We start from the raw sequence: 144,179 nt of genomic DNA on the forward strand, positions 1-144,179 counted from the left end.
GCGGACCATTTTCTGTCCCAGTGGTAAAACCACCGCCCCACCTATAAATTTAAGCACCAGAACCAATGCCTGAGTCTCGGTAATGCCCAAACTCGCTTAAAACTCACCCGAAACACACCCAAGGCCCTCGAGACCTCAACCAAACATACCAACACCTCCCATAACATCATTAAAACTTAGTCGAGCCTTCGAATCACTCAAAACAACACCAAAAAATCAAATCAACTTCGGATTCAAGCTTAAGAACTTAGGAACTTTTAAATTCCACAAACGATGACGAAACTGACCAATTCAACTCCGAATGACCTGAAATTTTGCACATACATCACAAATGACACTACAGACCTACTCCTATTTCCGGAATTTTTCCGACCCAGATATCAAAATTTTCACTACCAACCGAAAAGCGCCAAAATTCCAATTTCGCCAATTCAAGCCTAAATCTACCTCGTGCCTCCAAATTACGTTCCAAACATGCTCCTAAGTCCCAAATCATCCAAAGGAGCTAATCTAATCATAAAAATTCAAATCTGAGATCGAGTACTAAAAGTCAAAGGCTTGGTCAAACCTCTCAAATTTAAGCCTTAAGCTGAAAACCATTCTTCCATATCTGTTCTGTTCCACCTGTAAACCAAAACCGACGATTTACATATGCCATAATATGTCATACGAGGCTAGTCATGCCTGATAATTGACGAGCGAAATGCATGCTCAAAACGACCGGTCGGGTTGTTACATCCTCTCCCACTTAAGCATACGTTCGTCCTCGAACGTGTCCAAAGTTGTTCCAAAAATTATCAAATCACTGTGTAACCTTACCATGCACATACCCGGGGGTGATCCCACATCACCCAATATCACATAGGTTTGATAACAAATGCAATTGAAATTTCACAGTCCAACCTAGCCCATAAACCTTAGAACCACATTTCCACTTCTGAAATCTTCTACAAGATCAGAATTTCACATCTATACTCTGAATAAGCCCAAACATGCTGTAACAAACCATACCTGCAACCTTAGATGCAATTACATGATATACCGCATAACTCAAACTCTCGTAGCGATAACTTTTGATCATATCAGTTGCTCAGAACAACCGAATATCGATAATAAACCCCTTATCAAATAAAGCCTCATTCCAACACTTCTGTATACTGCCACTGATAAATGAAACACGTAGAAAGTCATAACCAATCCTCAGATCACCATTCGTGAAGTCACTTCTCCTTTGGCAAGGACCATAGAAATTTTTTGAGCCGAACATCGATATTATCCTTCCAACACGCTGAAACCGAATCTGTTTGTATTAATTCTAGATCCCAATGATCTTATCTAATCCAACACAACTACTCTGGTGACATGGCACATCAGCACAATCTAAAGTCACAACTCTTGCAATCCGCGCTCCAATAAGCAACAATCCGAATGTACTCAAATCATGAAAAATGACTCAAATGAGAGAGTAGTACCATAATCTCTCCAGTACCACTACACACAGTGTTGAGAACTCGACACACGTGGTAGAACCAGAACACATGAATCTAACCCGCAGGATCATACCTCCGCATAGCTTCTTTCCAATGCGTGACCTCATCCAAACGCTGGTCCACATGAAATACCTCAAGTTACTATGCTCAAATCGACAACCACGCGCAATTTGATATCTAGAACCAAAAGCAAATCATCATAACCACGGCGAAGCAATTGACATAACATTACACAAACCGAGAGGAAACAACCGATACGTCATCTGCCAAGCAATACCCAATACTCTTCCTGCTCGAATTCCACTAAGAGACCCCAACAAAACAACAACACATGTGCCTATAACCAACAAATCTCAATGCCTCACAACACGGGAAGGTAACTCATAGATCTCCCTAGATCACTAATAAGCTCAATAAAAATCGAATCAACACATCCCTCAACAATACAACCTGGAGTCAACCAAGCCGACTCGAGTTAGAATACATATCCAGATTGGCCTACCACTAAACCCATTATTAAGGAGTCCCTAAAACTGTTCCTTCATCTCCTTTAACTCTGCCGGTGCCATACGATACAGTGCCCGGTACCAAATCAATACTGAAATCAATAACCCTGTCCGGTGACATGACCGGCAGTACGAAACACATCCGGAGAATCCCTCACCACCAAAACTAAATCAATGGTGGGAGTCTTTGCACTGACATCCATCACGAAGGCCAAATAAGAAAGGCAACCCTTCCCAGCCATCCGCTGGTTCTTAAAAATTGACACCACCCTACTAGGAACATAATCCGTCGAACCTCGCCACTCAATCCGTGTTATTCCCGGCATAGCCAACGTCACCATCCTAGAGCAACAGCCCAGAATAGCACGACATGGAGACAACTAGTCTATGCCCAATATCACATCAAAATCTATCATACTAAGCAACAAGGATCCACTCGGGTCTCCAACCTCCAATAGTTACCACACAAGACCGATATACACGGCCCATAACAATGACCTAACCTGTTTATGAGAACTCCCAGCCTCCAAATCCATATAGCACATGAATTACCATATCCGATCCCAACTCCACATTCCGAATATACACACACCTCTAATACCCAATCATCCCATGAAAGGTACTCCTATAATTCTTCTGTGCCACCAAGCAAACTTGAATATTAGCAGTCGATCAAACAAGAGAGTACAACAATACTAATGAAGTATCCTCAACTCAAACACATTGCCCTTTCTAAAACTTATACTCTCATCAAGCCATACCTGTTAGTAATATTATTTACATAGTCATCAAAAACTATCCATGCTACCTAAGAATTTATGCCCCCTTCCTTTCAGAATTGAACCGTGACCTTACACATGCAAATTTCAACCCTACACAACATACCGCATATACCATACCATCCTATGATAAATATGAAAACTTCATAATCCACTCCGAGCCACAATACCTACGTACTCAACTAGCGAAGAACTTTCCATTGATTCCATCTACAAGGAAATCACTATACATTCCATGATCCTCACGCTCGTAGAAAATATAAATCTCTAACTATGGTAGAAACCATCAATAACTATCCGAATTTCATTTACACAAAACTAAACCGTCAGGATTAGATCTTCTCACACCAACCAAGCTACGCAGGCCACTAAAACCCAAGAGCATTGCCGCGAAACACCTGTAGAATCTCATTACCTCGTAAGCACCCAAAAAACTAGTCATATCCTTACCATGCCAATCCGGCCTACTACCAAACCATCCCATCTATCCAAGTTCCTTCTGATTTACCTTCAACTTGATGCTTCTTCTTGCTATAACACCACAATTCCTCAACCCAGACTCACCATAAGAGACCCAAGCATAAAGCCACACCGTCTAAGGCTCATAAGCCGCCGGATACTCTCTTAAATATTACCAAATGCACTACATTCAAAATACCTACCCTGAAGTGACTCCCTGCGAACCCCAAAGCCATTACCTTGACCTTCATAATACTGATATATAGAATCCCATAATGATATAGAAACACCACGAGTCTTGACACCCTCCAATGCAAAGCTCAGTTTCTAGCCAAATATACAACTTGAAGATCTCCAATTATTACTTGTAAGATCTTGAACCCACTAGAACCATTCTTGAGAGTCATCCACTCTACTCAAACTGCCATTAGATTGATCAAACGGACCGAATGACCTGTGCTCCAATAGCATTTCGACACCGCAGAATGTAACCTTACCTTAATGCAACCAAGAAACACCATGTTCTATGCACCGTACATCCTTTACCAATAATGACTCAAGCCATTCCGTGGTTTATATACACCCATAAAGCATAACATAACCTATATTGAAATTTCCTTTACTCGAGCCATCCTCGGTCTCAACCTCCGAAAGCCATAACTAATTCACCAGTATGCCTTCAACTGGAACCAACATAGCACATAACTGTGCAATCAACTAATCAATAGTAGACTCCCCCACTTGGCGCAAAGCCATAGACCAAAACACACAATAACTCATAATGCATATGCTCTAATACTCCCATAATACCATAGTGAGATTAAACTTAATCCTTTATAAAGCTCGTGCAACACAGACCATCTAGTACTTCAAATCTTCTGCAAATCTCGCATTCACCCTCGTAACAGTCAAGTCCACTTTCTTAAGCGACCCCAAATTCAATTTGCATACATATATTTCACTGGTAAAAGAGATCTTCCAGCAAACAACATAAGGCTCATACGAACTTCAGAACACTCAGAAGGAGATAACACACCTGCTTCGCCTCAAACTAATAGCTCTTCAAACCCTTCCACTGTCATAAAAATTACACAATTACTTAATCTTCCTGAGTCTGAACTCATATCATAACATGAAATCTACTCCACTCCCCAACTAGAAAACATGAAAAGATTCATCACACTCCCATAACTCGGGGCTATACATCAAATCAAGATGGAAATCAAGTATCAAATAGTTCTTTCTTCCCCCAAGCAGACCCTTCTCGTCTCATTCAAATCATATGAACACATCTCGCAGTCACATCGATCGTTGACTTCGCGGTATCAGAATCATCGGAGATTACGAAGGTTCGAGGTATCACATAAGCATCATCCTCGAGAGTTTCCTGTTGTTTCGATCCGATCAAGGCCGGCGACTGTGGTTGCAATTTCCTTTGATTTTGGTCCCTTTGTTGATGTTAGTGCCGATACAGGTATCACCTCATCAATTGCAAACATCTCTTTGGCTGCTGGTTGTTTGCCATACACCGTTTTGATTCCTTCTGGTGTTGGGAATTTCAAGACTTGATGAAGCGTCGAAGGTACCACCCTCACATTATGGATCCAAGGTCTCTCGAGCAGCGCGTTGTATCTCATATCACCTTTGATTACAAGGAAATTTGTTTCCTAGATAGTTTCGACCACATTTACTGGCAACATGATTTCCATTTTGGTGGTTTCACTTGCCATGTTAAAACCGTTAAGCACTCGAGTTGCATGCACGATTTGATCCTGAAGGCCGAGCTGCTCTACGACCCTCAATCAAATAATGTTTGTCGAGCTACCTGGATCAACCAACACACATTTAACTTGAATTTTATTCATAAGGATAGATATTACTAGTGCGTCGTTGTGAGGCTGTTCGATTCCTTCTGCATCCTCATCGTTGAAAGATAAGGTATCCTCTAGTAAGTAATACCGAGTATGTTTCTCCCTTGTGATTGTCACTTTGACGTGTTTGAATATCGGGCCTTGAGGAACATTGACCCCACCAACGATCATATGAATCACGTGTTGCGGTTCTTCCTGTTCATTTTTCCTGTTTGTGTCCCTGTCTGTGAAGTGATTTTTAGCTCGGTCACTCAAGAACTCTCGAAGGTGACCCTCATTGAATAAATGAGCTATCTCCCCCCTAACTATTTGTAGTCTTTGGTCCTGTGACCATGGGTTCTATGGTACTTACACATTTGATTTTGATTCCTTTGAGCTGGATCGGTCTATAGGAGTCTGGGCCACCTAGTATCCTTAATTCGTCCAATGGCTGACACAATACCTAAAGCAACGATACTGAAGTTGTATTCCGACAACTGTGGCGCTACTTTAGGTTCAACATGTTTATCGAAGCCACTCTTACTCATGATCCCTCAGGAATTTTGACCTCGATCATTTCTTCGATCATTTCGAACGAGATTACATCCCAGTTCATTGTTTCTATGATCTACGCTATATGGTTGGTACCGATCTCTGTTCGATCGGGACTCTCTGTCGATGTCTCATTGAATCCTGCTTTTGCATCTATTTGGGTAAACAGAACCAGAAGGGGCTCCCAACTGATCATCCTCGACTCTAATCTTTGGCTGGTATCGATTATGCATATCGGCCTAGGTCACCGCTGGATATTCAATCAAATGCTACTTTAGTTGACGTGATACTACCGAACTTCGCTCGTTAAAATCCTGAATAAAGGCTGCGACAACCCAATCATCGGTAAGCGGGGGTAGGTCCATGCGTTCCATCTGAAATCGAGATACGAATTCCCTTAACATTTCATTGTCCTTTTGTCTTACTTTGAAGAGGTCCGACTTTCTAGTCACGACCTTTATTGCTCTGGCGTGTGCCTTTATGACCGAATCGGCAAGCATGGCGAAAGAATCGATGGAATTGGGCGGCAAATTGTGGTACCATATCATTTCCCCCTTCGATAAAGTTTCTCCATATTTTTCCAACAGAACAGATTCAATTTCATCGTCTTCTAAGTCATTTCCTTTTATTGTGCATGTATAAGAAGTGACATGCTCATTAGGATCAGTGGTTCCATTGTACTTGGGAATTTTTGGCATGCAGAATTTCTTCGGAATGGGCTTCGGATCCGCACTTGGTGGGAAAGGCTTATGTACGAACTTTTTTGAATCCAAACCCTTCAGAATCGGGCGTGCCCTCGGTATTTGATCAACCCGTGAGTTGTACGTTTCTACATTTTTATCATTAGCCTCAATTTTCTTTTCTCCTGATTCAATCCGTTTAGTGAGCTCCTCGAGTGTCTTCATGATAGCGAGGTCAGTTCCCGATCTATTATCGTTAAATTTCTCTTGTACATGTTCGACCCTACGAACAACTTCCTGTGATGTATCGAGTTTGATTTTTCTTGGTGTAACATGTCAAATATCATTCGAAGGCTAATCCCGCCTTCTTCACCACTCTGTGTGTTCTGATCGACTGCTCGGGCATATCTTCGGATGCTATTTTCAGGGTCGGCGCCTAAATCTCCACGAATGGAGACTCAAGAACTGACATCGACTTGATCTACATCCTTTGGTACATCAGGATTCATTGGAGGTATTCCGTTTACCGGGGAGACCATGTGCTCATTCTCGCCATGAAGACCAAGGCCGATATCTGTGTGAGCAGGTACTGCTTGAGAGTTCGACATCCTAATTCCTGAAATCAAAAGTACTTATGAGAACAAGCGTAAAAGCTGTGTTATGAAGGTTAATATTAAGCAATCACTATAATCCTTAGCCCCACGATGAGCACCAAACTGTTTACCCTAAAAATTGGGTAACATCTAAACTTATAATGTGGTTTTAAGGATACGTGATTTCACTTAATACTAATGAACAAATATAAAGCTGAACAATGGGAATTGACAATAAAATAAAGCAAACCGGCTTTAGAATGTAGTTAAGCTCTCGAGCTCATATTCCCTCGAACAAATTAATGCTGGAATAGTAAAAGATACAATAAGCTGATGAACAAGAATATAAGCTGAGAAATGTTATATTGCTTTGATATTCGTGAATGTAAGGTCTCTACAAATGAAGGGGACTCCTCTTTATATAGTAGATGATTCCTAATTACGGTATAACTCTAATTACAAAACTAAATCCAATGATTAGCCTAAACAACCGCCCTTGATCTGATCTGTTCTGGAATTTTTGCCGTGATCTTCGACCGATTATGGATATCTCGCCTTTCCGTTATTGCGCTTTTCTCGAAGTTTGTCATATACGGTCTCGATCGCTGTCGGCTTCGATCTCGACGAGCTCCTCGATTCTGGAGCTTGATACTTTATATTCGTGTTTTGACTTGATCCATCACAAGACTGATCCTCGACGTGATTCCCTGGTCTTCGATTAAATGGCAGAATCAGAGCAGTCCTATTTTATCCGTATAAAAATTTAATCTCCTTTGGAGAAGATTTTGTGTTTATTAGACACATTTGCTTCAATATGGTTAAATCTCGATTCATGCAGACCTTACGAGAGTACCATGTACTGCATTAAAAGTCAGAGGAGGAAGACTAGTATTGCATTTAATCCCCTTTGGAAAAGATATTGTGTTTATTAGACACATTTGTTTCAATATAGTGAAATCTCGATTCATGTGGACCTTACGAGAGTACCATGTACTGCATTAAAAGTCAGAGGAGGAAGACTAGTATTGCCCCTTGTCGCAGCCACATTTAACACCGACTCCTCCGCGTGTATTACTTTTCCACATTTACTTGGTAAACTTAATTATCATCATCTGCGTATATCAAAAATCTATTTTTTTTAATCCGCCATAGAGTATAGAAGGATAAATATTCATTCTTAATCAGAGGTTTCAGGTCTAAATCCCAAAATGAAGAAACTTGCGGCTAAGAGTGTTTCCCCTTTTTATGGGCCATATACAATGCGAATCTGGATTAATAGACTTCGCTAATAGCCGCTTCAAGATACTAGCTAGATGGTAATATACAAAAAGGTTGTTTTGTATTTATACCCGCTTTTTGGGTCACGTTTTAACTTATACTCGCTTTGCAAAAAAAAAATTACAAGCGTATCCACTTTTCGCGTAACTTCAGGCATATAGGCCTGAAGTAGCAAAATTTTTGGCCTGAAGTGGAGCACAACTTCATATATTTTTGCATGAAGTTTGGCCTGACTTGCAAAGGCAATCACACAAACTTCAGTTTATAGTACAAATGACAAACTTTAGTTCAATAAAACAACAACATGTGTCGGCTGAAGTTTTTGTTTGTAATTGCTGAACTTCAGCATTCTAGTAGCTGAAGCTTTGTTTGTAATTTCTGAAGTTTAGCATTCTAGTAGCTAAAGCTTTGTTTATAATTGCTGAACTTCAGCATTTTAGCTGAAACTTTGTTCTGTATTCGCTAAATTTCAGTATGTTTTAGCTGAAGCTTTGTTCTGTATTTGCTGAACTTCAACATATTTTAGCTGAAGCTTTGTTTTGCTTGTCATGAACTTCGGGGTTGAAGTTTGTTTTGTATTTGCTGAACTTCAACATTCTAGGAGTTGAAGGTTTTGTTTATATTTGCTGAGCTGAAGTTCTAAAACAACAATAAATTTAATAAATCATGATTAACAGCGATTGATGATGTTCATTTCAAAGATTAAAAGAATGAAAAATATTTTCGACATGAAAACAAGTTACTATAGTTAAATTAGAACCAAAAACCAATGTGTCTGTAAAGCTAAAATATCTAAGAGGTTAAATTATTGTGAATAAGACCAAACTGAACATAATGGGACAAGCAGATATATATGAATCATCAGGCCAGAACGCATAACAATATCTAAATCTTCAGCATTCAGAAACAAAGGAGGAGCTGAAGTTGTTTAAGCAGTGGGTACAAGTTAAAACATTTTTGAAAAGTGGGTATAAGTTAAATGGGGTGACCAAATAGAGTGCCCCGTACAATTTTTACAAATATCAATGTATACACTAGTGTTTGCATCTACTGTACATGGTAAGTTTAATTTCAAAGAAGTTCACTTATTTTTTTATGTAGTGTTATATTCATTAATTCAATCTTTTACTAGTTGGATTAGGAATTGGTCCTTTAAATACAACGCTTTGTGAGCATTAATGAGTCTCAGCAACGATTTATTTGAATATAGTTGTTAGGGCCGTTAGACTAGGATAATTCAACAATATTGTTACAAAATGAAAGGTGACCACATGATTTCAAACCAAAAAAATGTTATGCTTAGAAGGGAGGATTATTTAATCATAACTGATCAGTAGAATAGAAAGTAAGCTAGTTATAAAGTAAAAATTACACGAGGCGCCTTATTTGGTCGCCCCCATTTAACCTATAGCCATTTTTTAAAAAACTTTTAACTTGTACCCACTTTTTAAATAACTTCAGCTCCCTTACTCCTCCTCTTTCTCCTCCTTCATTTTCTTCTTCTTCTTCTTCTTCTTAATTCTTCTGCTGCTATTTTCTATCTTGCAACCCCAGTAACACAGAGTTCTTCTTTAGGCTATCAAGTGTGATCATTCATTTGTCACCATCCATTATACTTCGATACCCTTTAAAAGCCAGACATTGTGCTTATTGTAGATCGAGTTAATGAGTGGATATTTATAGCATGGATGAAATATATTCTTAAGGAAGTTTTCCGGTGAATATTGGAAAGCCATGTTCCAATTAAAGACTAAGTCAGATGGGGAATTTCTCTACTATTTCTTAGAACGTGCGTTCAAAGGATGTTTGCTTGTTTTGAAATTCAATTTCAGACTTAGTCAGTCTTTTCATTCGTCAAAATGAGCTATTAAAGCACTGCCTAGATTGCTCAGAAATGCTTAACAGTAATGGACAAAATGTTATGCATGTTGCTATATTGAACACTCTATAGCTGAAGTTTCCCTGTTACAAAGACAAAAACTTCAGCTCTAGAGCTGAAGTTTTTGTGTTGTAACTGGAAACTTCAGCTCTAGTATGTAATATTAATAGGTGGTAAAAAACTTCAGCTCTAGTATGTAATATTAATAGGTGGTAAAAAAAGGGAAACTTCAGCTCTAGTATATAATATTAATTAAATGTCCCCTCGCACCCATGATCTAAGGCACCTGGAGCTTGTTCTACCAACTTCAATCCATTAATTACTTGAACGTTTAATTTGTATTTGGAGGAGTGGAAAATTTTACAACTCTGTTGTGCTAAATTTACTAGGTGTCTCTCCACTTGTTGATGGTCTTATCGTAACGTAGTAGTGTGAGCACGTGATTTTTGCCCTTTGTGAAATATCCTATAAATTAAGGAAATAATAGGTGGTAAAAAAACTTCAGCTTTAGAGCTGGAGTTTCTCAATTACAACACAAAAACTTCAGCTCTAGAGCTGAAATTTTTGTGTTGTAACTGGAAACTTCTGCTCTAGTATGTAATATTAATAGGTGGTAAAAAAACTTCAGCTCTAGAGCTGAAGTTTCCCAGTTACAACACAAAAACTTCAGCTCTAGAGCTGAACTTCAGGCTCCGATACTAGAATGCTAAAGTTTTGCGTGATTGTCTTTGCTACTTCAGCCCCGTATGCTGAAGTTATGCGAAAAAGCGGGTACGCTTGAAATTTTTTTTGCAAAGCGGGCACAAGTTAAAATGTGACACAAAAAGCGGGTATAGATGCAAATGTCCCATTATAAAAAGTTGGATATTCTTAATGTGTGAGGCCATTTGGGGAACACTGTGTGGACTTGGCCCAAAGCGAACAATATCACATCATATTAAAAGTATTTTTGAGTCGTTTTAATTGAAAAGCATAAACGATGTTAAAAGAAGAAATATACTTCAACTTTTATTTTATTGGTTTATTTAAGTTCAAGGTAAATACAATATAGTTGTTTCAATTCTTAATTAACTACTCTTTCAGAGTATTGGACGACTCAGAGGTCGTTTGGTTTGAATATAGGTTATGCTAGGATAAGTTATGTTGGGATTAGTTATCCAGATATTGTTTTTTATCCACTGTTTGGTATGTTGTATTAAAACTAACATGCATGCATAATTTCTAAAAAGAAGGCATAAGTTATCCCGACGCTAATTATCTCATTCCCTATAAGGTATAAGTTATCCCAGTACTAATTTTAATCCCGAAATAACTTATACCAGGTTTGCTAACCAAACAAAGTATTAAGATGATATTAAATTTTATACCATACTTTTTTCTACTTATATCTCATGCCAAACGAACCCTTAAAGTCTTACGAGTCTTACTCTCTTCGCTCTTCGTAGGCCTTTGCTCCAGTCAAGTCTCGATTCATGTGGGCCTTAGAGCACATGAAAGAGTACGATGTATGCATTGACTCAGAATGAAATTTACGATTGCGTTAAATATAATTCTGATTTCTTCGTCCATACTATATGATCTATCGTACCAATATACTATCAAAATTATTAATGTTGACTCGTTAATTGACTTGATCAACGGATCATCATTTTTCAAGATTTGTGGTTAGACGTAGCTCTTGTGGTCCTCATCCCTGAGTTGCAAAATAAGCACTATAAATTCATTCGTTTGAACAGCTGATTTTTCATGCACCTTAATAAAATAATACGACTAAACATGAAGGCCAGATATTTTTATTTTACCGTCCATTCTGCTAGTGACCTCCAAGATGTTCGAGAATTCGGTCGAATGAAAGTTTATGCAAAGGTTTCAATAGCAGGAAAGACAAAGTGCACAGAAGTGGATCATTTGAACGAGACGAATCCTAAGTGGAATGCCACACTTTGCTTCATTGTGCCCGAGAAAGATATCATAAAAGGGAGTACTATTCCTTCTAAGATTGAGCTGTTTTGCAAAAGGACTTTCTCACATGATAAATACGTTGGGGAGCTGCTCCTTTCTCTAGCTCCTCGTTATAAAGGAGAATGTACTTTTCCAGTGCGCAGAAATGATTCAAATGAGAGCAAATGTTTTGGAACTTTGACGTTTTCGCATGCTTTAGGAGATACATTCATAGTTGCGAACTCATCATCATCATCATCTGCAAAGGATAACAATCTGTTAATTGATATAATTAAAATTGGAGTGGATCTAGCGAATATTGCAATGGCTACACAAGAAGAAGAAGAAGATGATGATGATTATGATGATGATGGTGATGATGATGTGGAGGAGGTGGAGGAAGATTTGCTTTAATTAAAACTGGAGTTGGTCTACTGAATGCAATGGCTACAACCCTCAATTGACTTCTCATCATCATCAGCTGGTTTTATTATGTAATAATACCTATGTTAAAGTAAGAACTAATTTTGCTTGAAATATTTTTGGAATCTATGTTAGCATATATATTGCTGTTGAAATTGCACAAGTGTACTTTTCACGAAGCAAAATGTGTTGAGTCTACGAAAATCAAACACAAGAAAAATTAAACAAGTTGTAGTAATTAAATTTTCAAGTACAATGTGTAGTACAATCTCTATAATTTCTCGAATCTTAGAGGAAGTATTTTTGATTCTTCTATTCAACTGTTGGATCAAGGGCTTGATATTTGATTTTTTTTGTTTCCCACTTGATTTTCGATATCTGCATTTGGACATGAAAGTCTCATATTGGTGATTGAAAATATTGGGAGCATACCTATAAGCAACAGGTAAAACCAGCCTCAAGTCCTCCAGACTGGCCCAACATCAACACACAGAGATTACATCTCGCCCCTCGATCAGGGAATCACAAGCCATCAATGCACATCTGATACTGAGCGCTCATGCACGCATACGAACGCGTGGAAGGAATTCAAAGAGTTACATTTCAAGTTGAATCAACGCATGATAAGAGTTCAAGAATGTAAAGTTTTCCTAAAGGTTCTGTAGCCTTCCGAGGATAAGTACAGACGTCTCCGTACCGATCCGCGAGACCCTACTAAACCTGCTCATGACTCGTGAGACCTATGTAACCTAGGCTCTGATACCAACTTGTCACGAACCTAAAACCGATCGGTCGTGATGGCGCCAATCGCGAAATTAGGCCAGCCGACACAATTCCCGAATTTAACCATTTTTCAATAAAAGTCATTTTAATCCTTAATTAATTAAATATCTCATAATGTAAGTCTAAATGAACAGCGCAGAATAAATATATAAGCCCGACATCGAAGTATCATAAGTCACGGGCATCTACTAAGGTTTGAATACAATGAAGAGTATGAAGTTATACTAAAACAATCTAAGGAAGACAAGAGGGAGAAGAGCAGGGCTGCGAACGTCGGGCAGCTACTTTGCTAACTCCGACGACTCTGCCACTGAGCAACCAACACCCGCAACCGGGGTCAGAAATAACTAAATCTGCGCAAAACGGTGCAGGAAGTAATGTGAGTATGCCAACTCAGTAAGTAATAAAAGTAAATGAAAGCTGAGCAATAAGAAAACACGTAAGCCACGTCATAACGCTACAACAAATGCAATACATTTCCAAAACAGTACAGAAATCATTTACTTCGTAAATCAAGTTCAGTTTCAGTAAAACCTTTTAAAACAACTTTCAATAGTTTCAAACGAGTGATAAAACAGTGAGTAAAATTGATAGAAACATAAATAGCCCCTCAAAGCAAAACATGTACCATAAACCGCCCCTCAGGCATAATATCAACAGAACTAGCACCTCGGGCTGCCTCACAATCACTCGTAATCAGCCTCTCGGGCATAAAATTAATCAAGAACCGCCCTCGGTAAAAACATTGATCAAGAACAGCCTCTCAGGCAACAATATGAAATAACAACATCCCCTCGGGCTACATCATATCACTCACACTGGGTACCCGCGCTCACTGTTGTGTACAAAGTCCGGGAAGGGGCCCCTTACGGCCCAAGCGCAATAATAAGTCATCTCGTGGCATAATCAAACATGCTCTCAACCTCATATCAAGCCACCTCGTAGCGCAACAAATCTGGCACTCGACCTCATAATCACAAATCAGTACCATACTGCTGTGGTGCGCAGCCTGATCCCATAATATCCTCAGAATACAGACCCTCAGCCTCACTCAATCAGAAGTTTCTCATGCCACTCGGGCGACAGTAAAACATGATGCTCAACCCAAAATATTATTTAAAATATCAAAACGGAGTAAATATGTCGGAGTTATGAAAATAGTAAAATACAGCATGACTAAGTACAAATATGAAGTCAAAACAGTGAGGAATAGTAGTAAAAATCACATAAGGGTCCAAAACAGTTGGCACGAGGCCCAAATATGGCATTCAACCCAAAACATGATAATACTTTCCAAAACACAATGATATCAAATAGTTATCAATCAAATACGAGGTTTAACAGTCATACGGGACGGACTAAGTCACAATCCCCAATGGTGCACGACCCCACACTCATCATCTAGCGTGTGCTTCACCTCAAAGTAGCACAACAATGTGAAATTCGGGGTTTCATACCCTCACGACAAACATTTACAATCATTACTTACCTCAAACCGGTCCAAACTCTAGCCCGCGATGCCTTTGCCTCTCGAATCGGCCACCAAATGCCTAAATCTAACCAAAATTAGTATATTATCATCAATATACGCTAGAGGAAGAAAGCCCAGGCAAAAATAATTAAATTACCTCAAGAATCCCGAAATTGCTCAAACCCAACCCCCGTGCCCAGGTCTCGAAATCCTACCAAAGTCTTAAAATCCGACAACCCATTTAATTACGAGATTATCCATACTAGTTTCACTTAATTCCGACTTCGAATCGGCTTTCAAATCCTAAAAATTCAGTTTATGAAGTTCCACAATTTTTCCCAAATTTACATCCCAAATCTCTACTCATATGATGAATCCAACGTTATAATCATATATTTTAGCCAAAATTGAGTTATAATCACTTACCCCGATGGTTTTCTTGAAAATCCCTCAAACAATCACCAAAGCCCGAGCTCTCTAGGTCAAAATATGAAATAAAACCATAAATCTCATACTTATAGTGCACCTTTTGGATCCCCCATCACCGCTGACCGCGGTAAATCCACTGCTACAGTGCAAAATGTTGACTGCGGTGACATGCTTTAGTATTTTGGCCATAACATTCTCTAAAGATGTCCAAATTATGATTTCTTTAGCTTTCTGAAAACTAGAAACGAATGGCTGCAACGTTCATTTTTAAATCATCTCAAAATTCCTTGTATATCGAAAGATATAGTCTTCCGAAGTAAGACCAGTAAACCTGCGGATTCTTCCTCACTACGGAACGCGGACCATTTTCTGCCCCAGTGGTAAAACCACCGCCCCCAGCGGTAAACCCACCGCCCTCAAGGGTAAAACTTCCGCCCCAACTATAAATTTAAGCACCAGAATCAATGCCTGATTCTCGGTAATGCCCAAACCCGCTTAAAACTCACCCGAAACACACCCAAAGCCCTCGAGACCTCAACCAAACATACCAACACCTCCCATAACATCATTAAAACTTAGTCAAGCCTTCGAATCACTCAAAACAACACCAAAATACCAAATCAACTTCGGATTCAAGCTTAAGAACTTAGTAACTTTTAAATTCCACAAACGATGCCTAAACTGACCAATTCAACTCCGAATGACCTGAAATTTTGCACATACATCACAAATGACACTACAGAGCTACTCCAATTTCCGGAATTTTTCCGACCCAGATATCAAAATTTTCACTACCAACCGAAAAGCGCCAAAATTCCAATTTCGCCAATTCAAGCCTAAATCTACCGCGTGCCTCCAAATTACGTTCCAAACATGCTCCTAAGTCCCAAATCATCCAACGGAGCTAATCTAATCATAAAAATTCAAATCTGAGATCGAGTACTAAAAGTCAAAGACTTGGTCAAATCTCTCAAATTTTAAGCCTTAAGCTGAGAACCATTCTTCCATATTTGTTCTGTTCCACCTAGAAACCAAAACCGATGATTTAAATAAGCCATAATATATCATACGAGGCTAGTCATGCCTGAGAATTGACGTGCGAAATGCATGCTCAAAACAACCGGTCGGGTCGTTACATCCTCTCTCACTTAAACATATGTTCGTCCTCGAACGTGTCCAAAGTTGTTTCAAAAATTATCAAATCACTGTGTAACCTTACCATGCAAAAATCGGGGGTGATCCCACGTCACCCAATCTCACATAGGTTCGATAACACAATGCAATTGAAATTTCACAATCCAACCTAGCCCATAAACCTTAGAACCACATTTCCACTTCTGAAATCATCTACAAGATCAGAATTTCACATCTATACTCTGAATAAGCCCAAACAAGCTGTAACAAACCATACCTGCAACCTTAGATGCAATTACATGATATACCGCATAGCTCAAACTCTCGTAGCGATAACTTCTGATCATATCAGTTGCTTAGAACAACCGAATATCGATAATAAACCCTTTATCAAATAAAGCCTCATTCAACACTTCTGTATACTGCCACTGATAAATGAAACACGTAGAAAGTCATGACCATTCCTCAGATCACTATTCGTGAAGTCACTTCTCCTTTGGCAAGGACCATAGAAAATTTTTGAGCCGAACATCGATATTATCCTTCCAACACGCTTAAACCGAATCTCGTTGTATTCATTCTAGATCCCAATGATCTCATCTAATCCAACACAACTACTCTGGTGACATGGAACATCAGCACAATCTAAAATCACAACTCATGCAATCCGCGCACCAATAAGAAACAATCCGAATGTACTCAACTCATGAAAAATGACTCAAATGAGAGAGTTGTACCATAATCTCTCCAGTACCACTACACACAATGTTGAGAACTCGACACACGTGGTAGAACCAGAACACATGAATCTAACCCGCAGGATCATACCTCCGCATAGCTTCTTTCCAATGCGTGACCTCATCCAAACGCTGGTCCACATGAAACACCTAAAGTTACTATGCTCAAATCGACAACCACGCGCAATTTGATATCTAGAACCAAAAGCAAATCATCATAACCACGGCGAAGCAATTGACATAACATTACACAAACCCGAAAGGACACAACCGATACGTCATCTGCCAAGCAATTCCAATAACTCTTCCTGCTCGAATTCCATTGAGAGACCCCAACAAAACAGCAACATATGTGTCTATAACCAACAAATCTCAATGCCTCACAACACGGGAAGGTAACTCATAGATCTCCCTAGATCACTAATAAACTCAATAACAATCGAATCAACACATCCCTCAACAATACAACCTGGAGTCAACCAAGCCGACTCGAGTTAGAATACACATCCATATTGGCCTACCAATGAACCCATTATTAAGGAGTCCCTAAAATTGTTCCTTCAACTCCTTTAACTCTGCCGGTGCCATACGATATAGTTCCCGGTACCAAATCAATACTGAAATCAATAACCCTGTCCGACGACATGCCCGGCAGCAGGAAACACATCCGGTGAATCCCTCACCACCAAAACTGAATCAATGGTAGGAGTATTTCCACTGACATCCATCACGAAGGCCAAGTAAGAAAGGCAACCCTTCCTAGCCATCCGCTGGGTTTTCAAAATGACACCACCCTACTAGGAACATAATTCGTCGAACCTCGCCACTCAATTCGTGTTATTCCCGGCATAGCCAACGCCACCATCCTAGAGCAACAACCCAGAATATCACGACATGGAGACAACTAGTCTATGCCCAATATTACATCAAAATCTAGCATACTAAGCAACAAGGATCCACTCGGGTCTCCAACCTCTAATAGTTACCACACAAGACCGATATACCCGGCCCATAACAATGACCTAACCTGATTATGAGAACTCCCAGCCTCCAAATCCATATAGCACATGAATTACCATATCTGATCCCAACTCCACCGTCCGAATATACAACACACCTCTAATACCCAATCATCCCATGAAAGGTACTCCTATAATTCTTCTGTGCCACCAAGTAAACTCGAATATTAGCAGTCGATCAAACAAGAGAGTACCGCAATACTAAAAGTATCCTCAACTTAAACACATTGCCCTTTCTAAAACGTATACTCTCATCAAGCCATACATGTTAGTAATATCATTTACATAGTAATCAAAAACTGTCCATGCTACCTAAGAATTTATGCCCCCTTCCTTTCAGAATTTAACCGTGACCTTACACATGCAAATTTCAACCCTACACAACATACCGCATATACCATACCATCCTATGATAAATATGAGAACTTCATAATCCACTCCGAGCCACAACAACTACGTACTCAACTAGCCAAGAACTTTCCATTGATTCCATCTACAAGGAAATCACTATACATTCCATGATCCTCACGCTCGTAGAAAATATAAATCTCTAACCATGGTAGAAACCATCAATAACTCTCCGAATTCCATTTTCACAAAACTAAACCATCAGGATTAGATCCTTCTCACATCAACCAAGCTACGCATGCCACTAAAACCCAAGAGCATTGCCGCGAAACACCTGTAGAATCTCATTACCTCGTAAGCACCCAAAGAACTAGTCATATCCTTACCATGTCGATCCGGCCTACTACCAAGCTATCCCATTTATCCATGTTCCTTCTGATGTACCTTCAACTTGATGCTTCTTCTTGCTATAACACCACAATTCCTCAACCCAGACTCACCAAAAGAGACCCAAGCATAAAGCCACACCGTCTAAGGCTCATAAGCCGCCGGATACTCTCTTAAATATTACCAAACTCACCACATTCAAAATACCTACCCTGAAGTGACTCCCTGCGAACCCCAAAGCCATTACCTTTACCTTCATAATACTGATATATGGAATCCCATAATGATACAGAAACACCACGAGTCTTGACACCCTCCAATGCAAAGCTCAGTTTCTAGCCAAATATACAACTTGAAGATCTCCAATTATTACTTGTAAGATCTTGAACCCACTAGAACCATTCTTGAGAGTCATCCACTCTACTCAAACTGCCATTAGATTGATCAAACGGACCGAATGACCTGTGATCCAATAGCATTTCGACACCGCAGAATGTAACCTCACCTTAATGCAACCAAGAAACACCATGTTCTATGCACCGTACATCCTTTACCAATAATGACTCAAGCCATTCCGTGATTTATATACACCCATAAAGCATAACATAACATGTATTGAAATTTCCTTTACTCGAGCCATCCTCGGTCTCAACCTCCGAAAGCCATAACTAATTTACCAGTATGCCTCCATCTGGAACCAACATAGCACATAACTGTGCAATCAACTAATCAATAGCAGACTCCCCCACTTGGCGCAAAGCCATAGACCAAAACACACAATAACTCATAATGCATATCTTCTACTACTCCCATAATACCATAGTGAGATTAAACTTAATCCTTTATAAAGCTCGTGCAACACAGACCATCTAGTACTTCAAATCTTTGGCAAATCTCGCATTCACCCTCGTAACAGTCAAACCCACTTTCTTAAGTGACCCCAAATTCAAATTGCATACATATATTTCACTGGTAAAAGAGATCTTCTAGCAAACAACATAAGGCTTATACGAACTTCAGAACACTCAGAAGGAGATAACACACCTGCTTCACCTCAAACTAATAGCTCTTCATACCCTTCCACTGTCATAAAAATTACGCAATTACTTAATCTTCCTGAGTCTGAACTCATATCATAACATGAAATCTACTCCACTCCCCAACTAGAAAACATGAAAAGATTCATCACACTCCCATAACTCGGGGCTATACATCAAATCAAGATGGATATCAAGTATCAAATAGTTCTTTCTTCCCCCAAGCAGACCCTTCTCGTCTCATTCAAATCATATGAACACATCTCGCAGTAACATTATACTCATTACATAGTCATCCAGCCATCGTTTCCACTAAAAGGGACACTACCGAACATATAAATTCAAAAAGCACATGCTCATACAATCAACACCTCAGTGCTCAAGCTACAAGTAAAACGTGGCCTCAAGTCGTCCAGACAGGCCCAACATCAACACACAGAGATCACATCTGACCCCTCGATCAGGGAATCACAAGCCATCGATGCACATTTGATACTGAGCGCTCATGCACGCATACGAACGTGTGGAAGAAATTCAAAGAGTTATATTTCAAGTTGAATCAAGGACACACGATAAGAATTCAAGAATGTGAAGTTTTTTCCTAAAGATTCTACAGCCTCCCGAGGATAAGTACAGACTTCTCTGTACTGATCCGCCAGACTCTACTAAACCTTCTTATGACTCATGAGACCTATGTAACCTAGGCTCTAATACCAACTTGTCATGATCCTAAAACCGACTCGGTCATGATGGCGCCTATCGCAAATCTAGGCCAGCTGACATAATTCTAGAATTTAACCACTTTTCAATAAAAGTCATTTTTAATCCTTTAATTAATCAAATATTTCATAATGTAAGTCTAAATGAACAGTGCGAAATAAATACACAAGCCCAATATCGGGGTGTCATAAGTCACGAGCATCTACTAAGGTTTGAATACAATGAAGAGTCTGAAATTATACTAAAACAATCTAAAGAAGACAGGAGGGAGAAGAGTAGGGCTACGAACGTCGGGCAACTACCTTGCTAACTCCGACGACTCTGCCACTAAGCAACCAACACCCGCAACCGGGTTTAGAATAACTAAATCTGCACACAAGGTGAAAGGAGTAATGTGAGTATGCCAACTCAGTAAGTAATAAAAGTAAATGAAAGATGAGCAGTAAGAAAATACGTAAACCACGTCATAACACTACAACAAATGCAGTACATTTCCAAAAAAGTATAGAAATCATTTACTTCGTAAATCAAACTCAGTTTTAGTAAAACCTTTAAAAACAACTTTCAATAGTTTCAAACGTGATAAATTAGTGAGTAAAATTGATAGAAATGTAAACAGCCCCTCGGGCAAAACTTGTTCCATAAACCGCCCCTTGGGCATAATATCAATAGAACTAGCCCCTCGGGCTACCTCATAATCACTTGTAATCAGCCCCTAGGGCATAACATGAATAAAGAACTGCCCCTTGGGCAAAGCATGGATCAAGAACAGTCCTTCGGGCAATAATACGAAACAACAACAACCCCTCGGGCTACATCATATCACTCACATTGGGTACCCACACTCATTGGGGGTGTACAGTCTTTAGGAGGGGCCCTTACGGACAAGGCACAATAACAAGCCATTTCATGGCATAAACAAACAGGCTCTCGACCTCATATCAAGCCACCTCATGTTGTAACAAATCAGGCCATCAGCCTCACAATCATAAAGCAGTACCACACTACTGCGGCGCGCATCCCGATCCCATAATATCCTCACAACACAAGCCCTCAGCCTCACTAAGTCAAAAGTTTCTCATGCCACTCGGGCGATAGTAAAACATGATGCTTAGCCCAAAATATCATTTAAAATATCAAAACGGAGTTAATATGGTTGAGTTATGAAAATAGTAGAATACAGCATGACTGAGTATACATATGAAGTTAAAATAGTGAGGAATAGTAGAAAAAATCCCCTAAGGGTCCAAAACAGTTGGCACGGGGCCCAAATATGGCATTCAGTCCAAAATATGATAATACTTTCCAAAACACAATGATATCAAACAGTTTTCAATCAAATACGCGGTTTAACAGTCATGCGGGGCGGACAAAGTCACAATCCCCAATGGTGAACGACCCCATGCTCGTCATCTAGCGTGTGCGTCACCTCAAAGTAGCACAACGATGTGAAATCCGGGGTTTCATGCCCTCAGGACAAATATTTACAATCATTACTTACCTCAAACTAGTCCAAACTCTAGCACGCGATGCCTTTGCCTCTCGAATCGGCCTCCAAATGCTCCAAATCTAACCAAAATGAGTATATTATTATCAATATACACTAAAGTAACAAAGCCCAGGCAAAAATAATTAAATTAACTAAAGAATCCCAAAATTTCTCAAACCCAACCCCCGGGCCCACGTCTCAAAATCCGTTTAATGTCTCAAAATCTGATAACCAATTCAATTACTAGACTATCCATACTAGTTTCACTCAATTCCAACTTCGAATCGGCTTTCAAATCCCAAAAAATCATTTTATGAAGTTCCATAATTTTCCCCAAATTTACATCTCAAATCTCTACTCAAATGATGAATCCAACGTTATAATCATGTATTTTAGCCAAAATTAAGTTAGAATCACTTACCCCGATTATTTTCTTGAAAATCCCTCAAAAAATCGCCAAAGCCCGAGCCTTTTGGTCAAAATATAAAATAAAACCCCAAATATCATATTTATAGTGCACTTTTCGGATCCCCATCATCGCTGCCCGCGGTAAATCCACTGCTACAGCGGAAAATGTTGACCACAGTGACATACTTTAGTATTTTGGCCATAACTTTCTTTAACGATGTCCAACTTGTAATTTGTTTAGCTTTCTGAAAACTAGAAACAAAGGGCTACAACTTTTATTTTTGAATCATCTCAACATTCTCTTTACATAAAAAGATATAAGCTTCCGAAGTCAGACCAGTGAAGCTGCGAATTCTTCCTCACCGCGAACCGTGGACCATTTTCTGCCCCAGCGGTATAAGCACCGCCCCCAGTGGTAAAATCACCACCCTCAGCGGTAAAACATCCGCCCCAACTATAAATTTAAGCACCAGAATCAATGCCTAAGTCCCGGTAATGCCCGGACTCGCTCAAACCTCACCTGAAACACACTCGAGGCCCTCGAGACCTTAACCCAAACATACCAACACCTCCCATAACATCATTAAAACTTAATCGAGCCTTTGAATCACTCAAAACAATACCAAAATACCAAATCAACTTCGGATTCAAGCTTAATAACTTAGGAACTTTCAAATTCCACAAACGATGCCGAAACCAATCATTTCAACTCCGAATGTCCTAAAATTTTGCAAACACGTCATAAGTGACACTACGGACCTACTCCAATTTCCGTAATTTCATTCCGACCCCGATATCAGTATTTTCACAACCAACCAGGAATCGCCAAAATTCAAATTTCACTAATTCAAGCCTAAATCTACCACGGGCCTCCAAATTACATTTCGAACACGCTCATAAATCCTAAATCACCTAACGGATCTAATCTAATCATAAAAATTCAAATCCGAGATCGAGTACTAAAAGTCAAAGACTTGGTCAAACCTCTCAAATTATAAGCCTTAAGTTGAGAATCATTCTTCCATATCTGTTTTGTTCCACCTGAAACTCAAAACCGACGATTTATATAAATCATAATATATCATATGAGGCTAGTCATGCCCGGGAACCGACGAGCGAAATGCATGCTCAAAATGATCGGTCGGGTCGTTACACAAATAGACCAACAAATACTAATTCCCTCAAGTCAAAGTTAAACACAATACTTACCTCGTTCCGCAATCAAATCAATAATCAACCCCAGCTTTGCCTTTCAAACAAGCCTCCAAACCAATCGAATATAGCCAATTATCTATCAAACAATCCAAAATAAACTTGGGAAACTACCCACGAAAGAAAAAGTTTCAATCTTTCGCTAAATTAAAAAGTCAACAAAAGTCAACCCTGCACTCGCCTGGTCGAAATTCGAGATTCGGACCAAATTTTGATTATCCATTCACCACCGAGTCTGTTATGTAATTTATTTCAAAATTCGACCTTAATTTGAGGTCTAAATCCCAATTTTACAAGTCCCTAGATTTTACCTAAAACTCTTAATTTCTATCATGTATTTCATAGATTTGAAGTTAAGAATGCATGAAAGGTACAAGTGAATTGATGAGAAATAAATTAGAGTTGCTTACCAATTAATTTAGGGAGAAAAAAGTGTGATGATTCGATAGGCTATTTTGAATTCTAGCCCTTATTTTCGTGTTTTAATACATGTATTAGTTCCATTTAGTATGTTTCGATTTGCACGTGCAATATGGGAAAATTTAAAGAAAAATATGATTTTTCGCTTTAAAAATGACTTGAGTTGACTACGGTTAATATTTTGAGTGAATGATCCCGGATCGATATTTGGCGATCCCGGTAGGTCCGTATCATGATTTTGATCTTGGGAGTAAGCTTGAAATTAAATTTGAAAGTCTCTAACTTGATTTGACTTGATTCGTCAAAACTTGTAACTTGAAGGTTTAAAGACTTTCTAGGTTTGATCGTAGGTTGACTTTATTGTTACAGGATTCGGATTTTGATTTCGGAACTCGGTATAGGTTCATTTTGCTATTTAAAACATTTCTGTAAAATTGTGTACTAAACGGAGTTTATTTGTTAGGATTTAGACACTCGATTGTGAATTTGGAAGTTCTTGAGTTTCTTTGAAATTTTCATGCATTTTTATGTCCGATTCGTAGTTCTAGTTATTATATTGATATTTTGAAAGTGTGAGTGCATTCGTATTGTTGGCCCAAGAACTTGTGAAGTTTTGAAGACTGACAAAAGAACTCAGACATGGACCTATTGATACCCAAGTTTTCCCTATATATTTTAAATATGCATAAATACCTTCAAAACAACATATACTTGCATATATAAGCATTGATAATAGGTTTGATTCATGTAATTTGGAGACTGTTTATGCCCCGGCTTGACTATGTTTCACTGTTATAGGATAGATAAATGATGATGAATTGGCTCTAATTGTGAATTTCATATTTTGCAGGAGCGAGTTGCGTGTATGAGGACTTAAACTATAATTGGAGCTAAATTGAAGCAAGGGAAACCCCTCAGAGCTGAGTACGTTAGAAGAAGAGAGAAAGAAGGGCTAAAATGATGACCTAGACTAGCGCGTCCACTAGCATGACCGCGCTAGCCTAGGAGTTCAAGGCATAATGTTATGCCATATGCGCAGTCAGTAGTGCGCCCATTAGCGCGACCGCGCTAGTCTAGTTCCGGAAAAATAAAGTTCAGGGGTAAACTTGGACGTTCGAGGGGTAATTCCACTTAACATATAGAAGGTCCAGCTCACCCGAGGGAACATTATCAAGGTTTTCATATCTTAGTTGAAGGAAAGGAGAGGCAAGGGGCAAGGAGGATAATTCAACATCGAGTTCTTCCTTTCTTCCTTTTGTATTTTACCATTTGTGATGAATTTGGCTATTGTTATGATGAACACTAGTATGAGTATCTAAATATTTAGTCTAAGGTTTTGATGGAACCTATTGAAGGATGAACTTCTTGTTATGTTACTATAGTTTGCCCGGTTTAATCACTATTTGTTCAACTACGTTCTTGTTGTAGTTAATTGATAGGATCCTCAATTAGTTGTGCCTATATAGTACGTATTACTTAGGAGAGAGTGCATATTTAGGTAATTATTGAACAACACCACTCCCAGAGTATATGAGGGATCAATAACCGAGGGTTTAAAGGCGGGATTAGGGATAACGAAGCCTTGGGTGCAATCTAAAGTGAGCTGTAATAAACAAAGCCAGCTAGCGTAACTCGGGTGAGTGCGTCTAGTAAATTGTCGTGATTACTCGGGAGAGATTTACGTTAATAAGAGTGCTCATGATTGATAGAGACGGTTAGGCAAATCTATATGAAACATAACTGGAAGGAATTCCATCAATAGGGGAAATCACAACCTTAGATCCTTCTCTTAATTGTTTATAACTAAATCATAGTTAGTCTTTATTTACTTAATTACATTCAGTCGTAGTTGGTAGAAAATATCCTCAATTGTTATTCAAAGCATTTAGGGAAGTTGATTACGTAGAATTTAGTGAGTCTAACAAGAGTAATTGATAGGTTAATTCCTTGTGGGTTCAACTCTGGGCTAAATACTCAGATTATATTTGCAACGTTCGTTTGTCCTTTTTATAAGGCGTAGTTAGGCATTATCAAATTTTGGCGTCATTTCCTGGGAATTAATTGTGTTATCAATTACAATTGAAAGAAATACAAAAATTCTTAGTGTAGTTAGTTTTCTCTATACCTAATCTATACATTTAAATTTTAGCGTTTGTTGACTTAGTTGTGCAGGTGCATGCCTAGAAACTCATCGAGATCTGGTGAAGTATTTGAAGCATTATCATATCCCGAGAAAGTTTTTAAGGCCTTGAATCGGGCCAACAAACAACAACAAACAACTGAACAATTCGAACCAGACATGGGGGACAACATGGTAGATCCAGTTGCACCATTAGCGCCAGTGGCACCTCTTGTGCTAGTGGTTGCTCTATATGATTGGGCACAACCCACAATAGAGAACTTTGCCACAACGATTTTAGTCCTGCAGATACAGGCTGAATCGTTTCAAATCACGAACAACATGATGCACTTGTTGCAAAATAAGAGACTATTTTCGGGGTCACAAGTCGAAGATCCTCAACAGCACTTGAAGAATTTACTGTCAATCTGCAAAACTCAAAGGTAGCCCAACGTAACTTAAGAAGCAATAAAGGTGTTGTTGTTTCCATTCTTAGTGACAGGAGCTGCCTAGACTTGGCTAAACTCGCTCCCCATTAATTCCATAACTACTTGGGAAGAGCTAGTCAAGCAATTTGGGAACAAGTTTCATCCACCCAACAAGACTGCTCATCAAATTGATGAAATCTTGAGTTTCAAATAGAGACCAATGGAAACACTGCAATAAACATGGGAACGATTCAAAGGGATGTTGGTTATATGTCTGCACCACGATATTCTAGATCAGATGTTGGGGCAGCAGTTTTACATGGGTTTGGTAGATGGCGTGAAGGTAAATGTTGATGCTTCAGTTGGTGGAGCATTTTTTAGAAAAACATGGAGAGAAAGCCAGAGTCTGCTTAACAAGATGGCACAAAATTTGGGGTGGACAACCAGGAATGCAACTATCACTCTAGTGGTTCACTCAGTGCCCTTAGATCCATCCAACACTCTTGCTGAAAACATGGCCACATTAATGACACAAATGAGTATACTCACCAAAACGGTGGAAGAGTTAGGGCAAAAGCAACAGGTACACATTGTAGATACTACCAATAGGGGCTTATGCACATCTTGCATTAGTCAGCCAATTGGTAACCAGTGGAATGCATAAAGTGATCATCATCACTACCCTGAGGACATGAATTATGTGTCTAATTATGGAGTCCAGAGATAGGGTGGTCAAAATTGGGGCCAACAAAATCATCCATACAGGCCAGTCGAGCCACAACTCAACAATGGAAACATGGGAGGTATGAGACCTCACAATAATATGGTTTCTTACCAAAGGCCACATGGATATAATAATCAAAATCAACAGTAGGGTTATCATCCTCCTCAGCAGCAGCATGGTGGAAGACAAGAAGATGGGTTTTCTCGACTTGAGGCAATGATGCAATAGGTTATTGGGTCAAATGCAAAGATCAGTGAAAGAGTAGATGCACATGATTTAGCTATTAACAATATTGAAGTAAAGATAGGCCAAATTTTGATGTCCTTGAATAATTGTCCTCTTGGGACATTGCCTATAGACACGCAGGTAAATCCAAAAGATCAAGGCCTGAAGCAGCTGATGGAAGTACGTCTACGTTATAGCAGAGACTTAGACTTGGAGAAAGACAGGGCTCGACAAAGCAGACAAGTTGAGACACTTGTACCAGTGCCCATTGAGCTAGATGTGTCAACGAAACTGACAGAGGTGACAGTACAACCTGCCTAGGGAGAGCATAACACCTAGGTTGAGGGTGAGAAAGAAGCTGAGATAGCCCAAGAACCGGTAGTTGAGGTGGTAGCTGACAAAGAAAATACCCACATCATTAGGAAGAAGATACCACCCGCACCATTCCCACAGAGGCTGGCCAAGTACCAAAAAGAAGAGCAATACAAGAATTTCTTTTAGATGCTGAAACAAATCCTGGTAAACATTCCATTGATTGATGCTTTTAAGGAGATGCCTGTTTATGCAAAAAAAAAAATGAAGGACTTGATGTCTAGAAAATTTGATTTCCAAGACTTGGCAACAGTGACTCTTACTCAGACCTGTAGTGTGGTGGTGACTAGACCAATTGCTGAGAAGCTGTCTGACCCAGGGAGTTTCACAATTTCCTGCACCGTTGGTAACTTTGCTTTCGCCAAAGCACTTTGTGATTTGGGGGCTAGCATAAATCTTATGCCCCTGGCAATCTATAAGATATTAGGGATTGGAAGAGCTAGACCCACTTCTATGTTGTTGCAGTTGGTTGACAGGACCGCGAAAAGACCCTATGGTATCTTGGATGATGTGTTGATTCAGGTATGGAAATTTGTGTTCCCTGCAAATTTTGTGATTCTAGATTGCAAGGCGGATGAAGAAATTCCCATAATTTTGGGAACGCTATTCTTGTCCACTAGGAGAGCTCTCATTGATTGTGAGACTGAGGAGCTCAAGATGAGGTTGAACGATGAGGAGATAACATTCAATGTGCAGAAATCTATGAGGTGACCAAGTGAATTTTCCAATTATTCTCTGATTAATGCCGTGGATGTAATCGTAGAAGCTTATGATAAGATGCTAACTATTGAGGACCCTCTGGCGGCATGTCTGGTAAATTTGGATGAGGTGAATGGGGAAGAACTGGCAAAATGGGTGTTGGCTTTAGAGGGCAGAGGGTTTTGGGATAAAACTCTTGAATTTGAGCCCCTGCATTTAGAAAATAGAGAAACTTCTCCAGCCAAGCCATCCATAGAAGAACAACCAAAGCTGGAATTGAAGCCACTGCCCGCCCATCTTAGGTATGAGTTCCTATGACCTAACTCCATATTAATTGTTATTATCTTATCTAGTTTATTAGATGTGTAGGCACAACAACTTTTGCAATTACTCAAGGAGTGTAAGACTGCCATTGGGTGGACCATGGTAGATATTAAGGGGATCAACCCAGCCTATTGTATGCATAAAATTCTGCTGGAAGAGGGATACAAACCTTCCAGGGAGCACCAAAGAAGGATGAACCCTAACATGAAAGAAGTGGTGAAGAAAGAAGTGATAAACTGGTTGGATGTGGGAATCATTTTCCAATCTCTGACAGCAACTGGGTTAGCCCGGTGTAATGTGTTCCTAAGAAGGGTGGCATGACGGTGTTAAAAAATAATAACAATGAGCTGATCTCTACAAGAACCGTCACAGGCTGGAGAATTTGAATAGATTATCGAAAATTAAATCTGGCCACCCAAAAGGACCACTTCCCACTTCCCTTCATTGATCAGATTCTTGATAGATTGACAGGAAGGTCGCACTTCTATTTTCTAGAAGGGTACTCAGGGTACAATCAATTCTCCATTGCACCAGAGGACAGAGAGAAGACCTCATTTGCTTGCCCATATAGCATTTATGCTTTTCGGAGGATGCCCTTTGTCCTATGTAATGCACCCGCCACATTGCAAAGGTGCATGACGGCCATATTCACTGACATGGTCAAAGACATAATGGAGGTGTTCATGGATAATTTCTCAGTGTTGGTGAATTCGTTCGACGAGTGCCTTATAAATCTGACTGAGTGCTGAAACGATGTATTGAGACTAACCTGGTTCTTAATTAGGAGAAGTGCCATTTCATGGTACAAGAAGGCATAGTCTTGGGACACCGGGTATCAAGTAAAGGGATAGAGGTGGATCGGGCTAAATTTGATGTGATAGCAAAGCTTCCACCTTCCACTTCAGTCAAGGAAATCAGGAGCTTCCTCGGGCATGGCGGTTTCTACCGGAGATTCATAAGAGACTTTTCAAAAATTTCCAACCCTCTCTGTAAGTTGATAGAAAAAGATCACCCGTTCTTGTTTTCTGATGATCGCAGGGTAGCATTCGAGGATATGAAAAAGAGGCTAGTCACAACACCCATCATTGTTGCCCCCGACTGGGAGCAACCATTCGAACTCATGTGTGACGCCAGTGACTATGCAGTGGGGGCAGAGCTGGGACAACAGAAAGACAAGATAATGCATCCAATCTACTATGCTAGTAGAACGCTGAGTGGAGCCCAACTAAACTACATTGTAATTGAAAAGGAGATGCTGGTTGTGGTGTTTCCATTCGACAAGTTTAGATCATACCTGATTTGCTCTAAGGTAATTGTATATACTGATCATGCAGCTCTCAGGTACTTTATTGAGAAGAAGGAGTCTAAACCGCACTTGATTTGTTGGGTGCTGTTACTGTAAGAGTTCAACCTCAAAATTTGTGACCGTAAGGGCACAGAAAACCAAGTCGCTGATCATCTATCACGACTTGAGGGAGCTGAAAACTCAGTTGAGGTCGAGGATATTCTAGAAACCTTTCTAGACGAGCATCTACTCGCAACAAGCCTTCAAGAAGTGCCATGGTATGCAGACTTTGCAAATTACCTGGCAAGCAGTATAGTGCCTTATGACCTTTCCTCTATTCAAAAGAAAAGTTTTATTGTTACTGCCGCATGTATTATTGGGATGAACCTTATCTGTTTTGAATATATTTTGACAATATAATCCGGAGGTGTGTCCCCAAGAAAGAAAAATCTTCTATTTTGCAGGCATGTCATGCATCAGCGTATGGAGGGCATTTTGGAGGAGTCAGGACAGCCGAGAAAGTGCTAGAGGCCGGTTTCTACTGGCCAACATTGTTTAAGGATACACATCAATGGGTGAAGGGCTGTAATGAATGTCAGTGAACCGGGAACATTTCCCGTCGCCATGAGATGCCCATGAACCTAATTCAAGAGGTTGAAGTATTTGATGTTTGGGGGATTGACTTCATGGGCCCCTTCGTCAACTCCTTTAGCAATAAGTACATACTTGTTGTTGTAGACTACGTGTCCAAATAGATGGAAGCTACAACACTTCAACAAATGATGCAAGAGTCGTGGTGGGGTTTATGAAGAAGAACATATTCACCCGTTTTGGGACCCCGAGAGCTATTATCAGTGACGGAGGCACTCACTTCAGTAATCGAGCTTTTGAGAAGTTGTTGGCAATGTATGATGTGCGCCACAATGCGGAAACACCATATCATCCTCAGACCAGTGGGTAGGTCGAAGTGTCTAATAGAAAGATAAAAAGTGTATTGACCAAGACTGTAAACACATCAAGAACTAATTGGGCGAAAAAGCTAGATGATGCACTCTGGGCCTATAGAACTGCTTTTAAAACAACGATTGGTATGTCACCATATAAGTTGGTGTTTTGGAAGGCCTGCCAATTGCTAGTGGAACTTGAACATAGAGCTTGTTGGGCACTAAAATAGCTGAATCTAGACGTTGAGGCTGCGGGCACAACGAGAATCACAGAATTGCATGAGCTCGACGAGTTTCGATATTTGGCTTTTGAGAGCACAAGGTTGTACAAGGAAAGAATGAAGAGGTTGCACGACCAGAACATTTTTGAGCGACATTTCAACCTAGGGGACATGGTATTGCTCTATAACTCAAGATTAAGGCTATTCCCGGGATAGCTCAAGTCATGATGGTCTAGCCCATTTCGAGTGGTCGAAGTCTTCCCTTCAGTGGCTGTAGAGATTGCCTCAGAGAGAGACTCTCATACATTTAGAGTCAATGGGTAGAGATTGAAATTGTACGAAGCATGAGTGAACCAAAGGAAGTGTCAGAGATCCACTTGACTGAACCTCAGAGGTCGAGCGAGCCTTTAATGCATTTGTTTGCGTCGTGCCGCTAGGTTAAATCAGGCGCTGCATAGGAGGCAACCCATTAATTTGTTATAATTGTCGTGACACAACATTAACTAAGGTGTTGGTTGGGAGGCAATCCAATGATAGTAGTAGTTGTTAATTTTGAGTTTGGGGAAGTACTAATAATGCAGGTGAGCTTGGGCAGGTGATAAGTCCATCGTAAGCGGAAAGAATAGGTGAAAAATATGAAAAAATGTGCCCAGGAGCGCGCCCGTGCTATCCACCGTGATACAGGCCGCGTATATGGGCAAGTGTTCTGCCTCAGCTCTAAAACACTAGTGCGACTGCGCTAGAGGCCGCTCTAGTGGCCCCGCATATGGCCTAGTGTTCTGCCTAGACTAGTGCGGTCAGGCTCGTACCGCTCTAGTCCTGCCCAAACTGAAGAGTTTATTTTCTTTAACTTAAAAATAGTTTTTTTTTTATGTTTTATGTTAATTCCTTTTCCTTTATTCTATTCTTTTTCCCCCCATCTAATTAATCCCCCTTCTTCAACCCTAATTCTCCCAACGTTCAAAACAAAACTCAAGAACCCTAACCCCTTTCTTCTCCCAAACTCCTTCTTCAACTCCCCTTTCCTTCAAATTCCCAACCCACCTTCCCCAAGTTTCAAGTCACGTTCTCCCCTACTCTTCTTCACTTCTCCTCATATTCTCTCACTACAGGTATTATTTCTTTGTGCCATTTTTCTCATTTTTTTGAAATTTCGTTTTTTTATTTTTGAATTTATGTAGTTGTGTTTTTTTCTTTTCTTAGTAGAAATTTGTAGCATATGTTGTAATGATTGTGGGTGGTAAGATTGGTGGAGTGTAGCTTGACTTCATATGTGATTTTTGGGATATTGTAGTGGTTTTGAGGTGGTAACATGTTTGAAATGGGGTGTGAGTATATAATGCCCACAAGGTGTTTGTGTAAATGCCTCAGTGCATGTAATTGTGTAATTGTGACCAATTATGCGTGTGAAGTCTGAGTAACCACATTGCGTTACAATTTTGTTTTGGGATGTGCTAATGTTATTATGTTTTTCAAGTACTATGGCTCCATCTCGGAAGCGCCGCACCACGTGTGCCTCTTGTAGCAGTCAAGCTGGATCGTCCAGGGCGCGTGGGTCAGCTCCTGCTCGTCACTTTGATAGTAGCAGGTCTGTATCTACCAAGGCTCAGGACTGCTTTGCGGATAAGGCCCCTAAAAAGCCAATACCGGAGAGGGGCATTGATATAGGATCGGTCTAGCTAGGCTGCCCCCACATGTATATTGAGCTGGTGAGGCGGGGGTTACAAACCTTTATTGACGAGCCGGGCGAGGGGAATGTGATGGTTGTCCGAGAGTTTTATGCCAATGTGAAAGAGCATGTGAATGGCGTAGTAACTGTGCGCAGAAAGGCGGTAGATGCCTCTGTTGAGGCTATACGGACGATGTACCAGCTGCCCCCTCATGTGGATCCTTATGCTGACTATTATGAGGGGTATGGCAGATCACACACGTAGTGGGCAATGTTCTTTGAAACAATCTGTGTACCCGGAAAGGATATTATCTGGATGAAGTATGGTCGGAAGTTTCACTCTTTGGCGCTAACCTTTGAAGGGAAGTGCTGGTTGTATATTAGCAATAACCACCTGATCCTATCTTCCAACACTATAGAGGTGAATGGTCCCCAAGCGGTTTTGATTTGGTGCTTTGTTAATTGTCACGACTTTGACGTGGCCAAATTGATGAATGAGGAGATGTTCACCCGTTGTCCGATGAAAAGGTATGGGTTCTTCTTCCCTTCATTGGTTACTAGAATTTGCCGGGAAACTTGGGTGCCAGAAAAACTAGATGTAGATAGGAGAGTGCCAAGAGACCACAAGTTTCGAGTTGACAAGGTCACCACTGGTAAGGAGCCGGTGGTAGCAGGTGGTGATGATAGTGGTGCATCTGATGACTCTGAGGATGAGGAAGCTGAGCATGAGGATGTGGGGGCCGAGCCACAGGCTCATGAGCACATTACAGCAGCTGCAGCATCATCTGAAGCTGATCGGGTTACCCTATTCACAGCTTTGGAGCAGGAGGTGGCTGGATTGCGTACCTCGGTCACTGACTTGGGTACACGTGTTGACGCGGTGGCTGACCGGCAGGTGAAATCGGAGAAAAAGATATTGGGCTAGTTGCGAGCTCTAGGCGGTGCTTGCAATTTGAACCCAGACACAGTCTCTGATCAAGAGTGATCTTTCAGGGACGTTCCTTTACCTTACTGTTCTTTATTTTGTATACCATGGGGACATGACTTCCTTTTAAGTGTGGGGTAGGGGATACTTCAATGTATGTATATGTAACAACTTGACAGTTCGATGTTTCTTTGTTTCTTCTTGATTGTTTTTGGTGTTTTGAGTAATAGTTACATTAGGTAAGCTTAAGGTAGGTAAGTTGATTTGGCCCGACGACGGATCTTTTTCGACGGGATTCTTGAGGGTCTAAGTCGACGTAAAAAAATAGGAATATGGGGACTCTTCCTGATGACGGATCTTCTAGACAGTTTTCTTGAGGGAAGTAAGTCTAAAGAAAATACCAAAAAAAAAGATTTTGTTTTGTTTTAGGTAGTGTAGTAACTCACCCTTGGTTTTTCTTTTGGCCACGGTTCTTTTCCAAGGGTTTATCTTGAACCGGGTGTAGTTATTTTTTGTTTTTTTAGTTTTTAGTTAGTATTGATGGGCTACGAGCTGAAATAGAAAGAGAAACACTTGGCGTTGATACACCTGAATACAGTAGACTCTAGAGTGTAATGCTTAGTCTCAGTAGTTGATTCTTGCTAAAGCACCTTAAATTGTATGTTTGTACTAACTTGAATACTCAAACGAGAGTGTCTTGATAAGCCAATCTAGAGTGAGTCATGTGCCATGTGTGTGTAAGTTGTACTGTATTATATGCTTCACATTTGATGCCTAGAACTTGCCCCGTGTGTTTGCAAAGCAAAATAGTAGCTTCATTCAGTCTTAGAAGTGATATAGGCATTTCTTTATAAAGACAAATATATAAAGTAGACTCACCTAAACGTAATACATCGTAGTCAACCCCGTTGAGCCTATAAGTCTGTTTCTTTGGCAACCACATTGCAAACCTTACCCAATTGGTTGAATGACCATCTATTTGAACCCCTTTACCTCCTGTAAGCACTTGAATAGTAGTGAAATATGCAATAGCTAAAGTGTGGGGTGGTGGTTTGGTTTTTGGGTGGAACCGACGAAATAGAGGAAAGGTGCAGTTGTTTGGAAAAGTAAAAGAATAAGCACCACTTAAAAGAAAAAAAAAGTGAAAAAATAGAGTAAATTTAGTAGTTGATAAGTGGTGATTTGATACAATTGAACCTAATGGAGTGGGATGTTATAGAGTGTCTAGTTGACATAAGTATGGTTTTGAAGGTTAATGTGATTGTATTAAAAGTGCTTAGGGAGGTTAGTCACTATATCCAAATATATCCTACCCGTCCCATATCTTACATTACAACCAAGTAAAGTCCTAATTGATCTTAGACTGAATGGTCTTGATTAGTAGAGTAGTACACTACGGGCAAGCCTATGGTGCATTTCTGTGGCATGTGAATGTTCTTTTTGAGAGTGAGTGAATTTATCCATCTAAGTTCCTACTTGTTCTTAATATTATTATTTTTGGAACTACTCTCTTGTGTGATGTGAGGTCATGTGATTCATGAAGGAAAGGTAAGTCTTGACTTCTGTATAGAGTAATTCGAGTAAGTACGAATATTGCACGACACGTGAGAGTCGATTTTTGAGGCAAGGATTGTTGACTACTAGGAGTAACTTTGGTGATTTGTTCTTGGTGTGATATGTTAGGGGAAAAGGCTTAGTGAAGGAACCTTTATACAGTATGGTGGATTGCTCGAGGACTAGCAATGATTTAAGTGTGGGGTATTGATAATAGGCTAGATTCATGTAATTTTGCGATTGTTTATGCCCCAACATGACTATGTTTCACTGTTATAGGATAATTAAATGATGATGAATTCTCTAATTGTGAATTTCATGTTTTACAGGAGTGAGTTGCATGTATGAGGACTTAGAATTGTAATTGGAGCTATATTGAAGCAAGGGAAGCCCCTCGGAGCTGAGTACGTTGGAAGAAGAGAGAAAGAAGCGCAGAAATGATGACCCAGACTAGCGCATCCACTAGCGCGACCGCGCTAGCCCAGGAGTTCGAGGTAGAATGTTATGCCATATGCGCGGTCAGTGGCGTGCCCATTAGCGCGACCGCGCTAGTCCAATTCCGGAAAAATAAAATTCAGGGGTAAACTTGGACGTTCGGGGCAATTCCACTTATAGAAGGTCCAGCTCACCTGAGGGAACATTATCAAGGTTTTCATAGCTTAGTTGAAGGCAAGGAGAGGCATGAGGCAAGGAGGATGATTCAACATGGAGTTCTTCCTTTCTTTCTTTTATATTTTACCATTTGTGATGAATTTGGGTATCGTTATGATGAACACTAGTATGAGTAGCTAAATATTTAGTCTAAGGTTTTGATGGAACCTATTGAAGGATGAACTTCTTGTTATGTTAATATAGTTTGCCTGGTTTAATCTCAATTTGTTCAACTATGTTCTTGTTGTAGTTAATTGATAGGATCCTCAATTAGTTGTGCCTATATAGTACGTATTACTTAGGAGAGAGTGCATATTTAGGTAATTATTGAACAACACCACTCCCAGAGTATATGAGGGATCAATAACCGAGGGTTTAAAGGCGGGATTAGGGATAACGAAGCCTTGGGTGCAATCTAAAGTGAGCTGTAATAAACAAAGCCAGCTAGCGTAACTCGGGTGAGTGCGTCTAGTAAATTGTCGTGATTACTCGGAAGAGATTTACGTTAATAAGAGTGCTCATGATTGATAGAGACGGTTAGGCAAATCTATATGAAATATAACTGGAAGGAATTCCATCAATAGGGGAAATCACTACCTTTAATCCTTCTCTTAATTATTTACAACTTAATTATAGTTAGTCTTTATTTACTTATTTGCAGTCAGTCATAGTTGGTAGAAAATATCCTCAATTGTTATTCAAAATGTTTGGGGAAGTTGATTATGTAGAATTTAGTAAGTCTAACAAGAGTAATTGATAGGTTAATTCCTTGTGGGTTCGACTCTGGGCGAAATACTCAAATTATATTTGCTACGTGCGTTTGTCCTTTTTATAAGGCATAGTTGGGAGTGATCAAGCATGCACACGATTTTTACAATTTTTCCCATAATTTTATGAATTTAAATTGAGTTATTTCCTTCTCATTTATGTATAAAATTCCCAAAAATTATTTCCTAAATTATTGTTATAATTATTTATTCATTTAATCTCTATATTTATGCCAAAATATGGTTAATATATTTTTTGTGCATTTTTATAATTGCATTTGGTATTTTTAAGCTAAATTGCATATAATTGCAATATTAGCCCATTTAACGTATAATTTCATTTTATATGCGTACAATTGGTCCCTATATCTTTAAAATGATAAATATATATTTTAAATCATTTTTGTACATAAAATTATTTTTTAGAGTTTGTTTATTACTTATTATAAATTAAATAGGGAAAATCAGTTATTTAAATTATAGCCAGATTTGGCTTTCAATTGTAGTCTAAATTGAACTTAACCCCCAGCCCAATTTCCTACCCAATTGCCCGACCCAGACCCTATATACACATACCCAAACCCAGAACCTATCTACCCGATCAAATCCTAGCCGTTGATCTCCCAGATCAACGGTCAATATCAATCCTTTCCTTTTTTAACTCCAAGAACCCCTAACCCTATCTCATTTCCAAAATTTCGATGCCCTCAAATCCTCTCATCCCCTTTCTTCTCTCAACCTGACCCTAGCCTCTTTCAACTGCCTCCCTTCTCCGGTTTTCTCCAGTGACCACCCTTCAACCCTAAGCATCCAATGGCTCCTTTGTTGCCTTGCTCAACTTCTCTGAGGCCTTCAAGGGCCTTGGGCTATGCTGACTTATATCTAGAGTTTGCTGCTTTGGTGGTTCATGGCTACTTCAGTGTGATTTCGATCAAAATCGCACTGTATTTGTTACGATATTTGAAGTTCCAAACAAGTTCTTCATCTCTATTTGGGTTTCCTTTGAAACCCTAATTTTTGGTTGTATATATTAGATATGTGCTATTTTTAAACGATTCAAGTCTGTTCCTTCTATGTTTTGCACTATTCTCGAACCTTTTTTGCAAAAATCATCGATTTCAAGTGGTTTTACTTTCTTTTAAAGTTAGGGTTTTTTGGATCTTCTTCTATACTCTGTTTAAATCGATTCTTCACGTTCTAACCTCTATCCTTTGTATATCTTGACTGATTCTATGTTTTTACACTCTTTTCAACTCGCCTATATGGAAAACCCTAATTTCTTAGTTCCAATCTTGGGTTTCTGGGTTCTGTTTGATAACTTGTTCAGTAAATCCGTATGTTTCTATGATTCTATGATTTTTTGCCCTATGTTGGCGGTCACACCTCCTTTTTGCGCGCCCCGCCCCGAAGGGTAAGATGCGCGAGGGAGTTTTTCCAATTTAAGTGACAATATTCGAAATGGGATTATTTATTTAATTCAGAGTCGCCACTTGGGAAAGGTTTGGCTTTTGGTGTTCCAAGTCACCGGTTTATCTTGAATCCCAAATCGAGGAAATTTTTGACTTTTCCAAATGAAGTCTGCAAACAGAAATTCTAAGTAAGGAATTCTGTTGACCCGAGGGAAGGTGTTAGGCACCCTCGGATCCCGTGGTTCTAGCACGGTCGCTTAAATTGTTATAATGGCTAAATATATGATTCGAATACATGTTGTGACTTATATGCTTTTATTAAGTTTAAACCACTTTTATTATTATCATTTGTTTTTATAGACTTGCATCGCCGTGAAAATGCATCCAGAATCATGTCACAATCAATGCACCCGTAATTGTTAACACATTTCGACTCCGTTGAGATTTGAAGTTGGGTCAAATAAATGCGCACCCGAATTTAAGAAAGTAACATTATTGAAATACGCCTAAAGAGACTATCACGTTATTTTTGGGGAGGGTCATGAAATTCGCTAAATGACTCATCCCGGATTCTAAGTATTTAACATGTACATTTATGAAGGGCCCAGCGGTTTGTGCATTTTTATTTAGCGAGGCTCATCTCATTTATTTTAAAGGTATCCTAAAGTGACTACATTTCCATTAATTTTTGTTTTTAAAAATAAGAGGGAGCAAAAGGAAGATCTTATTTAGTTACATGCTACAAGCACATCATTTTACATACTAGGTTAAGACGAATGTTAACAGAAAAGAACATTACTTAAAATTTAAAATTATAAGTGAATACAAAATCGACAAAATAATATATTCAAAGAAGATTAGTTATCCTATAACTAGGTTGACTCCGCATAATTATGTGAATAGACCAACAATTATTTTCGACTACTCAAAATAACATTAACCTTAATTCTTAGTGCTTATCCAAAAGTTTATTAGATCTAAACGTTAAACCGTCTTGCTAGATTCATGACTTTTAGATTAAAGCTCTCAACCTTATAGCGTTGATTCGTACTCCCAAACCTGTAAAGCCTACCGATTCCCTAAAATTGCTAGCCGCTTCATTTAAGTGGTGAGTCGATGCTATTAATCATTAATCTACACTATTAGACCTACATTGAAACATGGAATTCGAACAAGAGAGTTGACATATATTGCTAAACAATTGGTATTAACTAACACAATACGAAAATTTATGCGAGGTGCATGTTTCTTAAAAGCGAACTAAACCGGGCCATAGCAAACTTAAACAATCCAAAGGTCTGATAGGGTACTCATGACACCTATTAGATTATGCGTTATACCGCCTGTGTCATCTAGGTTAAACCAATTGCTAAATACATGGTATACGTCTATCAATATAACAACATACTACTTAACAGTCCATATTGGTTCGAATATGCCCCAATTTAACACAAAATGAATACGATTAGCATGAGCCCAAACAAATATGAACTAATTGAATCATTTTTATCCTATTGCTACATCTTAAACACAGATATTGTAAAAAATAGGTGGATGTTTCGCTTCTTTGTTTATTTCAACTCAACTTCCAGTTCAAGCTTACATCAAACCATAGTTTCAGAAGTGTGTACCTGGAAATGTTTACAATTGAATAGAAAAGAAGTCAGTAAAGCAGCAATGCAGCAGGACTAGAAAACCAATAACCAATACAACAGCAGTGGCAGCAGCAAAGCAATGGTACAAGAATGGTAGAATCAAACCCCGATGGACAAACCAGAAATAACCCAATGAAACAATACCCAGTAACCAAACAAATCACACTCAGCAGACTCAGTTAGGACTGGGGGATACCAATATCATTCAGACAGACAGAAATAGGTGAATCCGGACACAATAAAGGAAGCAGTTTTCTGAATTTTCAAACACTCAAGGAAGGACCCTAAGCTTGACAGAACAAATGGCAGCTTAATGCTGATTTCCAAACAGAAAATGGTGAGGAAAGGCAAGGTTTTTAGTTTCAATCAAACGGCAGAAATTCCTTTTCCTATCTCCCTCCCTGATTTCTGAATCCTCTCCTTTCGAATCCAGGACTGTTTTCTGTCCAACTTTTAGCTTTTGTCTCTATCTCTGTCTTCTCTTTAACTAATGGAACCCTCCTCTATTTATTCTAGCATCAAACCCTTCAAAACAGCCTGTTAAACAGACTCAAATCCCTCCCATGTTCTCCTGCTGTTTTTCCACTCAAAGATAAAATAAAACCCTTCCCATGAGATTCTCCTGACAGCCTCTTTCTCATTATTATAAGGACTTATCTCTTATTATTTTAAACAGGTATGGGCAGCAGGAGTATGTCTTGACAGCACATGCTGTCCATTACACTGCAATGCACATGCTGCCCAAGGTTGAGAATGAGTAAACAATGCCATCAATTAAACTAAAATATGAGACTTATCCTAGACTGCAGCTATAAATCAATCCTTAAATGTTTTCTGATTTAGCTAACAGACTAATACACAGTGACAATAAACAAACTAAGCTGATTCACAATGCTTCAGTAAATCAAAATAGCATGAGTCGAATTGCTATCATTCCAACTGAAACTAATGGACGACATATATCGACTCGACTATACTAATTATAACATAGGACGAACAGTCGACCAAACAAACAACACAAAATAAGGCATAAAACTGTTCTTGACAATTTTGCACGATACAGGGGAAAACCAGGCATTATTGATTCGACGATGTTAATCACATTGAAATATGTATACTACTATACGGATTCAACATAACAGAATAAACAATCGACCAAATAAAAGGTCTTATGGAGATGGAGAACAACTGACAACAGAAATCCCAAAATAAACAAACAAACTAAATAAACATGCCGATAAACTAATCTAAACTAAATAGATAACAAAAGGGAACAATGAACAAACCAGAAAAGCTTAAACACAGATGACCCAGGCCCGAGCTTGATTTGCACATTTGAGGTCGGACAAATCCTAACCGAGGTGTTCTCGACCGAGAACACTTCGATTAGGGTCTACTAGACACCAAACTTCCGTTTAAATCTAAACAGACTCCACAAATTCTTGTGTTCTAGGGTTCGAATCTTCAGATTTGGGGTTTTGGGATTTGTGGGTAGATTCGGACCAAACCAAACTTGGTTTGGTCACGAGGAAGGTCAAGGGGATACCTGGTATGAATTTGGGGGGGAGGGGTTTGGTGTAGGTCGAGGTCCGGCTCGAATCTTCAAATGAAGATTCGAGATGGTGGGGGAAGATTCGAGACCCACGGCTGGTGGATCTGTGTTCAGGGGGTCGAGGTGGTCCTAGGGTGTTAAGATGGTGGTCACCGGCGTCCTTGCCGCCGGGTTTACGGTGAGGGGAAAGGGGGGCGGCGCTAGGGTTTTGTGGGGTTTGGGTCTGGTGAAGACGACTTAAGGGCGAGGGGGGGTGTTTGGATAGGGGCGTGGGGTAAGGTTTTGGGTTTATATAGTTAGTGAGTGATCAGATCCTGGCCGTTGGATGAAGCGAGATGAAGGACCAGGATCTTTCAGCTGGTGAGGAATGGTGTCGTTTCAAATGCCAGGGGTTGGGTTGGTCCGGGGTTGAACGGGTCGGGTTTAAATGTGGGTATGGAGATGTGACGAGGGCCGTCAGATCAATCTGGTTTGAACGGCTGAGATGGGTTGTCCTTGAAACGACGTAGTTTTGGTGTCAAAGTACGTCGTTTGGTGGCCTGGGAGATGGGTCTCTTGGAGCGGTTGCCTTGGGATGCTTTTGGGCCTCGAATTTAAAGAAAACCTGGCCCAATCCGATATTTGAACCAATTTGCACTCTTTTCTTTTATTTTCTAATTTAAAACACAACACCTAATTAAAGTGAAATTAAACACCCATTAATTAACACTTAACACAATTATAACACACATATTAAAATAGGTAGAATCATACCATGGCAACAAATAGAATAAAAGATGCATTTTTTGTGATTTTCCTTTTAATAACCGAATCATGGTTTAGTTACACACGACATATATTTTTTGTATTTTTGTTTAACAAAAATAAAAATGGACAGGACCATAAATAACTACCAAAAATGCCACGTAAATTCTAAAAATTGTACAACAAGACCATTTGTTATTATTTTTTATTTCTTTTGGAGTGATTGTTGCGTAAACAAAAATCACGTGCTCACAGTTGGCTTGTTATGGTTCTTAATTGTGTTTATCCCTACCTATTGTGTGAATTCATTTTCTGATATCTCATATATGCTGTCTTCACTTCCTAATTCATAATCTATATACTCTATTTGTGTATATTTATCATTTTCTATCATTATTTCGGTAATTTATTTCTTCTTTGGGTTTTTTGGTAATTTTCAATCTTTAGCTAAGTGTCCTAGCTTTCCACAATTGTAACAAGTACATTCTGATAGTAACAATAGAACAGCAAAATTCAGAATTACCAAAAGCATTAAGAAAAAATGAAGAAACAACTGAAAAGGAATTAATTATTGGAGGAATACCAATATTAATAAATTTTAAAATATATCAAGGAGATAAAAACATTACACTAGGAATAAAATGGTTAGAAAAAGTCAAACCATATAAATTAGAAGATAGGCAATTAACAATAAGTTATAAAAATAAAAAGATAATAATCAAAAGAACCTTAATATAATGCCAAAAATATATATACTTGCCAAAATAATAGTAGAAGGATATTATAATAGATATTATACACCTATGATGGCTACGGGAGCAGAAACTAACATGTGTAAACATAATTGTCTACCAGAAAATAAATGGGAAAAGCTAAAAAAAACCCATAGTAGTAACAAGATTTAACAATGAGGGAAGTATGATAACATACAAAGCAAGGAATCTAAAAATACAAATATGGGATAAAATATTAACCATAGAAGAAATATATAGTTATGAATTCACAAATAAAGATATATTATTAGGAATGCCATTTTTAGATAAGTTATTCCCACATACTTTAACAAAAACACATTGGTGGTTTACTACTCCGTGTAAGCAAAGATTAGGAGCAAAAAGAGTAAATAATAAATTGAGAAAAACAACACCCTGGATTAAGGGAAGTGAAAAAATTACCCAGAAATTAGAAAATATGACACAAAGCAACCATAATATAGAAATAATCATTTTCTCAATAAACAAGATAAAACTACTCCAAGATAAATTAGAACTACTATATAATGATAATCCACTACAAGGTTGGGAAAAACATAAAACAAAAATAAAAATTGAACTAATAGATGAAAATAGTATAATAACACAAAAACCTTTGAAATACAATTTTAATGATCTAACAGAATTTAAAATACACATACAGGAATTATTAGACAATAAGTACATACAAGAAAGTAATAGTAAACACACTAGCCCAACATTTATAGTAAATAAGCATAGCGAACAAAAACGAGGAAAAAGTCGTATGGTTGTAGATTATAGAAATTTAAATGCAAAAACGAAAACATATAATTATCCGATACCAAATAAAATACTAAAAATCAGACAAATACAAGGATATAACTATTTTAGTAAATTTGACTGTAAGGATTTTACCATTTAAAACTAGAAGACGAATCTAAAAAGTTAACAGCATTCACAGTACCACAAGGATTTTACGAATGGAACGTATTACCATTTGGATATAAAAATGCACCAGGTAGATACCAACATTTTATGGATAACTACTTTAACCAATTAGAAAATTGTATAATATATATAGATGATATACTGTTATATTCTAGAACAGAGAACGAACATATAAAACTACTAGAAAAATTCATACACATTGTAGAAATATCAGGAATTAGTTTAAGTAAAAAGAAAGCAGAAGTAATGAAAAATCAAATAGAATTCTTAGGTATACAAATAGATAGAAATGGAATAAAAATGCAAACTCATATAGTACAAAAAATAATTAACTTAAACGAAACACTTGATACGAAAAAGAAGTTACAATCATTTTTAGGATTAGTTAACCAAGTAAGGGAATATATCCCTAAATTAGCAGAAAACTTAAAACCACTACAGAAAAAATTTAAAAAGGATGTAGAATACCATTTTGACGAAAAAGATAAAATACATATAAAGAAGATAAAAAATATGTGTAAAAAATTACCAGAACTATATTTTCCAGATGAAAAAAGACAGTTCACATATATAGTAGAAACTGATTCTAGTGACCACAGCTATGGAGGAGTTCTAAAATATAAATATGATAATGAAAAAATTGAACACCATTGTAGATATTATTTAGGATCATACACGGAACCACAATTAAAATGGGAGATAAATAGGAAAGAATTATTTGAATTATATAAATGTTTGTTAGCATTTGAGCCATATATCGTTTATAACAAGTTTATTGTAAGAACAGATAATACACAAGTAAAATGGTGGATAACACGGAAAGTACAAGATTCAGTAACTACAAAGGAAATAAGAAGGCTTGTATTAAATATACAAAATTTTACATTTACAATTGAAGTAATAAAGACTGACAAAAATGTTATTGCAGACTACCTATCAAGACAAAGGTACCCAAACTGATGAAAGCCAAGAAACAAAAGATTTATTTGCAATCCTTACTACTCTATCTTTACAGATGGATGGTATGGGAAAAAGATTACAACAGCTAGAGAAAAGCCAGCCAAGTCAGCAGCATGACTATAAAGATGCGGAGCTAAGTCGATCGGAAGACTCAAAACTTCCAGAGTTAGAAGGAGACGTTGGGAAACTCCAAAAAACCCATAACAAAGTTTGTTTATATACAGCTGCAGGTACAAGTAAACAAGTTAACAAGAAGCCACATACCAATGTCAATTTAAATAACATATTTGATAAACCAATTACTCCGAAAAGGCCAAAAGAAACAATAGTTACGACACCACAAACCTCAACCTATGCCAACAGCCTACACCAAAATAAAAAAATATACAACCATATTACCCAGACCAATATTGAAAATATATACAAAATTCAAACATTTCTAAACCTTAACCCCAGAGCAACTACTACAACAGATCCAACACAGGACTATATAACCCAAAAACTCCAAGGATATAATAGGCTTATTGCACAGCCAAAAACTAGAGCCAATTTAGTAAAAACATGTTACAATTACGGATTACTTAGCACGGTATATACCTATGATGGGGAAGAGATAAATGGAATACCAGAGCTATATAAAACATTTATTACATTTAAAAGAATTACAAAAGACCCATGAAACATGACATAAACAAACAGATTCACACAAAGACAGAAGAAAAAAATAAGAAACGGAAATCATTTTTAAGGTTTTGAAAAACCGTAAAATTGAACAGACTAATTTCGAAAAGAGAAATTTCGGAAAAGCTTTGAAACTTTGAGTATAACATCAGATCTATCACAGATCTAAGAAAAATAAAGAAAGAAAGAACCTCGAACAACTTTTTTAGGGGTTTTCAGAAACCCTAGAAACGAGAAGGCTTGGAAAGGATCTGGCCTGGAGTAGATCTGAGCCTTATCTAGGCTCTTGAGGTTCGAACACATCAGAACGGAGCCGGAGAAGCCACAGGAATACAAATCAGCGGAGGATCTGAACAGGCCTCATTGAGGTTGAACCTCAAAAGCCTTGAATAGCCATGATTTGGGGTGAAGGGAAGTGAGTACAGGCTGTCCATTGCCTGAGAAGCCATGGACTCCGGCGAGAACTGGTCGGAGAAGATGAGGGAGGCAATTAGGATTTCTAGTGCTTGAGAGTGTTTTGAGAGAGAAGAGGTCTCAGAGGCGGTTGTCTAAGAGAAATGAGGGTTAGGTGAGTTTAAAAAAGGCAAGGGGAATTGTGGTCGTTGATCAAAATGATCAGCAGCCTGGATTAAAAGGATTTTCGGGCGGGTTGGATTAAATGGGCCAAGGGGATGAGTTTGAATGGACTGATTTCAGGCTGAAATTGAAATGGAATTTGGGTTGTAATTGAAATAAATTGAGGCTACAATTGAAATAGCCAATTTTCCTTTTATTATTTTATAAAAATAGTAAAATGGTTTAAATAACCGAATTAAAGGAACTGAGTCAACTAATAATATATAAATATTAATTCAAAAATATTGGGATCAATTTGGTAATTATAAAATGCTATTAAATCTTAAAGAGGCTAGTATTGCAATTATATACAATTTAGTTTTAAAAATACCAAACGAATTTATAAAAATATGCAAAAATTATGCCAACTATATTTTGATGTAAATATTAGAATGAAATAAATTATTCTCCGAAATGGCAAGCTTTGGGAATAATTATGGGATTAATGGTGTAAAAATAGGCCATAAATTAGTTTAAAAATCATTAAAAATGCCACAACCCTTTGGGGTGCTTATATATGCACATATATGTCATTTTGAAAATATATAAGAAAAAATTAGGTATCAAAAGCTGCCCCTCTTTACCCGAGGAGGATGAAAGAGTTGTCGGGTAAAGACAAGATGGCCAATTTTGACCGGATCGGTGATTGAAAAGAGTTTGGACCGAGCCCTGGCTTCTGAGCTGCCTGCATATCCCTGGTTTTATAGGAATCAGGCCATATGTAGTTCAGGAACCATTGACGAAGTGTGTCGATGGTGATTCGAAAAGACGGATGAAATGATTAGGTTTGAAAAGGTGTTTGGAGTCGAATAGGCCACGGGGGACCGGAGCATGACCGTTCCTGCTGAGATGGCCGTTGCTAGTCGGCGTACCTGCAAATGAGCAAAGCGGCGTATATTGTGCATAATTAAAACATGATGCAAGTTCCCGTTGGACCATGAATGTTGTCTTCGGACGGGTAGGATGACGTCCTTGGACTATGATGTCCTGGGCCATGAAGAACATAAAAATAAAGATTCACAGGCCATGAGATGGTGTTCTCGAGCTATGCCGATGGTGCCTCCGAACTATGACGCCTTTGAATGAGTTGCCGATCTTTCAGCCCATGAGAAGGTGGCAATATTTCAGCCAAATGAATGTAGAGGGTGGCGATCTTTCAGCCAAAGCAAGAATTTAAATGCAGGTGGCGATATTTCAGCCGTTCGAAAATAAAGTGGCGATGTTTCAGCCATGCAAGATGGAGACAGAACTTAGTCTCGAAAGGCAGATAAGTAGCCTTATGCAAAAAATGCAGATGGAGACAGAGCTTAGTCTCGAAAGACAGATAAGTAGCCTTATGCAGGATGGAGGTAGGGTTTAACCTCGGAAGGCAGACAAGTAGCCTTATGCAAAATGTAGATGGAGATAGAACTTAGTATCGGAAGGCAGATAAGTAGCCTTATGCAAATGATGACGGAGGTAGAGCTTAACCTCGGAAGGCAGAAAAGTAGCCTTATGCAATGCAAAGAAATGCAAGATGGAGACAATGCTTAGTCTCGGAAGGCAGAAAGTAGACATATGGAAAAAAATGCAGATGGAGACAGAGCTTAGCCTTATGCAAATGATGACGGAGGTAGAGCTTAACCTCGGAAGGCAGAAAAGTAGCCTTATGCAATGCAGAGAAATGCAGGATTGTCACGACCCAAAATCCCAACCCGGTCGTGATGGCACCTCTCGTGGGGACAATGCCAGCCAACAACGAAACAATACATCTCTTTATAATTACTTAGCAGGAATAAGTCTAATTCGTAGATAATATAATCACAAGTGCGAAGTAAACATGATAGAATAATGGAAACCATCCCGACTCAGCCCGAAATCGGGGTGACACAAGCCACGAGCATCTAAAGATCTAAATACTAATACAAGACCAGCAATATACAGAATGGAATTTAGAATCAATGAAGAAATACGGTGTCGTGAACGCTGACGGTCACCTTGCTCAGCTACAATAGTATACCTTCAGTCAGCTAATAACCCGCTACCGGGTGAACAGTACCTGCAACTGCACGCGAGGTGCAGGGAGTAAAGTGAGTACTTCCAACTCAGTGGTAATAAGAATAAATAATAACTGAGCGATAAGAAATCACGTAATAACACTTCATCATGCTATCTAAGACGGTACAACACTTTTTGAAAACAGTAATTCCATGAAAATCCTTTATAAAATATCTGACTCGGTTTTAAACCTCTTTTGAAAATAATCTTTTTAACAGTTGCAAAAATAATTCTAGCCATCGGTGTCACTATGCACAGAAACCCGCCCCTCGGGAAATATCTTCGTTCCTGGTCAGCCACTCTGGCCCTAACACTCAAGGATCAGATAGCACCAGCAAAAGCAGATAAATATCTCCAGAAATATCACAACGACAAATAATGAACAAATGCATGAATGCAATGCAATGCATATGATGGTACATTCCAGTACCCACTGCGGCGTGCAGCCCGAGCCATCCATATTTATTTATCGTCGACGGCGCTCACTGGGGGTGTGTACATACTCCGGAGGGGCTCATACAGCACAAGCGCAATATACTGGTCAGTCAATGTTACCTGACCGGTCAGCCAATGTTACCTGACCAATTTATATCCTACAGTGCCATTGTTACCACTGTTCCAAGTATATATTTCAGTGTAATGTACAGACTCCGGAGGGGCTCCTACAGACCAAGCGCAATATACTGGTCAGTCAATGTTACCTGACTAGTCAGCCAATGTTACCTGACCAATTTATATCCTATAGTGCCATTGTTACCACTGTTCCAAGTATATATTTCAGTGTCATTGTTACCACTGTTTCAAGTATAACATACAGTGTCATTGTTACCACTGTTTCAGGTATATATATTACAGTGTCATTGTTACCACTGTTTCAAGTATATATATTACAGTGTCATTGTTACCACTGTTTCAAGTCACTTTATTATCAGTCCAGAAAATAATATAGTAAGCCCCTTGGGCATTTACAAAATCGAAATTTCCAGCCCGAAATGCATTTAAAATGTCATTTAAGTTTAATACGGCTGGGTTTGCAAAAACAGCATTTAAAACCTTGGACTGAAGTTAGATGACATGCAAATCATGCTAAGCAGTAATATCAATCCTCGAAGGATTTTAAAAGTCGGCACAAGGCCACAAACATGGCAATCAACCCAAATTATGATGATAACAAGAAATTGCAGTCAAATACGCAGTAAAATCAACAACCGGGACGGACCAAGTCACAATCCCCAATGGTGCTCTACCCCACGCTCATATCTGGCGTGCAAGTCACCTCAATACAACAATATGATGTGCAAATCCGTGGTTTCAAACCCTCAGGATATCATTTACAAGTATTACTCACCTCTAACCGGCGTACACTAGTCCGCAATGCCCTTTCCTCTTGAATCGACCTCTTCGCGCGTCGAATCTAGTCAAAACCACAACAAATACGTTACAATAGGCTAAGGGAATATAACCCAATCGAAAAGACTCGAAAAATGTCAAAAATCCCGAAATTAGCAAAACCCGAGCCCCGGGCCCACGTCTCAAAATTCAAAAATTTTTACATCAATACGACCCTTATCTAGCCACGAGTCTAGCCACGAGTCTATACAAAATTTCACAAGAATCTGCCCGTGCTTCATCATTTAATATGATGTACAACTTGTATCATATTCCGATACAAGTTGTACATCATATTAAAAAATTTTCCTTGTCGGACACCTTCTGTTTAAACACCCATAACGTCTTGTATAAGTATCCAAATGACAAACGGATTGAAGATTTAGAAACTATACTCGAAGATCTTTAATTTGATAGGTTGTACACCATATAACCCTTTATATATCCCGAGATATGAGCTTCTAAAGTAGGCTCCCCGAATCAGAAAATTGCAGCAGAAATTTCTGCAGCTTTTTCTTTTCTTTTTGGTCCGAATTTCATTCCGTTAACCTTCCGAAATCCACCCGAGGCCCTCGGGACCTTAACCAATTATATCAACATGTCCCACAATATCATTCAAACTTGTCCCAACCTTCGAAACACCCAAAATAACATCAAAACATCAAATCATCATCGAATTCAAGCCTAAGTTTCCAAAAACTTTCGAAAATACACTTTCGATCAAAAACCCGACCAAACGATGTCCGAATGACCTCAAATTTTGCACACACATCACAAATTACATAACAAAGATACAGTAACTATCGGAATTCCATTCCGACTCCTGGATCAAGATCTCACCTATCAACCGAAATTCGCCAAAATACTAACTTCGCCAATTCAAGCTAAATTCTACACCGGTCATCACAAAAATATTTCGGACACACTCCTAAGTCCCAAATCACCTAACGAAGCTATCCGAACCATAAAATTCATATTTCGAGCCCTCTAACACATAAGTTAATATCCGGTTGACTTTTCCAACTTAAGGTTCCTTAAAAGAGACTAAGTGTCTCAAACCTTACCAAAACTAGTCCGAATGACTTCAAATTTTGCACACAAGTCATATTCGATATTACGGACTTGCACCAACTTTCGGAATCGCATTACGACCCCGATATCAAAGTTTCCACTTCCGGTCGAATTTTCTCTAAAACCTTCAAATTTCTATATTTAGCCAAATGACTTCAAAATGACCTCCGGACATCCGAATTCACTTCCGATCACGCTCCCAACTCCAGAATCACCATACGGAGCTATTCCCAGACTCGGAATCCCAAACACACATCTATAACTCTGAAATGCCTTCCAACCCAAATTTATGAAATTCTTCTAAAATACTAACTTCCACAATATACGCTGAAATGCTCACGGCTTATCCAAAACCAAATCCGGACACACGCCCAAGTCCGAAATCATCATATGAACATGCTGGAACTTTCAGATCTCAATTCCGAGGTCGTTTACTCAAAATTCTAATCCTAGTTCATTTCTTCAATTTTAAGCTTTCAAAATGAGAATTTCCATTTAGATTTGACTCCAAACGTCTTGAATTTTAATTCTGACCGTACACACAAGTCAATATACCTGAGATGAAGCCGCTCATGGCCTCAAACTGCTGAATGACGCGTCGGAGCTCAAAACGACCGGTCGGGTCGTCACAAGGATGGAGACAATGCTTAGTCTCGGAAGGCAGAAAGGTAGTCTTATGCAGGATGGAGGTAGAGCATAACCTCGAAAGGCATATAAGTAGCCTTATGCAGGATGGAGGTAGAGCTTAACCTCGAAAGGCAGACAAGTAGCCTTATGCAGTGCAAGAATGTTAAAGGAAGATTAGTAGTAAGATCTCTTAGCTGATAGCCGATTACGACGATATGACTGTTGGGGAGATTGTGTACAGATAGCAATTGCGGGCAAGTGATGATTCTGAGAAGTTGCATTCTTGAGAAAGTATGAGTGCATAAATACATCTAATGATATTGCGAATTGATGTGCCTGCATCCAAAGAAAAATCGTGAGTTCTGTAAGGGGAAAAGGTTAGTTCGTCTCCCCGGGCTCTTGACGTTGCGTGTCATTAGGGTAGTGTCGCTAAACAATAGCAATTTGGATAATAGTTATGGATGATTTAGTAAATATAACGCAAGTATATAATCGAAAAATAGTTTTCTTTAGATGAACCAACGACTGTGACTTGGTTCAAGACATTGCAACTACTTTTGCTCCGGAATTTTGAGGGTCCTCCTCAAAATTCAGCCCCAGTTTGCTGAGCGAACATTTCTGACGGCTGTGCTGAATGACTAAAAAATCGTCTTCGGAATTTTGAGGGTCCTCCTCAAAATTCTGCCCCAGTTTACTGGGCTGGCGCTTCTGGCGATGCATGGACTAAAATCAACTTCGGAATTTTGAGGGTCCTCCTTAAAATTCTCCCCCAGTTCCAGTAGCGGGGAGAAATGGAATTTTTTATTAAATTGTGACCGAACCCACAGGGTTGCCTACGTTTCCTCTCTTAAAAGGGAATCAGGTCAGGCGTAGTTCAAATTACATCCTATTAGGAAAGTGTGAAGATTACACATAGTAACATTTTACTGCGTCTGAATTAATTGGCTTCGGCCAAACTTCTCCATCCATTTCTGCAAGAATAAAGGCTCCTCCAGTCAGAACCCGGTGAACCATGTACGGACCCTTCCAATTGGGAGAGAATTTCCCCTTGGCTTCATCTTGGTGTGGGAATATTTTTTTCTTCATCACCAGCTGCCCCGGTGTAAACTTCCTTGGCTTAACTCTTTTGTTGAAGGCTCTGGACATTCTGTTCTAATACAACTGACCATGGCAGATTGCATTCATCTTTTTACCGTCTATAAGGGCTAATTGCTCGTAGCGACCTTTTACCCATTCTGCATCATCCAACTCTGCCTCGTGTATGATCCTTAAGGAGGGAATTTCTACCTCGACGGGGATGACCGCCTCTGTACCATAAACCAGCAGGTAGGGAGTTGCTCCGGTCGATGTACGGACTGTGGTACGGTATCCTAATAAGGTGAATGATAATTTCTCATGCCACTATTTGTGATTTTCGACCATCTTCCTTAGTATCTTCTTGATATTCTTGTTTGCTGCCTCCACGGATCCATTCATCTGAGGCCTGTAAGCTGTAGAGTTCTTGTGTTTGATCTTGAATGTTTCACACATTGCTTTAATCAAGTCGCTATCGAGATTGGAACCATTATCAGTGATGATTGATTCCGGAATTCCGAAACGATAAACAATGCGGTCGCGGATGAAATCTGCCACAACCTTCTTAGTTACTGCTTTATATGATGCTGCTTCGAACCATTTCGTGAAGTAATCAATTGCCACTTTAATGAATCTGTGCCCGTTTGATGCGGCAGGCTCGATAGGACCAATAACATCCATTCCCCAAGCGGCGAATGGCCATGGTGAACTTGTTGCAGTAAGCTCGTTTGGAGGAATTTTTATCATATTTGCATGTATCTGATAGCGATTGCATTTTCGAACATATTTGATACAGTTTGTTTCCATAGTCATCCAAAAATATCCTGCCCAGAGTATCTTTTTTGCTAAGACAAAACCGTTTATGTGCGGCCCGCATGTCCCTGCATGCACATCATCCAATAGCTTGGATGGTTCCTTAGCCTCGACACATCTTAGTAGACCCAAATCGGGAGTCCTCCTGTACAGGATTCCTCTACTGTGAAAGAAGTTGTTGGATAACCTGCGAAGTGTCCGCTTTTGAGTTGCATTGGCAAGTTCTGGATATTCCCCTGTCGTCAAGTAATCCTTGATGTCATGGAACCATGGTTTTCCATCCACTTCTTCCTCAACATAGGCGCAATAAGCTAGCTGATCATGAATCTTTACTGGGATAGAATCAATGAAATTTGTATCTGGATGCTGGATCATGGACGATAAAGTAGCTAATGCGTCAGCAAACTCGTTCTGGATTCTGGGGACGTGATGGAACTCTGTCCTTATGAACCTTTTCCTTAACTCCTGTATGTGATGCAAGTAGGGGAGTATTTTAGAGTTTTTGGTTGCCCACTCTCCTCAAACCTGATGTATGAGCAAGTCTGAATCCCCGATCACTAGCAACTCCTGAACATTCATGTCAATGGCCATTTTGAGCCCCAAGACATAGGCTTCGTACTCGGCCATATTGTTGGTGCATGGGAACCTGAGCTTGGCGGATACCGAGTAATGCTGACCGGTTTCTGACACTCGGACTGCTCCTATGACAATTCCCTTGAATTTGTTGCTCCATCGAAAAATAACCTCCAACCATCATAGGACTCCGTAATATCTTCTCCTATGAAAGATACCTCTTCATCGGGGAAATAAGTTTTTAGGGGATCGTATTCTCCGTCCACGAGATTCTTGGCGAGATGGTCCACCAATGCTTGCCCTTTTATTGCTTTCTGGGCAACGTAGACAATGTCAAACTTGCTTAGTAGGATCTGCCACTTGGCGAGCTTTCCAGTAGGCATGGGCTTCTGGAAGATATACTTCAGAGGGTCCATTCTGGATATGAGATAAGTAGTGTAAGCATAGAAGCAATGCCTTAACCTTTGCGCGACCCAAGTCAGAGCACAACAAGTGCGTTCCAAAAGGGAATACCGGGCCTCCTATAGTGTGAACTTCTTACTGAGATAGTAGATGGCTTGATCCTTTCATCTTGTTTCATCATGTTGTCCCAGAACATAACCGAATGCTCCATCCGATACCGCGAGGTAAAGCAATAGGGGTCTTCCTGGCTCAAACGGAACCAAGACCGGTGGTGTTGACAGGTATTCCTTAATTCTGTCAAAAGATTTCTGACAGTCATCAGTCTATTTGGTAGCAGTGTCCTTTTTCAACATTTTGAAGATAGGTTCATAAATGACCGTGGACTGAGCTATGAAACGGCTGATATAGTTGAGTCTCCCCAGGAAACTCATCACGTCCTTCTTGTTCTTTGGTGGTGGAAATTCTTGGATAGCTTTGACGTTTGATGGATCTAGTTCTATTCCTCTACGACATACGATGAATCCCAATAATTTTCCAGCAGGAAACTCGAATGCACACTTGGCGAGATTCAGTTTCAGATTGTACCTCCTCAGTCTGTTGAAGAACTTTCTTAGGTCTTCCATGTGATCCTTGGCTTTCTTGGATTTGATGATGATGTCATCCACATATACCTCGATCTCCTTGTGTATCATGTCATGAAGATGGTAGTCATGGCTCTCATATAGGTGGCACCAGCGTTCTTCAAACCGAATGGCATCATTTTGTAACAGTACATTCCCCATGGCGTGATGAAAGCCATTTTCTCTGCATCTCCCTCATCCATCCATATATGATGGTACCCAGTGAAACAATCAACAAAAAACTGCAACTCATGCTTGGCGCAGTTGTCAATTAGAATGTGTATGTTTGGTAAGGAGAAATCGTCTTTGGGGCTGGCCCGGTTAAGATCCCGGTAGTCGACACAGACTCTAACCTTTCCATCCTTTTTTAGCACTGGCACAATGTTGGCTAACCATGTCGGGTACTCTACTACCCTGAGAACCTTGGCTTTGACTTGCTTGGTAACCTCTTCTTTGATTTTCAAACTCATGTCGGGTTTGAATTTCCTGAGCTTCTGTTTTACCAGTGGACATGTTGGATCTATTGGCAGTTTGTGAGCTACAATGGACGTACTGAGGCCAGTCATATCATCATATGACCAAGCGAATATGTCCTCATATTCCTTTAGGAACTCCATGTAATCTTTCTTTTCTGATGGTGACAGGTGAACACTGATGCGCGTTTCTTTGACGCTCTTTGTATCTCCCAAATTAATGACCTCAGTTTCGTCCAAGTTGGAATTAGGCCTATTCTCAAAATTCTCAACCTCTCTGACAACCTCTTCTGGTATATCATCCTCTTATGAATCCATATCCATTTGTTGCGTTGTCTCGTCGCAAGTCACAATCGTTGGTTCAGCGTCAAGGTAAGTAATAGTAATGTTGTTTAAAGTAAAGTGAATGGTAGAGGAGAAAATAATAAGAGCGAGATATATAATAAACTAAAATGCTTTGATTGAATTCATAATTGTTTTGGAAGATAGAGCTCTTTTTTCAAAATTAAAGACAATGCAGAAATAAAATCAGCTAGTAAAAGTAAGAATGTGATGCATGGTGCTTTTGTTTAGCCTTGCTATCCCGAAGCTTTCCGGGCCGTGGTGGTTCTGATTGACCAATTGTTGAGGAACTCTCCTCGTTTCACAACTTGTATAGAAGGGCCTTCCTCCCCTTCCTCATCGAAAATAACACAGCAGTCCATATTATCGTCCTTCAGGAATAGATTCTTCATGGATGCTAATGCTTCATCTTCCTCTGATCCATATATGATGTCTGCCGGCTGGAAAGTCTGCTCCAAGCGAGGTATCGGATGCTCCAGTGGGTAGTAGGGGCCGCACCATGGTGGCGACCAGTGATTGAACTCCTCCCAAGTGTACTCATACCCCAAACCAAATGTAGTACCATGTTTTTCAGTTTGATGGGTTTGGGGATTCCCTGGAGGTTTTTGCCGAGTCCCTTTCCAGGTTCGTACCCACACCAATTCAGGATACTTTCAATCTTGTTATCCCACCATTTATCCTTGTCTAGAGCGTTGACTCGCTCGATGTGGTGGTATGTTTCTCCGCCTATTCTTCTCCTGCCTCCGATGACCGAGATGGTTTGGCGACTGTATATAGGGTTGCTACCGTCGCCATGAATGATCACTTCCTGATGATTCCATTCAAATTTTATAGCTTGGTGCAACGTTGATGCCACGACCCCAGCGGCGTGGATCCAGGGTCATCCTAGCAATATATTGTAGGACGTCGTGACGTCTATAACTTGAAAGTCTACATCAAACCAGGTAGGTCCCATCTGCAAGCACAAGCTAATTTCCCCAATGGTGGATATTTGGAACCCATCGAAAGCTTTAACATTGATTGCTCCGTCTTTGATCTCGTGCAAACCTTTCTCCAATGTCCTGAGAGTTATTAGTGGACAAATGTTAAGGCTGGATCCTCCGTCAACCAAGATTCTGGTGATGAAATAATCTTTGCATTGCACGGCGATATGAAACGCCTTGTTGTGACTCAGTCCTTCTGGTGGTAACGCATCTTTGTGGAAGGTGATCTTGTGGCTTTCCAGCACTTGTCCTACCATATTTGCCATTTCGCCTCCCGTTACGTTACTGGGAACATAAGCTTCACTCAATACTTTCATCAAGGCATTTTTATGTGCCTCAGAGTTTTGCAAAAGAGCCAGGATGGAAATCTGCGCTGGTGTTTTGTTCAGTTGCTCAACGATCGAGTATTCTTTGGCTTGTATTTTTCTCCAAAGATAATCGGGTCCAGTTTCGACAGACCGTCCGGAGGCTTGCTTGCTGGACTCAGCTAAATGTTCCGGAGTGTAATGCTTTTATTAGTATCTCTGTTCCTCCTAAATGTACATATTTTATTGGGTTTTTTGCTTTTATATCTTGTATTTCTTTATTTAATAGTTTTTTATTTAAAATTGGTATTCTTGCTTTACCTTTAATGTATTTACAGTCTATTATATGTTCTCTTTGGCTTACTACATAGTATTCTTTTTTTGTCTTTTAACCCAATTCTTTATTGTTGGTACTTCTAGTATTTTTTCTATGCTTAGATCCAATTCTTTTCCTTTTATTTGTTCAAATATGGTGGTGTCAAATATTATTTTTTCTTCTGAAGATTGTTCATCTTGGTGTTCTTCTTGTTGTGTGATTTGTATATCTTTTTCAGTCATAATTATCTTCGTCTGATTCTTCTATTATATTATTATTTATATCCTTTTCATTTTCTGAGAATTCATTTTCTGATATCTCATATATGTTGTCTTCACTTCCTAATTCATAATCTATATACTCTATTTGTGTATATTTATCATTTTCTATCATTATTTCGGTAATTTGTTTCTTCTTTGGGTTTTTTGGTAATTTGCAATCTTTAGCTAAGTGTCCTAGCTTTCCACAATTGTAACAAGTACATTCTGTTAGTTTTTTCTTTTTTCTATATGGTTTTTTATGTTTGTAATTTTTTACATAATATCTTCCTCTTGGTTTCTTATACTTATATTTGGATTTATATCTTTTTCTCTTTCCTTCTCTTTTGTAATATTTATCTGTGCAGCCAAATTGGGGTGCTATTCTATTTTTGCAGCATGCCAAATTTTTTACTAATATTTTATCCATTTTGATATTTTATTTATATTTTTCACATAATTCTATAAATCAGTTTTGTAGAAATTTTATTCGAGCTCCTAGAGTATCTGCTAGTTCTGCTTCATTCCAATTTTTTATTATTTTTGAGCTAAAAGGTTCTGGTAATTTGGTAAAATATAATTTTCCTATTTCCTTACTTTCATCCGGACTATATGTTCCTTTATAATAATAGTTTCTAAATGCACAAGTATATTCGTCTATATAACACATATTACATATTGCTAATTTTGTCATTAAATTTCTATTTGTAGTCTTTTCTTTATTTTGTTCTTCTACTTCTGTTGTCATACTATTAAATTCATTTCTTATTGCTATTTCATATTTATTCAATATATTTGTAACTGTTGTTGCAGTTGTACCATCAAGTTTTTTATTACTTCTTAATGTATCTAAGCTTTCACTTGTTAAATTTTGTAACCATAGTTTTACTGTTTCTATGAGTGTTCTTTCTATATATCCTGGTGTTTCAGCTATTACTATTTTATTATCTACTATTTGTTTTGAGATATATCCTATCCACAATTGGATTGTTTTATTTATATCTGCTTCACAATCTAGATCTAAAAAATTACATTGTTCAGTTATCTGTCTTGGTGTCCATTTCCTATTTAGCCTTTTATCCCATAATGTTTTGTTCCTATCATATGAATCATAACTTACTCTGTAATAGGTTGGGTTTAGTTGTCTTGGATTTTTTACCCCTGATGTGCTTGGTTTATCCTCGGTCATATCTCCTGTATTTATTTCTGGATTTGTTTTTATCTTTTCTGTTTTTTCTATAAGTTCTGTGTACGTCTCACTTGTTTCTGAATATTCTTCTCCTAGATCTTTGTCGTTATCACTTTGGTCATTTATTTCGTTTATGCTTATATTTGGTGTAACGACCCGAACCGTCGTTTCCTGTATTTACGTCCCGTATTCCCCGTTAAATGCTTATTCATGTTTCAATATGTGTACTTGGTGAATTTGAGTCAATTCGGATCGAGTTTGGTAAGAAATGGGACAATTAGTCTCTTTAAGGAAGAATTAGTTTGGAAAAGTCAACCGGACGTTGACTTGTGAGTTAGAGGGCTCAGAATTGAATTCGGATGATTCGGTTAGTTTCGGGGGGATGATTTAAGGCCTAGGAGCGCAATCGGAATAAATTTTGGAGGTCCGGTGAAGAAATTAGCTCATTTTGGCGAAGTTAGTATTTTGGCGATTTTCGGTTGATAGGTGAAATTTTGATCCGACAGTCGGAATGGAGTTCCTAGAATTTCTGTAGCTTCGTTATACCATTTTGGATATGTGTGCAAAATTTCAAGTCATTCGGACATATTTTGGTCGAGTTTTGATCGAAAGCGCGTTTTGGAAGTTTTAAAGGAACTTAGACTTGAATTCGGTGTAATTCGATAATTTTGGTATTAGTCGAGGTGTTTTGATAATTGGAACAAGTTTGAATAATATTATAAGATGTATTGGTATTTTTGGTTGAGGTCCCGAGGACCTCGGGATGATTTCGGATGGCTAACGGGAACTTTTCAAGTTGGAAATTTCATAATAGACGAAAGTTGTAAATAAGTGCGCACAAGGCCTCACTTGGAACGATAATGTCTCTCGTTATATAAGGAGTTGTGTGAGCTACAACCTATCATATTAAAGCCCTTTGAGTCTAGTTTCCAATTCAATAAACTGTTCATCATTTAGAAGTGTATACAGGAAGTTATGACCATTTCACTGGTCAGGTGTCAGAGAGCGCGAAGTATCGCGTGAAGTCGCGCATTTCGCGCGTCTGAGGCAGAATGCTCAGCAAAACGCGCGAACAACGCGCAAACTACGCGAATGAAGGTTTTTAAGTACCCCAAGACCGGCCTAGAGAGTTCCCAACTCATTTTTGGGGTTAAGGCTTGCTCTCTCAAGGGGATTTCGTCCCAAATTTCATCCCTATGACCCTAAGGTAAGATTTTTGGAGTATTTTGAGTTGATTACTACTCCCAAACACTTATATTAACATGGATTGATCTTAAAAATCCTTAGATTTTCAAGAAAATTCCTTCAAGAACTCAAAGGAGGGTTTTGCAAGATTTCTTCCAAAAGGTAATCCTACACCCTTAGACTTACATATATGGATATATTATGGAAATATGAGTATGAATCAAGTATTACAACTTATTGTATGGTGGTTGGAAGCCATAAATTCCCAATTTAAATACATGAACATGGTAGGGATTTAAAGGTGTTTATTTGATGGAATTTTTGTTGGTTTGGGTGTGAATGGTTGATCACACATATGATGTTAGGAGTATAAATTGTTAAAGAATAATAGTGTGATGAATTGTTGGTTAATGGTGATAGTTGGAGGAACCAATGCTATATTTAAGAGGTGTAAATATTTATGCCTACAAGATGTTTGATAATATGCCTAAATAGCATAATTTATGGGATCATTATAGTATCATTAAGGGGTGAAATTCAGATATGTATGGTTAAAACCCAGTCTTTTAGAAATCGAACTTCATCGAGGTTTGTGTGATTTTTGGCAGATTCGTCACACGAGGAGGCCAATTAGAGAGGCAAGGGCATAGCGAGCTAGAGGTGAGTAATAGATGTAAATGATGTTCTGAGGGTTTGAAACCCCGGACTTTCACATCGTAACGCTATATTGAGGCGTGACACGCACTCCATGGCGAGTGCAGGGTCGGATACTATTGGGGATTGTGACTTGGTCCATCCCATGTGATGTTTATACTATACTGGTGATTGATACATATACTTCATTGATATTACGGGGCTTGATGCCATGTTTGGGGCCTTGGGCCGATTTTGTAAAATCCTTCGAGGATTGATATTACTGCTTAGCATGATTTGCATATCATTTAATTTCAGTCCAAGGTTTTAAATGCTGTTTTGCAAACTCAGCCATAATTCTAAGTGTTGAAAACTTAAATGATATTTTAAATGTATTCCGGGCTGGGAACTTCTGTTTTGTAAATGCCCAAGGGGCTTATTATATTATTTTCTGGACTGATTATAAAGTGACTTGAAACAGTGATAACAATGACACTGTGTGATATACTTGAAACAGTGGTAACAATGACACTGTGTGATATACTTGAAATAGTGGTAACAGTGACACTGGATGATATACTTGAACAGTGGTAACAATGGCACTGTATGATATAAATTGGTCAGGTAACAATGGCTGACCGGTCAGGTAACAATGACTGACCAAGATATTGCGCTTGGGCTGTAGGAGCCCCTCCGGAGTCTGTACACACCCGAGCGCCGTCGATGATAAATAAATAGGGATGGCTCGGGCTGCACGCCGCAGTGGGTACGGGAATGTACCACCATATGCATTGCATTGTATTCATGTATTTGTATCTATACTGTTGTTTAGCTGTTCAGTTCCATATGTTGCTGTATATTTGGATTTTAGCTTACTTTGTGTATTTACTGGGTTTTCTTATCTTCGGATTGTAGTTACTTTTATTACTCACTGGGTCGGAGTAGTCACATTACTCCCTCCACCATGTGTGCAGATACAGGCAGAGCTGAGTTCGCTCCTGAGCGCTGATTCTTTCCAGACCAGGCGGTGACTAGGAGTAACGAGGTAGCTATTGACGTCCGCAACCCCGTTTTCTCCCTTATCTTTGTTATTTATGATAAGTCCAGACTTTGTAAAATATTAGTAAACTCTGTAGTAGCTCATGACTTGTGACACCCCGATTTCGGGCTGAGTTGGGATGGTTTTCTTTGTTCTATCACGTTTATTTCACATTTATGATTATATTGCCCATGATTTAGACTTATTCCTGCTAAGTAATTATAAAGAGATGTACTGTTTTGTTGATTGGCTGGCCTTGTCCTCACGAGAGGCGCCATCACGACCGGGTTGGGATTTTGGGTCGTGACATTTGGTGGATTATCCTGTACCTCTTCTAACTGTAATTTAAATTTTTCTATCTCATTTGTCAGTCTTAGCTCTTGTTCTTCTTCTTTACGTTTTTCTTTTTCTTTTAGTTTATTTGTATATAACTGTTTTAGCATTTCTAATTCTTTTTCTAATTCTGTTATTTTAGTGTTCTTTACTACCTCTATCTGTTGTATTTTTTCTTTAGCTTGCTGTTGTATTTCTTTAATTTCTCGTTTTCTATCTATTTCTTCGTTTTCTTTTGTTATTCTAACCATTGCGGTTAAACTATCTTCTAGTTTTACCGTTTCTTTTCCTAACATTAAGTTTAGGTTATTTCCTATTTTCTTGTATCTTCTTCCTAAGTTGGAAAATATTATTGTTATTTTTAATCCTTCTGGATTTTCATATGTTTTTTCTTTTAGTGCGAACTCTTCTTTATTCATCTTTTATTCTTAAGATAGAAAATATATTTATATTCTATTTTAGATATTGTATCAATTAATCCAGATAGCTTAGTTTTGTCTATTTTTGTAATACTTAGATATTCATATTCTAGGTATAGTTTCTTTCTTATTTTCCTTGATTTTTTAGTTATTTTAATCTGCATATTTTCTGTAATTGACCCACTGTTTATGGATATTTTTTGCGGATTTGACCTATCAATTTCACTGTTATTTTCCATGATTTTATTTTTAGAGTAAATGTTTATTTATCAGTTTCATAGCTCTGATACCAATTTTGTAAGTAGTTTGTGGTGAGCGGAATTAACCTTGAAAGTTCTTTTATATTTTCTCCTATATACTCTAAGTATTGGATATCTTGGGTCTTTTGATATTCTTCTATATTTTCATTTAATAATTTAGACAATAAATTTATATTTTCTAAAGTTTGTAACCAGTGCTTGATATATTCGTAGTTGATCATTAATCTGAATATAAGTCTAGTTCATATAAATCTAAGATATCTATTTCTTCTGATAGAATTAGTTCTGTATATCCTTGTTCCATTATGTTAATTATTTCAAAAGAAACTAAAATATCGTAAATTTTTCTCCTAATGTCGTTATTAAGTTGGTTCAAGGTATATAATATGAGTATTTTGTAATCATTATTATTATCTAGTAAATAAGTGTGGTTTCTCATAAGATTATTATTTTTCCTCCATAGCTGTGGTCACTAGAATCAGTTTCTACTATGTATGTGAACTGTCTTTTTTCATCTGGAAAATATAGTTTTGGTAATTTTTTACACATATTTTTTATCTTCTTTATATGTATTTTATCTTTTTCATCAAAATGGTATTCTACATCCTTTTTTAATTTTTTCTGTAGTGGTTTTAAGTTTTCTGCTAATTTAGGGATATATTCCCTTACTTGGTTAACTAATCCTAAAAATGGTTGTAACTTCTTTTTCGTATCAAGTGTTTTGTTTAAGTTAATTATTTTTTGTACTATATGAGTTTGCATTTTTATTACATTTTTATCTATTTGTATACTTAAGAATTCTATTTGATTTTTTATTACTTTTGCTTTCTTTTTACTTAAACTAATTCCTGATATTTCTACAATGTGTATGAATTTTTCTAGTAGCTGTGGTCACTAGAATTTCTTTTTATTTTTCTATTTGTAGTCTTTTCTTTATTTTGTTCTTCTACTTCTGTTGTCATACTACTAAATTCATTTCTTATTACTATTTCATATTTATTCAATATATCTGTAACTGTTGTTGCAGCTGTACCATCAAGTTTTTTATTACTTCTTAATGTATCTAAGCTTTCACTTGTTAAATTTTGTAACCATAGTTTTACTGTTCCTACGAGTGTTCTTTCTATATATCCTGGTGTTTCAGCTATTACTATTTTATTATCTATTAGTTGTTTTGAGATATATCCTATCCACAATTGGATTGTTTTATTTATATCTTCTTCACAATCTGGATCTAAAAAATTACATTGTTCAGTTATCTGTCTTGGTGTCCATTTCCTATTTAGCCTTTTATCCCATAATGTTTTGTTCCTATCATATGAATCATAACTTACTCTGTAATAGGTTAGGTTTAGTTGTCTTGGATTTTTTACCCCTGATGTGCTTGGTTTATCCTCGGTCATATCTCCTGTATTTATTTCTGGATAAAAACTGGCGTTTGAATTGAATGGCATTACTTCTGTCATGGAAACTGGAATAGGCATCCTTGGGGGTAACACAGCAACTTCAAACGGTGCAGGTGCTTTTGGGGTCCCAAACTCAACCTCAATTGGCCTTTGCGCCTTTACAGGGGGCGTTTCAAACTCGAGTAGTACAGACACCTTTATCTCATCGCCCTTAGAAGGCTGGATCTAAACAACAATGGGATTGAGGGTGATCGTCGACTTCTTGTGCTCATCTTCTTCAGCAATCAACCCGATTGACCCTTTGGGGTCCCAATCATCCTCAATCTCGATCATATGAATGTCTCCACCCTTGTGGTCAGGCAGAGGGTTGTTTCGGACATTGGGAATGGGCTCTTTTGCTATAATGACCTTATTGTCAATCAAGGTCTGAATCTTGTATTTCAATGAGCGACACTCGTCGATGGTATGGCCTTTCATCCCGGAATGGTATGCCCAGGTTTTGTTATGGTTGACCTATTGGGAGAGATTTTCTGGAGTTATGGCTGGGATAGAGGCAACATAATCGTCTGCTTTAAGTTTTTCATATAGTTGGTAAATTGGTTCAGCAATGGCGGTATATTGTCTGGGAGGTCTGCGGTCGAAATTTGGTCTGGGTTGAGGAAAGCTTTGGCAAGTAGGTGGTGATGGGTAATTAGAAGTTTGGGAGTTATATGCTTGGTACACAGGTGCGGGATGAGAACATCTCGGTGAAGTGGGTTGATATGTGGGTGGTGGAGGTGATTGGTAGGCGGGTGGTAGAATTTGGTATGTGGGTGAAGGTGCTTGGTAATTTGGGGAAGGTTGATATGTGAGTGGAGTTGAAGGATATGTTTGGTATTTCATAGGGGATTTGGTTCTTTGCGCAGCCATTACAAAATTCACGTCCATTTTCTTTGACGTGCCACCAGACTGTAAGGCCTTGTTGGTGGCCTGTAATGCTTCAAGATTAGTGACCATACCATTCTTGATACCTTCTTCGATCCTCTCTCCCAACTTAATGATGTCGGAGAACACAAAGATCTTCATAGTTCAACCCCTCAACGTTTTTGCTACCTTTGACGCCTTGGACCCGGCTGGCTAACTTCTTAAATTCAGCGGCCAAATTCCTGATAAGGGAGTCTTTATCGTCTGATTCAGATGCACCTGAGATTGGCTGGGGGTAGTAGGGTATAGTGTCAACAAAGATAAGAGTGTTGGGTAGGTGGTTGTTTGTGGTGTTTTGCGGTTCAGGAATGAGCAGTGGAGTGTTATTGCATGTGTTGTAGGCTTGGGTGTGAGCGGGTTGTACTGGTGGTTGTGGGATGTTCTGTGAAGGTGCGGGGTTCTGGGCGTTTACATCAGGAGCAGCAAGAGTGATTGATAGGCTTGCCAAGTTCCGGACTTGATCCAATTCCTCCCGGAATTTCAGCAATGTCTGCTCAAGATGAGCGGCAGTTACCTTGGTAATTGGAGTATTCTGAGAAGTCTCCTCAATTTCCTTTCTAGCATTTGCATCTCTCATTTTGCTTTTGTTCCTGTTTCTGATAGGACTTGGAGGAGGAGGAGGTGGAGGACCCTTAGATCTCGTACTGTATGATGATGGTGCCAGAATACACGAACTAACCTTTGGGGAGGGGGATAAAAATAAAAGAAAAATAAAAAGGTAAAAAGTTAGTGCGGATTCTGAGAAAGAAAATACTGCAATATTTAAACACGTCGTGCAGGAATATATGTCGTTTCCTAATTTGGATGCCTCGTTTGTCCGAGGTAGGCCTAGCGACAAATTAAATTTGGAGAACTCATAATGCTAAATGCCTCATTTTATTGATAAAAACAATTCGAGTCTTAAAACAACTGAATGTTAAAAATATCACCAATGGCCAGTGGCCTTATTACATTATGAAAGCAGAAAATAAGTCCTACTACTTGGTCCCAGAAGGACCTTCCCCAGATTCGGTATTCTTGTCTCACTCGTACAGCTGTACCAGCTCGCGCAATCCTAGCAATAAGTAGGCTCGGGCCAAATGCCCGCCCATATTTCCCTCGGCATTTTGGCAGTCTTCGATCCTCTTCAAGAACTTTCCTTCCAATTCTACTAGACCCCGGTCCAGATACCCTAATCGCTTGTTGGCGTTAACAGCCATATCCTTCCATCCGTCGATCAGCTTATGGTGGGCTTCTTGTATTTCCCGGTGCTCATTTTCGCACTCTCGAATTCTCTTGCGTAGTTGATTATACTTAACCCGTGCTTTAGTTTTCTCGTCGAAGATTCTGTGTCCGTGAATGAACCTAGGTTGACCCATACCAATGTGATTATCTTCCAGCCAACCCGAATAGTGCGTCACAAAACCGGCGTGATACCTATCTGGCTCAATAGATTCTTTCCCCAAAACGATCTTGCAATGCCACAGGTGCTGAGCTTGGCATTTGTGACGGCTATCATTGTCATGGAAATCAGCCTTAAAGTGACTCATCTTGTCGACCCTTGGTATGACTTGCTTTCTCCCAGCCTGCCTCATGGCCCGTAGGGGAACGTAGGGATAAGTTCCCCTTAGTCCAATGAGTATGAGAAATGGCGCGTCTCGAGATCGAACAATGAACTCTTCCGTAGGGAACCACTCAACCATCCATTGTACCTGGTCCTCCTTCAGATTCTCAAATAGCTCTACCCATCCTCCGGCATCCTCTGGCTGAGCGAACATGTTAGGCATATAGTTCATACGCCTTGGCTGGTGGAAGGCAATGTGATCATCCCAGTCTCTGCGCAGAATCTCCTGCCGGTATTCTCCCTTCTTGAGGTGCTCCATGAGCCAGAGTTGAAGTAGTAAATTGCATTCCTCAAAATGACTAGCCCTTCGCTGACAGTTATCCAGGGCTCGGTATATCTCCGCGATAATCATAGGCACTATGCTGAAAGGCTGCCCGCCAATCCCTTCCATCAGAGTCTTAGTTACCATGGCTAGTCTGGTGTGGATCCTAGCCTTCTTCATAGGGAACACTATCATCCCCAGGAAGCAAAACATGAATACGAAGACCCTCCTGTGAATATGCCCCAGTGAGGTGAGGGCAAATTCGTCCGAATAAGTGTGGTATGACCTACTATGGCCATATATCTTATACAAATAGTTGAATGGGATGTATGAGTCTTTCAAACATGTCAAGTCTGGGTTTTTCTTCAGTCCCATCATCTTAAGGAAACCCCTACCTTTGCGATTTTCTGGCATAAGCAGACCCAGAGTCTCCTAAGGGATACCAGCTAAACCTCCTATTTCTTCCAGCAAAGGAGTAATTTCAAGGTCCCCGAAGCGGAACACGGACCTGTCACTATCCCGGAATAGAGTTGCAGCCTCTATGATTTTGTTGTCAGGCTGGACTTCTAGAAGAGAGGGTAGATTCCCTAGGTATTTGCGGACGAGTGTCTGATCACTGGAGTAGAGGTCCTCCCACCAATTTAGCAGCCTTGGATGAATGTTGGTTACCCTGCCAAATCTGGGGACTTCGTGCCTCATTTTCTGCAAAACAGAGTGTTAGACCCCTACCCCACCAGACTTGACTATTTAAACCAATAATTAGCATAGCAAGCATTTAGTTCTATAAATAAATGCACAGAATATGGTGGTGTCCGTTTGGGTTTCAAGGAAACCCAGTGGACTTTGGACAAGGTTATCTTAATGAGTCATTATGTGGACATCATAACTGACTCGACTAGGTTTGACCATGATACATGCACAATTTAAACAGAGTAAGGTTCCTATTGGGGTATTAGACAGGTACCCTTGAGCGGACAACTCAAGAGGGAAAGGCACGGAACCGTCGACTGCACCACTGATCGACTGGTTTTACCGCAAATAAGCCTTTGCCGAATTTAAAGGGTGATAATATTGGAAGAGCGCAACCACTCATTATAAGCGTTGCTATGGTATTTGTTTGGCACGAGTGAAGTATGATGTTGAAGATGCAGTTTACAAGAATGAAACAAATTGACATGTATTTCTACGTTCATAAGATAAACGATTACAATAATTGCAGTAATTATAACAATATTGAAATAGAGTGGTAAAGGGAAATAGTTAAAGAAAAAGAAAAACACATGAATAGCCAAGTCAGTTTCATAGCGAAAGAATAAAAGATACTAAATAAAGCAATTAATGAGATAGTAAAGTCACGAGCAACATGCAATGGTAAAAGCCTAAAGAAATCCCCAGCAGAGTCGCCATGCTGTCGACGCCCCTTTTTTCTTTCCCTGCACCCGGGGTCGAAATCGGGTATACGACATTCGCGAAGGACAACTCTATTCCCTTTCGAGAATTGGGTTTTGGAGTTTGAAGAGTCGCCACCTAATGATTATAGTGCATTAGGACACTTTTAGAAGAGTTGAGTTGAAGAGACCAGAGATTAGGGTAAGGGCTAGAAATTATCTCGAGGGGAAGGTGTTAGGCACCCCTCAAGATCCACTAGTGTGGTTCCCGGCCATGCTACAATTGTGACTTTAAGAAAACAAGTAAGAGAACAAGTAAAGGGCTTCACATAGCTTTGTAAACAAGTTGAAGAGTTAAGGAAGTAGAAAGTTTAGAAAATTAGTCTCAAAAGAAAACTTAAAAAATAAACAAGAAAAGGGAAAGGGGGTCCTAGGTTTATTGATAATATGGATTACATCAATGCAATATCTAGAAATCACTCCTCAGAAGAGGGGTCGCACGTGATATTAACGCACCGATCATCATATCCATATTCTACCCTTCCCACCCCGTTAAAGTATTTAAGCACGATTAGTCTCGTTTACTTATTGCATGCTAGTACCCATCCCAACCTATCAGTCCCGGGGCATTAGGACTTCTAATCCTAAGAGGGAAGAAAGGGATGGGGCCTTTATGGGGTTTCAAAGGATAAAAATTCTAATTCTACAATCAAAACAAATATCAGATAAAGAGATGAGTAAATAGGCAAATAAGGCTCAAATAAACCCCTTAAATTATACAACACTTAGTTTAGCATGTCTTATCATATACTGATTTGGTCTTAAGTTAAAAATTAAGAGGCGAGCGGACTGGTTCAACACATATATTTAGACAGAAAGTCTGCACTAGGAAACTCTGATACAATTGTCAGAGATTAAGGCACTTGATTAATGCGAATTGGGTAAGATTACTGACTTTAGAAAATACACTAGAATAAAAGGGTTTTGAAGAAAAAGTATGCTACAGACTTAGAAAAAATGGTTTAGAAATGAATTCAAAAGAGAAACAGACTACCGAGTTGTAGTTAAACACAGAAAGAGTAATTTAAAAGTTTCAGAAAAGACAGATTATTTGAAGAAAATAAGTGAATTGCAGAACTGTTTTAAAGACGACAAGTTCAAAAAGAATGGAACTGAGTTGGAAAACATTTGTCAGATTATTAGAAAGGCAGACATTGATTCGAGAAGGTTTATCAAAAGGAATAAATTTTTAGAAAAATATATACTTATCTAAGCGTGAAGAAAACGGTTGTTCCAATCAATTGTTACTGCTTTTAGACGAGGCGAGTTTGATTTTAGTAAACTCCTATAGACATGGTCTCTACGAGTCATTTGTTTTAAACTCTCTTGTAAATAGATGTTGATTTGATTAATCCTAAAAGTTTGCCTCATATCGTGAATATGCACATTCCTATAGGCATGATTTCTATATGCAAGATTGCAGAAAGTTAAACGTTGTCTCCTATAGGCATGATTTCTATAGGATTGTATCAAAAACATTGAACAAAAAATTAAAATCCTAAAGCATGGTCTCTACCCTTACTGATGCAAGAAAGTAAATCCCCTCCCACACCCTTTTACTATACTCCATGAGTTCGTACAACTTATTACAGCCCAGAAAAAAGATAAAGAGTACATCAAAGACCAACATCTAGATCCAAGCAGCCTAATTCAATCTTAATGTCTAATAATATGTGATTAACCAATTCCGAATCCAGATTTCCAAAGCCTTCTCTTTATCGAAGGTATTTCAAAGTTCCAAGGAATCTCAAGGATTCCCGGCATTGCTTACACCCAGGACACCATTAAAAGAATAGTGCAGTGTGGAAGAGCCAGCCCTCAGGCATCCAAATTCAGTGGGAACTCAAGGGTCCAAAAGCATGGCTAGCAAGAAGGGGCAGAACTTATAGCTAGGAGTAAGTGCAAAGTGGAAAGGGAATTGGGGAACCATAATAAATGGTGGTCGTGCCTAGCCACAAGTGCAAACTGGCACACCCCTGGCCACTTGTATGGGTTAAACAAGTTAAGAGCAGACCTTAGAGGTCAGACCTGAGTCTAGATAGTGATTATGACACCACCAGACTCAAATCAGGCTCAGCATATAAAGGGGAAAAGGGAAGTGGGAATTGATTCGAGTAAAGGGTTCAAAAGAACCCAGTTCAAAGTCATGGGCAGCAATAACATAGTGTTGTCATGGCTAGAACTGTACTCTCATACAAAGGGGAAAAAGGGAAGGGGTTCGCATAGAGAGGCATTTACAGAAACACAAAGAAAGAAATAAAACATGGCAGACTAGGAGTAAAATAAACACATAGTGGAGGGTCATTATTTAAATTAAGAGGAACATACCAGTTTCCTCAGCTTCTGCTTGACAGGGAGAGAGAGTTTTGAGTGAAGTGTGTGTTCTGAACTCAGATGGTTCGTTTGTGTTTTGAAAGAAGAGGGGTGCAGGGTATTTATAGTTTTTGAAAATGAGTGAACGAGAAATAATAAGATACAAACATGGAAACAATCACAATTCAGAATCAATTACACAAGTGATTCCCTTTAATTAAGGAATCAATGTTTAACGGGTAGTAACAAATTCAAATAAGGAAAGAAAATCAATTTGGAAGCAAAATGATTATTGTCATATAAGGGTTAGTAAAAGCATGCAGTGAACAATCGAGTTTGAGTACAAAAAATATATGCTAATTTTGGAAAATAAATCAGCAAGGTAAAACATTACTATAAAAGGAAAAGAATCAATCAATTTTAAACAGGTGAGTGAAATTAGGGCTCATACAATAAAAGCTCTTGAATCAGTCACAAAATCAATATCAATCAAGGAAGAAACTTCAGCATATAAATAGAGTGAACAGAAACACCAGACATGCGGGGCCACGCACATTGGCAAAAGAAATAGCATACAGTAGTAGTAGAAATAAGCATAGGATTCAGTAGTGAACAAAGTTAGATAGTCAGGGCTCACACGTATAGCCCAAGTGAAGAAGAGAGTCAAATAAGCATAGGTCTCACAGTAACAGGTGAGGAATCCACAGTCGAGTTGAAAGATAGTAAAAGTCAGATAAGTCACATAAAGAAAAGAGAGTTTTGAAACAAGAAACTTTCAATCGAATCAAGTGCATAACCAAACAAACAGTTTCACACCAAGAAGACCTAGGGTTTTTCAACAAAAATCAAGTTTAAAAGATGATAAAAGAAATAAGTCAAATAAGAACGAGGAACTTAACCAAACACGTACACATCTAACAAATAGTTTCAGAACTCGAATGAAACCACAAAAGGAACTAAGGTTTTAACATGCTGAAACAGACAGAAGAACGACATGAGCAAAACTTAGCAAAACCATAAACACGTTAAAATCAGAGATCTTTGAAATGCAAAACTTAAAGGAAACCCCTAATCGGAGAAGATGAAGGGTCTTTTTGAAAGAAAGTTGAAAAACGTTGGAGAAAATACTTAAAACACTCATAGCATGTATAGATATAAAGTATATCTGAAAGAAAAATAAAAAAATCTTAAAGATTAGGGTTTTGGAAAACCCAGAAAAAGTGAGAAAGACCTTGAAAGTTTCCGATTTAACCAGGAAAGTCAAGGATCTGCCTTGAAAGGCCACGATTGGCCGGAGAAAGGTCGTGGATTGCCGGAGAAAAGCCATGAACAAAAGTCGAGCAAGGACTAGACCAAATCCTTTGAGGACTGACCATGAAATCACAAATACCAATACCCAAGAGCCATGGGAGGCTTCTACATGTCTCAAATGACCGTGAGGGGCCATGGATTAGGAAGGTATTAGGATGGGGTGAGAGGGTGGCAGCTAGGGTTCATGAGAGTTTCATAGATAGTTTAGAGAGAAGAGGGATTCAAGGGCAGCGGTTGGTGAGAAATGAGATAGGTTTAGGGGTTGTTTGGTATTAAAAAAGGAAAGGTGGAACGGCGGCTGTTGATCTAAATGATTAACGGCTAGGATTTAAATGGTTAGATGTGGATCCAGGTTTGCGTAGGTTTAGTTGGGTTAGGAGTCAGGTTTAAGTTGCAATTTGGTCGGGAAATTGGGTCTGATTGGGGCTCAAATTTAGGCTACAATTGAAACGAAATTGGGCTATTATCTAATTAGCCAATTTTCCTCTTTTTATTTTATAAAAAATAGTAAATTCATTTCTGGAAATAAATTGAGAGAAATAAAATGTTACAACCCATATCCACATGTGTTAGTTCATGCCATATATTAGTTAACATAAATCCAAGAAGGAATTATCTTTGAAATGATAAGAAGTCAATCCTATTGGTCTTAAGTGATACAAGAGTGTATAAGGGTGATTAACAAGTATTAGAAGTTAAATGAATCAAGGATGTTGTAACTCGTATTTTCAAGTAATCTAGCGGTGCTTAATACACTCAAGAGTTCATTTATTAAGGTATTTTAATCATATAATATCCGTATCATAAGTCTTGAAGTCAAACGAGTTATGAAACAAAAGTCGACAAAAGTTGTCGCAACTTAGGTTCATAATTTTACTTAAATATTAGGTCAAATGTTTCTAATCATTTCTACTAATTTACAAGGAATTACGGGGTAATATACCAACCAAATTAAATATCTATGAGTCTAGTTTCCAACTCATTAAACCATTCATCGATACGATCTCAGAGTAGAGAGATATTTGCGTTTTCGCGAGACCGCACTAAGCACCTCTCTATGGGGCACACTAAGGCGGTTTAAGATATTTGGACCTATATAGGATGACTCAAACCCGTTTTAAGTCATTTATACTCACTATTTTCAGACCTTAGAACCCTAGGAACATCCTCTCAAGGTTCTCTCAAGATTCAAGACCCAAAAAAGGGGCAAACAACACAAATCAAGTGTCGGGAATTCCGTGGCGCTAGTAAGTCTCTTGTTCTTCTTGTTGTTGCTCATTTTTGTGTCGTTCAAGCTCGGGTGGGAGGTTGTTTTTTAAAGGGTTTATGTTCTGTAAATACTCCCTCATGTTCTTAATATCAATCCTAGGTAATTTCAAGCCTTCTAAAGTGATTCTAGTGCCGAAAAACACTAATTGATCGCAAGTTTCGCTTTTTTGTTGTTGTAGCAGCATTGGAGGGATATTTCATGGAAATTTAAGGTCAAATTGGAGTTTTTATTTCTGTATAAAGGTAAGGAACCTATTACTCTATATGTATTTAAGATTATACAAGTTGCGGCTAAGCCATTGAAGCTAGAACTTGTGAAATATATATCGAAAGGCTTGGTAGTAATGGTATTGTTTTGTGGACTGTTTTGCGTTGCTGTTGGGCTGCGTATTTTACTACTGTTTTGTGGAGTTTTGGAGGAGTAAGGGTGTGTACAAACACCATATATATGTAGGGTTATGGTCTGATAGTTATTCGTAACATTTCCAGGTTGTTTGACACGACTACGGTGGTCGTCGTATGTATGGAGTGATTAGGCTGTGTGTGGACTATTTTGGGAGGCTCAATATGTTTATTATTGATGTTGTTTGGGATGTTTGGTGACTGTTTTGAATGGTGTGAGGTCATATATATAGGGGAGGTGCTGTCCGTTTCATCGTAAAATAGGTTGTGGTCGATACATAATAGTTATGACGCTTAAATGATAACGATAGTATCGTTTCTCTTATTGTAGAATAAGGAGTTTTGACAATTGCATAGCTTGAGATTGGGGCAGTATATACAAGGTATGTGAAGCTATCCCTTTCCTTCTTTTGCACGACTCCGATTGTACATAATGTAATGAACGAGCTTCCAAGATACTCTACTCTTAGAAGCTAGCAGTACTTACATTGTTTTCCCTCTTATGGAACGATTGATGTTAATGTTGCTTCTCTTATTCTTATGTTATCAATGTTGTTGGTACTTCCTGATTCTTATAAGGTTCATAGTGAAGAGTTAGTCCTAATAACGTGTACAGAGGATACCGACCTTACGTCACTCCGAAAGGTTTAGAATGTGATTCCATGAGTCGAGCATGCATTATATATATGTATCTATTTTACTCTACCGAGCCACGCTATAGTTGGCCGGGTACGACACCTATTGTGCAACCACTGATCAGTTGGGTTTTACCGAGCTCCACGTGGCCGGGTACGATTCTACCGAGCCTTATGATGGCCGGGTACATATTTTTTACCGAGCCTATTATGGCCGGGTACGATATGATGATGATGATGCCCACAGAGGCGAATGTTTTAAGGGTTTATGTATTTATACATATGTATCATGCATTTCATGTAAGTAGCCCTCAGAGGTACTAAGATGTTACAGGCTGTATATTCTCTATCCTTGCTTACATTACTGATCGTATTTATGGTTCCCTGCCTTACATACTCAATACGTTATTCGTACTGACGTTCTTTTATTTGTGGACGCTGCATGTCGTGCTGCAGGTCCTGATAGACAGGCAGGTGCAGCTCCCCCACCACAGTAGGCTGTCCAGTTCAGCGGTGATTGGCAAGATCCCTTCTCCGGACTTGCCTTGGTCTTGGTATGCATTTTTGTTATAGACATTATGGGTATGTCGGGGCCCTGTTCCGGCTATGTTGCAGCCCTTATGTTCCTTTAGAGGCTCATAGACAGGTGTCGACTCATGTATAGTTTGGTATGCCTTGTCGGCTAGTTTTTGTTGTATAGTCTTTCATAGTAGCGTGGTAGCTCATACCTTATATGTAGTTTCTTGATTGTCTGGTAATCCCCTGCTATGTATGTTCATGCCGTCATATTTTATTGCTAGTTGTCCATGATCCAGGTCTACCATTTAAATTGATCTCGTCAGCCCTAAAAGATAATAATGAAGGTTAGATGAAATATACGTTGGTGCTCGGCAAGTGTGGTCGGGTGCTAGTCATGGCCCTCCAGTTTGGGTCGTGACATAAAATGATTTATAGCATATAATTGTCAATTTAAAAATACTGGACTTAATTTCCATGAATATAAACACAATTAAATCTTAAAAGAGGCTAATATTGCAATTATATGCAATTTAGCTTTGAAAATACTAAATAAATTTGTAAAAATATGCAAAAAATCATCTTAGATATATTTTAGCATAAATGTGAATGTTCAATAAATGAATCACCAAGAATGATATTTTTGGAAGTAATTATTGGGTTTTCATGGATAAAATAGGGAAATAAATTGATTTCAAAAAACCTTTAAAAATTAAGGAAAAATAATAAAATATTTGGATATGCTTACATATGCATATATATGTCATTTTGAAGGGTATTTTACATATTTAAAATAAATAGGGAAAATATTGGGTATCAACAACTGCCCCTCTTTACCCGGAAATGATGAAAGAGTTGGCGGGTAAAGATATGATGACCAATTTTGACCAAACGAAACGGTTCAAAGAAGTTAGGCCATGCCCTGGCTTCTGATCTGCCTACATATCCCTGGTTTTATAGGAATCAAGTCATATGTAGTTCAGAATCCGTCAGCGGAGTATGCCGATGGAGACTTTCAAAGAATGGACGCAATATCCAGGACGGGGTGAGTGGACAGCTTATGAGAATGTTTAAGGTTTGATATGACTGTGGGAACTGGAGCGGGCTTTCTCCTACCGGGATGGACATTGCTAATCGGTGTACCTGTAATTAGAAGCAATACAAGCGTATACCGTGCATAAATTTAAACAAGATGCAGATTCCCGTCCACCATGAATGTTGTCTTCGGACGGTTAGGATGATGTCCTTAGACCATGACGTCCTAGGCCATGAAGCGTACAATAAAGGATTCGCATGCCATGAAATGATGCTCTCGGGCTATGGGTATGGTGCCTCCGAACCATGATGCCTTTGAATAATGCTATGCAGAAGATTAAAAGGGATCCTCAGGCCATGACATGGTGTTCTCGGGCTATGAAGATGGTGCCTCTGAATGATGATGTCTTTGGATAATTTGGCGATCTTTCAGCCCATAAGATGCAGTATGTGGCCATCTTTCAGCTCATGAGATGCAATATGTGGCCATCTTTCAGCCATGCAGATGTAGTATGTGGCCATCTTTCCGCCATGCAGATGTAGTATTGAGGCGATCCTTCAGCCAATGATAGGGTATCAGAGATGCAATATGTGGCCTGTATCATAGATGACAGGGTAGCCAATGCGTCAGCGAGCTAGGCAGGACACCCAACCTCCAAACCCCTCTGGAAACATGAACCCTGAAATCCTTGTGTCACACTCTTCAATGAAACTTTTCTTTGTGGATCTGTAACTCATATACTGAGGGCGATGACACAGGTGCTCAATCATCCACATCTGTAATAGAAAATTGGATCCCTCAAAGAAATCTGCCCCAGCTTTACAAGATGTGAGAGCTCGATATATCTCAGACACTATTATAGGGGCAAGAATGCTCTTGGCATTGGTAATTAGGACCTTGAAGACTCCAGCCAACCGTAAATCGATATTCCCATCTTTTCAAGGAAACACCACAAGGCATAAAAAAGCTACCATGTAGGCGAAACGCCTATGCTCATCCCATTTTGTTCGGTTTCCTTTGCTACAAACCCCGCATTCCGGATCGTTGAACCCTCCTACATGCCCGTACCTATGATATATAAAACGTAGAGTGGAAAAACCACCCTCCAACTCGGAGTACGGGACTCCCTTGCTTATCTTTAACAAATCCATGAATTTGTGAGAGTTAACGGCTCTTGGAGCGATCAGATACTTGTGTCTCAGCCCTTCTGTACTTCCCATGTAACCTACTATCTCTTCCAAGGCTGGGGTGAGTTCAAAATTTGAGAAGTGAAATACATTATGGGTCGGGTCCCAAAACATAACTAAAGCCTTTATGATATCTCCTCTAGGTCTGATTTTTAACAACCCGGTGAGACCTCCCAAATGTCAATTGACCTTATCTTGCTCCGATTTTCCCAAGTCCTCCCACCACATATGCAACTCCAAAGGGATCTTGTTCATGACTGTTATCGGCAAACTTGGACTCGTGCTCATTCTGCACATTTATTAGGGTGATTAAGATAAAATCAAGACTCATTTGACTCGATGACAAAATTGACACTTTTTTTCTCTTTTTTTCAATTAAAAAAAATCCGGTTTTGCAAGTACGGCCTTTCAACACCTCGGAGACGAAGATTTTAAGGCTGTGTTGGCTAACTGGTGAAAACCTTAAAAAATGACCACAGAAGGCTATTCTTGTAAAAGCAGCCTTCCGGCGCCCTTTTAGGGACATTCGGCTATTTCTGACAAGAATGGAACCACCCTAATTATTTTCCAATAAAAGTAAAATTTTTGTTCTTTTGGGCTATTTTTGCAAAAGAAAGTTGGACCCAATGGAGGTTGCTTACGTATCCCACATGCGGTGAGAATCAAACTGGCATAGTTCGGGCAAATAAAGTGTACTATTTTTGAAAACAAAACTCTTTTGTCATTTTTCATTTCATTTTTTTTTTAAATTTGGCAGAGTTTCAGCACTATTTGGACACTGGTTTTTCTTAAAACAGGTGATTCACTCCCTTAACCCTCTACAATGATATTTCTTTTCCAAATTCTCTTCTTTTATTCAAAAGTCGGTCATCATGCAAATCCGAAGCAAATAAATGCGCAACTAACAAGTAAGATGCATCAGGATGGTCTTTTTTATTTCGGGTGCACCTGTCCTAGACTGACCCAACCCCTATGTTGAGTCTCCAAAGTCAAAATGCACATGATGCAAACAAATGTTCCTACTAGGGATACGACATGAGGTATTGTTATACTAGGTTTAAAAACCTGGGTTTATTTGTTCTAGACCTGGCTTACACGAGCAGACAACTCGAGCCGAGGGGGGTGCTTCGTACCGGTAACTAAAAGATCATCCGGCTTTGCAACTTGTCCGAACCTCGTTCTATTTAGGATTTGACACTAACAAAAAGAAGTCACGACCATCGTGCACTCCTCAGGAGGGAGAAGAGAAGGGTTTCGTAGCAGTTTATATACAGTTCAGATAATATCAAAGCGGTAAAAACATCACTTAGCACATTAAGCCCAAACATGTAGCAAAATCAGATAAAGCCAAATATAACAATTTATCTAAGCTCAAATTCTGAACTCTGAACCAGAGATTCTGGGTTCGATCCCCAGCAGAGTCACTAGAGTTGTCACACCTCCTTTTTTACCTACACCCCGGAAGGGTATAAAGGAGTTTTTCCAATTAAAGGACAATTGAAATGGGATCATATTATTAAAAGATTCAGAGTCGCCACTTGGGAGATTTATGGTGTCCCAGGTCACCGGTTCAAATCCCGAATCGAGGAAAAGTTTGACTCTGTTTAACAATCCGCGAACCAAAAATCCGGGTAAGGAATTCTGTTAACCCGGAAGAAGGTGTTAGGCATTCCCGAGTTCCATGGTTCTAGCACGGTCACTCAACTGTTATATTCGGCTTAATTATCTGATTTTAAACTATAATGAACCTATGCGCAAATTTTATCTTTTAACCGCTTTTATTTAATTAATTAAATATGATTGCAACGTCATTAAAATACGTCTCGAACCACGTCACATAAATGCGTCCGTGACTTTTGACATATTTTAACATCGTTGAGATTTGGATTTGGGTCACATAAATGCGCACCCGAATTTAAGAAGGTAATATTATTAAACTGACGCACCTAAAGTAATTTCGCGTTGCAACTTTGCCAGGGCCATGGAATCGAACTAAACGGCACACCTCGAATTCTAAGGGTTAAATCAAACTTAGTTAAAGTGAGTGCCATGCAATTGTTGTTTTTCGTTTGGCATAGCGCACCTCAATCTATTCTAATTTTTAAAGAGAATATTAATTACATTTGGAGGGCCATAAATTATTTGCATTATCTAGTGTGGCTCACCCTCAACCTAATTAATGGGCTTGATCAGTTAGAACTAAATGTGATTGAAGGTTCTATTGAAGCTAGCTAGGGTGGCTTATAAAGGGAAATTAATGCATTGTATAAGAAAAACTTGAGTCACCACAAAGGTTTGGAGGCCCAAGCAAAGAAAATATCCGTCTCAAAAGAGGCCCTCTGAACTGGGCTTCAAAATGGGCCCAAACGCGGAGCCTTGGGGACCTAGCATCGAATCCTCACCACAACACTTTAGGATAGTCAAAGAATTCTAAATAAGACACGCACGAGACTAAAGCCTATGCGACCAAATTGAGGAGTCATTCTTAACTCACCATTAGCCAACCAAAAAAAACACTAAACAACGACTTGAGAAGTTGTGAATTCATTTAAAAAAACTAACAGAGGCAATCGAATTTAACAGCTTCAACCCCACAACAACATGACTGATCACCATACTCTGCCCAGAGGTTACCCTATATATTGACTTCGATCATTCAACACTTATTTAAGCAAATTGCTACCTGGAATTATAGAGCTTTATTACTGACTAAGTGGACATATTGTTCCAATTTCATGCAGGAAAAGGAAAACATATGGACCAAGTTTGTTTACACAGTAGGGGTTTTTCAATATATATAACATTCAAACAAAATTACACCTCATGTCCATTTCCTTACAGCAATTCATTTACACAAGTAGGATCCAAACACTGTTATAATGTTAACACTTAAATATTTCAACCAAATCACTTTGGTCTACTAGCCTTAACCAATAGTCCAACATAACAGAACTTTGAATTAATATAAAATGAACAATTCGACCACACATAAATATTAAAATTGGCAAAAATACACCAGGAATCAATACTTAAACTTCAATTTGAATCCAGATTTTCATATAGCTTATTCAGAACTCCATTCCACTACAGTTGAGCATATACCTTGAATTCGAAAACAAAGAACAGAAAAGGAAGGATCAACAATAGAGTAGTAGGGAATCAGCAGCAGAAACCAAATAGATTCAACAATTAAACCCAGGAAGTCAGCTCAAATCCAATGAAAGGTTAACCCTCAAACAACTTGAATCAGAACTATCAGCAACCAAACATCAATTCATTTTTGAGTATCAGAATAAGAACTTTTGTTTTTCAACAAAAATCACTGAAGTTTCAATGGAACAATAGAAATATCTGGCTATTTGTTTTTGTATTTTTCTGGAATTTTATCTCTTCAGCTATCTATTGTTTCCAGAAATTGAAGGAATCAAAATAAACACTTGAACTCTATGAAACAGTAATTCTTTTGATATTTTTAGCCATCTAAATATTTTCTAGATTTCTAGCTCTTTCCCTATATTTTCAGCAAAGTCATGTTTTTATACAAGATTCTAGGGCAGCAGATATAAGTTTCACCTTTTGCTCTTTTACCCTTCTCCAATTTTCAGTTTTGCATCCCTGAATTTCTGGCTTGCTTGCCAAGTAAGCCTGCTTTTCAGATTCCAAGAAGCTTCCTAAGTCTGTTACTGAGATTCCATTACCCCTAGAATTCCCAAATTACCCCCTAAACAGCAACCAATTACCTTCAGAAATCAAACACAGATATGGGTCAAACCCCAAGGTCGAATTAACCCAAGACCCAGCCCAATACATGAATCTGTATACTATCAGCCCAAACGTACAACTTAAAAGGAACGAGGGAGAAGGAAGGTTGGTTCATCAAGCCTTTAATAAAATTAAAGGTTGAACTTAAATAATTTCGGCCAAAATAAAACTCAAATAAAAACAAACTCAAATAGATATTAATCCCACACACGCGAATGAACAGCTAGAACTACTGAAATTGATCCAAACACACAAAAGTACAAACGTCAAAGAAAGAGAAAACAAGAAACAGATGCGAAGAATGAAAGAGAGAAAGGAGTGGTACTGGTCCTAGTTGGAACAAACTGACGAAGGCGATGAGCTTGTCTAGGCGTCCTTGGTCTGGTCAGGAACTAGCAAATTTTGAAATGAGCCCAAAACTATCATTACTCGATTATTCTGAGTAAGAACAATCGCTTAACAAAAGTCCTGAGTCAAATCGAGCCTTGAAAGCATAGGAATAAGAACATTGTTTTTCTTCTGATTTTCAGATTCAAAATTGAGATGGAGACGTAGGGATTTCAGGGAGATTGACAACGGCTTAATGCTTGAGGGATTATAAGGAGTGGCTGGTGAAGATTTTGTGTTATTCGAAGCTCCCCTGCCGGTAAAAATGGCAGAAATTCCTTAGGGCTGCGCTAGGGTTGTGTATGAGAGGGATGAGAGAGGTGAACGAAAGGGGGTGGGGGTCTGTTTGGACTCAATTGGTCTCTACAACTTTAGGACCAATTTAAATGGAATGAAGGACATGTTCTGGGCCGTCGGATGAGACGAGATGAAGGGCCATGATTTGATTATTTAGATAACTCAAAACAGCGTAGTATTGGCCTTATACTACGTCGTTTGGATGATCTGGGAGACTAGCTGATTTGGACCGGGTGGTGATCAATTTTGGGCTTGGGTCAGCCGAGTTTCAAAGGGGAAAATTAATTCGGGCTTGGGAAATTTTGAATTAATTTGGCCCGAAAAATTTGATCCACTCAATTCTTTCTCTTTCTTTTACAATTTTTTTTTAATTCCTTTTCTTCTTTTTTGTCAAAATTAAAAATAAAAACCTAAATTAAATCTTATAACTAAATTAGCCTAGCAAAAATACTAATTAATTCTAAATAATAATTAACACAACTAATTAAAATCAAATTAAAGAAAAAATTACCAAAATTCAAAACTAACATTAAATAAATGTAAAAATAAGTTATTCTTTTTTGTGATTTTCTACCCTTTCTTTATAAAACAACTAATTTGCTAATTAATCTAAATGTAAAATTAAATTCTAAATGCAAATGCAAAATTTTTGTATTTTTTCATTAATTAAATAAAATAAACATGCCCACGCAATATGCAAACAATTAACAGAAAATGCCTCAAAAATCCATAAAATTGCCAACAATGGAAAAATTGTTTTATTTTGAATTTATGGGAGTAATTCATATATAGGGAAAAAATCACGTGTTCACAACTTCCCCTCTTTTCCAGGAAACATGAAAAGTTTTCGTGCAAAGATAAAGTGAGCAGATACGAGTGATTTTTGCCCGTTTGAATACTCTGTGGGAAGAATTTTTGAAAAATTTGACCACACCCTGCTTCCAGGTTGCCTACATATCCTTGGCTAAAAAGGAATCAGGTCAGTGTAGTTCAGTAATGTTTGGTCGTTGAGACTACCATGAAGCTATGATTTCACTGCTAGTGCTGCTGCTTACTGCCTCCCCTTATTACACCATGATAAAATAAAAATAAGCTAGACTATGCTATGATCTATGCATTACAAAATCCTATTTATATCTTCAAACTTGATCTTGTGGTTCTTACTGCCTTGTTGACTTGTATTCTCCCGGTGGAATCCCTTTGTTGCCGCCTTGAACTGTAATCTGAGATGTTTTCCATTTCTCTAAGTGGATGCCTGATTGCCAACTACACTTTGAGATGTTTTTTCTTTTCTTCGGGTGGACGCTTGACTGCTGAACTTGAATGTATTCCCTGTTCTTCAGGCGGGCTCCTGATTGCTGAACTTAAAATGTATTCCCTGCTCTCCAGGTGGGCTCCTGACTTCAACAAAATAGACAAAACAAAGAAAATTTTCTGCCCCGTTTGTGTATCTGGGCACACATGTAAGTGTAAAACGGATCACATTACTAAATATCAATAAGAGCTTGAAAGCTAAAACTTGAATTGCACCCCCTTGTTCTCCAGGCGGGCTCTTGATTGCTGGCTTGAAATATATTCCCTGCTCTCCAGGCGGGCTCCTGACTGCTAAACTTGAATGTATTCCCTGCTCTCCAGGCGAGCTCCTAACTGCTGACTTGAAATGTATTCCCTGCTCTCCAGGCAGACTCCTGACTGCTGACTTGAAATGTATTCTCTGCTCTCCAGGCGGTCTCCTAACTTGAAATGTATTCCCTGCTCTCCAGGCGGTCTCCTGGCTGCTGACTTGAAATGTATTCCCTGCTCTCCAGGCGGGCTCCTGACTGCTGACTTGAAATGTATTCCCTGCTCTTCAGGCGGGCTCCTGACTTCAACAAAATAGACAAAACAAAAAAAAAAATTCCTGCCCCAGTTTGGGTATCTGGGCACTTATGTAAGTGTGAAACGAACCATATTACCAACTATCAATAAGAATTTGAAAGCTAAAACTTGAGTTATACTCCCTTTTTCTCCAGGTGCTCTTGATTGCTGACTTGAAACGTATTCCATGCTCTTCAGGCGGGCTCTTGACCGCTCACTTGAAATGTATTCCTTGCTTTACAGGCGGGCTCCTGACTACTAAACTTGAATGTATTCCCTACTCTCCAGGCGGTCTCCTGACTGCTAAACTTGAAATGCATTCCCTGCTCTTCAGGCGGGCTCCTGACTACTAAACTTGAAATGTATTCCCTGCTCTCCAGGAGGGCTCCTGACTTCAACAAAATAGACAAAAAACAAAGAAAATTTTCCTACCCCAGTTTGGTGGTTGGGCACAGATGTGAGTGTAAAACTGCATCATGTTATCAAGTATTGCTGAAAATTTAAAAGTTAGGTCCCATTATCCAGGAGGGTCCTGAAAACTCCTAGTTAAATGATGGCTTTAAAAATCTAAATTATATCTTCTAAAGGTGTGAATCCTACTAAATCTTGTTATCTAAGAAAGTCTTAAACTACATCCCATTATCCAGGAGGGTCCTGAAAATCTAAGGTCAAATTTATCTTAAGAGTGGCAACTTTTATGGCTGAATTATACTACCCTATAGTAGAACTTACGCTAAATGTTGTTATGTAATTGAAATCTTAAAACTAAGTCCTATTATTCATGAGGGTCTTGGAAACTCCTAATTGCATCTTATCTCGAACATGCAAACTTCTAAACCAGCTTATCCTTTGGGATACATTTATGCTAGATTACACTATTTCTGAACTTTACGCTAGGTCCCATTTTCTAGGAGGATCCTGAAAATCAAAAATCAAACCTGTTTGGTGACTGCCTTTCTCCACGGAGGGTTTTTCTAAAACAACCGAAATTTCCTGCCCCTGTTTAATCAAAGAAAAATTCGTCAGTTTAAAATGTGGTGGTTAGTTGATGACATTTTTTGCTGAAAGTCTCTCCGCTGCATTGTTTTGTTTTGACTGGCTTCCCCGAACTGGCCCTGGACCTCTTGACTTTCCGACCGACTTTCAAACCCCATGACTTGGACGACCTGAGTGTTCTATACCCGAACTGTTGTTTCACACCTCTGACCTCTTTAACTGATGGAACTTTTGTTGGCACTTTATTCCACTTTACATCATGCTATCTTTGGTATGGACTGGCCGTACTGTGCTCTGCAATCTTGAAGCTAGTAGTGAGCTTTGAAATCCCTTCTTATTTGCTTAAACAGAACGGACATCGGGAACATCATAGAGAAATAAACCCAAAAGAAATGAAATGCAATGACTCTGAGAGTTAAAGGTAAGAAAATCCAAAACTGGAGGACTGTCTGAAGAAGAAAAAAGAAAAGAGACTTATCTGAATGGAGCAGCTGGAACCAATGATCATGACATGCATTTTGGATTAATCGGGCCATTCTGTCCAACCAATCAACTTTTAGTTGCCATACTTTGTTGCCCCGAGATTTCCATAACCTGATTTCTTCACCCAAATCCTGACCTTGTTCATCCTGCGGTGCCTTGAAAGGTTTTCACCAGCAGACCTCTCTCATTCGTTCATCCGTCAACTCACTTTTGCCTTAAGGTGCTCGTGAGGGTTTTCACCAATAAGACTCTCTCATTTTTATTTTTCTCTGCTCCCGTCGCCTTATGGTACCCGTGAGGGTTTTCACCAATAAGACTCTCTCATTTTTATTTCTCTCTGCTCTCGTTTCCTTATGGTGCCCGTGAGGGGTTTCACCAATAAGACTCTCATTTTTTATTTTATTTTCCTATTTGGACCAGAGTGTTGCCCCTGATATGAATCACCTCTACCTGCTCGACTTGGCATTTCACAAAGACTAATCAGAAGGTCTTTCTTTGGACCGTAATGTGAGCTTTTGGATGGGATTAGAAAGAAAAGGTATAAAAGGCTCAAAACAATCCGAATGGGTTCAAAATTACAATTTTCGGAATCTGATTTCTTACAACAACCACAACTTCTGCCCCAGTTTCTTGTTTGGCGTCTTTTGGATTTTATTTTGATGGGACTGAACCGTGAGGATGCCTACATACCTTAAAAGGAATCAGGTCGAACGTAGTTCATGTCATAGGATTTCCTCTATTGTTGTGATTTTTCTTTTCTCTTTCTTTTCTTTCTTTTTTCTTTCTTCCTTTTTCTCTTTTTGTTGATTTGTTGTTTTTTTTCTCTTTTTTCATTCTTTTCTTCCTCTTTCATTCCTTTCTTTCTCTTTTTCTCTTCTTTCTTTACTTATCTTTCCGCATGTGTTTCTGATATTTGCTACTGATCCTAAAAGGGGGTATGAAAGAAAATAAATAAGGCTCAAAGGGTGTGACAAGGGATAAAGTGTTTAGATAGCAGAACAAAATATTTTCGTCATTTCAATATTCAAAACATGCCAAATAAAAAAAAGTACAATCAAATAGAGAAATCATACATAGTATCTCTTGACCGCATCGGAATTGATGGCCATTTCTACACACTTTCCTTCTATATCTGTTAAATATAAAGTGCCATTTGACAACACTCTAGTTTCGATGTATGGTCCCTGCCAGTTCAGGGCGAACTTGCCTTTGGCTTCAGCCTGATGAGGAAGAATGTTTTTCAATACTAACTGACCCACCTCAAACTTCCGTGGACGCACCTTCTTATTATATGCTCTTGCCATTCTTTGTTGATACAATAGGCAATGACACACTGCTGCCAATCTTTTCTCGTCGATCAGACTCAATTGTTTCAAGCGATTTTTGACCCACTCATCATCATCGATCTCAGCTTCCATGAAAATATGAAGGGATGGAATTTCCACTTCTGTGGGTATCACTGCTTCGGTGCCATACACCAACAAATAAGGAGTCGCCCCTACTGAAGTATGAACGGTAGTGCGATAACCCAGCAATGCGAATGGCAGCTTTTCATGCCATTGCCTTGAACCCTCCACCATTTTTCGAAGTATCTTCTTTATGTTCTTGTTGGCTGCCTCGACTGCTCCATTCTCCTTGGGGCGATATGGGGTGGAATTGCGATGTGTAATCTTGAACTGCTGACATACCTCTTTCATCAGATGACTATTGAGATTAGCCCCATTGTCTGTAATGATCACCTTTGGTATCCTAAACCGGCAAATAATGTTTGAGTGAACACAATAAACCACCGCCTTTTTGGTTACAGACATGAATGTTTTAGCCTCTACCCACTTGGTGAAATAGTCTATGGCCACTAGAATAAACCTGTGCCCATTCGACGCTGATGGCTCGATTAGCCCAATGACATTTATGCCCCATGCAACAAAAAGGCCATGGTGCAGATATCGTGTGTAATTCAGATGGTGGAGAATGAATCAAATCTCCATGCACTTGGCACTGATGACATTTACGCACGAAACTGATACAATCTCGCTCCATAGTGAGCTAATAATAACCTGCTCGGAGAATCTTCTTTGCCAGCACATACCCACTCATGTGCGGTCCACAGACTTTAGAATGTACTTCTATCATAATAGTTGTAGCCTGCCTAGCATCTATGCATCTCAGCAGCCCAAGGTCTGGAGTCTTTTTGTACAGAATCCCTCCGCTGAAGAAAAAACCGCTTGCCAACCGCCTAATTGTCCTCTTTTGATCACCTGTGGCTTGTACTAGATACACCCTCGTCCTGATATATTCCTTGATATCGTGAAACCAGGGTTCCCCATCGAGCTCTTCTTCCTCCATATTGCAATAAGCATGCTGATCGTGGACCTAAATATGCAAAAGGTCCACATAAGCCTTATCTTGATGATGTAACATTGATGCCAGAGTAGCCAAGGCATCAACAACCTCATTATGAATCCTCAGAATATGCCTGAACTCTATTGATTGGAACCGCTAACAAAGATCATGTAAACATTGTCGATACGGTATAAGTTTTAAATAACGTGTTTCCAACTTTCCTTGTATCTGGTACACCAGAAGGACTGAGTCACCCAAGACCAAGACTTCCTGGACACCCATATCCATAGCCATCCTCAAACCTAAAATGCATGCCTCATACTCAGCCATGTTATTTGTACAGTAGAACCGAAGCTGAGCCGTAACAGGGTAATGATGCCCTATTTCAGAAACAAGTATCGCTCCTATCCCAACGCCTTTCATGTTAGCAGCCCCATCAAAGAAAAGTTTCCATCCTGGCTTTTCAATCTGTTCCAACTCATCTATGTGCATTGCCTCTTCATCAGGGAAGTAAGTCTTCACAGGTTCATATCCTTCATCCACAGGATTCTCAGCCGAATGATCGGCCAATGTTTGTGCTTTCATCGCAGTCCGAGTCACGTAGACAATGTCAAATTCTGTGAGCAAGATTTGCCACTTTGCGAGCCTTCCCGTGGGCATAGGCTTCTAGAATATATACTTTAATGGATCCAAACGAGAGATTACATAAGTAGTATAAGATGACAAATAATGTTTGAGCTTCTGGGCTACCCAAGTTAAGGCGCAACACGTCCTTTCAAGATGAGTGTACTTAACCTCGTATGATGTGAACTTCTTGCTGAGATAATATATGGTCTGCTCCTTTCTGCCAGTGATGACATGCTGTCCCAACACACATCCAAATGAATTGTACAAGACTGTCAAATACAGAATCAAAGGTCTCCCTGATTCTGGCGGGACCAACACAGGTGGGTTTGACAAGTACCCCTTTATCTTATCAAATTCTTCTTGACACTCATCTGTCCATTTGACTGCAACATCCTTCTTTAACAGTTTGAAGATAGGCTCACAAGTTGTTGTGAGCTGAGCGATGAACCGGCTGATGTAATTCAATCTCCCCAATAGACTCATCACCTCAGTCTTATTCTTTGGGTGTGGCAATTCTTGGATAGCTTTGATCTTTCATGGGTCTAATTCAATACCTCGGCGGCTGACTATGAATCACAACAACTTTCCAGACGAAACACCGAATGCGCATTTTGCAGGATTGAGCTTGAGGTTGTACCTGCGAAGCCTTTGGAAGAACTTTCCCAGAACTATGACATGGTCAGACTGCTTTCTAGACTTTACAATCACGCCATCCACATAAACCTCAATCTCCCTATGTATCATGTCGTGGAATATGGTCGTCATTGCCCTCATGTAGGTTGCCCCAGCATTTTTCAAACCAAATGGCATAACCCGATAGCAGTACCTTCCCCATGACGTGATGAATGCCTTCTTTTCTGTGTCTTCTTCATCAATTAAGATCTGGTGGTAGCCCGCATAACAATCCACAAAAGAACCAATCTCATGTTTGGCACAATTATCGATCAATATATGGATGTTCGGCAATGGGAAGTTATCTTTGGGACTTTCCTTGTTCAGATTTCGATAATCAACACACACCCTGGTCTTGCCATCCTTCTTTGGCACAGCCACAATGTTGGCTAACCAGGTGGGATACCGGGTGATTCGAATGACTTTGGCTTTAAATTGTTTGGTGACCTCTTCCTTAATCTTCACACTCATATCAGTTTTAAATTTCCTCAGCTTCTGCTTGACCGGGAGAGAGAGTTTTGAGTGAAGTGTGTGCTCTAAACTCAGATGGTTCGTTTGTGTTTTGAAAGAAGAGGGGTGCAGGGTATTTATAGTTTTTGAAAATGAGTGAACGAGAAATAATAAGATACAAACATGGAAATAATCACAAGTTAGAATCAATTACACAAGTGATTCCCTTTAATTAAGGAATCAATGTTTAACGGGTAGTAACAAATTCAAATAAGGAAAGAAAATCAATTTGGAAGCAAAATGATTATTGTCATATAAGGGGTAGTAAAAGCATGCAGTGAACAATCGAGTCTGAGTACAAAAAATATATGCTAATTTTGGAAAATAAATCAGCAAGGTAAAACATTACTGTAAAGGGAAAAGAATCAATCAATTTTAAACAGGCGAGTGAAATTAGGGCTCATACAAGAAAAGCTCTTGAATCAGTCACAAAATCAAGATCAATCAAGGAAGAAACTTCAGCATATAAATAGAGTGAACAAAAACATTGGACATGCGGGTCCAAGCACATTGGTAAAAGAAACAGCATACAATAGTAGTAGAAATAGGCATAGGATTCAGTAGTGAAGAAAGTTAGATAGTCAGGGCTCACACGTATAGCCCAAGTGAAGAAAAGAGTCAAACAAGCATAGGTCTCACAGTAACAGGTGAGGAATCCACAATCGAGTTGAAAGATAGTAAAAGTCAGATAAGTCACATAAAGAAAAGAGAGTTTTGAAACAAGAAACTTTCAATCGAATCAAGTGCATAACCAAACAAATAGTTTCAGACCAAGACGACCTAGGGTTTTTCAACAAAAATCAAGTTTAAAAGATGATAAAAGAAATAAGTCAAATAAGAACGAGGAACTTAACCAAACACGTACACATCTAACAAATAGTTTCAGAACTCGAATGAAACCACAAAAGGAACTAGAGTTTTAACATGCTGAAACAGACAGAAGAACGACATGAGCAAAACTTAGCAAAACCATAAACATGTTAAAATCAGAGATCTTTGAAATGCAAAACTTAAAGGAAACCCCTAATCGGAGAAGATGAAGGGTCATTTTGAAAGAAAGTTGAAAAACGTTGGAGAAAATACTTAAAACACTCATAGCAAGTATAGATATAAAGTAGATCTGAAAGAAAAATCACAAAATCTTAAAGATTAGGGTTTTGGAAAACCCAGAAAAAGTGAGAAAGACCTTGAAAGTTTCCGATCTAACCTGGAAAGTCAAGGATCTGCCTTGAAAGGCCACGATTGGCCGGAGAAAGGTCGTGGATTACCGGAGAAAAGCCATGAACAAAAGTCGAGCAAGGACTAGACCATATTCCTTTGAGGACTGACCATGAAATCAGAAATACCAATACCCAAGAGCCATGGGAGGCTGCTACATGTCTCAAATGACGGCGAGGGGCCATAGATTAGAAAGGTATTAGGATGGGGTGAGAGGGCGGCAGCTAGGGTTCATGAGAGTTTCAGAGATAGTTGAGAGAGAAGAGGGATTCAAGGGCGGCGGTTGGTGAGAAATGAGATAGGTTTAGGGGTCGTTTGGTATTAAAAAAGGAATGGTGGAACGGTGGCTGTTGATCTAAATGATTAACGACTAGGATGTCAATGGTTAGATGGGGATCCAGGTTTGGGTAGGTTTAGTTGGGTTAGGAGTCGGGTTTAAGTTGCAATTTGGTCGGGAAATTGGGTCTGATTTGGGCTCAAATTTAGGCTACAATTGAAACAAAATTGGGCTATTATCTAAATAGCCAATTTTCATCTTTTTATTTTATAAAAAATAGTAAATTAATTTATACAAATAAATTGAGAGAACTAATATGATTTATAACATATAATTATCAATTTAAAAATACTGGACTTAATTTCCATGAATATAAATGCAATTAAATCCTAAAAGAGGCTAATATTGCAATTATATGCAATTTAGCAATGAAAATACTAAATAAATTTGTAAAAATATGCAAAAAATCATATTAGATATATTTTAGCATAAATGTGAAATTTCAATAAATGAATCACCAAGAATGATAATTTTGGAAGTAATTATTAGGTTTTCATGGATAAAATAGGGAAATAAATTGATTTCAAAAAACCTTTAAAAATTAAGGAAAAATAATAAAATATTTGGATATGCTTACATATGCATATATATGTCATTTTGAAGGGTATTTTACATATTTAAAATATATAGAGAAAATATTGGGTATCAACAACTGCCCCTCTTTACCCGGGAAGGATGAAAGAGTTGCCGGGTAATGATATGATGACCAATTTTGACCAAACGAAACGGTTCAAAGAAGTTAGGCCATGCCCTGGCTTCTGCGCTGCCTACATATCCCTGGTTTTATAGGAATCAAGTCATATGTAGTTCAAAATCCGTCGGCGGAGTATGCCGATGGAGACTTTCCAAGAATGGACGCAATATCCAGGACGGGGTGAGTGGACAGCTTATGAGAATGTTTAAGGTTTGATATGACTGTGGGAACTGGAGCGGGTTTTCTCCTACCGGGATGATTATTGCTAATTGGTGTACCTGTAATTAGAAGCAATACAAGCGTATACCGTGCATAAATTTAAACATGATGCAGATTCCCGTCGAACCATGAATGTTGTCTTCGGACGGTTAGGATGACGTCCTTAGACCATGATGTCCTAGGCCATGAAGCGTACAATAAAGGATTCGTAGGCCATGAAATGATGCTCTCGGGCTATGGGTATGGTGCCTCTGAACCATGATTCCTTTGAATAATGCTATGCAGAAAATTAAAAGGGATCCTCAGGACATGACATGGTGTTCTCGGGCTATGAAGATGGTGCCTCCGAATGATGATGCCTTTGGATAATTTGGCAATCTTTCAGCCCATAAGATGCAGTATGTGGCGATCTTACAGCTCATAAGATGCAATATGTGGCCATCTTTCAGCCATGCGGATGTAGTATGTGGCCATCTTTCAGCCATGCAAATGTAGTATTGAGGCGATCCTTCAGCCGTGAGACACAATATGAGGCGATCTTTCAGCCATGCAGATGTAGTATGAGGCGATCTTTCAGCCGTACAGATGTAGTATGAGGCGATATTTCAGCCGTGCAGATATAGTATGAGGCGATCTTTCAGCCATACAGATGTAGTGTGAGGCGATCTTTTAGCCATGCATATGTAGTATGAGGCGATCTTTCAGCCATGCAGATGCAGTATGAGGCGATCTTTCAGCCATGCAGATGCAGTATGAGGCGATCTTTCAGCCATGCAGATGCAGTATGAGGCGATCTTTCAGCCGTAAGATGAAGTATGAGGTGATCTTTCAGCCATGTAGATATAGTATGTGGCGATCTTTCAACCGTATGATGCAGTAAGGTAGTGTTTCTCCTTATGCAGGGATGAAGGCAGTGTTTAGCCTTATGCAATGCAAATGCAGGTGGAGTTAGAGCTTAATCTCGGAAGATAGTGTGGTAGCCTTATGCAATGCAAAAATGCAGATAGAGACAGCGTTTAGTCTCGGAAGGCAGAATGATAGCCTTATGCAATGCAAAAATGCAGATGGAGACAGCGTTTAGTCTCAGAAGGCAGAATGGTAGCCTTTATGTAAGAAATAAAATGGCAAATGGTAGTAGAGCTTTCTTAGCTGATAGCAAATCACGACATTGTGATTGCTGGGGACATTGTGACATGCGGAATATCACTGGTGTGTGTGGATAGCAAATATTGGTAGGTGCAACGGTTCTGAGAGTTGTATTCCTGAATAATGTTTGTTCCATGGGTGTATAGTATGTTTGATGATTTCTCAATCCAAGTGCCTGCATCCAAAGAAAAATCGTGAGTTTTGTAAAGGGGAGGTTAGTTTGTATCCCCGCTGGCTTTGCTTGACATGCTCGGCTCTGATCTGGTAATATTGTATGTATCATTGGGATAGCGTTGCTAAATAAAGCAATTTCCGTATTATGCATGATTTTGTATGACATAATAATTTTTTAGATGAACCGATGACTGTGACATGGTTCGGGACATTGCAGCCTCTCTTGCTATAGAATTTTGAGGGCCCCCCTCAAAATTCTGCCCCAGTTGAATGGGTTGATGCTCCTAACTGTTGCTTGCGACGATCGGCTGAAATTACTTCGAAATTTTAAGGGTTCTCCTCAAAATTCTGCCCCAGTTTCTAATTGCGTGGGGAAATGAAATTTTATTGAATTGTGACCGAACCCATAGGGCTGCCTACGTATCCCCTCTTAAACAGGAATCAGGTCAGGAGTAGTTCAAATTACATCATATAAGGGAAGCAATAAAATTACACATAGTAACGCTTGACTGCATCTGAATTGATCGGTTTTGGCCAGACTTCCCCGTCCATTTCTGCAAGTATGAGGGCTCCTCCTGTCAGAACCCGGTGAACCATGTATGGACCCTGCCAGTTAGGAGAGAATTTCCCTTTGGCTTTGTCTTGATGCGAAAAAAATTTCTTTAACACCAGTTGCCCCGGTGTGAGCTGTCTCAGCTTGACTCTTTTGAGGAAAGCTCTGGATATTCTATTCTGATAGAGTTGACCATGGCATATTACATTCATTATTTTTCCGTATATAAGGGCTAGTTGCTCATAGCGACTTTTTACCCATTCTACTTCGTCGAGCTCAGCTTCTTGTATGATCCTTAGGGAAGGAATTTCTACCTCAGCGAGAATGACAACCTCTGTACCGTAAACCAACGTATAGGGGGTTGCCCTGGTTGATGTGCGGACTGTGGTGCGACACCCTAATAGAGCAAATGATAACTTCTTGTGCCACTGTTTATGCTTCTCTATCATTTTCCTCAATATCTTCTTGATATTCTTATTGGCGGCTTCTACAGCTCCATTCATTTGAGGCCTCTAGGCTGTGGAATTCTTGTGTTTGATCTTAAAGGTTTCATACATAGCTTTCATCAAGTCACTGTTGAGGTTGGAGCCATTATCAGTAATGATCGATTTTGGAATCCCGAATCGACAAACAATGCGGTCGTGGATAAGTATGCAACGACTTTCTTAGTTACCGCTCTATAAGATGCTGATTTGACCCATTTGGTGAAATAATTGATTGCTACTAGGATAAACCTGTGTCCGTTGGAAGCGGCAGGCTTGATTGGTCCAATAATTTCCATTCCCAAGCGGCGAATGGCCATGGTAAGCTTGTCGCATTAAGCTCATTTGGAGGTACCTTTATCATGTAGGTATGTATCTGATAGCGAGGGAATTTTTGGACATACTGAATGTAGTCTATTTCCATAGTCATCCAAAATTAACCGATCCAGAGTATTTTCTTTTCTAAGACAACTATTCATATGTTGACCGCAGGTCCCAGCATGAATTTCCTCTAGTAGCCTGGATGCTTCCTCTGCATCGACATACCTTAATAGTACACAATTAGGAGTCCTCCTTTACAGGATTTCTCTGTTGTGAAAGAAATTGTTGGACAACCTCCGAACGGTGCATTTCTGAGTATGATTTGCAAGCTCTGGATATTCTCCTTTTGCCAAATATTTCTTGATATCATGAAACCAGGGCTTTCCATCTACTTCCTCTTCAACATGGGCACAATAAGCGGGCTGATCATGGATGACAGGGTAGCCAATGCGTCAGCAAACTCATTCTGAATTCTGGGAACATGTTGGAATTCCTTCTTTGTGAAGCTTTTCCTCAGTTCCTGTACATGATGCAAATACGAGAGTATCTTGGAGTTCTTGGTTGCCCATTCTTCTCATACCTGATGTACAAGTAGGTCTGAATCTCCAATTATAGCAACTCTTGAACATTCATGTCAACGGCCATTTTGAGACCTAAGATGTAGGCTTCATACTTGGCCATGTTGTTGGTGCACGGGAACCTGAGTTTGGCGGACACCAGATAATGCTGACCGGTTTCTGATACTATGACTGCTCCTATGCCAAATCCTTTAAAGTTTGGTTCTTCATCGAAAAACATTCTCTAACCATCATAGGATTCTGCAATGTCTTCTCCTAGGAATGATACCTCTTTGTCAGGAAAATACATTTTCAGAGGTTCATATTCTCCATCCACGGGATTTTCAGCAAGGTGATCTGTGAGTTCCTGTCCCTTGATTGCTTTCTAAGTCACGTAGACAATGCCAAACTCACTCAACAGGATTTGCCATTTGGCTAGCTTGCCAGTGGGCATGGGCTTCTGAAAGATGTACTTCAAAGGATCCATTCTTGATATGAGATATGTAGTATAGACACAAAAGTAATGTCTCAGCTTCTGAGCTACCGAAGTTAAAGCACAATAGGTGTGCTCCAATAGAGAATATCGGGCCTCGTACGTGGTGAACTTCTTACTGAGATAATAAATGGCCTGCTCCTTCCTCCCCGTTTCATCATGCTGCCCCAGAACGTAACCGAAAGCTCCATCCAATACTGAAAGGTAGATTAATAGGGGTCTAGCTGGCTCGAGCAGACCAATACTTGTGGCGTTGACAAGTACTCCTTGATTCTGTCGAAGGCCTTTTGGGGGTCATCAGTCCATTTGGTAGCGGCATCCCTCTTCAACATCTTAAAGATTGGCTCACAAATAACTGTAGACTATGCTATGAACCGGCTGATGTAGTTGAGTCTCCCCAAGAAACTCATCACCTCCTTCTTGTTCCTTGGCGGTGGAAATTATTGAATAGCTTTGACTTTTGATGGATCCAGTTCTATTCCTCGGCGAATCGCAATAAACCCAAGAAATTTCCCAGCAGGAACCCCAAATGCGCATTTTGCGGGGTTTAGTTTCAGGTTGTACCTTCGCAATCTATTGAAGAACATCCTCAAATCTTCTGTGTGATCCGTGGCCTTCTTGGACTTGATGATAACATCATCTACATATACCTAAATCTCCTTGTGTATCATATCATGGAAAATGGTGTTCATGGCCCGCATGTAGGTGGCCCCTGAATTCTTCAGACCGAACAACATCATCTTGTAATAGTATATTCCCCATGGCGTAATGAAAGCCATTTTCTCGGATGTAATGATAACCCGCGAAATAATCTACAAATGACTGCAGCTTGTGCTTGGCGCAGCTGTCAATTAGGATGTGTAAATTTGGTAAAGGGAAGTTGTCTTTCGTACTAGCCCGGTTGAGATCCTGGTAGTCGACATAGACTCTGATCTTCCTATCCTTCTTTGGTATTGGCACGATGTTGGCTAGCCATGTTGGGTATTCTACTACCTTGAGAACCTTAGCTTTGACCTACTTCTTCCTTGATTTTCATACTCATGTCAGGCTTGAACTTTCTGAGCTTTTGCTTTACCGGAGGACATGTCGGATCGATTGGCAGTTTGTGAGCCACAATAGACGTACTAAGACCAGTCATGTCATCATACGACCAAGCAAATATATCCTCATATCCCTTTAGAAATTCTGTGTATTCCTTCTTTCATGTCGGTGATAAGTGGACGTTGATTCGTGTTTCCTTGACGTTTTCTGCATCTCCTAAGTTAACAATTTTTGTCTCGTCCAGGTTGACTTAGGTCTATTCTCAAAGTTCTCAATTTCTTTGACAATCTCATCTGGTATGTCATCTTTCTCTGGATCAATGTCCATATGTTGTGTTGTCTCATTGCGTGTCACGGTCATTGGTTCATTAAGATAAGTAATAGTAATTCTTGAGGCTCGTCGGGCTCTGGTTGTCTTGATAGTCCAGTTATTGAGGCATGCCCCTATGCTCACAGCCTATATGGAAGGTCCTTCCTCCCCCTCCTCCTCGAGAACAACACAATAGTCCATGTCATTGTCTTCCAAGAATAAGTTCTTTATCGCGGCCAGGGCTTCTCCTTCCTCTGACCCATAAACAATGTCCACCTGCTGGAAAGTCTGCTCCATACGTGGTATTGGCAGCTCCAGTGGGTAGTAAGGACCGTGCCGTAGTGTCTACTAGTTGTTGAATTTTTCCCAAGTGTACTCATATCCCAGACTGAAAGTGGTGCCATATTTCTTGAGCTTTATGGGCTTAGCGATTCCTTGGAGGTTCTTTCCAAGCCTCTTGTCAGGTTCGTACCCATTCCAGTTCAGTATACTCTCAATTTTGTTATCCTACCATTTATCTTTGTCAACTGCATTTGCCCTTTCAATGTAGTGGTAAGTCTCTCCACCTAACTTCCTTCTTCCTTCGATTGCCGGAATGGTCTGGCGACTGTATATAAGGTTGTTACCGTCGTTTTGGATGATCACCTCTTGATGATTCCATTCAAATTTTACTGCCTGATACAGTGTTGATGCTACAGCCCCAGCAGCAGGTTGTAAGATGGTGGCACATCTATCACCTGGAAATCGACATCGAACCATGTTGGTCCCATATGCAAGCATATGACAATCTCACCAATGGTGGACCTTTGAGAACAATCTAAAGCTTTCACATTGATTACTCCATCCTTTATCTCGTGCAGTCCCTTACCCAACTTCTTGAGTGTTACCAGTGGACAAATGTTGAGACTGGAACCTCCATCGATCAGGATCTTGGTGATAAAATAGTCTTCGAATTGCACGGTGATGTGCAGTGCCTTGTTGTGCCAAAAACCTTCAGGCGGCAGCTCGTTCTCATGAAAGATGATCTTATGGCTCTCCAACACTTATCCTACCATGTTAGCCATTTCCCCGCATGTGATGTTGCTTGGTATGTATGCTTCACTCAGCACCTTTAGCAGAGCGTTCTTGTGTGCCTCAGAATTTTGTAGCAAAGCAAGAATGGAGATTTGCGCTGGTGTTTTGTTCAATTGGTCGATGACCGAGTATTCCTTAGCCTATATCTTTCTCCAAAGTTCGTTTGGACCTGTCTCAATGATGGGCGGCCGGTTGGAGGCATGCTTGCTTAACTCAACTAGATGTTCAGGGGTATAGACTCTACCAGTTCTTGTCATACCCCGTGTTGAAACAAGTCTCTTAAAACCTGACCTTACCTTTCCTCCTTGCCTCGGCTGTATAGTCCCAGGGTACAACCTTTGTGTGGAATTGTGTCATGGTCGACATCACCACTAGGATTGGCATGGCTACCCTTACTCCGAACAGAGCATGTGCCTTGGGTGGTTAAACTGCAACTTCAAACGGTGTGGGTGAATTTGTCAGTGACACGAATTCAACCTCAATTGGTGTTGGTGTCTTTGTAAATGATGTCACTTCAAGCTCGAGTGGTACACACATATTAACTTCAGTGTCTGCGGATGGCTGAATCTGGACTATGATTGGATTAAGAGTAACTATTGGCTTTTTTGGGTCATCGCCCTCTACGATCAACCCGATTGATCCCTCGGGATCCCAATCATCCTCTATTTCAATCATGTGAATGCCTCCACCCTTATGGTCTGGCAAAGGGTTATTGCGGACATTTTGGGCGGGTTACTTTGCCACAATAATCTTGTTATCAATTAAAGTTTGGATCTTGTCCTTCAAGGAATGACATTCATTGATTGTGTGCCCTTTCATGCCGAAGTGGTATGCACAGGATTTGTTTGGGTTAACCCACTGAGAGATAGGGGTGACATAACTAGTAGCTTTGAGTCTCTCGTACAACTGGCTAATAGGTTCAGCAATGGCTGTATATTGTTTTGGAGGTCTGTGATCAAAATTAGGTCGGGGTCTAGGGAAGTTTTGGCGTGCAGGAGGTGATTGATAGTGGGATGGTTGAGAATTATTGGCTTAGTAGACATGAGCGGGTTTGGAGTATCTGGGTGAAGTAGGCTGATATTTAGGAGGTGGAGCTTGGTATGAGGGTGAAGGTGTTTGGTAATTTGGGGTTGGTTGGTATATGAGTGGAGGTATTGGGTAAGTTTGGTATTTGAGGGGGGATTTGGTTCTCTGTGCATCCATTACGGCCCATACGTCCCTTTTCTTAGACACACCACCAAACAACAAGGCCTTATTTGTAGCTTGTAAGACTTCGAAGTTCGTGTAACCATTCCACTTTTGATACCCTCTTCAATTCTTTCACCCAATTTGATAATGTCGGAAAATTTGTGGCTCTCGATCATCATTAGTCCTTCATAATACTGTGGGTCATAATCCCGGACAAAAAATTTGTTCATCTGTTCTTCCTCTAAGGAAGGTCTGACCTTCACAGTTTCGGACCTCCAATGAGTAGCATACTCGTGAAACATTTCTGTAGGCTTCTTCTTTAGATTCTGAATATAGAACACATCTGGTGCATTCTTTGTGTTAAACCAGAACCTGTCCATAAAGTCGGACGCCATGCTTACCCAGCTTGACCACCTATTTGGATCTTGGCTGATGTACCGGGACAACACATCTCCTTTCAGACTCCTCCTGAACAGCTTCATGCAGATTCTCTCGTCTTTCCCTACTCCAACCAGCTTGTCGCAGTATGTCCTCAAATGGACCCTTGGATCGCCTGTACCATCGAACATTTCGAACTTTGGAGGTTTGTACCTCTCGGGAAGTTCGACATCGGGATGTATGCAAAGATCTTCATAGTTCAGCCCCTCGATTCCTTTGCTTCCCTCAACACACTGGATCTGGCTAGTCAATTTCTTAAGTTTCTCGGCCAGGTTTCTGATAAGCAGATCCTTTCGTCAGACTCGGGTATATTTGAGACAGAGTTTGGTGGAGTGTGGCATGGTTTCCACATAGATAGGGGTGTTATGGTGGGTGTGAAAGTGGTCATTTGTGGAGTTTTGGAGTTACGGGATGAGTAGTGGAGTGTTGTTTAGAGTATGGCAGGTGTTGCATTGAGTCTTTGGTGGAATATTGTAAGGAGCGGGATGATTTTATTGCTCTCGAATATTTTGAGGCGGTGTAGGGTTTTGAGTATTGTGAAAGGTGATATTTAGGGTGCTGAGGGAAAATGACAGGCTTGCCAGATTCCGAACCTGATCGAGCTCTTCTTAGAATTTCAGCAATTTCTGTTCAAGTTGGGATACATTTTCCTTAGGAACCTGAGTACCATGGTCATTGGTGTCCTCTACCCGTTTAGTTGAATTCTCCTTTCTGACGTTGTTCAAATCTTCTATTTTGCCTTTGTTCTTGTTTTTGACAGGATTAAGAGGAGGAGTGGGTGGAGGGCCCCTGGATCTCGTGAAATAGGATGATGTTGCTAGAGTGTACGAACTAACCTTCGGGAAAGGGAATAATAAAACAAAAAGTAAAAACAAAAAGGTAACAAAGTTAGTGAGGATCATAAAAAATATTGCAATATTTAAACACATAGTGCTGGAATTTAGACCATGTCCTAATTTGGGGACCTCTTTATGCCTGAGGTGGCCAAGAGACAAATTGATTTGGAGAACTTAGAATGCTAAATGCCTCATTTTATTGATAAAAAGTAGACGAATCCCAAATTGACACTAAACAAAAAATGAAAAATCACTAATGGCCATTAGCCTTATTACATTTCATAAAGCAAAAATATAATACTCCTATCTAATTTGTCCCAGCAGGACCTTCCCCAGATTCGGCATCCTTGGCTCTATCGAACAACTTTTCCAACTCGCGAAGTCCCAGCAATAGGTAGGCCCTAGCTAGATGTCCGCCTTCGGTCCCTTCTGCATTTTGGCACTCTTCGACCCTTCAGAGAAACTTTCTCTCCAACTCCACTATGCCTCGCTCCAAGTATCCTAGTCGCTTGTTGGCATTGACAGCCATGTGTCGACGCCCCCTTTTTCTTTCCCCGCACCCAGGGTTGGAATCCGGTATACGACATTCGGGAAGGACAACTCTATTTCCTTTCGAGAATTGGGTTTTGGAGTTTGAAGAGTCACCACCTAATGATTATAGTGCATTAGGACACTTTTAGAAGAGTTGTGTTGAAGAGACCAGAGATTAGGGTAAGGGCTATAAATTATCTCGAGGGGAAGGTGTTAGGCACCCCTCAAGATCCACTAGTCTGGTTCCCGGCCATGCTATAATTGTGACTTTAAGAAAACAAGTAAGAGAACAAGTAAAGGGCTTCACATAGCTTTGCAAACAAGTTTAAGAGTTAAGGAAGTATAAAGTTTAGAAAATTAGTCTCAAAAGAAAACTTAAAAAATTAACAAGAAAAGGGAAAGGGGGTACTAGGTTTATTGATAATATGGATCACATCAATGCAATATCCAGCAATCACTCCTCAGAAGAGGGGTCGCACGTGATATTAACGCACCGGTCATCATATCCATATTCTACCCTTCCCACCCCGTTAAGGTATTTAAGCGCGATTAGTCTCGTTTACTTATTGCATGCTAGTACTCGTCCCAACCTATCAGTCCCGGGGTATTAGGACTTCTAAACCTAAGAGGGAAGAAAGGGATGGGGCCTTTATGGGGTTTCAAAGGATAAAAATTATAATTCAACAATCAAAACAAATATCAGATAAAGAGATGAGTAAACAGGCAAATAAGGCTCAAATAAACCCCTTAAATCAGACAACACTTAGTTTAGCATGTCTTAGCATATACTGATTTGGTCTTAAGTTAAAATTAAGCGACGAGCGGACTGGTTCAACATATATATTTAGACAAAAAGTCTGTATTAGGAAACTCTGATACAATTGTCAGAGATTAAGGCACTTGATTAATGCGAATTGAGTAAGATTACTGGCATTAGAAAATACACTAGTATAAAAGAGTTTTAAAGAAAAGGTATGCTACAGACTTAGAAAAAAATGGTTTAGAAATGAATTCAAAAGAGAAACAGACTACCGAGTTGTAGTTAAACACAAAAAGAGTAATTTAAAAGTTTCAGAAAAGACAGATTATTTGAAGAAAATAAGTGAATTGCAGAACTATTTTAAAGACGACAAGTTCAAAAAGAATGGAACTGAGTTGGAAAACATTTGTCAGATTATTAAAAAGGCAGTAGATTTCAGAAAGTGTGTACATTGATTCTAGAAGGTTTATCAAAAGGAATAAATTTTCAGAAAAAGATATAATTATATAAGCGTGAAGAAAACGGTTGTTCCAATCAATTGTTACTACTTTTAGACGAGGCGAGTTTGATTTTAAAAAACTCCTATAGACATGGTCTCTACGAGTCATTTGTTTTAAAACCTCTTGTAAATAGATGCTGATTTGATTAATCCTAAAAGTTTGACTAATATCGTGAATATGCACATTCCTATAGGTATGATTTCTATATGCAAGATTGCAGAAAGTTAAATGTTGTCTCCTATAGGCATGATTTCTATAGGATTGTATCAGAAACATTGAACAAAAAATTAAAATCCTAAAGCATGGTCTCTACCCTTACTGATGCAAGAAAGTAAAGCCCCTCCCACACCCTTTTACTATACTCCCCGAGTTCGTACATGTTATTACACTCCAGAAAATAGATAAAGAGTACATCAAAGACCAACAGCTAGATCCGAGCAGCCTAATTCAATCTTAATGTATAATAATATGTGATTAACAAATTACGAATCCAGATTTCCAAAGCCTTCTCTTTATCCAAGGTATTTCAAAGTTCCAAGGAATCTCAAGGATTCTCGGCATTGCTTACACCCAGGATACCATTAAAAGAATAGTGCAGTGTGGAAGAGCCAGCCCTCAGGCATCCAAGTTCAGTGGGAACTAAAGGGTCCCAAAACATGGCTTGCAAGAGGGGGGCATAACTTATAGCTAGGAGTAAGTGCAAAGTGGAAAGGGAATTGGGGAACCATAACAAATGGTGGTCGTGCCTAGCCACAAGTGCAGGCTGGCACACCCCTGGCCACTTGTATGGGTTAAACAAGTTAAGAGCAGACCTTAGAGGTCAGACCTGAGTCTAGATAGTGATTAAGACACCACCAGACTCAAATCAGGCTCAGCATATAAAGGGGAAAAGGGAAGTGGGAATTGATTCGAGTAAAGGGTTCAAAAGAACCCAGTTCAAAGTCATGGGCAGCAATAACAGAGTGTTGTCATAGCTAGAACTGTTCTCTCATACAAAAGGGAAAAAGGGAAGGGGTTCGCATAGAGAGGCATTTACAGAAACACAAAGAAAGAAAGAAAGCATAGCAGACTAGGAGTAAAATAAACACATAGTGGAGGGGAATTATTTAAATTAAGAGGAACATACCAGTAGCAAATACTAGAATAACAGGACAATAAGAGCAAGTAAACAACCAGAAGTCAGCAGGAACAAACTCAAGTTCTTCATCAAATATTTGAGAGTTCAAAAGGAACTCAAGAATGTTTCAGGCAGTAAAAGAGAAGAAGAGCAGAGTGCTCAGTATTAGAAGTAGAGAAAACAACAGTGGAGAAAGTATTGAACTTGTGTAGTGTTCAATTGGAGTCTGAAGTGTGTCTGAAAGTTGTGTGTAGTGTCTTGTTTTTATAGTGCAGAAAACGAGTAAGCAAAAGGCAAGAAAATAGTTTGCAATCAATCATAGAAGGTCTCCCTAATGTTAAGGGATTTGAATTCAAACGGGCATGCGATAATTAAGGAAAGAAGAATAATTAAAAACCTTTCCAAAGTAACATAACACAGGTAAATGTATAGGGATTATTTAAGGCAAAAATCCTATGGTACATGATTTGTGAGAAATAAGGCAAGTAGATCAATCAAACAGCCAACAATTTGTTCGAATGAACTTAGTCAGAAAAAGGGTGAGGAAAAGTTCAATTGGGAAAATTAGTAACAAATCAATCGAGCCTTATTAAAAGGAGATGGGAATCAATTACAAGTTGGCGGGATCATTTTGAAAGAAGAACTTTCATATATAAAGCACACAAGTGTCAAGAAAGAAAAGATTGGCATAGAAAGTTTCAAATCATAAGCAGAAAGATTCCAGTTCGGTTTATAGACTCAACATGAGTTTGAGAGAGCCCAGGGTCCCAAATAGAACCCAAAACTCGCAAAAATCCCAAACCCTAGGAGAAGGCAAATCATTGAAACAGACTCAAGGTCTCTTTCAGAGCACATAGATACAACAGCAAATTTGAAGCATCAGAGTGAAAAAATCATAAGGAACAGGTTTAAGAAAAGCTCAGAACTCAAGGAAGTTCAGCGGAGAAAAGAGGTGACATAGAACTTAGAAGCGGTAGATGAAATAAGTTTAGAACTCAAACAGAGGTCCAGTAAAAGCAAACAAGAGCTTAGTAAAAAAAATAGTAAAGGAACACATAGGATAGACATGTAAAAGTATGTTCTAGGAACTAGTAGAAGAGATAACAGAGCACAAGTAGAAGAACATGCATAATAATGACAAAATCATAAGAATATAAGAGAAGACATGCGAGGAAGGGATACAAAACATAAGCGAGAACTCATGAAACATGACATAAACAAACAGATTCACACAAAGACAGAAGAAAATACAAGAAACGAAAATCGTTTTTAAGATTTTGAAAAACCCTAAATTGAATAGACTAATTTTGAAAAGAGAAATTTGGGGAAAAGCTTTGAAACTTCGAGTATAACATCAGATCTATCACAGATCTAAGAAAAATAAAGAAAGAAAGAACCTCGAACAGCTTTTAGGGTTTCTCAAAAACCCTAGAAACGAGAAGGCTTGGAAAGGATCTGGCCTGGAGTAGATCTGAGCCTTATCTAGGCTCTTGAGGCTCGAACACGTCGGAACGGAGCCGGAGAAGCCACAGGAACACAAATCGGCGGAGGATCTGAACAGGACTCGTTGAGGTCGAACCTCGAAATCTCGAACAACCATGATTTGGGGGTGAAGGGAGGTGAGCATAGGTCGTCCATGGCCTGAGAAGCCATGGACTCCAGCGAGAACTGGTCGGAGAAGACGGGGGAGGCGATTAGGGTTTCGAGTGCTTGAGAGTGTTTTGAGAGAGAAGAGGTTTCAGAGGCGGCTGTCTAAGAGAAATGAGGGTTAGGTGAGTTTAAAAAAAGGCAAGGGGAATTGTGGTCGTTGATCAAAATGATCAACGGCCTGGATTAAAAGGATTTCTGGGCGGGTTGGATTAAATGGGTCAAGGGGCTGGGTTTGAATGGACTGATTTCAGGTTTAAATTGAAGTGGAATTTGGGTTGTAATTTAAATGAATTGAGGCTAAAATTGAAATAGCCAATTTTCCTTTTATTATTTTATGAAAAATAGTAAAATGGTTTAAAAAACCAAATTAAAGGCACTGAGTCAACTAATAATATATAAATATTAATTCAAACATATTGGGATCAATTTTGTAATTATAAAATGCTATTAAATCTTAAAGAGGCTAGTATTGCAATTATATGCAATTTAGTTTTAAAAATACCAAACGAATTTGTAAAAAGATGCAAAAATCATGCCAACTATATTTTGATGTAAATATGAGAACGAAATAAATTATTCTCCGAAATGGCAAGCTTTGGGAATAATTATGGGATTAATGGTGTAAAAATAGGCCATAAATTAGTTTAAAAATCATTAAAAATGCCACAACCCTTTGGGGTGCTTATATATGCACATATATGTCATTTTGAAAATATATAAGGAAAAATTGGGTATCAACAGCTGCCTCACTTTACCCAAGGAGGATGAAAGAGTTGTCGGGTAAAGACAAGATGGCCAATTTTGACCGAATCGGTGATTGAAAAGTGTTTGGACCGAGCTCTGGCTTCTGAGCTGCCTGCATATCCCTGGTTTTATAGGAATCAGGCCATATGTAGTTCAGGAACCATTGACAGTGTGTGTCGATGGTGATTCGAAAAGACGGATGAAATGATTAGGTTTGAAAAGGAGTTTGGAGTCGAATAGGCTGCGGGGGACCGGAGCGGGACCGCTCCTACTGAGATGGTCGTTGCTAGTCGGCGTACCTGCAAATGAGAAAAGCGGCGTATATTGTGCATAATTAAAATATGATGCAAGTTCCCGTTGGATCATGAATGTTGTCTTCGGACGGTTAGGATTACGTCGTTGGACTATGATGTCCTGGGCCATGAAGAGCATAAAAATAAAGATTCGCAGGCCATGAGATGGTTTCTCGAGCTATGCCGATGGTGCCTCCGAACTATGACGCCTTTGAATGAGTTGCCGATCTTTCAGCCCGTGAGAAGGTGGCAATCTTTCTGCCAAATGAATGCAGAGGGTGGCGATCTTTCAGCCAAAGAAAGAATTTAAATGCAGGTGGCGATATTTCAGCCGTTCGAAAATAAAGTGGCGATGTTTCAGCCATGCAAGATGGAAACAAAACTTAGTCTCGAAAGGCAGATAAGAAGCCTTATGCAAAAAATGCAGATGGAGACAGAGCTTAGTCTCGAAAGGCAGATAAGTAGCCTTATGCAGGATGGAGGTAGAGTTTAACCTTGGAAGGCAGACAAGTAGCCTTATGCAAAATGTAGATGGAGACAGAGCTTAGTCTCGGAAGACAGATAAGTAGCCTTATGCAAATGATAACAGAGGTAGAGCTTAACCTCGAAAGGCAGAAAAGTAGCCTTATGCAATGCAGAGAAATGCAGGATGGAGACAATGCTTAGTCTCAGAAGGCAGAAAGGTAGCCTTATGCAGGATGGAGGTAGAGCTTAACCTCGAAAGGCAGATAAGTAGCCATATGCAAAAAATGCAGATGGAGACAGAGCTTAGTCTCGAAAGGCAGATAAGTAGCCTTATGCAAATGATGACGGAGGTAGAGCTTAACCTCGGAAGGCAGAAAAGTAGCCTTATGCAATGCAGAGAAATGCAGGATGGAGACAATGCTTAGTCTCGGAAGGCAGAAAGGTAGTCTTATGCAGGATGGAGGTAGAGCATAACCTCAAAAGGCAGATAAGTAGCCTTATGTAGGATGGAGGTAGAGCTTAACCTCGAAAAGCAGACAAGTAGCCTTATGTAGTGCAAGAATGTAAAAGGAAGATTAGTAGTAAGATCTCTTAGCTGATAGCCGATTACGACGATATGACTGTTGGGGAGATTGTGTACAGATAGCAATTGCGGGGAAGTGATGATTCTGAGAAGTTGCATTCTTGAGAAAGTATGAGTGCATAAATACATCTAATGATATTGCGAATTGATGTGCCTGCATCCAAAGAAAAATCGTGAGTTCTATAAGGGGAAAAGGTTAGTTCGTCTCCCCGGGCTCTTGACGTTGCGTGTCATTAGGGTAGTGTCGCTAAACAATAGCAATTCGGATAATAGTTATGCATGATTTAGTAAATATAACGCAAGTATATAATCGAAAAATAGTTTTCATTAGATGAACCAACGACTGTGACTTGGTTCAAGACATTGCAACTTCTTTCTCTCCGAAATTTTGATGGTCCTTCTCAAAATTCAGCCCCAGTTTGCTGAGCGGACATATCTGACGGTTTTGCTGTATGACTAAAAAACCCTTGGAATTTTGAGGGTCCTCCTCAAAATTCTGCCCCAGTTTACTGGGCTGGCGCTTCTAGCGATGCATGGACTAAAATCAACTTCGGAATTTTGAGGGTCCTCCTCAAAATTCTCCCCCAGTTCCAGTAGCGGGGAGAAATGGTATTTTTTATTAAATTGTGACCGAACCCACAGGGTTGCCTACGTATCCCCTCTTAAACGGGAATCAGGACAGGCGTAGTTCAAATTACATCCTATTAGGAAAGTGTGAAGATTACACATAGTAACGTTTTACTGCGTCTGAATTGATTAGCTTCGGCCAAACTTCTCCATCCATTTCTAGAAGAATAAGGGCTCCTCTAGTCAGAACCCGGTGAACCATGTACGGACACTGCTAATTGGGAGAGAATTTCCCCTTGGCTTCATCTTGGTGTGGGAATATTTTCTTCAACACCAGCTGCCCGGTGTAAACTTCCTTGGCTTAACTCTTTTGTTGAAGGCTCTGGACATTCTGTTCTGATACAACTGGCCGTGACAGTGTTTTAGATAGGGAATAGATACCCCTATAGAAATATACTTGGCAGGCGATAGAATTGTACAACCTATAGAAAAGAGTATAATAAGTACAGTAAGAGGTAACTTAATATACCAAAAATTTAAATTCATAATAAGTGCCGACTATTCAGTGGCAATAGATGATAAAAATATAGATAAATCATTATTACTATACTGGAAAATGTCTGGAATAGAACTAGCACCAGGAAGTAAGATATTCACAGCAAGATTTAAAAATCTATATGTTTTAACAACAAAACATAAGATAACAGCTAAAAATAAAATAAATAAAATTAAAATAGAAAATCCGTTCGAAAGAATAGTATCAGTTATAGACAACAATGATTATAGTTATAAAGAAATGGATATAGAAGAAGACTTAGAAATAGTAAAAGAAAGGTTGAGCACGTCAAAACGAACAAGTAATGAGATATCGGAGACATCATCAAGAATAAGTACATCAAGAAGAATAGATTACATAACTCCACAAAAATTAATAGAACAAAAAATAGAAGAAATAAACCCACATCATTATTATATAACAGGAATAATGGACCAAAGAAAATATTTAATATTAATAAATACAGGACAAGAATAGAATTATGTTATAAGAGAATTAATACCAGAACAAGAGATAGTAACAATAGAACAGCAAAATTCAGAATTACCAAAAGCATTAAGAAAAAATGAAGAAACAACTAAAAAGGAATTAACTATTGGAGGAATACCAATATTAATAAATTTTAAAATATATCAAGGAGATATAAACATTACACTAGGAATAAAATGGTTAGAAAAAGTCAAACCATATAAATTAGAAGATAGGCAATTAACAATAAGTTATGAAAATAAAAAGATAATAATCAAAAGAACCTTAATATAATGCCAAAAATATATATACTTGCCAAAATAATAGTAGAAGGATATTATAATAGATATTATACACCTATGATGGATACAGGAGCAGAAGCTAACATGTGTAAACATAATTGTCTACCAGAAAATAAATGGGAAAAGCTAAAAAACCATAGTAGTAATAGGATTTAACAATGAGGGAAGTATGATAACATACAAAGCAAGGAATCTAAAAATTTTGTAAGTAGTTTGTGGTAATACTTTCCAAAACATGATAATACTCCTGTATCCTCTTTACTTGTATGTTCTAGTTTCAATTCAAGTTCCAACAACTATATGGTTCTCTTATTGTTTCATTTCATCTTGTTTCTAGGTTGCTTCTATTTGTGGTTTTGTTGTGAAACATGTAATTGATGTTTACCTTATTATGTACTCCCCTTCCTTTAGATCAGCATGTTACCCCTCTGTTTGTTTCTGAGCATGTCTACACCAATCATCTCTTACTTGTATTGTATTTACCACTATGGATCCCCAAATCCTTATCACATCTACATGTGAGTTTGTCTTTATGTCTGATTTTGTGACTATGTCTGGTCAGCTGCCTCTGAGCATGTCTATACTGATTCCTGGATCTTTGCTTAATTGCTTATTCTATGTATCCCAAACCCCTTGACCTATGTGTGTGACGACTGAATTTACTTGGTTCTGTCAACTGGCTATGTATAAACATGTCCTAAGGTGTTTGGACTTCTGTTCTTCTCTTCAATCTCTTTCCAAACAATCTTTGCTGCTTTACTAAATTACTTTCAAACAGACTTTTGTTTTAATACATTTTTTCACTAAAACCTTTCAACTTGTGTCAATCACATTTTACTCTACTCTTAGTCAATAAGTTCTGCCCCCTCTAATATGTGTACTGCCTTGGGATCCTCTTGAGAACCCTCTGAACTCTAGCATACTGAGGATGGCCCTTCCAGACTGCACTTGTTCATTTTTTGGTTAACAAGTCTAGGTGTAAGCACTACCTGTGGTCCTTGAGATCCTTAGGGAACTTTGATGCACCTAGACTTTGACATTGTCTATGGAATTGAGGCATTTGAGGCTTTGGGAACCTGGGCCTAATCGAAGACTCCCTATAGAATAGCTTCTTATTTTTTATTTACTTATGTAATTCCTTCATTTGTCTATAATAACTTATAAACAAATATTGGGGTATTTAGTGAAAAGGGACGGGTAGATACATGTCTATGGGGAACACATGTAGAAATCATGTTCATAGGACTATCTGATTGCTTTATCAAGTAGAAATCATGCTCCTAAGGCCTTATGTTTCAGTCTAATTGTTTTCTAGTAGAAATCATGCTCCTAGGACTTTATGTTTAAATTCGACTGCCTTACCAAGTAGAAATCATGTTTGTAAGGCTTCACATTTTGTCATGTTTGTAAACCATGCATATAGGTTCCAAATAATCATGTATGTTTTCATTGTCGTAAAATTAGAATAACTAATAGATGTCATGCCTATAGGACTTCACCCAAATTCAGTTATGTATGTTTCCATACCTATAAACCATTAAAATCAGTATCAAACGTAGATATCATGCCTATAGGGAACCATTCTTGAAATTCTGCTCGTCAATCTAAACTAGTCTGGTAATTCAACTTAGTCCACGCTTAGTTCACTTTCTGAATTGGTTTAGCTAAGTATTTCATTTCCTGAAACAAGTTCTTTAAAACTGCCTCAATCTTATTAGATATCAAGCCTATAGGTGTTACTGAAAATCCGTTTGAAAACCTATTTTGTTTCCCTATACAAATGTGCTAATCAGTACTCCGTGTATAGGCAAGCCTTTAGGGCATTTTCAAAAATGCAGTTCTGAAATACGTTTCTATTGCTTAACATTTTTCTGATCCTAACAGGCTTTAGAAAATCAACAAGCAACTGCTAGGGTTACTACTCCTGAGTTTCTAAAATAATAAGTTGTTTGTTTCTGCATATTCACCTAGATATCCTGCCTTAGGACACTATCTGATAAAAGCCCTTAATTCTGTTTGAGTCGTGATGTTTATGTGCTTGTTTGAGGAGGAACTTTGAGCCTCTAGTTGCTCCTCTTTATGTGCTAAAAGTTCTAAATTTTTTCATCGTCGCCTTAGAATTTTCACCTTTAAAAACCCTTAGGGGGTCTGTCTAGAACCACCTATAGGTAGAGGTCTTAAATCCCTCCAGGACCATTAAGAAGGGACGGGTAACAGCACGCAATAGAAATCGTTGACCAAACACTCGCTTTGCATGACTACAAAGGGGATGGGAAGGGTAGATATGGGATATGATGACTATGTGCTAATGTCACGTGTAGCCCTCATCGAGGAATGTTTACCGGACATTGTGTGGGGTGATCATATAAGATAACCACCCTAGGACCCCTCATTTACCAAAATTCCCTTTTTCTTTAAACCTTCGTTTTACAACTTGTCCAAGCTTTTATCTTATTACTTGAGTTATCCAACGTGTTTTACTTGCAACCTATTTGATTCAATTATTTACTTGTAATGGACTAATTTATGAATATAAGTTCGGCCGGAACCCACAGTTGTGGACCAAGAGTGGTGCCTAACACCTTCCCCTCGAGGTCATTTCGAGCCCTTACCCTAATCTCTGGTAATGCAAACCAATCCAAGAGTTAATCGCTCTAGGTACCCTAACGCACCATAATCCGTTAGGTGGAGACTCTTCAAATATCCAATTCCAAAAAGGAAATGAGTCATTACACCCCGTGAATGTCGAAACCCGGACTTCCTCATCAAAAAGGGAAAAAAGGGGCACGCCAACATGGCGACTATACTGGGGATATTTTTAGGCTCTTACCATAACGAATTTGCCTTTTACAAATTAGTCCAAGCATGATTATCCCGTACCCTTCTCCCTTATTTGAATTTAACTGTATATTTGTTAAGCATTTATGATCTCTTTATTGTCCTGAAACTGACTTGTCTCTTTGTTTCTTTTCCTTTAACTGTCTTTCAATTATTTAAATGCTGTATTTATTTTTCCTACGTGAAAATACTTGACTACATGTTATTAATTGCTGCATAAATCATGTTCCGCATCATATTCCACTCGTGCGTATCAAATCCTATAGCAACACTTTAATGAGTGGTTGCACTCTTCCTATTTACTACCCTTAAATTAGGAAATGCTTATTTGCAGTAAAACCAGTCGATCAGCGGTGCAGTCGACGGTTCCGTGCCTTCCCCCTCAATTTCGCCATTTGAGGGTACCAGTCTAAAACCCCATAAAAACCTTACTCTATTTAAAATTGCGTATGCATCATGGTTAAACCTAGTCGAATCAGTTATGTTGTCCACATAATGATCCTTTAAGATAAGCCTTATCCAAAGTACATCGGAATTTCCATAATCCTAATGGACGCAACCACGTTTTGTAGATTAATTTGGAGAACTAAATGCCGATATGTTAATCATAAATATATAAATAGTCGAGTTTGGGGTTGTTCGCACTTGGTGCTGATCGGGTTGAGAAGGATATATCCATATGTTCCTATGCGATTTATGAGGCAAGCAGGCATGAAACAAGTTGTACCAAGGGTTGTCAAGATGATTCATTTCAGGGCGGATTTCCAAGATGACGACGTCCCTTACAAGTGCCAAGCTCAGCACATGTGGCACTGCAAAATCATTGTGGAGAAAAGCGATATTGAGCCAGACAGATATCATGCAGGGTGTGAGCCTCTATACCCGGAATGGTTGGAGGACAAACTGAAAGAAATGGTGACATCGGGAACTGGTCGAGGGAACAGAATCATAGATGAAGAAGCTGAAGCTCAATTCAAATACAACAGGTTGCGCAAGAGGGTCCAAGACTCTGAGAATGAGCATCGGGAAATACATGAGAGGAATGTGAGGTTGATCGAGGAGTGGAAAGAAATGGCAATCAATTCCAACAGGAAACTGGAATATTTAGAGGGGGAATAGTGGAGTTGGAGGGCAAAGTCATAAAGAGGATCGAAAACTGCCAAAATGCTGAGAGAGCTGAGGGAGGACATCTAGCCAGAGCCTACTTGCTGCTGGGACTGTGCGAGCTGGGATATCTGTATGATGGAGTCCGGAAGATTGAATATGAGGAAGGTCCTTCTGGGACAAAATATATTAGATTTACTTATTTTTCCAAAAATGTAATAAGGCCAACTGCCAGTAGTGACTTATTTTATCATTATATTAGTGTCGTTTTGGGATTCGTCTATTTTTATATTATGAAATGAAGCATTTATTGATATTTGGAGTTCTCCAAATTTATTTGTCGCTAAGCCTACCTGGGGCACAACGAGGCTCCCAAATTAGGATACGAGTTTACATTTCGCAATATATGTTTAAATACTGCAAATATTTCAGAATCATCACTAACTTGACACTTTTTTGTTTTTACTTATTTTTATTATCATTCCCATCCCATTAGGTTGGTTCACTCATACTGGTCTCATCAGCGTATCACACCGGATCTTGAGGCCCTCCTCCTCCTCCTTCAAGCAACACAAAGAGCATAGGAAATACAAAGATGGATGACTTAAGTGGAATCCGAAAGGAAAATGTTGAGAATGCAGAGACTTCCGATGGCCGTAGTACTCTGGCCCCAAATGATCTGGTTTTGAGACTGGAAGAAAAGATACTAGAACTAGAAGGAGAATTTGAGCAGATCCGCAACTTGGAAAACCTATCACTTACCCTCAATGTCCCTGACATCCACCAATAAAACACAAGAAACCCGACACCTCCTCAGAACACATAAAACTAACAGCCACAAAATTCTCCCGCACCAAATCAATACGTAACTCCACCCCAAAATATCAACACTACTTACCACACTCCCCAAAACACATAACCCATTCCCGATCCCCAAAACTCCACCAATGACCATCACTATACCCAAGTTCCCTGCACTCATCAAAGCAACCCTATATATGTGGAAACTATACCTCATTCTACCCAGCCAATCTCATATACACTAGAATCCTCCGAGAAGGCCGTGCTCATTAAAAATATGGCTGAAGAACTCAAAAGGCTAACAAGCCGAGTTTAGGGTGTTGAAGGTGATAGAGGTAAGGTTTGAACTATGAAGATCTGTGAATACAGCCAGATGTCGAACTGCCAGAGGGGTACAAACCTCCTAAGTTCGAAATGTTCGATGGTACAGGTGATCCCAGGGTTCATCTAAGGACCTATTGTGACAAGCTTGTCAGGGTCGGGAAAGATGAAAATATTCGGATGAAGCTCTTTATGAGGAGCCTTACTGGGAACACTTTGTCTTGGTATATCAGCCAGAATCCCAAGATATGGTCTAATTAGGTAAGCATGGCATCGGTGTTCATGGACCAGTTCAGGTTTAGGTTTAACACAGAAAATACACCGGATGTCTTCTACATTCAGAATCTTAAGAAGAAACCTACTGAGACTTTCTGTGAGTACGCTACTCATTAGAGGTCGAAAGCCGCTAAGGTCAGGCCCTCTTTAGACAAAGAACAGATAAATAAATTCTTCATCAGGGCATAAGATCCACAATATTATGAGAGACTGATGGTCATCGAAAATCACAAATTCTCTAATATCTTCAAGCTCGGGGAAAGGATCGAGGAAGGAATCAACCGCGGGATGGTAACAAATTTTGAGGCACTACAAGCCATGAATAAGGAACTACAATCAGGTGGCATATCAAAGAAGAGAGATGTTGGGGCAGTAATGGTGGCACGGGGCCCAAAATCTCCACTAACCTATCAAACACCTCCACTAACCTATCAAACACCTCCACCCGCATATCAAACACCTCCACCCACATATCAAACACCTTCACCCACGTACCAAACATCACCACCTACATATCAGCCTTCATCTCCCAGTATTCCTAACCAACCTCTGTCCATCACACCTACAACTCCCAACCATCCCACTTCCAAACACCACCAGCTCGCCAAAATTACCCAAGACCAAGACCCAACTACCGGAAGCCACCCAGCAATACACCGCCATTGCTGAGCCCATCGACCAACTATATGAAAGATTGAAAGTCGCGGGTTACGTCACTCCTGTTCCCGCTATGGCACTAGAAAATCCATCCCAATGGGTCAATCCGAACAAAACTTGTGCATACAATTCCGGTGTGAAAGGGCATACCACTTCTGAGTACCGATCATTGAAGGATAAGATCCAGACACTAATTGACAACAAGGTCATACAAGCAAAATAAGCCGCACCTAATGTTCGTAACAACCCACTCCCTGATCACAGAGGGGATGGTGTACATGTTATAGAAACAAATAAAGAATGGGACCCTGAGGGGTCAATCGGGCTTATTCGAGAAGGCGATGACTTCAAGGTTGCAGTCACACTTACTCCTATTATGGTTCAGACTCAGGCACCAATGGATGTTGAGGTAACTGCATCAGTTCTATTTGAGGTAGAAGTGGCTCTACCCTCAGCTACCTACACTCCATTTGAAGTAAAAGTAGTCACACATTTTATTGTGACGGTATCAACCACACCCCCATTCAACTTAAAAGAAATACCCTGGGGATTATATTGCTGAGGCTCGACGAAAAGGGAAGACCAAGATAGAGAAATCTGATGTTGCACCAGGGATGGCTAGAACTGGAAGAGTCTATACACCCGAATACCTGGGAGGTTCAAGTAAGGATGCTACTACTAGGCAGCCTATCATTGAGACCTGGACAAATGACCTGTGGAGGAAAGTACAGGCAAAAAAGTATTTTGTTGTTGATCATCTGAACAAAGTCCCTGCTCAGATATCTATCCTGTCACTATTGCAGAATTCAGAGGCATGTAAGAATGCCTTGATGAAAGTACTGAGCGAGGCTTATGTACCCAATAATATCACGGGTGGAGAAATGGCCAACATGGTCAATCAAGTGTTGGAGAGTCACAAGATTATCTTCCACGAAGATGAGCTACCGCACGAGGGTTTGAATCACAATCGAGCATTGCATATCATAGTGTAGTTTGAAGATAAGTTCATTGCCAGGGTCCTGATTGATGGAGGTTTGAGCCTAAATATTTGTCCACTGATACTCTGAAGAGGTTAGACAAAGGTTTCCATGAGATAAAAGTAGGAAGCATGAATGTGAAGGCTTTCGATGGGTCCTAGAGGGCCACGATCGGGGAAATCAACCTTTGCTTACAGATGGGGCCAACTTGGTTCGACGTTGAATTCCAAGTGCTTGACATACCGGCCTCATACAATCTTTTGTTGGGCCGACCATGGATCCATGCCACTAGAGACATGCCTTCCACACTACATCAACCCGTGAAATTTTAATGGAACCATCAAGAGGTAATCATTCCCGGAGATGGAGTAACCCCATCTACACTAGCCAAACCATCCTGGCCATTAGACATAGAAGAAGTCTAGGAGGGGAAACCTATCATCATATTGAACGGGTCAATGCCATTGAGAAGGATAAGTGGTGGAGTAACAAGATAGAAAGCATACTAGAATGGTCTGGATAAGACCCCGTCAAAGGGTTGGGAAAGAACCTCCAAGGCATCACCAAGCCAATACAACTGAAAAATCAAGGCACCACTTTTAGGCTTGGATACCAGTACGCATGGCAAGAGTACATGGAGTGGTCACCTCTATAGCGTGGACTGTATTACCCTCTTGAGCAACCGGTACCATGTTTGGAACAAGCTTTCCATTATCTGTTCTTGGAAGACGAGGACATGAGTTGTTGTACCATAATTGAGGAGGAGGATGAGGATGAAGAAGGCCCCACTATTCAGACCATGGCAAAGGGAGTTGTTCTCAGAAACTAGGCTACCACACCATCCCGAGCCCGCAGAGTCCCTAGGTAGCTTGGCAGGATTTACTTCTATATCCCTTTTAGGCATTTAAAATTTCCTGAAGTTTCGTTTTAATCCTTACTTGTTTCAAAATAAATTCTCTATTCATCGAGCCCTGTTTTGTTATAATAATTTCTCAATATTTAATCAAATGCATTTTCTCTTTATTATTCCCTACTATCTTTACACTTTTTTTTCCACAACGCTATTATTACTTTTCCTGATGAACAAGTGACTGTGACATGTAATGAGGCAACGCAACATGAGAATAGTGACTCAAATGAGGAATATGAGATACCCGAGGAAACTGTCAGGGAGGTTGAGAATTTTGAGAACAAGCCTAAGTCCAATCTAGACGAAACCGAAGCAGTAAATTTGGGAGACGACGAGACCGTCAAGGAGACCCGCATCAGCTGTCATTTGTCACCAACAGAGAAGGAACAATAAATCCATTTTCTAAAAGAATATGAGGACATCTTCGCATAGTCGTATGATGATATGACCGGTTTGAGCACATCTATAGTGGCTCACAAGTTGCCCACTAATCTCATGTGTCCGCCAGTCAAGCAGAAACTCAGAAAATTCAAACAAGACATGAGCCTGAAAATCAAGGAGGAAGTTACCAAGCAGATCAAAGCCAAAGTTCTCAGGGTGGTTTAGTACCCAGCCTGGTTAGCTAACATTGTGCCAGTTCCAAAGAAATACGGGAAAGTCAGGGTATGTGTTGATTATCGGGATTTAAACAGAGCAAGTCCCAAGGATGATTTTTTATTGCCGAATATACACATCATGATTGATAACTGTGCCAAGCATGAACTCCAATCCTTTGTAGATTGCTTTGTGGGTTATCACCAGATTTGGATGGATGACGAAGATGCAGAGAAGACAGCTTTTATTACACCACGAGGTGTATATTGTTACAAAATGATGCCATTCAGTCTGAAGAATGCTGGGGCCACTTACATGTGAGCCATGACAACCATCTTCCATGATATGATACACAAAGAAATAGAGGTGTATGTGGATGATGTCATTATCAAATCCAAGAGGGCCACATATCACATAGCAGACTTGAGGAAGTTCTTCGACATGCTCAGGAGGTACAATTTGAAACTGAATCCAGCAAAGTGTGCATTCAGGGTTCCTGCAGCAAAATTATTAGGATTCATTGTCAGTCGCCGAGGGATCGAGCTAGATCCGACTAAAGTCAAAGCTATTCAGGAGTTACCACCACCTAAGAGAAAAAGGATGTGATGAGCTTCCTACGACGACTCAACTACATCAGTTGACTCATAGCACAAACCACAGTCATATGTGAACCCATCTTCAAGATGCTGAGGAAAGATGCCAAGACAAGTTGGACCGAGGATTGTCAAAAAGCTTTTGACAAGATCAAGGAGTACTTGTCCACACCACCAGTTCTGGTCCCACTAGAACCAGGACGACCTTTGCTACTCTATCTATCCGTATTAGATGGAGCCTTCGGATGTGTTTTGAGGCATTACTTATGTGCATACACTACATACCTCATATCCAGGATGAATCCTTTAAAGTACATATTTCAGAAACCCATGCCGACTGGAAAGTTGGCCAAATAGCAGATACTGCTAAGTGAGTTCGATATCGTCTATGTAACTCAAAAGGCGGTCAAATGACAAGCATTAGCAGATCACCTCATTGGAAATCCGGTGGGAGGAGAATACAAACCCTTGAAAAAGTACTTTCCTGATGAAGAAGTATCATTTGTAGGAGAAGACGTTACCAAAGTATACGACGAGTGGTGGATGTTCTTCAATGGAGCTGCAAATTTCAGAGAATTGGGCATTGGAGTAGTTTTGGTATCAAAAGCGGGTCAACATTATCCAGTATCTGCTAAACTCAGATTTCCCTACACCAACAACATGGAAGAGTATGAAGCCTGTATACTAGGGCTCAACATGGCAATCGACATGAACATTCAAGAGTTATTGTTGATCGGTGACTCAGATTTAGTTGTGCAGCAGGTACAAGGAGAGTGGGCCACCAAGAATTCCAAGATATTGCCATATCTGCACCATGTGCAGGAACTGAGAAAGAGGTTCACAAAGATAGAATTCTGACATGTGCCTAGAATTCAGAATGAGTTTGCCGATGCATTAGCCACTTTGTCATTAATAATACAACATCAAGATAAGAACTACATTGATCCCATTCCGGTGAGGATCCATAATCAGCCAGCTTACTATGCTCGTGTCGAGGAAGAAGTCGATGGAAAGCCTTGGTTCCATGACATCAAAGAATACTTATGAAAAGGAGAATACCCGGAGCATGCAAATCACACTCAAAAACACACACTCCAGAGATTGTAAAATTACATCGTCCACAGCGGAGGGAACTTGTATAGAAGAACTCCTAATTTGGGGCTACTAAGGTGTGTCGAAGCGAAGGAAGCTTCTAAGCTACTTGAGGATGTGCATGCTGGGACCTGCGGTCCGCACATGAATGGTTTTGTTCTGGCTAAGTAGATACTCAGGGAAGGTTACTTTTGGATGACCATGGAGACAAATTGCATTCAGTATGTCCGCAAATGCTTTCAATGCCAAGTGCACGCCGGCATGATAAAAGTGCCGCCAAATGAGCTCAATGCAACAAGCTCACCTTGGCCATTCGCCGCCTGGGGAATGGATGTTATTGGTCTTAATCATGCCCACTACTTCAAACGGGCACATGTATATTCTGGTAGCCATTGATTACTTCACAAAATAGGTAGAAGCTGCATCTTACAAAGCTGTGACCAAGAATGGCGTCGCGAAATTTGTCAAGGATCGAATTGTTTGCCGATTCGGTGTTCCTGAATCCATTGTCACTAATAATGCTGCCAATCTCAACGGTGATCTGATGAAAGCTATGTGTGAAACTTTAAAATCAAGCACAAGAATTCCACAACCTACAGACCTCAAATGAATGGAGCCGTAGAAGCCACCAACAAAAACATTAAGAAAATACTAAGGAAGATGGTAGAGAATCACATGTAGTGGCACGAAAAGCTACTCTTTGCTCTATTAGGGTACCGCACTACAGTTCGTACATCTACCGGGGCAACTCCCTACATGTTGGTTTATGGTACCGAGGCTGTCATTCTAGCTGAGGTAGAGATTCCTTCGTTAAGAATCATACAGGAAGCTGAACTCAGCGATGCAGAGTGGAAAATGAACCGCTATGAATAATTGGCCCTTATCGATGGAAAGAGAATGAACGCAATATGTCACGGACAACTTTTATCAGAACAGAATGTCCAGATACTTCAACAAAAGGGTCAAACCAAGACAGTTCACACCAGGGCAGCAGATATTGAAAAAAATCTTCCCACATCAAGATGATGCCAAAAGGAAATTGTCTCCCAACTGGGAAGGTCCGTACATGGTTCACAGAGTACTAACAGGAGGAGCACTCATACTTGCAGAAATGGACGGGGAAGTCTGGCCAATACCGTTCAATTCAGATGCAGTCAAGAGATACTATGCTTAGATACTTTACATTTTCTCTTCTAATGTAATTGAACTACGCTTGACCTGATTCCCGTTTAAGAGGGGATACGTAGGGAGCTTTATGGGTTCGGTCATATCATAATAAAATTTCTATTTCCCCCCAAAATCAGAAATTGGGGTAGAATTTTGAGGAGGGCCCTCAAAATTCTGGAGCAAGTCCATCCAACTCCATCACATTCCAGGAAGTCAATAATCAGTCAAGAGGGAAAAATTTTGAGAAGGATTCTCAAAATTCCGAAGAAGATTCAGCAGGGTCTGTCATCTGCAAACAATTAAAGATCATCTACCAAACTAGGGCAGAATTTTGAGGAGGACCCTCAAAATTCCAACAAGAGATAGCTGCAGTGCCTTTGAAATGTGTCATAGTCACTAGTTTATCAAAATTACTTGATACATCAATATGATTCCAAAAAAATTCTATTTTTTTATCAATAATTGCATATTTTGCAAAAATTCTATTTCCACGACAGTCAGGTGCTACCTAGGAAGGACTTGAAGGGGCTTTTAGGATGGAGCGGGGCAAAGCCAGCCAACAGAAGCAAGAACCAACCTACCCCACAAAACTTACAACTTTTCTTTGGATGCAGGTACATTTGACGTAACGATAGCACCCGCAAATATATATACGCAAAGCAAATCCACTATCAATCAAGCCATCACGCACCGAGTATACATCTCCAACTAAGATACACTCTACCTTTACTTTCTACTTGCTCTCTGCATGAGTCTAATCCTTGACTACTTATTTGCATGAGGCTAATAATTGTCTCCCTACTTGCATGAGGCTAATCCTTGCCTCCATATTTGCACGAGGCTAATCCTTGCCTCCATATTTGCATGATTCTAATCCTTGCCTCCATATTTGCACGAGGCTAATTCTTGCCTCCATATTTGCATGAGTCTAATCCATGACTTCATATTTGCATGAGGTTAATCCTTGCCTCCATATTTACATGAGTCTAATATCTGACTCCACGTTCGCATAAGTCTAATCCTGGACTCCATGAGACTAATCCTTGCCTCCATATTTGCATGAGGCTAATCCTTGCCTCCCTATTTGCATGAGTCTAATCCCTGACTCCATACTTACATGAGGCTAATCCTTGCCTACATATTTGCATGAGGCTAATCCTTGCCTCCATATTTGCATGAGTCTAATCTCTGACTCCACGTTCGCATGAGTCTAATCCTTAACTCCATAATGCTAATCCTTGCCTCCATATTTGCATGAGTCTAATCCCTAACTCCATACTTGCATAAGGCTAATCTTTGCCTCCATATTTGCATGAGTCTAATCCTTGACTCCATATTTGCATGAGTCTAATCCTTGACTCCATGTTTGCACGAGGCTAATCCCTGCCCCCCTATTTACGTGAGTCTAATCTCTGACTCCACGTTCGCTTGAGTCTAATCCTTGCCTCCATATTTGCATGAGTCTAATCCTTGACTCTATAAGGCTAATCCTTGACTCCCCATATTTGCATGAGGCTAATCCTTGCCTCCCTGTTGTCACAAGGCAAATCCTTGCCTCTCTATCTGCATGAGGCTAATCCCTTCCTCTACATTTGCATGGGATTAAACACTGGCCCACTCTGCATAGATATTGATCTATTATTATCTATTTGCTTTCCAATCGGGCTAAGCTCTGCCCTCCACTTCACAAGACTAAGCATTACCTTGATAACATTATATTATTGCATATCATGGGCTGAAATATCACCAATCTATCCGAAGGCATCATAGTCTAAAGGCCCAATCCTCATAGCCAGAAGACACCATGCCATGGCCTGAGGATACCTCAATCTTGCATATCATTATTCAAAGGCGTCATGGTTTAGAGGCACCATTTTCATGGCCCGAGAACACCATTTCATGGCCTGCGAATCCCTCACTAAACAATTCATGGCCTAGGACATCATGGTCCAAGGACGTCATCTTTAACCATCCGAAGACAACCTTCATGGTCCAAAGGGAATATGCATCATGTTTAAATTTTTGCAAACATGTTTGTAGCGTCTTTTATCTGCAGGTAACTAGTAAGCAACCACTATCCTAGCAGGAGCAATCTTGCTCTAGTTCCCTCCAACTATCCCGAGCCTCAACCGCTCACCGTAGCCGCTTTTGCATCTCATGTCCGTTCTTGCAATAATTTCATCGGCATACTCCGCGGGTGAATCCAGAACTACACATGGCCTGATTCTTGTAAAACCAGGGATATGTAGGCAACTAGAAAACCATAGTCCGGCCTCTGTCTTTCAAAACATCCCGTCCGGTCAAAATTAGCCATCATTTCTTTACCCGAAAACTTTTTCATCCTTCCCAGGTAAAGAGGGGCAGCTGTTGATACCCAATTTTTCTCTATATATTTTAAATATGCATAAATACCTTCAAAACAACATATACATGCATATATAAGCATGCACAAGGTTTTTACAATTTTTCCCATAATTTTAGGAATTTAAATTGAGTTATTTCCTTCTCATTTATGCCTAAAATCCCCAAAAATTATTTTCCAAATTATTGTTATGATGATTTATTCATTTAATCTCTATATTTATGCCAAAATGTGGTTAATATATTTTTTTATGCTTTTTTATAATTGCATTTGGTATTTTTGAAGCCACATTGCATATAATTGCAATATTAGCCCATTTAACGTATAATTACATTTTATATGCGTAAAATTGGTCCCTATATTTTTAAAATGATAAATATAAATTTTAAATCATTTTTGTACATAAAATTATTTTTTAGAGATTGTTTATTACTTATTATAAATTAAATAGGGAAAATTGGCTATTTAAATTATAGCCAGATTTGGCTTTCAATAGTAACCTAAATCGAACCTAACCTCCAGTCCAATTTCCTACCCAATTATCCAACCCAGACCCTATATACACTTACCCAAACCCGGAACCCAACTACCCGATCAAATCCTGGTCGTTGATCTCCCAGATCAACGGTCCATATCAGTCCTTTCCTTTTTTAATTCCAACAACCCCTATCCCTATCGCATTTCCAAAATTTCACCGCCTCTAAATCCTCTCATCTCTTCTCTTCTCTCAACCTAACCCTAGCCTCTTTCAACCGCCTTCCTTCTACAGTCTTTTTCGGTGACCACCCTTTAACCCCAAGCCGCCAATGGCTCCTCTGTTGCCTTGCTCATCTTCTCTGAGACCTTCAAGTGTCCTAGGCCACGCCGACTTATATCTAAGGTTTGATGTTTTGGCTATTCATGGCTACACCGGTATGATTTCGAGGAAAATCGCACTGTATTTGTTATGATCTTTGAAGTTCCAAACAGGTTCTTCATCTCTATTTTGGTTTCCTTTGAAACCCTAATTTTAGTATGTGTCTCTTAGATCTGTGCTATTTTTAAACGATTCAAGTCTGTTCCTTCTATGTTTTGCACTGTTCTCGAACCTCTTTTGCAAAAATCATCGATTTCAAGTGGTTTTACTTTCTTTTAAAGTTAGGGTTTTTTGGAACTTCTTCTACACTTTGTTTAAATCAATTCTTCATGTTTTAACCTCTATACTTTGCATATCTTGACTGATTCTATGTTTTTACTCCCTTTTCAACTCGCCTATATGGAAAACCCTAATTTCTTTGTTCCAATCTTGGGTTTCTGGGCTCTGTTTGATAACGTGTTCAGTAAATCCGTATGTTTTTATGATTCTATGATTTTTTTGCCCTATGTTTGCTTGTTATGGTTCTTAATTGTGGTTATCCCTGCCTATTGTGTGATTTTGCCTTATTTGGTTCACCAATGTTTCTGATTCTTCACTTATCCTACCTGTATCATGCTTAGATTACTAATTCAGACTATGCTCTACATAAATCCCTAAATTTATATGTGATTCTTGTCCTACTCGACCTCTTAGGGTTCGGATTTTGCTTAAAATGTGCTTGTTCTTATAGAATGATGCTAAATCAATGCTACCTCCTATTCTTGCATCCTTAAATCTTTGTGATTGATTTTTCACTAATTCCGCATGTTATTTCTACTGATTTTTACCTTGTCAAATGCTTTCTGATCTTATTCTATGGTCAATCATGCTATTAATTGACTTCTCAAGACTTTCCTTGATTGAAATGTGCTGAACCTAGCCTCTATTACCAATTGTGTACTTGTACTATGCAGAAAATATTTCCTTATTTGTCATGTTCAAAATTATATGATTTCTTTCCTTACGTGTTATGTGTCTATGACCGTTTGAGGTTAATTCCTTAATTAAATGGAGTACTTGCCTTGATTTTATGATTGACTGATTCTGAGTTCCATAATTACTAATGGACTCAGAATTTTACCTTATTTACTACCTGGTTTCAAACTATAAGTACCATAGTCTTTCATTAGCACAACACACGAACTCTTGGTTCAAAAGTATCTCGCACACTCAAACTTTATGCTCTCTCTTTTGTACTACTTGCTACTGCTTTAAGTTAGCCTGTTGCAAGCCAAGGCTAACCATTTGTGTTTTCTTGTTTTTTCATTCTTCTCACTATCCTCTTTACCGATATGTTCTAGTTTCAATTCAAGTTCCAATAACAATATGGTTCTCTTATTATTTTAGTTCATTTTGTTTTTAGTTTGCTTCTATTTGTGGTTTTGTTGTGAAACCTATAATTGATGTTTACCTTATTATGTACTCCCCTTACTTTAGATCAGCATGTTACCCCTCTGTTTGTTTCTGAGTATGTCTACACCAATCATCTCTTACTTGTTATGTGTTTACCACTATGGATCCCCAAATCCCTATCACCTCTACATGTGAGTTTGTTCTTTATGTCTGATTTTGTGACTATGTCTGGTCAGCTGCCTCTGAGCCTGTCTATACTGATTCCTGGATCTTTGCTTAATTGCTTGTTCTATGTATCCCAAACCCGTTGACCCATGTGTGTGACTACTGAATTTACTTGGTTCTGTGAACTGGCTATGTATAAACCTGTCCTAAAGTGTTTGGACTTCTGTTCATCTCTTCAATCTCTTTCTGAACAGTCTCTGTTGCTTTACTAAATTACTTTTAAACAGACTTTTGTTTTAACACAAATTTTCACTAAAACCTTTCAACTTTTGTCAATCACTTTTCACTCTACTCTTTGTCAATAAGTTCTGCCCCCTCCAGTATGTGTACTGCCTTGGGATCCTCTTTTGAACCCTCTGAACTCTAGTATACTGAGGCTGGCCCTTCCACACTGCACTTGTTTAATTTTTTGTTACCAAGTCTAGGTGTAAGCACTGCCCGGTATCCTTGAGATCCTTAGGGAACTTTGATGCACCTAGACTATGACATTGTCTATGGAATTGAGGTATTTGAGGCCATTAGAGCCTTTGGGAATCTGGGCCTAATCTAAGGTTCCCTATAGAATAACTTCTTATTTTTTATTAACTTATATAATTCTTTCATTGGTCTGTAATAACTTGTAAATAAATATTGGGGTATTTAGTGAAAAGGGACGGGTTGATACATGTCTATGGGGAACACAGGTAGAAATCATGTTCATAGGTCTATCTGATTGCTTTATCAAGTAGAAATCATGCTCCTATGGCCTTATGTTTAAATTTGATTGTTTTCCAGTAAAAATCATGCTCCTAGGACTTTATGTATAAATTCAATTGCCTTGCCAAGTAGAAATCATGTTTATAAGGCTTCACATTTTGTCATGTTTAGAAACCATGCCTATAGGTTCTAAATAATCACGTATGTTTTCGTTGTCTTAAAATCAGAATAACTAATAGATTTCATGCTTATAGGACTTCACCCAGATTTAGTTATGTATGTTTCCATACCTGCAAACTGTTAAAATCAGTATCAAACGTAGATATCATGCCTATAGGGAACCATACTTGAAATTCTGCTCGTCAATCTAAACTAGTCTGGTAATTCAACTTAGTCCACGCTTAGTTCACTTTCTGAATTGGTTTAACTAATTATTTCATTTCCTGAAACAAGTTCTTTAAAATTGCCTCAATCTCATTAGATATCATGTCTATAGGTGTTACAAAAAATTTGTTTCAAAACCTGCTTTGTTTCACTATACAAATGTGCTAATCAGTACTCCGCGTATAGGCAGGCCTTTAGGGCATTTTCAAAACTGCATTTCTGAAAACCGTTTCTATTACTTAACATTTTTCTGATCCTAGCAGGCTTTAAAAAATCAATAGGCAACTGCTAGGGTTACTACTCCTGAGTTTCTAAAATAATAAGTTGTTTGTTTCTGCATATTCACCTAGATATCCTGCCTTAGGACACTGTCTGATAAAAGCCCTTAATTGTGATTGAGTCGTGCTGTTTATGTGCTTGTTTGAGGAGGAACTTTGAGCCTCTAATTGCTTCTCTTTATGTGCTGAAAGTCCTAAGTATTTTGATTGTATCCTTAGAATTTTCACCTTTAAAAAACCTTAGGGGGTCTATCTAGAACCACCTATAGGTAGAGGTCCTAAATCCCTCCAGGACTATTAAGAAGGGACGAGTAACAGCATGCAATAAAAATCGTTGACCAAACACTCGCTTTGCATGACCACTAACGGGATGGGAAGGGTAGATATGGGATATGATGACTACGCGCTAATGTCACATGTAACCCCTCATCGAGGAGTGTTTATCAGACATTGTGTGGGGTGATCCTATAGGATAACCAACCTAGGACCCCTCATTTACCAAAATTCCCTTTTTCTTTAAACCTTCGTTTTACAACTTGTCCAAGCTTTATCTTATTATTTGAGTTAACCAACGTGCTTTCCTTGCAACCTATTTGATTCAACTTTTTACTTATAATGGACTAATTTGTGAATACAATTTCAGTCGGGATCCACAATTGTGGACCAAGAGGGGTGCTTAACACCTTCCCCCCGAGGTCATTTCGAGCCCTTACCCTAATCTCTGGTAATGCAAACCAATTCAAGAGTTAATCACTCTAGGTACCCTAATGCACCGTAATCTGTTACGTGAGACTCTTCAAATACCCAATTCCCAAAAGGAAATGAGTCATTACACCTCGTGAATGTCAAAACCCGGACTTCCCAGTCAAAAAGGAAAAAAACAGGGTGCGATAGGACCAGGTCCATCTTATGAAGCACAGTCATGATCAACTTGTACATATGAGATGCACGTAGTGGAGATAAATCTAACTGATCAAGAAGCAATATCTCTTGATCTGATTGAATATGTTGCATATTGGATAAGGAGAGGAAGACTCCTTACATGAAGAGAACACAGTTTAGGAAAAAGATAGTGTTAGAGTTTGAGATCAACTTGACCTCTTCTACGATAGAAGAGTAGCATTTCAATCCTAGTCAATCTCCAATTACTAACCCATTAATATCAGTGTTGTTCTCTTTTATAGGTAATGCACATAAGCTGAAGTTAAACTTAAATTGAGAGCAAAAAAGCAAGGCGATTTTGCAAGCAATTTATGTGTGATTCGAGTGTGCAATCTTGAAGCTACTTGAACAAGATAGAAGAACCAGCTCTAAGTGTCTATCTTTTATTCTAGTTCAATTGTAGTGGGTGATTTTATATTGTACCTTTCAGCTTTCATAGAAGCAATTGTATTAGGTACCTAGAGTGTTAAAGTTAGAGTTAACTTGAAGTTGTCGCAACAGCTGAGGCTGTGTGCCACAACATGATTAGAGTTAATCCTTAGGTTTACAGAGAGTTTTGTAAATGCTGTTTTGCCTCAGTGATTTTAGTGGAAGTTTGGGAAAATCCTACTGAGTAGTCGGTCGTAGTTTTTTCACCTTTTAAGCCAGGTATTTTCCACGTAAAAATCTCTGTGTTCTTTTTTTTTACTTATTATTCCGCAAACAGTAGTAGTTAGAACACATAGAAGAACCAGGTCCTTCTTTAATTCAGTTAAGCAAAAATTGGGTACCCCACAAATCATACCCCCCGTCTTGTGTGGTATTGACACTTAAAACATTACGTATGATGTTACTACACTTATGTGTATGTTTTGGTTCGGGGCCCCATGGGATTGGATAAGTTTCAGATAGGCTATGAGTCACTGTTGGACTTAGAATTGCATGTTTCAGCTATTTGCTGGTGTCTGCATATGCTATGTGTTTTGCGATCGTTAAGGGGAAACTAGGATAGGAGTGGAGTTATTCTATGAGAACACGAAGAACCGGTCGCAGATGTGAGGTAGTGAAGGGCTTACCCTTCACGACCGCGACCATTCACACGTGAACCCGAAGGTTTAAGGGGATTCTGGGGGAGACAGGTGGTTACCCTACGCGGATGCGGGCATTGGCTAGATGCTGATATGTGTCTTTGGTACCTTAAAGGTAGTAATTTTAATATAGTAGGTTATGCTGATGCTGATTATGTAGGTTTTCTTGTGGATAGGAAGAGCACCTCAGGTATAACTCATTTTCTTAGTTCATGTCTGGTATCATATGCCACTAAAAAGTAGAATTTAGTGGCCCTTTCCACTGTTGAGGCTGAATATGTTGTTGCTGCCTCTTGTTATGCTCAATTACTGTGGATCAAACAACAGCTGATAGATTTTGGCATTGAAGTTAGTTGCATTCCTATCTTCTGTGATAACACTAGTGCTATAAGTATGACAAAGAACTTTGTTCATCATAAGAGGACTAAGCACATATGTTAGATATCACTTCTTAAGAGATAATTATGAGAAAGGATTGACCTCCATAGAATTTTGTGCTACTAATAAACAAATTGCCGACATATTTACTAAAGCACTGAGTAGAGAAAACTTTGAGAGGAACATGTTAGAATTAGGGATGATTAAGATCACCAGATAGAACTAGCTCAAAATGCATAATGAAAAAAAATATGAAAAATGAAAAACAAATTGGCTAGGAAATCTGAACTTGTGTAAATATCTAGATTAATTTTTACTCAGCTTTATATTGTAATTAGTATACTCCTGTGACATGTGTTAATATGACTCACTGATCTCTTACAAAATTTTCTCTATTATGGTAAATCGAGGCATGGTCAAGAGAATTCTAAATGAAGAACTCGGTTCATCATTATGGGTTCATCTGAATGCTAAGGTATGTTTTCTATACTCTGCACAATTAAAAATATAAATATTTAAATCATGAGCAGAAGTCCTACAATTGTTCAACTCCTTAGAAAATTCTATCCGTTTGTTTTTTAACCAGTTCTGTCAGCCTTAGAACTCTAAACTACAAAAATTACCTAAAATCTAGGGAAGTCTAACTGTTCATTCAAACCTGAAATTTCAGGTTGATTAGACCTCTAATTGACCACTGCTAAAGCGGACGTTATACATTAAATGTGTATTCTTTTTAAATACACATCATTACCTCCTGCTATCTTCATAATTCTAAACCGCCAAAAACACCTCTTCACTTTCACTCGCTTTCTTCTCCAAAGCTCTAACTCACCAATTCTCTCAAGAAATTAGCGATAATGACAAACCCACAAGACAACCCCGGAACTCCTCCACCACCCACTCCCTCAAATTCATCTACCCCTCATCCACCTAGCACATCACCCAAACCCAGACTAAGAAGGGTAAAATTGCTTGCTCGAAAAATAGTAGCTTTTGGGGTTCTTTCAAAGAAATTTAATGAGAAATTATAGGCAAGTCAGGTCCAAGACTCTGACTCTAACTCTGATTCTGAGTCGTACAAATTTGCTAGTGAGGGGGAAGGACCTGGGTCTTCTGACTCGGAGAAGGCTCAAGAATCCCCTTCTAAGGTAAGTTCTTCTTTGACTGAGAATTTAGAAACTAGGTTTGTTCTGGTTGGGCCTATTAGGGATGTGGAATTACCTGAGTTACGAAGGAGTGGATGTAAAAATAAATATGAAATAGAAAAAAAAAAGATGGTGCATGTGGTGACGAGAGGGGAAAAGGGAAAAGAGTGGTTGATCATTCACCTACTATTGATTTGTTTGTACCTGCTATCTGCGGGATAAAATAAGAAAATGTTGATGAAAGTGGCATGAAGTCAGGGGGAAGTAGTTCTGGTGAAGCTGTTGAAGGGTTAGTTAATCTAAGCGCACAAGGAGATAAACCTGGTTCATCAACTGAAGAGACCCTAGCAGACCTGTTGAAAAAGGTTGGGGCTAGTTATGATCCAAAGAAAAGAAGAACTCCCACAACAAAAGCCCCCAGTGCTCTTAAACCCTCTAAGAAAAGAAAGGCTTCATCCCCAACAACTACTAAAACTTCCTTGCCAAAGGGAAGAGCCACAAGAAGCATGGTGAAATAGAGTGAGAGTGATCTACAAATGGCTCTGGCTGAGAATAAGAAGAAAAAGATGGATAAAGGAAAAGGAAAAGTTGCAGAGTCCTCAGAAGCTGTGGAAGTTGAGAAAATGGAACAAGTCCATCAGGAGACAGTTACAACAGTGGAGGTTTAGACTCCCAAGCCCAAAAAGCCCAAGACTTTTTCCAAGAAGTCTTTCTCTGTGTTTGAGGCTGCTGAACCATCATTGGCAAAGAGGACAAGGTATGCAGTGAAAAGTAAACAAGTAAGAATTTCTGAAGATGAGGAATAGAGTGGAGAAGAAGAAGAAGATGAGTCTTGTCACACCTCCTTTTTTACCGACACCCCGGGAAGGGAGTATAAAGGAGTTTTTCCAATTAAAGGACAATCAAAATGGTATCATATTATTAAAAGATTCAGAGTCGCGACTTGGGATATTTATGGTGTCCCATGTCATCGGTTCAAATCCCGAATCGAGGAAAAGTTTGACTCTGTTTAACAGTCCGCAAACCAAAAATCCGGGTAAGGAATTCTGTTAACCCGGGAGAAGGTGTTAGGTATTCTCGAGTTCCGTGGTTCTAGCACGGTCGCTCAACTATTATATTCGGCTTAATTATCTGATTTTAAACAATCATGAACCTTTGTGCAAATTTTATCTTTTAACCGGTTTTATTTAATTAATTAAAGAAGATTGTAACGTCATTAAAACACGTCTCGAACCACATTATATAAATGCGCCAGTGACTTTTGACATTTTTAACAATGTTGAGATTTGGATTTGAGTCACATAAATGCGCACCCGAATTTAAGAAGGTAATATTATTAAACTAACGCGCCTAAAGCAATTTTGCGTTGCAACTTTGCGAGGGCCATGGAATCGAACTAAACGGCGCGCCTTGAATTCTAAGGGTTAAATCAAACTTAGTTAAAGTGAGTGCCATGCAATTGTTGTTTTTCGTTTGGCATAACGCACCTCAATCTATTCTAATTTTTAAAGAGAATATTAATTACATTTGGAGGGCATAAATTATTTGTATTATCTAGTATGGCTCATCCTCAACCTAATTAATGGGCTTGATCAGTTAGAACTAAATGTGATTGAAGGTTCTATTGAAGCTAGCTAGGGTGGCTTATAAAGGGAAATTAATGCATTGTATAAGAAAAACTTGAGTCCCACAAAGGTTTGGAGGCCCAAGCAAAGAAAAGATCCGGCTCAAAAGAGACCCTCAAAATTGGGCCTCAAGATGGGCCCAAACGCGGAGCCTTGAGGACCTAGCATCGAATCCTCACTACAACACTTTAAGACAGTCAAAGAATTCTAAATAAGCCACGCACGAGACTAAAGCCTGTGCGACCTAACTGAGGAGTTGTTCTTAACTTACCATTAGCCAACCAAAAAAACACTAAACAACGATTTGAGCAGTTGTGAATTCATTTAAAAAAACTAACAGAGGTGATCGAATTTAACATCTTCAACCCCACAACAACATGATTGATCACCATACTCTACCCAGAGGTTACCCTATATACTGACTTCGATCATTCAACACTTATTTAAGCAAATTGCTACCTGGAATTATAGAGCTTTATTACTAACTAAGTGGACATGTTGTTCCAATTTTATGCAGGAAAAGGAAAACATATGGACCAAGTTTGTTTACACAGTGGGGGATTTTCAACTTATATAACATTCAAACAAAATTGGACCTCATGTTCATTTCCTTACAGCAGTTCATTTACACAAGTAGGATCCAAACACTGTTATAATGTTAACACTTAAATATTTCAACCAAATCACTTCGGTCTACTAGCCTTAACCAACAGTCCAACATAACAGAACTTTGAATTTATATAAAATGAACAGTTTGAGTACACATAATCATTAAAATTGGCACAAATACACCAGGAATCAATACTTAAACTTCAATTTGAATCCAGATTTTCATATAGCCTATTCAGAACTCCATTCCACTACAGTTGAGGATATACCTGGAATTCAAAAACAAAGAACAGAAAAAAGAAGGATCAGCAATAGAGCAGTAGGGAATCAGCAGCAAAAACCAAACAAATTTAACAATTAAACCCAGGAAGTCAGCTCAAATCCAATGAAAGATTAACCCTCAAACAGCTTGAATCAGAACTATCAGTAACCAAACATCAATTCATTTTTGAGTATCAGAATAAGAAATTTTGCTTTTCAAAAAAAATCACTGAAGTTTCAATGGAACAATAGAATTTTCTGGCTATGTTTTTGTATTTTTCTGGAATTTTATCTCTTCAACTATCTATTGTTTCCAGAAACTGAAGGAATCAAAAGAAACACTCGAACTCTATGAAACAGTAATTCTTTTGATATTTTTTAGTCGTCTAAAGTCTTTCTAAATTTCTAGCTCTTCCCCTCTTTTTCCAGCAAAGTCGTGCTTTTATACAAGGTGCTAGGGCAGCAGATATAAGTTTTAACTTTTGCTCTTTTACCCATCTCCAATTTTTAGTTTTGCTACTTAATCCCTGAATTTTTGGCTTGTTTGCCAAGTAAGCCTGCTTTTCAGCTTCCAGGAAGCTTCCTAAGTCTGTTACTAAGATTCCATTACCCCTAAAATTCCCAAATTACCCCCTAAACAGCAACCAATTACCTTCAGAAATCAAACACAGATATGGGTCAAAACCCCAAGGTCGAATTAACCCAAGACCCAGCCCAATACATGAATCTGTATACTATCAGTCCAAACCTACAACTTAAAATGAATGAGGGAGAAGGAAGGCTGGTTCATCAAGCCTTTAATAAAATTAAAGGCTGAACTTAAATAGTTTCAGCCAAAATAAAACTCAAACAAAAACAAACTCAAATAGATATTAATCCCAAACACGCGAATGAACAGTTAGAACTACTAAAATTGATCCAAAAACACAAAAGTACAAAGGTCATAGAAAGAGAAAAAAAGGAACAGATGCGAAGAATGAAAGAGAGATTGAGGTGGAGATGTGGGGATTTCGGGGAGATTGACAACGGCTTAATGCTTGAGGGATTATGGGGAGTGGCCGGTGAAGATTTGGTGTGATTGGGAGCTCCCCTGCCGGTAAAAATGGCAGAAATTCCTTAGGGCTGCGCTAGGGTTGTGTGTGAGAGGGATGAGAGAGGTGACCGAAAGGGGGGGGGGTTTGTTTGGACTGAACTGGTCTCTACAACTTTAGGACCAATTTAAGTGGAATGAAGGACGTGTTCTGGGTCGTCGGATGAAACGAGATGAAGGGACAAGATTTGATTATTTAGAGAACTCAAAACGGCGTAGTATGGGCCATATACTACATCGTTTGGATGGTTTGGGAGACTAGCTGATTTGGAGCGGGTGGGGATCAATTTTGGGCTTGGGTCAACCGAGTTTCAAAGGGGAAAATAAATTTGGGCTTGGGGAATTTCGAATTAATTTGGCCCGAAAACTTTGATCCACTCAATTCTTTCTCTTTCTTTTACAAATTCTCTTTTTAATTCCATTTCTTCTTTTTTTTTTCAAAATTAAAAATAAAAACCTAAATTAAATCTTCAAACCAAATTAGCCTATCAAAAATACTAATTAATTCTAAACAATAATTAACATAATTAATTAAAACCAAATTAAAGAAAAAACTACCAAAATTCAAAACTAACATTAAAGAAATGCAAAAATAAGTTATTCGTTTTTGTGATTTTCTACCCTTTCTTTATAAAACAACTAATTTGCTAATTAATATAAATATAAAATTAAATTCTAAATGCAAATATAACATTTTTGTATTTTTTTTATTAATTAAATAAAATAAACATGCTCAGGCAATATGCAAACAATTAATAGAAAATGCCTCAAAAATCAATAAAATTGCCAACAATGGAAAAATTATTTTATTTTGAATTTATGGGAGTAATTCATATATAGGGCAAAAATCAGGTGCTCAAAGCTGCCCCTCTTTGCCCGGAAATATGACGAGTTTTCGTGCAAAGATAAAGTGAGCAGATACGAGCAATTTTTGTCTGTTTGAATATTCCGTGGGAAGCATTTTTGAATGATTTGACCGCACCTTACTTCCTAGGTTGCCTACATATCCTTGGCTAAAAAGGAATGAAGTCAGTGTAGTTCAGGAATGTTTGGTAGCTAGGACTACCATGAAGTTGTGATTTCACTGTTGCTGCTGCTGCTTGTTGCCTCCCCTTATTACACCATAATAAAATAAAAAGAAGCTAGACCATTTTATGATCTATGCATTACAAAATCCTATTTATATCTTCAAACTTGCTTTTGTGGTTCTTGTGCCTTGTTGACTTGTATTCTCCCGGTGGAATCCCATTGTTGCCGCCTTGAATTGTAATCCGAGATGTTTTCCATTTCTCCAAGTGGATGCCTGACTGCCAACTACACTTTGAGATGTTTTTTCTTTTCTCTGGGTGGACGCTTGACTGCTGAACTTGAATGTATTCCCTGCTTTCCAGGCGGGCTCCTGATTGCTGAACATGAAATGTATTCCCTGCTCTCCAGGCGGCTACTGACTTCAACAAAATAGACAAAACAAAGAAAATTGTCTGCCCCGTTTGGGTATCTGGGCACACATGTAAGTGTAAAACGGATCACATTACCAAATATCAATAAGAACTTGAAAGCTAAAACTTGAATTACACTCCCTTGTTCTCCAGACGGGCTCCTGATTGCTGACTTGAAATGTATTCCCTGCTCTCCAGGCGGGCTCCTGACTGATAAATTGAATGTATTCCCTGCTTTCCAGGTGGGCTCCTGACTACTGACTTGAAATGTATTCCCTTCTCTCCAAGCGGGCTCCTGACTGCTGACTTGAAGTGTATTCCCTGCTCTCCAGGCGGGCTCCTGACTGCTGACTTGAAATGTATTCCCTGCTCTCCAAACGGGCTCCTGACTACTGCGTTTGAAAGTATTCACTGCTCTCCAGGCAGGCTCCTGACTTCAAATAGACAAAACAAAGAAAAAAGCTTCTGCCCTAGTTTGGTGGCTTTTGGTGACTGCCTTTCTCCACAGAGAGTTCCTCTGAAACAAACAAACTTTTCTGCCCCTATTTTAAGGCGGGCTCCTAACTTCAACAAAATAGATAAAACAAAGAAAATTTTCCTTCCCCAGTTTGGGTAACTGGGCACATATGTAAGTGTGAAACGAACCACATTACGAAATATCAATAAGAATTTGAAAGCTAAAACATGAGTTATACTCCCTTGTTCTTCAGGTGGGCTCTTGACTGCTGACTTGAAACATATTCCCTTCTCCTCAGGCGGGCTCTTGACTGCTAACTTGAAATGCATTCCCTGCTCTTCAGGCGGGCTCCTGACTGCTAAACTTGAATGTATTCCCTACTCTCTAGGCGGGCTCCTGACTGCTAAACTTGAAATGTATTCCCTACTCTTCAGGAGGGCTCCTGACTACTAAACTTGAAATGTATTCCCTGCTCTCCAAGCGGGATCCTGACTTCAACAAAATATACAAAAATAAAGAAAATATTCCTGCCCCAGTTTGGTGGTTGGACACAGATGTGAGTGTAAAACTGCATCATGTTATCAAGTATTGCTGAGAATTTGAAAGTTAGGTCCCATTATCCAGGAGGGTCCTGAAAAATCCTAGTTAAATGATGGCTTTAAAAATCTAAATTATAACTTCTAAAAGTGTGACTCCTACTAAATCTTGTTATCTAAGAAAGTCTTAAACTACATCCCATTATCCAGGAGGGTCCTGAAAATCTAAGGTCAAATTTATCTTAAGAGTGGCAACTTTTATGGCTGAATTATACTACCCTACAACAGAACTTACGCTAAATGTTGTTATCTAATTGAAATCTTAAAACTAAGTCCCATTATTTAGGAGGATCCTGGAAACTCCTAATTGAATCTTATCTCGAACATGCAAACTTCTAAACCAACTTTTATTCATTTGGGATATATTTATGCTTGATTACACTATTTCTAAACTTTACGTTGGGTCCCATTTTCCAGGAGGGTCCTGAAAATCAAAACAAACCTGTTTGGTTACTGCCTTTCTCCATGGAGGGTTTCTCCAAAACAATCGAAATTTCCTGCCCCTGTTTAATCAAAGAAATATTCGTCAGTTTAAAATGTGGTGGTTAGTTGATGGCATTCTTTGCTGAAAGTCTCTCCGCTGCATTGTTTTGTTTTGACTGGCTTCCCAGAACTGGCACTGGACCGCTTGACTTTCCGACCGACTTTCAAACCCCATGACTTGGATGACCCGAGTGTTCTATACCTGAACCGTTGTTTCACACCTCTGGCCCCTTTAACCGATGGAACTTTTGTTGGCACTTTATTCCACTTTACATCATGCTATCTTTGGTATGTTCTGGCCGTACTGTGCTTTGCAATCTCGAAGCTGGTAGTGAGATTTGAAATCCCTTCTTATTTGCTTAAACAAAACGGACATCGGGAACATCTTAGAGAAATAAACCCAAAAGAAATGAAATGCAATGACTTTTAGAGTTAAGGGTAAGAAAATCCAAAACTGGAGGACTGTCTGAAGAGGAAAAAAGAAAAGAGACTTATCTGAATGGAGCAACTGGCACCAATGATCATGACATGCATTTTGGATTAATCGGTCCAATCTGTCCAACCAATCAACTTTTAGTTGCCATACTTTGTTGCCCCGGGATTTCCATAACATAATTTCTTCACCCAAATCCTGACCTTGTTCGTCCTATGGTGCCTTGAAAGGTTTTCACCAGCAGACCTCTCTCATTCGTTCATCCGTCAACTCACTTTCGCCTTAAGGTGCCCGTGAGGTTTTTCACCAATAAGACTCTCTTATTTTTATTTTGCTCTGCTCTCGTCGCCTTATGGTGCCCGTGAGGGTTTTCACCAATAAGACTCTCTCATTTTTTATTTCTTTTTCCTATTTGGACTAGAGTGTTGCCCCTGATATGAATCGCCTCTACCTGCTCGACTTTGCATTTATCGAAGACTGATCATAAGGTCTTTCTTTGGACCGTAATGTGAGATTTTGGATGGGATTAGAAAGAAAGGGTATAAAAGGCTCAAAACAATTTGAATGGGTTCAAAATTACAACTTTTGGAATCCGATTTCTTACAACAACCACAACTTCTGCCCCAGTTTTTTGTTTGGGGACTTTTGGATTTTATTTTGATGGGACCGAACCGTGAGGCTACCTACGTATCCTTGAAAGGAATCAGGTCAAACGTAGTTCATGTCATAGGAATTGCTCTATTGTTGTGATTTTTCTTTTCTCTTTCTTTTCTTTCTTTTTTCTTTCTTTCTTTTTCTCTTTTTGTAGATTTGTTGTTTTTTTCATTCTTTTCATCCTCTTTCATTTCTTTCTTTCTCTTTTTCTCTTCTTTATTTACTTATCTTCCCGCCTGTGTTTCTGATATTTGCTACTGATCTCGAAAGGGGGTATGAAAGAAAATTAATAAGGCTCAAAGGGTGTGACAAGGGATAAAATGTTTAGATAGCAGAACAAAATGCATTTGTCATTTCAATATTCAAAACATGCCAAATACAAACAAGTACAATCAAACAGAGAAATTATACATAGTATCTCTTAACCGCATCGAAATTGATGGTCATTTCTACACACTTGCCTTCTATATCTGTTAAATATAAAGCGCCATGTGACAACACTCTAGTTACGATGTATGGCCCCTGCCAGTTCGGGGTGAACTTAACTTTGGCTTCAGCCTGATGAGGAAGAATGTGTTTCAATACTAACTGACCCACCTCAAACTTCCATGGACGCACCTTCTTATTATATGCTCTTGTCATTCTTTGTTTATACAATTGGCCATGACACACTGCTGCCAATCTTTTCTCGTCGATCAAACTAGATTGTTCCAAGCGAGTTTTGACCCACTCATCATCATCGATCTCAGCCTCCGCGACAATTCGAAGGGATGGAATTTCCACTTCTGTGGGTATCACTGCTTCGGTGCCCTACACCAACAAATAATGAGTCGCCACTACTGAAGTACGGATGGTAGTGCGATAACCCATCAATGCGAACGGCAACTTTTCATGCCACTACCTATAACCCTACACCATTTTTCGAAGTATCTTCTTTATGTTCTTGTTGGCTGCCTCGACTGCTCCATTCGCCTTAGGGCGATATGGGGTGGAATTGCGATGTGTAATCTTGAACTGATGACATACCTGTGAGCACGTGATTTTTGCCCTATATGAATTACTCCCAGAATTCAAAATAAAATAATTTCTTTCAGCATTTGCAATTGTTTGGATTTTTGTGACATTTTCTGTTAATTGTTTGCATTTTGTCTGTGCATTTTAATTAATGAAAAAAATACAAAATATATGTGCATTTGTTTCTAGGATTTAATTTAGCATTTTAGGATTAATTGAGTAATTGGGTTAATTTATAAAAATGGAAAAAGGAAAATCACAAAATAGTCATCTTGCACCTTTTAATTCTAATTTTTGATTTCTGTGTTAGTTTTTCTTTAACTTGTTAATTGTGGTAATTAGTTAGGTTTAATTAGAATTTTGTTAAATTAATTTGGTTTGATATTTTAATTTAGGATGCTAGTTTTAATTATTTTAGAAAAAAAGAGAAAAATAAAAAAGAAAAGAAAAAGAAAACATGGAAAAAATGGAAAACAAAAGAGTGCATTCAAATTTGGGCCAGTCTTCAAAATTCTCATGGCCCAAACCTAATTCCCCCTGGAACCAGTCCAAACCACCCGAAACCCGGACCAAAAACATCCCTATACCCGGTCCACCCTTAACACTAAACGACATCATTTCATTTTTTGATCTGGACCGTTGATCTCAGTTGATCAAACGGTCCAGAACTGACTCATACTTAATATATAACGGTCCGAATCGTTCCCCCCCCCCCTCCCTCCCCTCTCAATTGTCTCTCTCACAGCACCCCACCTCAGAAACCCTAAATCGCCGCCCTCAGCTTCCACCGCTCTTAATTGGCGGCGCCACCACCAAACCAGCCCAAATCCACACCATAAAATCCCCTTCGCCCCCTCATCCCAAATCCATAATCTTTTTCCCTCGAATCATCCTAGACCTAGTCGAATCTTGAATCCAAGTTTGAACCCTAAAATCCCAAAACTCCCGAATCAAGATTTCAGTGAAGATTTTAGGTCTAGTTTAATTTTATTTGTACGTTCTTGATGAGAACACACGATTAATATCAAATTAAACCGAGAATTGGACTTGGATCCTGAAAATTTGAAGTCCAAGATCTCGATATACAGACACATACCAAATTGATTTGGGTCAATTTGACCCATGCTCTGTCCAGTTTCTTAAGGTATAAACGGTGGTCCTAAGGGGTAAATTAGGAAATCTAGGTGAAAGAATCTCATTCAACTAAATAGGAAGCTTCCTAAAAGCTGGGGTGGGGGCTATTTTGAAATTCTGAGATTTACACTAGGGATTCCTAGGCTAAAATGAAATTTTCAAAAGGTTTTAAGTGCAATTTTGAACTCTTTGAGGCTGCCGTACTGCCTTGCCTATAAAGGCATCCTAACTTGACTCTCAAGGAAGAACTTTAGTGATAGAAAATACAAGAAAATCATAGCGGCAAAAAACATCAGTGAAAATACTGTTACCTTGGGTCTCTTCTGTGGATTTCTTAATTTTCCAGCTTCTAAGAACATATTTGAATCCAAATGAAGCTGAAATGGTTTAAGGATAATGGTAGAAAGGGTCTGATTTAAAGCTCTGGTCGATTGGGTTTAAAAGCTTGATTTAAAGTTCTTTTCCTCCTGATTGCCTCTGCATTGGGTCATTGACTGCTACTACTACTGTTGAATTCCTTACCCTTGTATTTGTTCTATCAATATCCAGGTACTTCTTACATCCTGAATCACATGTGAAGTGCAAATGTATGTTCAACATGGGAGATTAGTGATAAATGTTGAATTTCAGTTTTATCCCTCAAAGATCTTGTGATGGCTATGTATTTTATACCTTCTTTACATGCTTAGTTGTTCATTTAAATTTCTGGTTTGAATCTCATTTACAAGATAGCCTGGTGTTATAGTTTAACAAGTTTGGGTTTGTAAATTAGCTGCAGTTTGTTTGTTTAGATGAGAGTATAATATTTAAATCTCTTGTAGTATAGTTGACTTGTTCATCCTTCTAAATATGGAAGCTGCAACCTAAAAGTTAAATCTTATCTCTGTTTCATGTCATAGTCTCATTTTCTGCTGTACAATTTTCATTACTGTTAAGATATGGATAGCATTAGGGACCAGTTCATGGGCTGTAGGGTAGTGTTGGGTTGATTATCTGCAATGAGGCCTACTGTTGTGTTTGGGTCACAAGAGTAAAAGCAGGAATGGTCCTAGTGCTTATCTCATTTGGTCTTGTTCAGTTGTAGGTTATCAATTCATACATGGGTTTGAAATTAGTAGTAGTTCGTGTTAAACAATGAAACTGAACAAAAATGGCATTTAGCTCGCACATTCATTGTTTGGTTTAAAAAATTTCGTATGAAAGCATGCTGGATTTTGGTCGTGACCATTTTTTTATTGAATTTTAATTTTTTTCTTAGGGAGGAGGTGTTTTCTTGGATTTCTAGGTGACAAGAATTGTTGAGTTTATTTAATTAGTTGAAGTTCATAAATAATTTCATTAGTTTAATTCCTTATATTCCTTTATCTTTTAACTGATTGGTTTTATTTGCTCAAGCAAATGTGGGAATTCATAGAATTGGGCCTAACGTTGGCCAGTTGAAGAAGCTTATGACAGACTTGGCAGTCTGTCCCTGTTTTTGGGTCTTCCCATCCACTTAAAAATGGGCTCCTTCCACGCCAGATCTCAGAAGGCATTCATAAAGAATTTGTGTATTTCATGGACTTGAACTTGTTTAATTTTGCTAAACCCATCCTTCGTCATTGTGAGAGCATCGTTGTTGGAACAATTCTCATTTAATATCTTAGTTATGCGATGCAGGATCAGCTACCTAGTAGGCTCGATTCTTAGCAATTAGTACCTTTCAACTATTATCCTTCAGCTAGATTCCTGAAAAATAAATTGGGGCAGGCCATGTTAGAGAAATAATAATAGTTATGGCCTTTCAAATCTTAGTTTGAATAACCTTTTAAAATGGAGTTGAGGTGCGCCGCACCGAATATAATCTCAAATACTAGGCCCTCATTTAATTATTTTTCCTTAAAATCCTTAGAAATCGAGGTGTGCCATTTAGCGAATTTTCCATGGCTCTCGCAAAGTTGCAAACGCGTAGTTGCTTTAGGCGCGTTATTTTACTAATTTACTTTCCTAAACTCGGGCGTGCATTTATGTGGCCCAAATCCAAATCTCAACAATGTTAAAATATGTCAAAGGCCACGGGTGCATTTATGTGATGCGGTTCGAGACGTGTATTAATAACGTTGCAATTTTCTTTTAAAATGAATAAAGGCGGTTAAACCTAAAATTTCCACATAGGTTCAAAATTGTTTAAAATCAGATAATTAAGCCAAATATAACAGTTGAGAGACCATGCTAGAACCACGAAACTCGGGAATGCCTAACACCTTCTCCTGGGTTAACAGAATTCCTTACCCGGATTTCTGGTTCGCGAACTATAATACAGAGTCAACCTTTTCCTCGATTCGACATTCTAAATCGATGATTTGGGACACCATAAATCTCCCAAGTGGCGATTCTGAATCTTTAAATGAAATAATCCCCTCTCGATTATCCTTTAATTGGAAAAACTCCTTCATACATCCGTCTGGGGGGATGTAGGCAAAAAGGAGGTGTGACAGCTCTGGCGACTCTACTGGAGATCGAACCCAGAATCTCTGGTTCAGGGTTCAGAATTCGAGCTTAGAATAATTGTTATTATTTTGGCTTTATTTATTATATGATTTTATTACATGTTTGGGCCTAATGTACTAATTGTTGCTTTTACCGCTTTAATATTATCTAAACTGTATATATAAACTGCTACAAAACCCCTCTCTTCTCTCTCTTGAGGAGTGCACGCTGGTCGTGACTTCTTTCTATTAGTGTCAAATCCCAAATAGAACGAGGCTCAGACAAGTTGCAAAGCCGGATGATTTGGTTACCGGTGTGCAGCCCCCCCTCGGCTCATGTTGTCCGCTCGGGTAAGCCAGGTCTAGAACAAATAAACCCATATTTGTAAACCTAGTATAACAATACCTTATGTCGGATCCCTAATAGGAACGTTTGTTTGCATCATGTGCATTTTGACTTTGGAGACTCAACACAGGGGTTGGGTCTATCTAGGACAGTGCACCCGAAATAAAAGACAATCGCGATGCATCTTACTTGCTACTTGTGCATTTATTTGTTTCGGATTAGCATGCTGACCGGCTTTTGAATAAAAAAAGAGAATTTGGAAAAGAAATAGCAGTGTAGAGGGTTAAGAGAGCTAACCACCTGTTTTAAGAAAAACCAGTGTCCAAATAGCGCTGAAACTCTGCCGAATTTTTTTAAAAAAAAAAAGAAAAACGAAATGAAAAATGAAAAAAAAGTTTTGTTTTCAAAATAGTTCGTTTTATTTGCCCGAACTACACTAGTTTTATTCTCACCGGATGTGGGATACGTAGGCAACCCCCATCGGGTCCAACTTCCTTTTTGCAAAAATAGCCCAAAAGAACAAAAATTTTACTTTTATTTGAAAATAATTAGGGTGATGCCATTCTTGTCAGAAATAGTCGAATGTCCCTAAAAGGGCGCCGGAAGGCTGCTCTTGCAAGAACAACCGCCTGTGGTCATTTTTCAAGGTTTTCATCGGTTAGCCAACACAGCCTTAAAATCTTCGTCTTCGAGGTGCTGAAAGGCCGTATTTGTAAAACTAGATTTTATTTTTTTGAAAAAAAAAGGAAAAAGTTTCAATTTGGTCTTTGAGTCAAATGAGTTTTGATTTTTGCTTAATCACCCTAATAAATGTGCAGAATGAGCACGAGTCCAAGTTTGCCAAAAACAGTCAGGAACACGATCCCTTTGGAGTTCCATATGTGGTGGGAGGACTTGGGAAAATCGGAGCAAGATAAAGTCAATCTACATTTGGGAGGTCTCACTGGGTTGTTAAAAATCAGACCTAGAGGAGATATTATAAAGGCTTTTGTTACGTTTTGGGACACGACCCATAACGTATTTCACTTCTCGGATTTTGAACTCACTCCAACTTTGGAAGAGATAGCAGGTTATATGGGAAGTACTGAAGGGCTGAGACATAAGTATCTGATCGCTCCAAGAGCCGTTAACTCTCACAAATTCATGGATTTGTTAAAGATAAGCAAGGGAGTCCCGTACGCCGAGTTGGAGGGTGGTTTTTCCACTCTACGCTTTATATATCAGAGGTACGAGCATGTAGGAGGGTTCAACGATCCAGAAAGCGAGGTTTGTAGCAAAGGAAACCGAACAAAATGGGATGAGCATAGGCGTTTCGCCTTCATGGTAGCTTTTTTAGGCCTTGTGGTGTTTCCCCGAAAAGACGGGAATATCGATTTGCGGGTGACTGGAGTTGTCAAGGTCCTGATTACCAACGCCAAGAGCACTCTTGCCCCTATGATAGTGTCTGAGATATACCGAGCTCTCACAGCTTGTAAAGCTGGAGCAGATTTCTTCGAGGGATGCAATTTTCTATTACAGATGTGGATGATCGAGCACCTGTCTCCTCGCCCTCAGTATATGAGTTACAGGTCCACAAAGAAAAGTTGTATTGAAGAGTTTGACATAAGGATTTCAGGGTTTAAGCTGCCAGAGGGGTTCGAAGATTGGGTATCCTGCCTTCGTTCCATTACTGCGGGACAAATAGAATGGACATTGGGTTGGCTTCTTGTTTAAGAAATTGTGTATATGCCCGCCACAGGTCCTTACTTACTCCTAATGGGTCTGCGAGGTATCCAGCCCTACGCTCCTTACGGGCGATGAGACAGTTGGGAAGGTGTCATGTGATGCACCCAGATGAAGATCTTAGTGTGCATGCGATAGAGGTTAGTTCTGACGGTCAATTTCATGAAGAAACAATTCGTTCTATTTGGAATGAATGCCAGTGTTTGACGGTGAACACTCGAGTGCGTGACCTATCTAGAGGTGAAGTCTGACCCGCCTATCTTGGCTGGTATAGAAAGAATAACACTACAAGGGCTGAACCAGAAAGACCAGCCAAAAACCCG

This window comes from Nicotiana tabacum, chromosome 18 (assembly GCF_000715075.1).
Source record: "Nicotiana tabacum cultivar K326 chromosome 18, ASM71507v2, whole genome shotgun sequence".
Classification (NCBI taxonomy): domain Eukaryota; kingdom Viridiplantae; phylum Streptophyta; class Magnoliopsida; order Solanales; family Solanaceae; genus Nicotiana; species Nicotiana tabacum.